The sequence below is a fragment of the Juglans regia genome, chromosome 10 (genome assembly GCF_001411555.2).
Source record: "Juglans regia cultivar Chandler chromosome 10, Walnut 2.0, whole genome shotgun sequence".
In the NCBI taxonomy this organism is placed as follows: domain Eukaryota; kingdom Viridiplantae; phylum Streptophyta; class Magnoliopsida; order Fagales; family Juglandaceae; genus Juglans; species Juglans regia.
In genome coordinates this window covers 31,911,484-32,052,793 of record NC_049910.1, presented here as the reverse complement: position 1 = coordinate 32,052,793, position 141,310 = coordinate 31,911,484, and the positions used below count along the sequence as shown (strand labels likewise).

Here is a 141,310-nt window from a genome sequence, read left to right as displayed (position 1 = left end):
AAAGCCATCAGAAGAAAACTAAGAAGAAGCAGAAGAAAGGAACAAGCTGAAGGAACCTTTCGCATTTGAGAAGCCATCGCATTTCGCGTTTGCTCTAAAAGGAAGAAGTAGAAGAAACATAACCTTAGCAGAAAGGAAGATGAAACATTTGGTTGGGCATTTCGAGAAGAAACTTTGCAACCCGGTTCCAGTGAGGGCATTTCGACGAAAAGGGAGAAACCATTTGAGAAGAAAAACGCCCAAACCCATTTTGACGGAAAGGAAGAAGATCAACCTGCTCGCGCTCTGCTTTCTTCTCTATACTTCTTGTAGCCAAGAGCACAACAACTAGCTTGGCTTCTGCATAATCTGTGATCTAGAACATATTTGCAATTACCTATTTCTCAGTTGCAAAAACCCAAGGGCTAAGGCTGTGAAAAATAATGCTTTTAATGTCTAAATGAAGGGACCAAATGTTTGTTAAAGAGAGATGATTGCACTATCGTCAGAGCTGAAATTTCAACAAATTAGGAATTCCAACAAGCTCAATACACCACTTCGACGAATTCTTTTGCAATAGCTTCAATGGAACCAGCTATAAATATATGAATTTTAGAGGCAATTACATCAATGGGGATTGAGTAATCGAAATGGGGACTTAGGGTTAGGGAGAAGGGATGAACGGAAGTAAGAATAAAGCTTACAGAAGGAAAAAACTTAAAATTTGCCCACGGAAAGCTTACGGAAAGGAAGCTTAAGGACAAAACAAAACACTTAGAATAAAGCTTACAGAAGGAAGAAACTTAGAATTTGCTTACGAAAAGCTTACGGAAAGGAAGCTTAAGGAAACAACTTAGAAAAAATTTGGAAGAAAGCTTACGGAAGGAAGAAGAAAGCAAATTTGCTTTTATCTCCCGACCGTGTAGAAAATTGAGAATGAAACACATCGTTTTATTTATCTAATGTGGCGATTACATGCAGGTTGTACTGGCCAGTTGCATTCAGCATTTTTGTATATATATATATATATATATATATATTGTAGATGTAAACTTTGGCTAGGACTAGGTTACTAAGTTGATAAGTTTGGATAGGATTAGGTGGCTAAAATATTGATAGAGTTTATCCTATCATTAAGTTGGTAATTTTGAATGAATGTAAATTATTTACTGACTTTATCTATAATAATATTAAATTTATATAGGAGATATTAGAGGTTGTTTAGATAAGTCATAAGTGTGAAAATCGAGCCACAAGGATTTGCACTTATCTAGAATAGAAGCTGATCTGAAATCTGTTACTGCAGTGCGAAATCTCAGCATTCCGTCAGCTATAGATTCACTCCGTCAGCAGAGTTCTACTGAAACTAAAACTTATTTCAGATTATTTTATTTAACGGATCCTACTAGTTAGGATTTGTAGAAATTTAGATCTAGATATTTTCTAGAGCACTTTCTATTACATATTTTGGTGAGAAAATTCCTTGGAGAATTTTCATATTGTTTCTTTCAAGGAGTGTGATCGTGCTCCATGTTGGAGAATTGATTGGTTGAGTTTCAACCATTGGGGTTCAAAGAGAAAAGCCAATTTTTTAAGATCGTCAGAGGTTCTGGCTGTTAATGCAGTAAAAGACAAATGATCATTTGTCTGGTCAAGAGTAAGAGTGTCAATTGACAAAAGTTTTGTAATTGAGCTTTACTTGTAATTGATTTTCAAATAATAAAATTAATTTTTTCTGAGTTTAGCTGCCCCATAGGGTTTTACTTTTAATGAGTTCTTTAAAGTATTTTCCTTCATCATTAAACACATACACGCCCAGCCCCCGAGTGTATTTCTCTAAGTCCCCCGATACACGGCTCACAGTAGACACATTACAAGAGCCCTAGCCCATTCTCTTCCACATCTCATTCGATTTACTTGTGACAAATAATCAGTTCGAGTTTCTTGATTCAAGGTTCTCAATCACGGTAAGACCTCTAGTATATTCAAAATCATTCTCTTAGTTCAGTTCTAGGGTTTGGCACACATGAAAAGTGGAGATTAGGATTTTGGGTTTTGATTTATGTTGTTGGGGGTTGGATTATTGTTGGCTGGAATATGAGTTTGCTTTAATAATGTATTAAATGCTCAATTTTGGTGGGTTCTTGCATTCTATCTCTTGGTTTTAAATTAGTGCCCACCATGTGTTTGTTTTTTTATCTCAATCAAACTACTTCATTCATTTTGTCATGATTTTACTTCCATTAATGCTCATACATCAGGTGCATTTAATTCATGAAAAGTTGATACACATGAGAGTTATTCATCATATCTTTCTCAATGTCTTCATCTCGGCTCACATAAGTAATATTTATTATCTTATGAGTCTTGTCAGATTAGTGACCAAAAAGGGGGAGTATTGGAGGAGTAGATTGATTTATGTTGGGTATTGTGAAATTTAGGGGGATTTGATGTTGGACTAGAACATGGTCAAACTTTGATTTGGATTTTAAATCTTGTGAATTTTGATAGTACCAATCTTGGTTACTGTTCTATGCCAGTTCCTGATTATTGCTTGAAATTTCTACTCAGTTTCTTGGTCTATTGTTTGTGTTTTTGACAGGTTTATATTGCATTCATCAAGTTGATTTTGTCACCAATCCGCCAAAGGGGGAGATTGCATTCATCATGTTGATTTTTTCACCTGTCCACCAAAGTGGGAGATTGTAGATGTAGAAGTTTGGTTGTGATTAGGTGACTAAGTTGATAAGTTTGGATATGATTAGGTGACTAAAATGATAGAGTTTATCTTATCATTAAGTTGGTAATTTTGGATGAATATAAATTATTTATTGACTTTATCTATAACAATATTAAATTTATCTAGGAGGTATTAGATGTTGCTTAGATAAGCCATAAGTGTGAAAATCGAGCCACGAGGATATGCACTTATTTAGAACAGAAGCTGATCTAAAATCTGTTACTGCAGAGAAAATTTATCGCGAAATGTCAGCATTCCGTCAGTGACAGATTCGCTCCGTCAGTAGAATCCTATTGAAACTAAAACTTCTTTTATATTGTTTATTTAAAGGATCATACTGGTTAGAATATGTAGAGATTTAGATCTAGATATTTTCTAGAGCACTTTCTAGTACATATTTTGGTGAGAAAATTTCTTGGATAATTTTCATATTGTTTCTCTCAATGAGTGTGATCGTGCTTCATGTTGAAGAATTGATTGGTCGAGTTTCAGCCATTGGAGTTCCAGGAGAAAAGTCAGTATTTGAAGATCGTCAGAGGTTCTGGCTGCTACTGAGGTAGAAGACAAATGGTCATTTGTCTGGTCAAGTAAGAGTGTCAATTGACAAAAGTTTTGTAATTGAGCTTTACTTGTAATTGATTTTCAAATAATAAATTGACTTTTCTGGGTTTGGCTACCCTGTAAGGTTTAACCTTTAAAGAGTTCTTTAAAGGATTTCCCTTTGTCACCAATCGTTGTGTCATACAATTTATTTATTTACTTTATATGTTCATTTGATTAAATAATTGCAAGATTGAGATCTAACGAATTTGTTTAAGTAAATTGGTAGATATTTCCATGAATATACAGGGGCACTTGGGTAGTTTCATATATATATATATATATATATAGGTTGTGGAGGGGAGGGAGAGGGGCCATTTGAATTTGTACATACGGTCATATGTATGTATGAGACGCCGTTATTAGATAAGAGATAAGACTTGAAAAGGGTCCTCTCTCTTGAGCAGATGGGGTTTTCTCACTATGCTTCCTAGGAACATAGAGTTTTGTCTCTTGGATCTCCTTGATACATAGAGTTTGGTATTATCTCAATAGTTTTTGCGCATCCATGGAGGAGGAGATTTCTCATCTATGCAAGGGCCTCAGGCTCACATAGGAGGAACAACAAAAATTCTACCTAACGGAGGAGGAGTTTACGCTTGCACAGGACATCATCAACTCTTGTCTCATTGCACTAGTAGTTTCAGACAAGGAAGTGAATAAAGGGGCTTTCAAAGCAACAATGACCAGGGTCTAGAATGCTGAAGGTGGGATATCTTTCAAAGATATAGGAAGAAACAAGTTCCTGCTCGAGTTTCATAGCTCCATCGTGAGAACCAGGGTGTTAACTGGGCGACCTTGGTCCTTCGACAGAAACTTGATTTGTATCCAAGATTGCACAGGCAGGCTTGCCTTAAAAGACATTGAGTTTTCTCTGGAACCTTTCTGGATCCAACTCCATGACCTACCATTTGCTGCTATGAATAGAAAAATGGGTGAGAAACTTGGGACCAGTTCTTGGAAGGTCATCATGGTGGATGTAGATGAAAAAGGAAGAGCTTGGGGGGGAGTCCTACGTGTGAAGGTGATGCTTGATCTATCAAAACCTTTGACTAGGGGATGTGTAATCAACATAGGGGATGCTCATTCCTGGATACCTTTCAAATACGAAAGACTGCCCTCATTTTGTTACCACTGTGGTGTAGTTCTGCACACACAACTCAGATGTACAAGACATGTCTCAGATGGTAGCACTCATGCTACGTCTCAGCTTCAATATGGCCCCTAGCTCAGAGCTGACCCATCTCAAAAGTCAACTCATTACAAAGCACAATTATACAGTCTAGAGGGGAAGGCCTCAGGTAGCGGCTGGCAAGTTGGTTCCGATGACCAAGAGTCTGATTTTGGCAGGAACAACACCTTTCAAAAGTCAGCGGATTTCTCACAAACAGTCCCATGTGAACCTGTACAACCAGACTGTGCGTTGGAAAAGGAAAGAGGAGTTGATGACCTTTTGCCAAAAAAGTATAGTGTCAATTGTCAACTACCTAACAAGGCAACCCCAACTTGTCTCGAGGTGTCACCATCTGCAGCTGTCAGGACCACACTGTTCAATAGGCAGACAAACTCTATGACTTTGGATACCAATATGGCCCCTGCAGTAGACAATCCCCTAGTAAGTCCTTCTCCTCTGTTCTCCCAGTTAGACCCAAAGCTACAAACAAAAACTCCCTTTTTGTCAAATTGGAAAAGAAGAGCCTGTGGCATGATAGTTTTCAGTGCTGAGCCAAGTATGGCCAACCCCACTATTGGAAATGCAAACAACAAAAAGAAAAAGAGAGCCAATGGCTTGACAGAAAAACCTACGAGATCTTCAAAGAGACTCAAACACACTATGGTAGAGGCTGTTCAATAGCCCTGCCCATCTCCATGATCACCCTATGCTAGAATTGCTGAGGGCTTGGGAACCCTCGGACAGTTAGAGAACTCCACTTGTTGGTGAGAGTTAAGTCCCCATCCTTGATTTTTTTAATAGAAACAAAGTGTAAAAGATAAAGAATGGAATTCATAAGAGATAAGCTAGGATATGAATGCAATTTTATAGTGGACTGCATAGGTCAAAGTGGTGGCCTAGCTTTTTTCTGGAAGCAAGAAATAGCTGCCAATTTGCTGTCTTATTCTCTTAGTCATATATCTCTCCAAGTCCAAATGGATAATGCAGCAAAATTTTTCATCATCACTGGCTTTTATGGTCAACCCATTATTGCTAAAAGAAAAGAAAGCTGGAACCTTCTAAGACAACTAAAAGTGCACCATGACACTCCCTGGCTGTGCATGGGAGATTTTAATGAAATCATTTCTCATGGTGAAAAAATGGGTGGTCCTCCCAGACCCTTTAATCAGATGGAAGTTTTCAGACAAACCCTTGTTAATTGTGGCCTTGTAGACCTTGGGTTTGAGGGTACCCAATTTACTTGGTGCAATAATCGTGAGGGACCCAACTTCACAAGTGAAAGATTGGATAGGGGTCTAGCAAACTGTGCATGGCAGGACTTATTTGATTCAAACTCAGTCTCCATCCTACCTACCATAAGTTCTGACCACAACCCTCTCCTCATCTCAGGCAAGTTCTTTGCTCCCTCCCTTATCAAAAACAAAAGGGTTTTCAGATATGAGGCCTCGCCTCATGGGCCAAACAGGAGGGTTGTGAGATTGTGATCAAAAGGGCCTGGCAAGGCTCACTCCTATCGGGTTCAAGGGTAGATGTCACAAGAAGGGGACATGAGAGATGTAGATACCAACTGAGAGAGTGGAATAACATCTCTAGATCTTCTCACCAACAGGTCATAAATACCAAAATTGATCTTCTAAGATCTCTGCAAGCTTCCAATATTGGTTTGGATAATGATTAGATTCGAGTATTACAGAAGGAATTGGATGTTTCCCTAGAGGAAGTTGATCTTAAGTGGTGCCAAAGAGCCAAACATAAATGGCTCAAAGATGGTGATAGGAACACCAACTTTTTTCACAAATGTGCCTCGATTAGAAAACAAAAAAATCTTATCCAAAAACTCCAAACTGAGGTAGGGCAGATCTTGACAAATCCTCATGACATTGGTGGTGAATTCCAATCAGTGTTTAGGGACCTCTTTATTTCCTCCATTCCTATTGTCCCTAACTCTCTATTGGAAGACTTCAGAGCTACTATCACCCCTGAGATGAACTTGTCCCTAACAAAGGCTTACTCTAGAGAGGAGATTGAACTAGCCATTTTTCAAATGAACCCTCTGGGTTCCCCCGGCCCAGATGGTTTCCTTGCTATTTTCCTCCAAAACCACTGGCACTTATTGGTGACGATGTAGTAGCTACTGTTCTAGAATTCCTTAACACCAAATCTGGTTTCCAAGGTATCAACCATACTTTCATCACTCTCATTCGCAAGAAGCAATCCTCATTATTTGTCAAGATTCTAGGCCCATAAGCCTATGCAATGTTTATTATAAAATCATTGCAAAGGTTATTGCAAATCGCCTAAAAACCATTTCGCCTCAATTAATTTCAGACACCCAAAGTGCCTTTGTTCTAGGAAGGATGATCTCTGATAACACTATAGTGGCTTATGAACTATTGCACTCAATGCAGAACAGTAGGAAGAATCACAAAGAAGGCTTCATGGCCCTCAAGTTAGACATGAGCAAGGCCTATGATAGGCTAGAGTGGTCTTTTATTCAGTTTGTGCTTCAACAGTTGGGTTTTGATAAGGAGTGTATTGGCACCGTGTTTTACTCAATCTTACTAAATGGTTCACCTCAATCACCCTTCAAGCCTTCAAGGGATAAAGGTCAAGGAGACCCCCTCTCACGCTATTTGTTCATTCTATGTTCAGAAGTCCTCACCTTTGCATTGAACCAAGCTGAATAGAAGGGCTTAATCTCTGGCTTCCCTATTTCTAGAGGCTCCTTGACTGTTAATCATCTCTTTTTTTTGCAGATGATAGCCTGGTTTTTTGTAAAGCACAGTTGCATGAATGGAGCAGGCTACATAATATCCTCAATTCGTATGAAGCAGCTTCGGGTCAAAGGCTAAACCTTGAGAAGTCTTCAATCTATTTTAGCAAGAATACAAGGCAGGAGACCCAAAATTTCATCCTGTCTACTGCTAGGATTAAAGCCTCGGGGCCTTTTTAAAAATATCTAGGTTTACCTTCTTATATAGGCAAGAGTAAGTCAAGGGCTTTCTTTCCCATCCTGGACAAAATCAAAGCTCAAATGAGCAGCTGGAAAACAAACCTACTATCCCTAGCAGGTAAGGAAGTCTTGCTTAAATCAGTCATTCAATTCATACCCACTTATTGCAAGGGCATTTTTCTAATTCCCAAGGGTATCTTGAGGAACATTAATAAACTGATGCAATCCTTTTGGTGGGGATTTAAAACCAGAATGTCAAGATGCATTGGCTCAATTTGGAAAGGTCTTGGAAAGGGCAAACAGGTTGGGGGTCTGGGGTTCAGAGATTTCGAAGACTTCAACAAAGCATTATTAGCTAAGCAAGTGTGGAGGCTCATCACCAATACTCAGTCACTGGCTTCTCGAGTCCTAAAAGCCAAATATTTCCCTTCAACTGATTTTTCCTCAGCAAGAGTTAGAAGGGGTGATTCCTTTGTGTGGAAAAGTATCACAGCAACCAGACCATTACTCTTTGAGGGCCTTCTTTGGAAGATTGGAATTGGAAACAAAGTGAAGATTTGGTCAGATCGATGGTTGCCTATTCCAACGTCTTATAAGACTTAGTCTCCTCCCAAGGGGCTCAGCACAGAAGCAACTGTTAGCTCTCTCATCGACCAAGACACTCACTCTTGGAACTTACCTCTCATTCAAAGTGTTTTCATCCCTGAGGAGGCTGCCATCATCTCTAGAATTCATATTAGTCCATGCAACAGCAATGACAAGCTGGTTTGGAGGTGCACAACAAATGGGATCTTCTTAGTTAAGTCAACATACCATCTCTAAGTCTTTGTAAATGGCCTCAAAAAGGGGCAAGCATCAGACTCAACTAATCTAGGGGTCCTATGGAAACTGTTATGGAAGCTTAGAGTGCCCAACAAAATCAAAATTTTCCTCTGGAGATCAGCAAGGGACACTTTTCCCACCAGAGTAAATTTGCACAAAAGGAAGATCATTGATTCATCCATGTGTCCAATATGTTTAACTCATCCAGAAACCACGTTCCATGTCCTATAGACGTGTAAATCAGCCCAGGATGTATGGAGGAATAACTCAAGAAGAGTAGGACTGAGGAGGCACCTTTCTATGAGCTGCTCACAGAGCTTCTATCCACTATTCCTTTAGAGGAACACACTATGTTAACTCTCACAGCTAAGGAGCTTTGGTACAGAAGGAACAAGTTTATTTTTGAATCCAAATTCGCTTGACCTCAACAGGTTTTAAAGCTTGTCTCCACTAGCATTACAGATTTGGATGAGCTAGAAAGACACCAGCAAAAGATAACTTCTCAGAGCTAACCTCCAGCCAAGTGGTGTAAGCCTCCAACCAACTGTTACAAAGTAAATTGGGATGCAGCCATCGACTAGGTTAACTGCAGGGTGGGAATTGGAGTGTCAATCAGAGATTGGTTTGGCCTTGTGACAGTAGCTCTCAGGAGCCCTTGTTATTCCTTTCTTGATCCACTTATGGGAGAAGCACTTTCTGCCTTGAGAGCAGTGCAATTTGGCATCAAGATTGGACTTAACAATGTCATCTTCGAAGGAGACTCAAAGCAAGTTAATGGCATAAATGGTTCAGCTGAATACTGGAGCATGGTGGGAATGGTTCTTCAAGACATCAAGAAATTACAAGGCACTTACCTTTCTCGGTCTGTTTGCCATGTTCCTAGACAAGCCAACATAGTTGCACACTGCCTGGCTAAGAGTTCTCTAGACTTATCTGAGGACTCAATTCATGTAGAGGATTATCCTCAGTGTATTCACAATCATCTCATCTGAGATATTAATATGAAGTAACTTTTCTCTCAAAAAAAAAAAAAACTTGAAAAGATTGGCGTTTTACTATTTTTTTGCTATTTGAAGCACTTGTTGTTTGCATGTGTTTGTACATTTACCTCAGGTTGCTGCATTGATATGGATTACAGGGGACTTTTCCTGGGTTAATTTCCAATTTCAAAACACTCTCTCTCTAATATCTGATTACTTCTTTTTACTGAATCCTCTTTTTCACGACCAATTTGTCTTTATAAAAAGCTAATAACCCCAGTTTTATGAGATTTGTTCACGCAATACTATGGAATTTGGTTATATATATATACATATATATATATATATATGGGCAGATGCTAGCACTGTTGAATGGTAGATAGTACAACAAGCTTCTTGTTTATTTTCTTTTTAATTTCTTATCTCGTCATTAGTGCACCATGTTTGTGGCAATGTGTTAAAGAGACTGTGTGTTTAGCACCGTGTTAACGTCGCATTTCGCACATCTTTGGGTTAAGCTCCGACAACTCAAGTCTTCAATAATGGGCATGCATAAGATAGAGATAAGTGCAACTTAGAAAGGGTGGCTTAAGGGCCAGGTAACCTTTGATGTCAAAGTCAGTAAATATTCTTCAAAGTTTGTAAATAAGTGAAAGAGTTTAGAGATCAGAGAGATTTTAGTACCCGGGATTGTCTATTTATACCGTAGTCTGGGAAAGGTATAAAATACTATTTTCCTCTATAAAGCATGTGTCTTCTCTTCTGCGTCTGCTGTCAAACTTTCTTTAATGGGATGCGGCTCTGCGCCAGTTCCATAAATGTGGCGTGCAACTTATAAGTAGTGACGTTAATGTGGCGTGGGTTCCTGACCGTCCAAGCCATGTGGGACATAGATGATCTGACACTAGAAGATCAAAGGCTCTTCACGTCTTCTGTCACTCTCTGTGCAGGTGTTAGGAACCTCGGTCAAGTCCTAAAATATTAAGGATCTACTAACTTGCCTTGCCTTGTGTTGACCAAATGTCTCGTGCTAACTTACTAGGCCTTGAATAAATTATGGCAATGAGTGGTCCCTAGGTTAATGGAGGTATGGTGTGTAGTGGTGGAATTGATGATAATGATAATGAGTTGGGGGTGATCTAAGTGATGAATTTGTGTGTTTGATGCAATGTGGCACGGCTTGATGATAACCCTTGGTGTTGGCGCCACTTGGGTGATGATTAGGGTTGATATGGTGAGGTGAGGCTAGGGTTTGGATGGTGGCTAAGGTGAATTATGAAATTGGAAAGAGTTGGCTTAGGGTTGGCGTGTAGGATGAGGTGCTAGGGTTTGGCTATTATTGCTCATAAGTCAATTCAATCCTTTTGGATTGGGACTCCAAAAAAACCTACGAGTATTTTTCAACAAGTCATTTATGAAACTTTGCCGGCTTTTTGTGTAGGTTGCAAGGTGCAAGAACATAATCAGTTGACATGCAAAGGGTCTACTCAGATGGGAAGGAAGAAAGAACCAGGTCGTGTTTTGGTTCCAAAACAACCAGACAAGACTGTGCAGGACGATCAGGGTGACGGCATAAAGGATAAGATTCTGATAGTGAGAATAATAAGTCGAAAGGGGGTGAAGATTTAAGGATGTCAGCAATAGAAAAGGAGTCTCAAGTTTTAGCACAAAATCCTATTATTGGCCATGGAAACGTAGTGGATTTGCATGGAGGTAAAGATTTGGTGCATGAATTTACGTGTCAAAAAGGAAAAGTAGTGGAGTGGGAATCTAGTGGGACCTAAGCCATAGAGACCCCATGTGATGATGTACCTATAGTGGAGGAGTTGGGACCATATGGAGAAGATTTGCTACCACGAGATTCTTATGTGGGGCATGTAGTTGGCCATTTATCAGGACTAGAAGATGCATGAGAGTTGGCTATTGAAGAGGCTAATCCTAGAATTTTATCTGATTCTGAGGGAGAAAAAGATCTTCCTCATTTGGGGAAAGAAAAAGATGAGGTTCCTACAGGTTGCCTTTTGCGTAGTTCTACTAGGGCTCTGAGCAGGTCCTCTCGATTGGATTTATGATTGGTAAGATTTTGTTTTGGAACGCTTGAGATCTTGAAACCTCAGAAAAAAAAACTTTTGTCTTTGTTAAAAATTCTAAACCAAAAATGCTTATTGTGGCGAAACATTTTTGAAGTGATACTAACCTTTTACATTGGCAAAATATTTTACAATTTGATGCATCATTATCTAATGGAGCCAATGATGGGAAAATATGGATTTTCTGGGATGATGATATACATGTTAATACTATTGGCACATCTAGTCAACAAGTTACGTTGTCGATTAATTCTATCGTGATGGTCTCGGCTGTGTATCCCAAATATAGGTACTTGGATAGAATGTCCCTTTGGTCTCAATTATTCTCTATCGGCTCCTTGACCTTGCCGTGGGTTATTATTGAGGATTTTAATATTATTAGGCATGATGGTGAGCAAAAGGGTGGACATCCAAGGTTGCCTTGTGCAATGGAAAATTTTTCTAATTTTATTGATGTTGGTGGACTGATTGATATACCATTCACCAGGAATCATCTTTCTTGGTGCAATGGTCAAAGTGGGTTGGCGAGAAGTTGGGCACGTCTGGATAGAGCTCTTTGTAATACCAGGTGGTTGGAACTATTTCCATCGGGTTCCCTTTAGTATTTGGCTTGAAGGTCATCTGATCATTCTCATTTGCGCTCCCTGGTTTGGCTAAGAGTTCGACTTGCTATGGCCCCCATGCTTTTAAGTTCCAATAGATGTGGACAACACACGATGATTTCTGGACGTTTACATCGTCTATTTGGCAGTAGGATGTTAGTGGATCTGGTTTATCGAAGCTTGCTTTCAAGCTGAAATGGATGAAAGATGTGCTTAGACGTTGGAATAAAGAGGTGTTTAGTTGGACTGGAGCTCATATTAAACAGCTAGAGGAGAGAGTTGAAGACGGAGAGAAGGGGCTACAGGAATTTCAGAAGACGTTGAAAATGATGGCTTGGTGTTGAAAATTGAGCTTACGTCCTGGTTAAAAGAAGAAGAGGCCAGGATTGCTAAAAAAATGAAGATAACATGGATTGATCATGGGGGTTACTTTGTCTTTTTTTTGCAGCACTACAGGTGAGGAAACATATCGTTATTCATAATATGCATCTTTGTGATGGGATGATATTATTAACACCGGAAGCCATTCATAATGAAGCCGTGATTTATTTTGATGATTTTCTTTAGGCTCGTTTAACTACCCAGGTTCCCAATATCTCGCATCTTATTCAGCCTGAGGTTTCGGAAGTGGAGAATCAGACTATATGCACGACCCTTCTGAACAAGAAATTAAGGATGCTTTATTCTCAATACATGTGAATAGCAGCCCAGGTCCAGAAAGTTTTGGTTTCGGGTTTTTCCATCATTACTGGACTTTGGTGACAGCCAAGCTACTGGAAGCCATGCGTGAATTTGTTTTGGGTTATTCTCTTCTTAGGTACTATACATCTTCTTTCATTGTATTAATTCCTAAGGTTCCGAATCCCTCATCAATTCAGACACATTAGCCTATGCTCAGTTGTTTATAAGATCTGTTCAAAGTTGTTGGTGGGTCGACTTACATCGATCTTGAGTAGATTAATTTCTATGGAATAAGGTGTGTTTTTGCCGGGTAGAAGTATTTTTGAAAATATTAGCATTACCCAAGAATTGTGCATGTTATCAATAAGCTGGTTACAAGTGGTAATATTATGATGGAGATTGATATGGCCAAAGCCTATGATACGATTGATTGGAATTTTTTATTCCAAGTTCTGCATGGTTTTGGGTTTTCAGTTGAGGTTTGTAATCTTCTACAACAATGTGTCACTACTCCTTAGTATTCGGTGGTCATGAATGGCATGACAAAAGGTTTCTTTAAGGGTGGAAGGGGTCTTCGTCAAAGAGACCTTATATCGCCTTATTTACTTATTCTTGTTGAAGAGGTGTTCACGCGTCTTCTACGGCACAAGTTTCAGGATGGTCATATTGCTTTATTTCCCAACCATGTAATGGTATATTAATCTCTCATTTATTTTATGCGAATGATATGGTAATTTTTGCTAATGGTGGTAAGCAGTCAGTTAAGGTGATTAAAGACACTCTTAATATCTATGCTCGCTGGTCTGGTCAAGTCGTCAATGAAGCAAAGTCTTCCATCTTTTTCTCTTCTAGGATCTCGTCTTCTAGACGACGAGAAATTTTGAGTATTACAGGTTTTACTTCTAGAAGCTTTCATAAAAAATATTTGGGTGTTCCTGTAATTACTGGTCGTATGAAGATTCTGTATTTAGAGGATTTGTTGATGAAAAATTAAGAAGAAAATAGAGGGATGGAAGGTTCGGTTTTTATCTTCAGGGGCTCGACTAATTCTCTTAAAGCATGTGTTATCAAGCCTGCTGATTCATTTGTTAGATATTTTACACACTCTGAATTCGGTGTTTGGTATGATTAATCAGCTGTTTAGCACTTTCTTTTGGGGTTCAGTTGAGGGGAAACCAAAAAAGAAATGGGTGAAATGGGAGTCATTATGTAAACCAGTTGATGAGGGAGTTGTTGGCCTACAAAATCTTATGGATGTTCAAAAATCTCTGCACTTTAAATTTGTTTCGAAATTGCTTACTGAAAACTCTTTGTGGGCAAATTTTTTCAAGGCCAAGTATGTAAAGGATCAACATATTTCATTAGTGAATCCTTTGAGGGGGACTCCGTTCTAGCAGAGAATTGTGGCTTTAATTTTGTTTGTGTTTAGTCGATTCACCTGGATTGTAAGAGAAGGAAATCTCTCATTTTGGCGAGACAATTGGTAAGAAACAAGACCGATGTGTGATGAGCGCAGTATATTGATATTCCAACTCTGAAAATAAAGGAGTGCATGGTGGATAATAGTTGTGATGTGGATTTCTTACTGCAAATTGTGAGTCCTGATTTATGGACAAGGTTCTAACCAAATTAGGGGGTACAAAAACTAGTTCTGACATTTTAATTTGGTTGGGTAAGTCGGATGGTTGGTTCTCCACTTCCTCTGCTTGGGATTTGGTGCGTGTCGTAGCTCCAAAATGGCAGTGGTCCGAATGGATATGGCATACGGTTTTACCAAAAAAAAAATTCCATTGTAATGTGGAAAGCTTTTTCACATAGCTTGAGTGCCGATGACCAAATATGGCGAATCAATATTCCGGTGGTCTCTAATTATGAATGTTGCAAAGAGGGAGTAATTGAAGATTTAAATCATGTTTTATATGGAGATAATATTGCCTCAAAACTATGGCAAACTTGCTCGAATTTTTTGGGAATTCCATTTGTACCAAATCTCTCCTAGTCTCAATCGGTGGAAGCTTGGTTTCGGAGAAATAAGAAATCCTCACAGGTGGGCAATTTGATTGGCTTGGTTCCGTCGATTTTAACATGGAGCTTGTGGTCATAGAGGTGTACTGCTCAAATAGAAGGACGTAAGGAACTGTTTGATGTTTTATGGTGTAAAGTTAAATATTAGATTGCCTAGGTAGCCAACCGTTTGAGAGCTTCTAACAGTTTGGACAAGAGGGACATTTCTATTTTGCAAGAACTGAAGTTACCCATGTCTCCTTCCCACTCAAAGCAGGTGCGTGCAGTTTCTTGGCATAAGCCAAGTCCTAGATGATTTAAATTGAATGTGGATGGGAGTAGCCTTAATAATTCCGGAGAATCTGGTGCAGGTGGTGTGTTACGAAATCATGATGAAAAGCTGCAATTTGCATTCACGAAATATATTAGTAGTGGTTCGAATAATAGGGCGAAGCTAATGGCGCTCTTACTTGGTTTGCGACTCTGTAAATTGCATGGTTTTAACAATGTTATACTTGAAGTGGACTCCCTTTTGATAGTTAACTTGTTGAAGGAAGGTCGATGTAATATTTGGTAGTTGGAGGATTTTTGGGAGGAGATTTGCAGTCTTTTAAGGGACTTGAATGTGCGGTTTCAACATGTCCTTATTGAGGGCAACTCTGCAGCAAACTGGCTTGCGCGATTGGGTAGTAGAGGTTGCACTGATGAGTTTTCGAATGAAAATATTCCTCATTTGCTGAAGGTATCTTGCGAATTGGTCGAAGTGGTTTGTCGAATTTGAGAATTTGCTCTAGACGTTGCTACAGAGTTTTGTTGCTAGTTCCACAAGTTTGCTGCGGTTTTTTTTTTTGCTTGGTTCATTATTTCATGTTTTATGTAATAAGCCTGGAAATAAGGTTATTTTTATTAGAATGTCTTGTAACCACGATATTCATTTGCCACAAGTGAGGCTTTTTTCAATAAAGTCTAGGCGTTGCATAGTTTCAAAAAATAAAATAAAAAAATATAGCTCGAACATATACCTAAACGTTCAAACTATAGAAATGTTGTGTTCGAACGTTAGAAGTCAAGCATCCAACAAAATGTTATATTCGAACGTTTGAATTTTGGATGTGGGTGGAAATATCGTTCGGAGTTCAAAAGCACTACTTATATACATGTAATGTTCAAACATTATAACTCATACATTTGAACGTTATGTTATTTTTCGTACTGTCCGAATGTTGAATTTAAACATTCAAACGTAAAAATAATGGATTTTTTTGCAAAATGCAATTATTATTTTTAGTCTTTAATTTATCATATTCATTATTTTATGTTTGTGGTAACACATTTCATATTAATATATATGAAGAGTTAGTATATATATATGAACTAGTCATGTAGAAAACAATTTCGGCAATGGTAATACATTTCTTAGAAGGTTGTATATATGGAAATAGTCATATTTCACTAAAACATATTAAATTCGAGTAATGTTAGATATAATATAAGGATGTGCAAGTCTCACACATTCTCTTTAAAAAAATGTGAAATCCGCTATTAAAAAATAATTTTAATGTAGATTCCAAATTTATCAACTTTTTTAAAAAATAGTACATAATCCAACTTGCAGACCCTAAAATTTTTATGTAGTTAGCATTAGTACGTAAATAAATTCTCTTCAGCCAATACTATTACTTCAATCTAAAATATACATTTTTTCTTGTCATGCCCACTCCATTATCTTTTATATCAATTCTTAGCTATTTCTTTCTTTATTTTTTGTTTTTTTGTTTTCAAATATATAACATTAATACTGTATGATCAATTAACAACATTAACGTGACAGAAAGTCATATCAACTACGTACGTACGTACCATTGTATTATTAATACGGTTAAGTGTTCATAAGTCAAAAACTTCTTAGTAATTATATTAAAATAACCTCCGACTAAAACATATTTAATCCTCTTCAGCGAATACCATTATTTCATGACGACATGATACCCAAACCTCTCTCTTTTTCTTCTTCTTTATTTATTTATTTATTTATTTTTAATTCTTATCTATTTTACCTGTTTTCTATTTCTCTGCTTTCAAATATATCATCCAATATTCAACTGCCATTTTATTAGTAATATGGTCGTTGTATTTCAGAAGTACTTACGTTATATATATATCGTAATAATAATTAATGGAGCTGAACAAAATTATTTGCATCCATTTTCAACAACTAGACTTTTTGAATGATCTTAATTGACGTTCTAGTAGAACATGACATATATGCATGCATGATGTCTTCATTCGAAACTTCCAATTAATTTCAACGTACCCAAGCCATGCCAAGTCCTACATCGGATTCTATTATTTATAGATATATATATATATATATATATGTTTATTAATTTAATTAATATATTTTACAATAAATAGACACTACAACACAATTGCTTTTTAGTGACGGTTGGGAAATTGTGACAGTCCCTAGACCGTCACTAAAAGGCATTTTCTGTGACAGTTTTTGGAAACTGTCACTAAAGATAGAATGAGATTTTTTTACATTCGAACGTATGGGAAATATGCGTTCGAACGTCACATATACGTTCGAACGTTATGTCTGTTTACGTTGGAACGTAAAATGTTTTGGCGCAACCGTTCGAATGTTATTAATTTTACGTTCGAACGTAAAATGTTTTCCGCCAACATGCGAACGTTAATTACTAACGTTCGAACGTTCATTGTAAATTTAAATTAAATGACTTTAATTTAAAAATTATGTATTTTTATTGTGCATAATTTGTGAACAAGTCTAAAAAATTGAATTGTATATATTTATATATACACACTTTGTAATATATAAATATATATTATTGATTTATATATATTTGAAATGCAGTGATTTAGTATTAAAGTTGAAAACTATAACATCAAAGAAGATTAAAAATTGAAATGAAAAAACGATAAAAATATTCCATAATATTTTTCGTTACAAATATTAAAAATAAAATACAAAAATTGATAGAACGTAGTAAACAACAGTCAGATGATAACGTTATCCGCAAAAGTCGAACTCCGTACTTCCTCAGTCAAGGTATCAACCTTGTCGTTGAGGATAGTTACACGATGGGTGAGTTCGGCAACAGACGCCGATATAGCCTCGAGCGATCGATCGATCTTATGATCAATATGCGCAGTCAGCTGTGAGATGACCGCATCAACCCAAGCAGGCCGCACATCTCCTGCAGATGTACTCGGCGTATGCTGACTACTACTCCCGACATGACCTGGCTCAGGCTGCGTCGGAGGAACTAGATCCTCTACAGGGGGTGGCTGACGTCCCCTCGCCTGTCCAATGCTACGTCGATGCGTGGTCATGTCGAGGGGGCTCATCTGATCTTTGACCCGCTCCTCTGGCTGGGTCGGCACTCCCCGTGCAAGTAATAGTCGGCTGATGAGGACACCATATGGGAGATTATCCGTGGAGACGATGCTCGCCTCGTAACGGATCCTCTCAAAAATGTGCAGTGGCAAATCTATAGGATCTCCACGTGCCACTCGTATCAAAAATTGTGCCCGAAGCCGACTAAATGTGGTTTTATGAGCCACAGGATCGACATTTGTTGCAACAATAAGGTGCAACATGCGGAAGAAATGCAGCAGATGGTTCTGGTTGAAGGCGTTCTTCCGCTCGATCTGCATGCGATCCCTCCCGGTGAGGATGTAGAAATCTTCGTCTCGGTCATCATCCCGAGCCTCGACGCCAGTATCCTCATCCTCTGACTGGCCTGCATCATCGGCTGATGCTGGCTCACATCCCCGGCCAGTAGATGATGCAGAAGTGCCTACATCCTCACGGGGTGTTGAGTGTGTAAATGTCTGAGCACCTCGATGAATCCCGATGTGCTCGCCGATGACATCTGCCGATACCTCAATGGAAACACCGCGTACAGTCACGGTGTGAGAGGATGCATCCGGAGGCATGTCACACATCCCCATATAGAATTCTTGAACCATTGAGGGGTATACCTTCCCCCTCAATGTGCAGATATTTCCCCAGCCTCTACTGAGGAAAACATCTCTTAGGTTCGTCTGCTGCCAACAGAGTTCGTCGAACTCATTAATTAAGACCTCTCTCTCTACCATAACAGTACGAGCTCCGATACGGGCAGTGTCCGACGTGGCTCCTTCCCTCCCTCGTTTTCGTGTATGCAGTGGAAGAGCCATATCCTGAAAATAGAAAAGGAAAAAAAAATTATTTAGAATAATGCATTTTTTTGTATTAATTTTAAGATGCTCTGGATTAACGTTCGAACGTTCTATCTTTAACGTTCGAACGTTAAAGATAAAAACGTTCGGACGTTAACTTATACGTTCGCACGTAAAATAATGTAAATAAATTTACGTTCAAACGTAAAACAAATACGTTCGAATGTACAGATGTACGTTCGAACATAAGCAGTAAACAAATACGTTCGAATTTAAGTTCGAACGTATTTGTTTTACGTGTGAACGTAAATATGAACGTCCGAACGTCGAAGCATGAATAATGTAGAAAATCACTACGTTCGGATGTTATAATTAAACGTCCGACCGTATGTGATTTACGTGCGAAAGTAAATATTAACGTTCGAACATATGTCGTTTAATAATATTCACGTCCGAATGTAAGACGATTAACGTTCGAACATGGAAGCTGTAACGGCTCGGTAATTTAAACGTCGTATGTTCGAATGTCTTGGTGAAACGTTCGAACGTTTTGACGCAGAATGGCTGAGTCGACTCAGCCATTATTGAAATCTCGAAAATTTCTCTACAAGGGTCTAAATGCCGAAATGTCACCATGTAAATGAAGTATACACTTCAAGAAACATTTCTACGGTGACTATTCGGCCAATGACTGGTCGTGGTGGCCGGAAAATGAAGTTGAAAATCCGGTAATATTTATCCGGTTTTAAACCAAACTCAATCCAAATGTCAATCTAAATCTCAATAAAATACATGTTATTTGCATAAAAGATGAATGCCTACCTTTTAGTGACGGTTGTGGCGGAGTTGACGGCGGCGGTGACGGCGGCGTGGCGGCAAATAACGGAGAAGACGATGGATACGGGCAGGGAAATGCGTTTCGACGTTCGGTTTTGGCCTTATATACATAGAACGTTCGAACGTACTTATTATTACGTTCGAACGTTTGTCAATATAATATATTATATTATAAATGTTTAAGTTATATATTAGGATGTTATATAATATTATTGACAATTAGATTATTGGTTTTTTTGTGAGTGCTTCTTATATTTATAAAGTTTAGCAATATATAAAATCCGCTCCGACTCCGACTCCGACTTGTCGGAGCGGAGTCGGAGCGGAGTCGGATTTTTTTATTATTTTTTTTATCTTTTTTAACTTCATATTTGACCCACTTTTTTTTAAAAAAAATTTGTGAGCTTTTAAATTTCAATTTTCTCAACATTACCTGTGGGAATTAATTAAACTTTTGATTATAACAAGAAATACAACTAAATAAAACAAGTAACATAATAACATGCATTCAAAAATTAAAAAGAAAGTCCTATTGCAATAGAAACGACGCCGTATTGTATAGTAGTATACTAACTAATATAAATCTATTTTATATATTATATATATATGAAAATTTATAAAAAAAATGAATGATATATATTATTATATATGAATATTAAAAAAAAAGCACCGAAATATTAATAATAAACTAATATACTTGATATATATATATATATATATATATATTAAATCTCTAATCTCTTATACTTGATATATATATTATATAAATATTAGTTATACTAATAATTATATTAGTATTAGTTATTATTAATACTATATATTATAGTATTATACTAATAGTGATATTAATACTATATCACTATTATAGTGATTAGTATAACTATATTAGTATTAGTTATAGTGATTTAGTATAACTATATAATATATTAGTATAAGTTATAATACTATAAGTTATAACTGTAGTCTATATTAGTATTAGTATTAGTTATAGCGATTAGCATAACTATATATTAATATTTGCTATAGTGATTTTAATTTAGTATAACTATATAATAGTATTAGTATAAATATTATTATATTACACTAGCTATATCACTGATAGTATTAGTATACTAATGTCTAATACTAATATATCACTATAGTTAATAGTATCACATAGTAATATAGTATTAGTAATTAATACTATAGTGCTTTATATAGTAATTTATATATAGGCTTAAAGTGGTTTACTAATAGTATTAGTATTAGGCCATAAATCTAATTATTATACTAATGTATATTAGAATTACTAATATATTTATCAAAATGAATATGTTGAGAATTTATTAGGTCAAAAAATATAATTAATACAAGATATTGTTATATAAAATTGATATGAATAATACTTTAGTTATTATACATTAGTATTATATGTTATTATAAATTTATAGATTAGTGTTTATCCATTAGTATATGTATTACAATATTACATGTTGATGTTATTATGCATCTTAGTGTTTATAGTATATTATATATACATTAGTATTACATGCTATTATATTTATACATTAGTAATTTAGAACAACATGGTAGTAATATTGTAAATTTTTAGTAGTATGATATTTACATATAGTCATATACTAAACTATTATTAGTAAATTTAGTCTTAATATTATAGTATAAATATATTATTTAACTAGTATAAATATAAGTAATTTAGAAAAACACATATTTTGTGCATAATATATAAATTATATTATGCACAAAATACTATACAATGTAGTATATATATTATATTATAAGTTAAGTATAATAGGAATATTACGTTCGAACGTTTGAAGTTAACGTTCGAACGTTAAAGTAAGAGGCGGGAATTTTCCCGCTCGATGTTTAATATCTGTGTGATTATTTAGACGTAAGGACGTTTATACTATACGTTCGAACATCAAATCCGTCAACGTTCGAACGTTAGTCAAATTAGTGCGGGAGATTTCCCGCTCAAATATGGTAACACTTTCATGAAATGTACGTTCGGACGTTTAAGTAGTATGTTCGAACGTTTATCTATAAATCTACAAACGTTCGAACGAGAAATTGTGATACATTCGAACATATATGAGGAAAGTGCGGGAACTTTCCCGCTAGATTTCATGTTATATCATAAGAAGGGTACGTTCGAACGTGTATTTTAAACGTCCGAACGTTCTGGGCGGGAATAATTTTAGAATTAACGTTCGGACGTTTAAAGTTAACGTTCGAACGTTTAAACTAATAATTTTAGAACTTAATCAGTACGCGCACGGGAGGATGCCCATTATTTCTTTTCTCCCGTGCGCGCAACAGAAAGAGAAAGAGAGAGAGAGAGAGAGAGAGAGAGATTTCGACAGAGAGAGAGAGAGAGAGAGTTAGAGTGAGAGAGAGTTGAGTTAGAGAGTGAGAGAGAGGTGAGTTTTGGTAAGATAATATTTTTATTTCTTGTCTTTATTTAAATTTTATGATATTTATAGAATGTGTTTTTGTTATAGAATATTTCTAATAAGTTTGTGTTGTATTTTTTTGAAGGATTGCTTGTTTTGGGAAGTTTGAAGATTTTGATTTGTAAGAGGATATTGTGAGTGCTAGGTATATTTCTAAACTTTATCAATATGTTGTTGTGATTTGATGCTTACTTTTTATCATATTGTGATTATTGTTTGTATAGTTTGTAAATAGTTTGTGAGTTATTCTAAATATGTTGTGATATAAATTTGAAATATTGTGTTTATTATTAAAAATATATTGTCATTAGGCTTTGTTAATACATGTTTATTGCTTATTCAAGTTTAGAAATATGTTAATACATGTGGCATGTTATTTTGTGAATATATTGTGAGTTATCACTTTTATATGTTGTGATATGGATTTGATATATTGTGATAATAGTATTTAAGTATGATAATTAAATATTTATAATAATAATTAATATATAAGTAATAACAAGCATAAAAGTAACTCTTTAAGAATTATAATAATTAAAATTATTGTATAACCATTGAAATTTAAGTATGATAATTAAATATTTATAATAATAATTAATATATAAGTAATAACAAGCATAAAAGTAACTCTTTAAGAATTATAATAATTAAAATTATTGTATAACCATTGAAATTTAAGTATGATAATTAAATATTTATAATAATAATTAATATATAAGTAATAACAAGCATAAAAGTAACTCTTTAAGAATTATAATAATTAAAATTATAGTATAACCTTTGAAATTAAGTATAACAATTAAAATTATACTTTAAGAATAATGATCTTGTACACAACGAGGGAATATAATCTTGAAGAAATGTTGAAATTTCAATTTAATTGCTTGACTGTCATAGTCTCTTCGGCCTTGAGAGTTGTCAAGGTCGGACAGTTTGTGACGGTTAAGTAATTAGACTAAAATTTAAACATTTCTTCAAGATTATTCTCTCTCGTTGTGTACAAGACACGAAACGTAGGGTCACATAATCTTCCATCCCTCTTTAGTTTAACAATATAACACTACTTGAAGGTGACATTGTTAATTTAAACAACATGGAGATATTGTTGTATGATTTTTTGCTAGATGCGTGTGACATTGCATAAATACCCTTAGACCCGTTTGGGAATTAGTGTACATTTATGTGTCCACTGATTCCTGAATTGTCCAGTGTGGACAGTTTGAGATTATATTATCTGTATTACACATTTTTGTTACTCACTACTTTCCACGTTTAATATGAAGTTTCGGTATCTTCTTCTATTGTTCTTCGGGTATACTGTTCGTAGGGTCACAATCCCGATATTTGAACATGTATACTTGGAGAATTATGGGGAGGTGCTGCCGGAATTTCTACTAACGTGGAAATTAGTAGAGTGACGAGATTTGTGTAATATGGAGAATATAATCTCGAATGGAGATAGGACCAACTACCTTATCAAAAAAGTAATGAGAATTGGAGGCAAGACATGCATGTGAATTTTCAATGTACGTGTTATTAATATCTGGATGTTTTTAGAAATGGACAAAAATTGGATGCGTCTGGACGATAGACTTGGAAAGGATTACGTACCCTATGCATGTGGAGTAAGAACTTTCATTGATTTTGCACGGGCCTCTGCTGATAGTCGTGGTTACATTAAGTGTCCATGTCGAGGGTGTAAAAATTTGTGTGCGATAGGATTGGATGAAGTAGAGCGTCATATATTTGTGAACGGTATGGATCTGGGGTATACGCGATGGGTACTGCATGGTGAGCCGTATGAAGGGTCAGCAGATGTATTGGTCGATCATCACAATTATTTACGGCACATGGATGATGATTATGAGCATGATGAGATGGAGGAGATGTTGGGTGACATTGGAGCTGGGATGTTTATGGATGAGGTTAACGACAATGCCTCAAGTGGTGGATCAGGGACTGATTGTGAAAATTTTCCTTCACTGTGGGAAGATGCAAAGCGCGAGCTTTACCCAGGTTGTACAAAGCATTCCAAAATGTCGTTTATTGTGCGGTTGCTTCACATAAAATCATTGTGTGGGATGTCGACGAAAGCAATAAACATGGTATTGGACTTATTTAACGAGGTGCTTCCCGAAGGGTCTGCATTGCCTAAGAACTTTTATGAAGCGAAACAGTTGAGAAAGGGATTAGGATTTGAGTACAAGTCCATACATGCATGCAAGAATGATTGTGTATTGTTTTGGAAGGAGAACGAGGAGATACAAGCATGTCCTGTATGTGGAGAGTCAAGGTGGAAAGGTAAGAAAAACGTGCCGGTTAAGGTGTTGCGGTATTTTCCCTTGAAACCTAGGTTGCAAAGACTATATATGTGTAAGAAAACAGCTCATGATATGAGGTGGCACGAGGAGAAAAGAGTTAAGAATGACGGGTATATGAGGCATCCAGCTGATTCACTTGCGTGGCAGTCTTTCGATAATCAGTATCCAGAGTTCGGGTTAGAAGCTCGGAACGTGCGCCTGGGACTCACAACCGATGGATTCAACCCTTTTGGGAATATGAGTACAAGTTATAGCACTTGGCCCGTTGTATTGATTCCGTACAATCTTCCACCATGGAGGTGCATGAAGGCGCCAAACTTTTTGTTAACTTTACTCATCCCTGGCCCTAGATCACCTGGGAATGATATTGACGTATTCATGCAGCCGTTGATTGAAGAGCTGAAAGAGTTATGGGAAACAGGGGTTAGAACTTATGATGCATCTAAGTCGACATCTTTTCAGATGCATGCTGCGGTAATGTGGACCATAAATGATTTTCCGGCGTATGGGAATCTTTCCGGCTGGAGTACGAAAGGGAAGTTAGCATGTCCGACGTGTAATAAAGAAACTGCTAGTGAGTGGCTAAAATTTTCTCAGAAGTTGTGTTTCATGTGTCATCGACGTTATTTACCAGCAAATCATGCATGGAGAAGAGAATGTGCCAAGTTTGATGGGAGAGTAGAGGATAGGATTGCACCAAAAGAGTTGTCTGGAGAAGAGATAGTGGAACAACTGCAACATGTTAGAGCGAACAATTTTGGCAAAGGTCGGGGAAAGAACAAGAGAAAACGAGCCGTATCAGAATTGAATTGGACAAAACGTAGTATTTTTTTTGATTTGCCGTATTGGTCGTCATGCAAGTTGCGACATAGTTTGGATGTAATGCACATAGAGAAGAATATTTGTGATAATATACTGGGTACATTGATGAGTATTAACAAAAAGACGAAAGACACGATCAAGACGAGGAAAGATCTTGAGAGAATGGGAATTAAACATAATCTGCATTTGCGGGTGGAAGGCAACAGGGTGGTCATGCCGCATGCATGTTTTACGATGACGAGGGAGGAGAGGATTGATTTCTGTAAATGGTTGCAAGGTGTGAAGTTGCCAGATGGTTATGCTTCAAATATTGGTAGATGCGTGAGTCCTGATGATTGGAAAATCAATGGATTGAAAAGTTATGATTGTCACGTATTTTTGCAGAAGTTATTACCTGTGGGAATTCGTGGGAAGCTGACATCTAATGTACGTGTCGCCATATCTGAACTATGTATGTTTTTCAAGGATTTGTGCGCTCGGGTAGTAAATCGAGATGCGTTGTCGAAATTGGAAGAAGACATTGCTACTATACTATGTAAATTCGAGCAGATCTTTCCACCATAATTTTTTGATGTCATGGTCCATTTAGCAATACATTTACCGCGAGAGGTACTTCTGGGTGGACCGGTGCAGTTCCGTTGGATGTATCCAGTTGAAAGATATTTGGGTCGATTGAAGCGCACTGTTGGGAATAAAGCCAAAGCTGAGGGTTCAATAGCAGAGGCTTATATACACGATGAATGGTTAACATTTTGCTCTCTATATCTTCGTGGTGTTGAGACACGATTTAGTCGTCAAGAGCGAAATGCTGATCTTGCTACTCCGCCTCCTCGTGAGCTATCAGTGTTTTCCCAGAATGTACGACCCTTGGGTGCACAAACAGGTTACGATTTAATTGATGGAGAGTTGGGTAAGGTTCGGTGGTATGTGCTAAATAACTGCCGAGAGATTGATGATTATCTTAGGTATGTCATTTAATTTATTTGAATAATTATAGTTTTCTTTAAATTAATTAGAATTGTTGTGCTCAAAATATACTTCTTTTGCAATATGTTATAACAGTGACCACATGGACAAACTTAGAACGGAAGGCGTAGAAAATATAGAGGCAAGACACGAGGAAGAATTTCCCGGATGGTTTGAAGAACGTGTATGAACTAAAATTATATATATGTTATATTGTGAAATTTTTAACTCTGGATAATAAAATAATAAATATATACTATTTCAATTTTTAGATTTTGGAACAACGTGCTCGTGATCCCGGATCAATTTCTTCTGAATTGTATGCATTGGCCCGTGGTCCCTCAAATAGAGCACTTCGATATACTGCATGCACGGTTCGAGGTTATAGATTCCATACTTTGGACCGTGAACGTAATAGAAAGACTCAAAACTGTGGTGTGTTGGTCGAGGGGAGTCATGGAACAGATGATATTGACTATTATGGTGTCATACGTGATATTATCGGATTGAAATATCTGGGTGGGTCTGTAACATATGTCTTCAAATGTGATTGGTGGGATCTAGGCGGTGGTCGGGTTTCGATACATAGGGATAATCACTTTACGAGTGTCAATACTGCATCTAAATGGTACGAAGATGATCCATTCGTATTGGCTTGTCAAGCTACCCAAGTCTATTACTTGATTGATCCAATGAAAAGTGCTGATGAAGATAGTGGGGAGATAACTTGGCGAGTTGTACAAAAATTTGTTCCTCGAAATATATATGAAGCAGGAACGAGTGCAGATTACGAGAATAGTGGAGATGAAGATGACAATCCGATTGTTGAGGCATACCAGGAAGATGGAGAGGGTATTAACTTGTTTGTTGACCTCGGTGCACTCGAGTTGCTCCCCTTGTGTAGAGATGATGTCCCACCCGTACATCTCGACCCGTCTGTATTAAATGATCATTCAATTCAAGTCAGTTTGGAGGAAGATGAAGAAGACGAGTCAGAAGATGAATACGAATCAGAATCCGGGCAGGAGGTGGATAATGATGATGAAGATGTTATTGATGGAGATTCTGAAACAACTATGGAAAATTCATCTGAAGAGTAAAAGTACTAAATATTTTATTTATATAGGTGACTATAAAATATCTTAAATTTTCATAATTTCTTCTAATTAATTTTCTTTGATATAATTAATTATTTTAAAGAATGCCGCCAAAACGACAACGAAGAAATGTGCCTCCGCCAAGTCCAAGTCCTGAATCCATTGAGGACTCCCCACTCGAGGAATCCGTTCCTGAAGATCAAGCTAACACAGAAGAGAACAACAGCCAGTCGACACCTACCAGTAAGGAATAATTATATATATAGTTAATAATTTTTTCTCAATAACTATATAATTATAATTATAGTATATCTATTATTATCATGTAGTTGATGCATCTGCACGTCGCGGTCGTGGCTATACACGTGGAATCTCTCTTGAAAAAAATAGAAGGCACGGTAAACTGAAGGTCACAATTCCTGATAATTCCACTGGAGGAGTGGATGATAGTGCAGCAGCGCTTTCCTCCTATATTGGCACAGTAGTTCGAGCTTATGCTCCATTTTATGTGCGCTCATGGCGAGATGTTCCAAATGAGATTAAGGAGCACATTCGAAGTCGTGTGCTGGTGAGTTTACTTTTCAGTACATTTTTTTCACTTAGATTAATCTATTATATTTTTTACCTGATTCCCTTGTTAGGATGAATTCGACCTCGACTTTAGCCGTAGCGAGGATTTGAGAACCGTGAATGAGTTGATGGCTACACTATTCCGACGTCACAAAGGACGATGTCATGACCACTTCAAGAAGTTTGAGACGTTGGAAGAGGCTGCGCAGTCTCCTTTTCAGCAGATGAAGTTAGATGATTGGAGAAAGTGTTGTGATCTTTTCGCATCTCCAGATTATCAGGTATTTTACATTTATATCTTTAAATTATTTACATTCATATTCGTTTTATACATTATATGTATACATATTACAATTAACATTTTTAATATATTTTGTAGCACTTGAGTTCTACAAATGCACAGAATAGATCCGTTCTGACTGTCCACCATCGTGCCGGTTCAAGGTCATTCCACCGTCTTGCTGAAAAAATGGTAATTAAAAAATTATAGAATTTATTTATTTTCCTGATATTCTTTCTGATAAGTACTAACATTATCTTTTTAAAATTGCTAATATTGTCGCTTTGTTAGAAACGTGATGATCCTGAAAACTTTTCCCTCGTTCATGTCTATGCTGCTGCTCACACTAATGAGCATAGTGAGTGGATGGATCCTGTCGCTGCAGATAATTATGTAAGCAGTGTTAATTTTGTTAAATAAATTTTTTATAGAACATTTTAATAGTTTATTTCTTATTTCTATTTCTTTTAATACGTTACTAATTATTTACGATCATTACCTTTTAAATTGCAGAACAAAATGTTGGAGATGCAGTCGACTTCTGCGGAATCCTCTCCTAGTGACATAGACATATTCACCCAAGTGCTCGGGCCGCAGTCTAGTATGGCAAGAGGTTTGGGACGATCTATCAAGCATAAATGTTCATCCTCCTCAACCTCATCGGCTTCACAAATTAATAATCTTACATCAGATTTAGAAGCTGCACGGCGTGAGAATGAGTATATGAGGTCGAGACAGCAAGAGTTAGAGTCTCTCTTAGAACGACAGTCTCATTTAGAGACGCGTTTGCAGGACCAACAGAGAGACCAGGAGGAAAGAATACGCAGTGAAGTGCAAGAGCAAGTGCAACGAGAGATGATGGTGCAAATGGAGCGTGTTATGTCGTTGCAACAGAATCCCCGTGGGCGAGGGAAAAAGAAGAAATAAATTTTATCAATATTTCTGACTAGTTTTAATATCTAATTTTGTACTTTTATAAGACATTGTTACTTCTTAATTGGGTATGTAATATGATACTATTGGTATTTTGTTTTTAAATTTTATGAAATTAGTATTTCTGATCTGTACGTTCGAATGTAAATAAAAATCGTTCGAACGTTGGTTCACACTGTACCAAACGTTCGAACGTAAATACAATTGAATCGTTCGAACGTTAAACCGACTAACGTTCGAACAAAGAACTTGCATTCGGACGCTCCTTCGTTTACATTCGAAATAACGTCCGAACATTAAACGCGCTACGTTTGAACATTTACGTTTACGTTCGAACAAATATTCGAACGTTTATTGTAATTAACGTTCGGACGCATTAACATGCGAACGTAAATATGATACGTTCGAACGATATACAACAAACGTCAACTTCTCTCATTCGAACGCCAATCGGGTCGGGTATAACGTCCGAACGTTTAATTGTACGTCCGAACGTGATTTTCTGTGACAGTTCATAACCGTCACAAAAAAGGAACGTTCGAACGTTGTACCGAACGGAACACTTCCAACCGTCACTAAAAATATTTTTTGTGACGGTTGAACAGTAAACCGTCACCAAATGTTTTCTGTGACGCACTTTACGTGACGGTCATGGTGACGGTTTCAAACCGTCACCAAATATGTTTAGTGACGGTTTGCCATTTTTTTGTGACAGTTTCCTCTGTCACAAAATACACATTCTGTTGTAGTCGATCAGGATTTGGCAATCACCTATATTTCTTTTATCTACACAAGAATATAGAAGAAAAGCCAAGACCCAATTTAAATCCTTGATAACGAAATGAGGTAAGAATTACAAAGGTCAAATTAGTGCATTAAGAGAAAATATAACCATAAATATTGATCTGCAAATCAAACGTTTATTCTTCATATCGAACTCGTCAATATCATATTACCCATTCACTTGAAAGTTATGCACATGCGAGTAATTAAGATTGGGCATAGCCGGACATGGCATATGTGGTGGCGTCAATTGTCTGGTGATTAGATCATCGTAGTTCATCGGGGCACCAGGATTGTTCCAGATTGTGTTGTCCAAAACCCCGGACATCATGTTGTAGTTAGAAAGATCATTTAGCGGCGTATGAATATGGCTGGGCTGGCAGACTTGACGCCGAAGTGAGTCCATTGATCTAGAGTACCATGTAGCAGCTTCATGAAAGAATTATCCCCAAGACTCTGATAAAATGGAATTAGCATCTGAGATCCCTGATGATCAATTTGCAATTGAGAGGTCCACTGAGGTTCAAGCGGATTCAAAGGAGATTTAGACATCTGGTGTTGATGCAAGGCTTGCATGCTATTAAAATGGCTTCTGATTTTCTTCAGGCTGAGGGACATGGCCACCTGCAACCAACCCTGATGTTGTTGTTTTCTCCATCATGTTCTGATTCCCTTTCATCATGTTAATCCTCAATCCTACACCTTCAATCTTTGCGTCCATGACATCAAGAAGCAATCTTTATTGATCTTCGGTCAAAAGCTCGATGTGATCATCCCATGTTGGGTACTTTGTCTTGAGAATATTCTTGCGCAATCTTTTAATCTCAACTTCAACCCTCTTGTTCCTGTCTACGAAAAAGTCTGACAAATCAAAGGCTCTCCTTGCATGTTTGAACGTGCTATCGGTCTTACACCTGTTGATAATGCGATTGACTTTGGCATGGTCTTGGGGCCAACTGCCAAGTTCAAGTTTCCGGTCACCGGATTTAGGACCATAGATGATCATAATACAGGTATCACTGCCACAAAGGGTGGAGAATTCATAAGCCTTCATCATCAGACCCCTCTCTCTTATGGAAACTTGTGATACGAGATTTCTCACTTCTTATGAGTTCCAATGTTAGTTTTCCGTGACCCATTTTCTGAACAAACAAATTGAAGATGTGTTAAGACGAAGAATCTGGATTAAAGTAAAGAAAAAATGATCATTAAGTGCAATTTTGTGCTTTCACCAACATACTCCAGAAGCCTAAGCCCTCTATAGTCAATAAAGATGCAGGATTATAAATCTAGTAAGAAATATAACAAAATCATCTCCAATATTTGAATTCTTTTTTAGGATCTATGAACCCAGAAACCTCAACGCCATCGCCTGACCAATTTCTATACTTGGCAGTGAAATTCATAATTCTAAGAGCAATCAATTTTTCTGCCAATTATAGAAGACTTGTAAGACTGACCCAATGTAAATTAGGACAAGCTTGTAGATAATAATAATAAACATTAAAAACGATTAATCACAACTCACACAAATACAAATCCCATCACTGCCTCTGCCTACCTCTCTGTTACTCCCTCTTCTACACCAGTTAATTTCCTTCCAGAGTCGTTATGTCAATCCTTCAAGTGTAAATACTTGCATATATGTAGCTTTTTTTTTTTTATAAGTAAGAAATAATATTATTGATATTAATGAAATAGGCATAGCCCATGTACACAGGAAGTATACAGAAGAACACCTAAAAACATTCTAAGAGCGATACATTAAAGACAAGAAATCATGGACATTGTCCCCGTTTAATACAATAGCAGAAAACCAAAGCATTAAGGTGTCAAGAAAGAAATTCTTCAGCTCAATTATTGTGCGTTCCTTATCTTCAAAGCAGCGTGCATTTCTTTCCGTCCAAATACACCACATGATACACAACGGGATCATCTTCCACACTGCTGTCATATATATAGCTAGTTCGTACAAGTGGGGAAAAGATTAACTTTTAAAGGAAGAGAAAAAAAGGATTTCTGACCTCCCCTTGGAATCATTTAGGAAAGACTAGAGTATAACGAGTAAAACAAACACAAAGTGAAGATTTAATGGAAAATACAGTGACAATATAAATTTTGCTAAATACAGCAAAGTTTTGAATTCCATTCCAGTGACCATTTTGGTTGAGGTACTGGAACGTAATATTTCGGTACATGTACGTTTTGGTGAACCGCTTCGGAATAGTCGTTATATGGATAAATTGTATATATATATATATATAAAACTGTCCAAACCAAAACTCCTGTGCAAATTTACAAAGAGTCTACTTAGATATTTATTTAGGTCTGCACTGCTTTCAAGCTACACTTTTATGATCACGGTAGATGGACATCAATTTCAGCAGAGAAATCAATGGTAAAAAGGGATTCTCTTGTATGCTTATGTGTACTTGAGTTTCTTCTCGTGGCAATAAAATTACATATTATTTATCAAAAATTTAAAAATAGAATTCAATGGTTAAAAGTATGGACCTACTAAAGGCTCAACAATACTTCCACAGATTCATGTCTCAAGTTGTTAATAAACTGTCATAGTTCTTATACATATTCACAATCAGCCTATCTCTCTTACATCCGACTTCATCTTACATCCTTGCCTATGTCACTGTTCATCTCTCAAATAGCCTCTTCACCCGCTAGCAAGCACTACTGCTCCCCCCCCCCCCAAAAAAAAATTTAAAAAAATAAAATTTGCTGGTTCACCATGATTAGAGAAAGAAAAAGTTAAGATCTTTGATGCACTACTTTTCAGATGGATCTTACAGACTTGCTAATAATTTCATGTTCAATTTGACATTACAATTTCACAAGTTTCTATCTCGACTGGTGCCAGCACAAGATTTTAAAAATTTCCAGTTCATTCTGTCAGTAAAATCATCCGATTGTAGACATGGCAGGGTTTTTTTTTTAAACTATAAAGGTTTTGATGGAGTTGATGAGAAAAATGTGTAAAACCCAAGAAAACTAGCACAGAATGGAGTTATACTACAGAATAAAAAATAAAAAAATAAAATCAACCAACTTATTCATGGCAGTATGCTCTTTGAATTAACGAGGTATGAAGTTGAACTATTAGGGAATGAACTATGGAGACGTAATTGAAGAACTTTCAAGCATCTCATGCAGTTATACAATCCAAAACAGAACGAATGATTTATAAAGCCATCGCAGGGAGAGGGGGAGAGAGAGAAGTCGAGAAGGACTGGCGGAATGGAGATCGAAGATGCAGCAGAGCTTCACGGTGTCGACGGTTGGAGTTGAGGAGAGCGGCGAAGCACGAACCAAGATGAATGGCATGGAGCCGGGCACGGCGGCTAGCGGCAAATCACAGAGAAGAAAGGGAAACGGGCGGAGAGAAAGGGAGGCGTGGGTGGTTGGGTCTGTGTTCGCGTAAACAGGGAGGGAACAGGGCATTGGGGGCCGCGGGAAGAAAAAGAGGGAATACAAAGGGCTTGCAGAAACGGTGTGTTTTGAGCCTTTGAATTAGATCCATATTCCACCAGCCAGCCCTTGTGTCAATTACTTATGCAACTAGAGTATTTTTAGATAATATACTCACTGGAGATTGAATTCGATTTGTTTTAGTCTGTGGCAATGACTTATCTTTCCAAATGTGAAGTTGCTGACCATCACCAATTCTCCATACCATTCCTTCATTTAATAAATGTGTTGCATGCCAAATACTTCTCCAAATGTATGAATGTTTGATCCCAATGTAGCAGTAGTGATAGATGAGTGTGTGAAGTATTTTGCTTTGAAACTTTTACTTGGAAGAGAGTTTGGAGAATTTGACATTCTTCATACTTGCTTTGTCAAGAGTGCATGATTAAAGGACTCTAGATCCCTAAAACTCATTCCACCATATGACTTCCCCATACACAAAGATCTACAATTTTTCTAATGTATACTAGTCTCACTGTCTTGATTGCCCCACTAGAAATTTGAGATTAGAGAGTTCAGCTTCTTACATAGACATTTAAGCAATAGGAACACACACACAATATGTAGGAATTGCTTGCAAAACTGCTTTAATGAAGATTTCCTTCCCTACCATAGAAAGAAACCGTGTTTTCCAATTAATCAATCTAGTCCCCACTCTGTCAAACAGTTCATTGAGAGCAGTAGTTTTTGATCGACCAACCAAAGATGGGAGTCTCAAGTACTTATCCATGTTTGAAGAAGCCCTCAAACCTGAAATCTCCATTAAATACTTTTTAGTGGTGGAGCTTGTGTTTTTAGTAAAGAAGAGGGATACTTTTTTCCTATTGAGGTATTGTCCTGATGCAGATTCCTAGAGTCCTAGAATGCTATTTAGTCTCATCCATTCTTACACATTTGCTTTACAAATTAAAAAATAGTCATCAACAAAAAAAAGGTGACTCATTTTCACCACCCTTCTAACTACAAGCACACCATATAACAAGCCTTGTTGAGTAACATCCGTTAATTGAGAACTTAAGGCTTCAACACAAAGAATGAAAAAATATGGTGACAGTGGAAAACCTTGTCTTAATCCCCTTTGTGGAGTAAACTTTTCAAAAGGTACACCATTTACTATAACTGAGAAGGAATAGGAAGTAATGCATTTAAGAACCAAAGCAACCCACTTATCTGCAAACCCCAATTACAGCACTGATGCCAGAAAGTCCCACTCAACTTGATCAAATGACTTGCTCATGTCCAATTTCAAGGCCATATATCCTTGTCTTCCATGAAGTTGTGTTCGCATAGTATGGAGGGTTTCATATGCAGCCATGATATTATTAGTAATTATGCAGCCATAATAGCAAGCAAGATAAGTTTTAACCTATTTGTAAGCATCTTGGTAATAGTTTTGTAGACCATATTACACATACTTATGGGTCGATACCCAGTAACATACTTTGGGTTTCTACTCTTGGGGATCAACACAATATAAGTGTAGTTGATGTCAGCAATATTTCCCTCTCCATTTAGAAAAGACAGCGCTGCATCACTTACCTCATCACCAACAATAGACCAATGAGTCTAATAAAAGCAAGCCCCATAGCCATTAGGACTAGGTGCTTTTAGAGGGTCCATATGAAATATAGCTTCTTTAGCTTCTTCCCTTGTAAAAGGGTTTAACAAATCACAATTCATTTCAGGAGTAAATTTCTTTGTAAGAGTAGAAAGACATGTCCTAATGTTAGTTTGAGAGGAAGAAGTAAATAACCTTTGGTAGTATTTTGTGAAAGCACTACCAATTCCTTTGGGATCACTGAACACATTTCCTTGTTCATCCATTACTTGCAATATCTTGTTTCTTTTTCTCCTCAGAATTGCACAATGATGGTAATATTTGGTGTTGCGATCCCCTTGCTGCAGCCAGTGGACTTTTGCTCTTTGTTTCCATTTCAAATGCATTCTCTCAAGATGACTGTTGATTTCCCTTTCAAGACTAGTGTACTCCTCCACAGAGTTTGCATTCAGGTTATGCTGCATAATCTCTAGTTGCTTAACTTTGGTTTGTAACCAATCATCATTAACAGGATCTTTGCACTTGCTTGAGTTCTTCAAATTCAACATACAACACTTAAGCTTCTTGGTTAAACAGTCAAAACCCCCTCCTTATAAGTAAGTTTGATCTCATGCATTGTTAATTCAACATTCAACATTGAAACCCCAATAGAATTAATTTAGGGATTTCAATTTTGAAACCCTTAAATTCATTGGTTTCAAATTGAAACATTAGATTTACAATAATTATACAAAAATTCTATACACAAAAATCATCATTCAAATCACACAAACATCTCCACAGCACAAAAATCACAACCTCATCCTCCAAATCCATTCATGAATCTCATCCTCCATATTTCAATCCAAGATCTAAAAGCTTGGAGGTTTCAGAATACGTGCAATCTGTTTAGGTTGTAGGTGAGAGAAACAAACTCAGAGACGGTGACGTCGATGAGTGTGAGGGATTGGGGATACCCAAATAGCATCGTTTTGTTTAATGTATATCCTTATACATATATATATATATATATATATATACACACTTGCGCTATAGGAGATATGGAGAGCGAAGTCCCCTGCCTGTGCATGGGTGGTTGGATCTAAGTGAATTGCCTCTCCACCTGCATCCAGCGAACGGGACCCCTACCCTCCGTGGTGGAGGTCGGGTGGGATGCGGGGCCCCGCTACCCTCCCCTTCATGAAGATAGTAAGTCGAATATTAAAGAGAAAAAAAACTCATTTAAAATAATTAGGAGCGAAAATGATGAAGATTATTCAATTTCTTCTATTTTTTTTATCTTGTCCCATATGGTGAGTCTTTTTAAAGTCATAAATATATATATATATATATATATATATATTTATATAGACTCTAAAAAGAGTAGTTGAAGGTGTTTACTGATTAAAAAGATTACTAAAAAAGATTATGTTAATTTTGTACTTTTAAAAGAAAAAGGGGTACATTACAATATTTTTGATAGTTTGAGGGTGATTGCCAAAGTTAATAGTTTAGCGATACATGCAAATTGGTTAGAGGATTTACATGTCACTTCATCTAAAATAAAGATATTTGTTAATTAAGAAATCGTGATCTGTCCAGTCATTTAACGAAAGAGAAGTGTTATATCTATAAATTAAGGAATGTCACAAAAATAAAGTTATAAATTGAAGTAATTTTATATGGTTTGTCAAATCTACTTTACAGTTAAAAAAACTTTAGAATCTTACAGATTTTTTTGGATTTGAAATGGATTTCTATGCACGCTCCATATTGATCTATACAACAGATCACCTAAATGGTTTAATTGCCTCTTCTTTTATTTTATTTTATTTTTATTTTTATGTTCAGTTCGAAAGAACTTTCATAGACACATATATACATATATATATTTATGGTCCCTTTCCATGGGGAAAAAATTCCAACCAGTACCGGAATTCAACGACGGAATAAAGGATATTGCTTAATAATATCATGATAGAAAACTGAAGAAAGACAAACGGAAAAAGATGAATTAAGATTACTCCACCATTTTTCCTTGGCCCATATTTGTGAGGAGAACATATTGTTGGAGATTAGAGAAACAAAAACATAATCGAATGAATACGGGCATGGCTTGTCAACCCACAACTCATATAATTGGCTGAATTATTTTTATTTTTTCCCCCATTTTATTTACTTACTCAATCCCTCTCTAAATAATATTACTTAAATAAAAAGGTATTGACAAAAACATGGGATCCAGATAACTCCAAGAGTTTCCTCAAAACAAATCATGCAAAACCAGGAAAGATACAAAAAATTGGAGATGATAAACAATGAATTGGTGATCTGACAATGGTTTCAATAGCCTGCAAACCAAGATGATCATCGGAAATGTTCATTATAATTAACGTTTAAAAGAGAGGGCAATATTTATAAAATTGGTCATTTGGTGTAGGCAGCATGTATGTGATGAGATTTCAATCCCGATGATGCAATGCTCCGTATGTCATTATAAGAAAATTACTTATTTGCGACTAATTAATTCTAGCAAAATGACTATTTATAACTAAAATTGGTTGTAAATAATCTTTTGATTGTAATAAATTGATCACAAAAGTCTATTTTTCTTGTAATCATGTATATCCTCTAATAGTGTAAAGTGACTCATTTTATATATATTTATATATATATATATATATATATATTTACTTTAGGTTTAATATATTCTTTTTTAGAAAACATAAAACTCTCTTTAAATATATAAAATATTAGGTAATAATACATATACAAACTCTATTATAACTTTATTACAAATCATTTTACAATCACTAATTGCGATCATTCCATTTCATTAAAATGAATTTCAATTTTATAAAATTATCATTCATTTCACATAGAGTTGTAAAAGAGCTATAAATTGATCATTGAAAAATGATTAATTTACAACTCTTTTATAATTATTTTACAACACTATCCCAAATAAATGGTAGTTATGTTAAATTGAAATTAACTTTTTAATGGAGTGGTACGAGTATATTGACTAATTATAAATTAAGTTATAAAAGAATTGTAGCAGTACAAATACATTTGAATTAATCCACCCGCCAATATACCCGGGAATCATAAAAGAGTTGTGGCTATTTGAATTATTTTGAAGACCTTTAGACCACATACTATTTATATGACATAATTTAATTTATAAGATTCGAATTTTAAAATCCATCTTTTAAATAAAATTTAGATGGTGTAGTGTACAAAGACATTAAAATAAAATTATTTCGAAAAAAATCCTAATCCTTTCAGTCCCAGATTTTCTGCATTGCAAGCAAGTCCAAAGCTTTCGATCTGTTTATTTTGGATGGAATATTCAATTTTCTTGAACCAAAAGATTCTAATTTTACAGGCTTTAATGCAGAAAGAGAAAACAAAGCTGCAGGCAGGAAACGAAGATTATAATAGTAGAGATTTATGATAAATGCACATCTTAATTGAAATTCGAAGCTTGCTGAACATCCTTCTAAACTTCCCTTCATACGTTTTTGTTCTATAACTTTATTGTTCTATAACTTCATACGTACTTTCCAGATTGTTGGGAGGCCTGAATTAAGGAATATTAATTCAAAGCCAAGGAGTATTATAAAGGGGAGTTACAACAGATTTAACTTGAAGATACTTGTGAAGGGCTTCCAATCCATAGTCTTTTCCAAAACCACTCATCTTATACCCTCCAAAAGGGATGTCATTGTCGAAAGCAAAATAGCAATTTATCCAAATGGTGCCTGCACGGATTGATCTTGAGACAGTGTTAGCTACGTTCAAGTCCTTTGTCACAATGCCAGCTGCTAGCCCATATCTTGTGTTGTTGGCCTTCTTAATCGCCTCCTCGAATATTGTTCTGTAATTATTCAGCACATAAGCAAAAACAAAGATCAATGCTTTTAAGTCTTAACGTATACACAACAATTAAAAGTTGCTAAAACCCGAGGGAAGAACTTTGCTAATCCAATTGAATTCAAAAACAACTCACAAAAGCACCGTTTTGAACATTAGAACGAAAGCATTTTACTGGCTAATGTTTGTTTAGTGGAAGATACTCACTTGAACTTGGCAAGCGCCATAACAGGTCCAAATATTTCATCCTTTGCTACAACATTTCTTCCTATTTAATCACCAGCAAGTTCATGTCCATACATAAAAGTGATAGATGAAGGAAAATGAGTAAAAATAATTCCTCTAAAAGGAAAGTTCCCAGGCCAAGCTGCATGTTTTATAAAGATAAACCCATATATACCTTGACTTCAGAGAAAATTGTAGGTTCTATGAAATAACCCTTTTCACCCAAGGGCTTGCCCCCGGTTAGCAGTGTTGCTCCTTCTCTCTTGCCATGCTCTATGTAGGAAAGAACTTTTTCATATTGCTTCTTATCTACCTGCAATTAAGAAAAAAAAATAGTGATTTTACATAGGAAGAGGTAAAATAAATATGCTTTATTTTTGCTCTTAAAATATAAATCAAATAATTAAATTTATCTCTATTATCAATTTAAATGTTTTAGACAAATGATGACTGAACCAAAAGTAACTTGTACCCTAGGAAGGAAAACAAAACTAGGGATGAAAGCGTAGCCCTAGCTCTTTGTACCTGAGGTCCTTGTTGAACTTTAGGATCAAAAGGGTCCCCAACCACCCAAGCTTTTGTTAAAAGTTGAATAAAATTTTATTATAATAAAATTTTTAATATAATTTTTGTTTTAAGATTTAAAAAAGTAGAATTGTTGATTATATTTTTTGTTAAAATGAGATGAGATAGTTTGGTTTTGTATAACAAAATCAGCTAGTCTCAACAACCCCAACTAGCCCAACCAGACTCGGCTTGAACCGCATACTTTGATTGCACAAAAGCAAAAGTCCAAACCAGCCTGACCTTATGAATTTGGGTCGGGTCGGGTCGGGTTTCTTTTCACGCCTAGTTAAAGGAATTTGTAGTTGAGCTACTTTCACTATTATAAAAGTGAGAGACCTTTCAAATTCGTAAAAGACAGTACAAAATTGCTAGAACACCACCCAACACAGCATAGCCATCCTCGTCACCCAACAAAGCATATCAGAATAATATACGTACTTGGGTCTTGGTTTTGAAGATATCCAATAACATCTATTGTTAATGTTGAAAAAATCGCACATGTTGAAAGTAGAGAAAGAGTCATTCTTAGCCCACTGGGTTGACTAGTCCGCGATCAGTGCTGCTTGGCGCTCCCGGCAGTGTTCCGGTGCGACTGTACAGTGACAGTGCATACGTCCATGAAAGATAAGTGTAGGAAAAATAAATAGAGAAAAACACAAAGATTTACATAGTTTGGTACTACGCCTACGTCCACAGGGGTTTGGGGATGTGAGTTTCCACTATAAAATATTTGTTTACAATCACTCATGGTCCCTCACATCTCACTATATAAAGAAAGCTAGATATCCTTTTGTTGGAGAAGAAAATACCATTGTTGCACTCCTTTCACAGGAGGAAGAAGATGAAGTCGAACCCTTGAAGAAGAAGATCCCTCTATTTATCTTACTGCACCTTTCCCCCATACCTCCTGACCCCCTTACAGCCCCTCCCCTACCTCTTGACCCCCTGGCAACCCCCTCCCCTACCTCCTGACCCCCTGACCCCTGACAACCCTTCTCCTACCTCTTGATCCCCTGGCAGTTGCACGCTCCCATGTCTCCCATGACACTTGCACGTTCCCACCTCCCGACACTTGCATGTTTTCCCACTTTGTTCCTAGTGTTGGCCTGGTGGGTTAGGCTCAAGTATGGGTTGTGGCGTTTTATCCCCTACCCCTCCAACACTGCAATAAATAAATAGAAGATCAAATTCATATTATCTTTTAAGAACAACTCACTAGAAATGAATTTATAATTTATAATTTTTGAGCTTATATATACACAAGGGATTGATTCAGAATTTTTTATTCTTTTCTCTCCTTTGCTTTCTCCTTTGATCCTATAGTTAGTTCCTACAAATGCAAATGAAAAACAACTAAAACAGCCAAAAACTCAATGAAATGAATGAAGCATAAAACGTTGCAAAAAAAAAAAAAAAAATTGTGGGACAAGGAGCATATAAAGCAAAAAAATTGTGATATTTCTAAGTTTTTTGCTAGATCATCTCTTTATTGGTATGAAAAGCTGACAATAATTTTGTTTTAAAAAGCATTTAGTTCATAAACTTCATAGAAAAAGCTAATTAGTATTTAACTTGAAAGTGGTTTAGTTTCTTTAACAAATGAGTTAAATGAAAATCATACCATCATGCAAACCATAAACTTCAAAAGCTCAAAGCCTTGAGTCATTCCTCATCCACATGAGTAAAACTTGATTTTGGATCAAACTCCACGAAAAGGAACACTTGATGATTATTAAATAATAAAAAAATAAACATTATGAAATTTTTTAGTAAATATGTAAGTAAGAAATAAGTCCATTATCCCATTATGCGTCAAAGCTTTTAATATTATCTAAAGAGGCGCGAAGATCAATGGGTATTGGATCTCTCAACCAATTTTGCGTACAAATAAGTGTCTCAACTGGTCTTAGAGATATTGAACTACCGAATGGGTCAAACACACAACCCCTGCACTGAAAGCTGATTTCATTCTTCACTTTTATTTTTGTGATTTAACATAGTTGAACATAAATAGGGTACCGAATAAATCTTGATTTGAATGTGTTGCCTTTGCTTTGACTCTTTCTTTTTAGTTATCCGGGAGACGATCCAAAATAAACAAGTATGGAAACTATAATTGTAAACCACAATTGAATCTATGGAAACATTGGTTTATACATTCCTCTTAGAAATAGTGGAAACATGAATGGCCATCAAATCTTGTGAAACTCTCGTCAAATAGGATACTTGTCTCCATTGATCTTCCACCAATCTCAAATATTAAAATTTGGAGCTCGTGCCTCACAATCATGTTCAGAGTATTGATCCATTTTTTATTTGCTCATCAAATTAGATTCAATTATTTCTTATTCATGCTCAACCTAAAAATTCTGCTAGGGATCAAAATTAATCACACTAGGATCAATTGAGAAATGAGGTTCAGAATAGGGAACAACTCCATTTGAACACCACTACATAACACTAAACTCCCTGTACATGTCAATTATCAATTGTTTTACTTTTTCAAACATTTCTTCTACTAAATCACCACTATATATTTTTTTGAAAAAAAAAAAGAAGACAAAAGACTAAAATTGCATCTTGAATAAAAAAAAAATCAATAAATATCATCAAACTAGTCTTTTTAATTTATTCCCAATATTTGTTATACTTTCTTGTTATATTCATCGCCATACATCTTAACAGTACTAGATCATCACTTTGAATCATTATTTATAAATGTGATTAGATACCACAAAACTCTTGGAAATAAGCCTTATATGTGCTATACAAAGGGTTAGAAAATCTCATAGTAGTATCATAAAAATCTTTTAAGTTTTACCAATACTCTAACTCCCTCCCAATCACTAGAGCCTGGAGGGCTCAAGTTCACATTTTGACAAGAAATATTTCTACTACTTCTAACAAGAGATAAGTAGAATTCCATCTTGTGGGAACATCTAGGCATACCAATTTTTAACAACCGATTTTCTCATTCTCTAGATAGAAGCTTCTCGCTCTTGACTTCGAACCACAGCATGGAGGTAAGTGATGCTCGGTACCAAACTCAAAAATATTGTTGTTGGGATTGAAAAGTTTTGCATGTTGTTGATCACTCTTTTACACACCTTTGGGATGTTGAGAATCAGATGATTGTACTAGTTATTGCTCATAATTCCACTCTTGAGTCTCTGTTACGTGGGTTATGAGATTATTGTTATTGGTCTTTGTTTTGGCTCTATACCTCTGTTGCATAAATTGTGAATTTGTTGTTGATAGTTTCTAGCTTTAGTCCTGTGCCTCTATGTTTTGAAATTTTGGTTCAAAATCCTACCTAGTTTCTATGGTTTCTCAGGTCCTTGAGGTTGTTTTGGCTCTTGGTTAAGACATGGAAGTGTGGACTTTTAGCTTTGCAAATGGGCTAGTTGCCTATTGAGAGTTGTAACTAGTTAAGGAAATGTTGGTGGCGGGTTGTGGTCCATGGGATGATGTTTAAGGAAGTGTGAAGTTGAGTTTTGGTTGTTTGATCTTGTGTTGATTAGAACTATGATTGTATAGTTGTTATTAGATGTAAATGGTGCTGTAAATTCATGTTTTATTTCCTATTGTTGTCGAGTTATGCTTATTGGGACTTTTTCCTTATTCACATAGTTTTTCAGTCCTTAAATTGTTGCTAGAATGTTCCACATTCGCATTGACTTACAGCTTGTGAATGCTTGTTGGAAATTTCCCACGTTGCATTGTTTTTCCATCATATAATTGTTGTTGGATTTCTTATTATTGGAATTTTTCTAACATGAAATCATTTGCTGAATTTCTTGTCATAAATATTTTTGAGTTCTTAATTTAAATTGAGTTATTTTTATTTTCAAGTAGTGTGTGTAAATATTTCAAATAAATGAGTTTTACGTGGGCGTGTTAGTATCACAATTCCTACTCGAGATGAGACATTATATCAATGGAGCTTTTTGGTGACATTTGCTAGATTATCACTGGGCGACAACGGGCTCGAGTGAGATGGTTACGCCCTCGGGTCAAAGTCATGGCCTCTCTAATGGTGAATGGTAGAGGACGTTGTGGTCAAGGATGGGGGATGAAGCCAAGCGTCACTCAGAATGAAGTCACACGCACGATCATTAACTGTGTTGTGACGAAGAGAGCCAGAGTGTGTGGATGGTCCATTTAGGGGAGACCATGGTGCACACATTAATAAATTGGATATTTAAAAAAAATATTTTTGGGTATGTTTTCAACTTGTGTGGAAACTGTGTCATGTGGTTGAGTTCTGTTACGTGATAAATTGTTGTGAGAGTTGATTATTGTTCAGATATGCCTAATTTGGTGAAGTGCATTATAATGTCAAGTATAATCTTTCCCTACATCAGCTACTTGCATATTTTCTTTTCCATTGGTATACATCTTTGAGTGTCGAGCTAAGTTTAGCTTTCTGAGATTTTTCGAATATATCTCACCCTAGTAGTCCCATTACAGTCCCACACTTTGAAACTATAGATTTTGATTCAAATGCAGATTTCGGTAGTAGTTATGGATATAAAAATCCAACACAGTTAGAAGATTGGGGATCTGAGCTGCTTTTTTCGCTTTGTCATGTTACTGTGTTTAAATTTCTTGAACAAATGGATGTCTGTAAAATTTTATTTAGCTTATGAATTGGAAACGTGTGATTTATGGATATTGTGGTTATGATGTTATCAATTTTCTTTGTACTGTTATTTAGAATAAATTATGACCCTTTTATTTTCCATTGCGAATTAATTGTACACTTTTTATTGAACATGTACACACACTTCGTTAACCCAACATGCAAGGGGTGTATGACCCTAGCGGCTAACATCCTAACGTCACAACTTCTGCCAAATCACAAGTGGGATCCAGGGGCGTCACATTCATTATAGTAACTTTCGATCGTCAGTACTCAGATGAACGGTGATGGTGAAAGGCACGATGAGTCGGAACAATGCAACAATTTGGGAGCTAGGGTTCGTACATGTGTTGGGACTAGGGTTGTGCACCGATAATGTTGGAGTCGGAGTGCCCTGCCTCCAACACCGACTCCAACTTCGTTGGAGGTCGAATTTGACCTCCGATTTCGATTCCGACTCCGACTCCAACTTGTTGAAGTGAATTAGGATTTTGGCTTTTCTATTGAGCTTGTTTTTTAGCCCATTTGAAATTTCAATTTAAAAATTTTGGGCTCTCACTAATCGGATTTGGCTGTCAGATTTCATTTTTTTTTTAAATATTTTTTCAAATTTCAATTTTATTAAAGCATAACTAAAATTGAAAAAATAAATTATTATACAAATTAATATTATTACACATTAGTAATTATATGTTATTATATATTAATATTTATACATTAGTATTACATGTTATTATACATTGATTATTATACATTACTTGTACATGATACTATACTTTAGTTATTATACATTAGTATTACATATTATTATAAATTTATATATTTGTGTTTATACATAAGACACTAGTATTAAATGTTATTATACATTAGTTATTATATAATTAGTATTATATATTATTATATTAGTGTTAGATGGTAGTAATAGTTAATAGTATGGTGTTTACATACACTAAACTATTATTAGTCAATATAGTTTATTGATATTATAGTATAAGTATATTATTTTATAATAATTTGCTTATATTAGTAGATTATTGAATTTAACTAACTATATAAGTTATAGTTATATAAAAAATATATATGATTAATATATAAAAAATACATATACTTTTATAAAATATGTAGAATATCGGTGTCCATGTCAGAGTCGGAGTCTGTATATCGCTACCTCCAACTCTGACTCTGACTTATCGGAGTCGGAACGGAGTTGGTACGAAGTTGGAGTCGAATTTTTAGATTTTTGCTCAACCTTAGTTAGGATTCGGGAGTAGCTTCTAGAGTTTGAAGGGTTTAGGATTTTAAATAGAGTCGGGTTGATTTTACACCCCCAACGTGCAAATCCATTGCCAATCGGGTTGAAGATTAGACCCGATACTAGCCGAATTGAGTCGGATTGGGTCGGGTCTTTGGGTCATATGCACACCCTAGGAGAGAGCGATGGATGCAAAATAAAATAAAAAATAAAATTAAACTGATTTGAGATAATGGTACATTTACAAATTAGCTTTGATAAAATTAGGCCGGATTCTATCTTCCATATTCGGACGTCATGACTGCTGGCCGGATTGTTTTCCTAATTCCCTAGCTAATTAATTGACTGGCTGGAGGTGGAATCCCTTGATTTTTGCTTCTTCTTCATCAACGTACAAATCACAGCTCTTGATTGTTGATTGTTCCCTTTTCTCGACAGTAGTACTATTCCCCTCAATTCGAGTGGATAACGATGACGAGAATATGATAAAGGCCTCTATTCATTTTGGATAAACATTTTCAATTTTCATTTTGATTCCCTTCACAACTTACAGTAAAATCAAGGGCGGCTAGCTAGAGAAAATGAAGCAGAGGATAGAAAAGAAAGAGAACCAGTTAAACATGAACTCTCTGTACCACAAACAGATGAATGATTTATCAACTAGTTCAAACTTACAACAGAGAACAGTAGTGGCTATATATTTATGATAAATATAGTACTTTATCTCGGTCCATCAGGGCACATTATATGGCGCTAATTCATTATTTTCCAGATTGTTGTGAGGCCTGAATAAAGGAATATTAACTCAAAGCCAGGGAGTATTATAAAGGGGAGTTACAACAGATTTAACTTGAAGATACTTGTGAAGGGCTTCCAATCCATAATCTTTTCCAAACCCACTCATCTTATACCCTCCAAAAGGGATGTCATTGTCAAAAGCAAAATAGCAATTTATCCAAATGGTGCCTGCACGGATTGATCTTGAGACAGTGTTAGCCACATTCAAGTCCTTTGTCACGATCCCTGCTGCTAGCCCATATCTAGTGTTGTTGGCCCTCTTAATCGCCTCCTCAATAGTTCTGTAATCATTCATCAAATAAGCAAAACCAAAAGGATGCTTTTATCACAACTTAAATGTCCTAAAAAGGTTAGGGATACCCTTAAAAAGTTAAAAGACCCATAAGACAAAAAAATCAGGGCAAATGTGGCTTGTAAACGAACTTCGAGGGAAAGATATATGGATAATGCGGGCCTACAGCATTTAACGTTAGAGGTAGAAACTTTTGAGAAGGTAGAAGCTTGTTTAAAGAAACATACTCACTTGAACTTGGCTAGCGCCATAACAGGTCCAAATATTTCATCTTTCGCTATCAGCATTTCTTCCTAAGCAAGTACGAGTCCAGATACATGAAGAGAAAAAGAGTTTTAAATAATTCCTCTAAAAATAAAGATTCCCCATGCAATTGCATGCAGTTGTATAAAGAAAAGTACATACATTAACATCACTGAAAATTGTAGGCTCAATGAAATATCCTTTTTCACCCAAGGATCTGCCACCGGTTAGCAGTGTGGCTCCTTCTCTCTTGCCATGCTCTATATAGGAAAGAACCTTTTCATGTTGCATCTTATCGACCTGAAAAAAAAAAAAAAAAAAACCTATTATTATTCTTATTAATGTTATTACTACGACAACTAAATCCTTTCATTATTGATCTTCAATATAATTTAAATAATTAAATTTGTATCCTTGTGAACTCGAACTTTATGTGACGTAAGTGATAATTAAGTTCTCATTTGGATGTTGAGATGACAAATTTGTGAATAGTAGTAAAATAATTTATGAATCGTAGTCAAATGATTTGAGTTGAAAATTTTATGGAGTTTTGAAAAATGAGAAGAAAAAGTTAAATAAAATATTATAAAGTTAAAATATTGTTAGAATATAAATTTTTAATATAATTTTTATTTTGAGATTTAAAAAAAGTTGAATTCTTTTTTGTGTTTTATTTGAAAGTTTAAAAAAATTATAATGATTATTAGATGAAAAAGTTAAAAATTTTGAGTGATGTTTAGATATTAAAATAAGTTAGAATTAATTTATACTTTTGTACCCGCACCATAACTAAAACAAAACTAGGGGTGAATATATATATATATATATATATATATATATATATCCGCATATGCGAGGGTGGGGTCACCCCTTCCCCACACCCCGCCCCCGCATATGTGGAGGGTGGTGTTTCAAGCCCCGCACCTTGGGAGGCGGGGACGGGGCCCCCACCCTGATGTCGAGGGCCGGGAGTGGACATCCCATCTGCCCACTTCAAGGGTATTGATGCCCCATTCAACCTAAAAATTATTTCTGAGTCCAAAAATATTTTTTGACTCAAACTAAAATTATTATATAATTTAAATTGTAAATTAAAATTAAAATATATAATAATAATTTAAAAATTGATAACATAAAAACTATATTATCAATTTTTAAATTTGTTAAACTTGATCACAAGAGTATTAGACTTGTTCATAAGATTGTATTGTGGATTGGCTTCCTAGACTAACCTTTATATAGAAGGCCAATGCAATACAAGATCAACTTTTAAAGTGAGTCTCACATTGCTTAAGTAAGACTTTTGTATTGCATTTGCCTTTTATATAAATGTTGGAAAGATTCTTGTATTGCATTGATCTTCTATATAAATGCTGGACTAGGTGGCCAATGCAATACATGTATAATCTTGTGAACAAGTTTAATAAATTATAATATATATTTATATATATACAATTTGTAATATACAATTATTTATATATTTATTTATATATATTATAAAAGGCAGGAGCAGAACGGTTATTTGCGGGGCGGGGGTGAACCCCAACCCGCCCCTGCCCCTGCCCCCGTTGTGGGTGCTAGATGTGGGCGAGGCCACCCGCCCCCCACATCTGGTGGAAGTGGTGATCCACCCACTACACGGCGGCGGGGCGGATGGGGGGCCGCCCCTGCTGCCCACCCCTGAACGAAACTAGCTCACTTGGTACGTACCTGGGGTCCTTGTTGAACTTTAGGATCAAACGGATCACCAACCACCCAAGCTTTTGCCTTTTTCACCAACTTCTTCACAAATTCATCGTATATCCCTTCTTGAACGTAAACACGAGAACTTGCAACGCATATTTCTCCCTGATAAAATAAAATTAAGCAAAATAAAAATGCAATTGAGACTTAATAATCCTTTGTAGCGAAAGAAAAATAAAATAAATAAATACAAGTCTAGCTACATAAAGCATGCATCAAATTGAAGAAAGATCCACCTTGTTATATAAGGCACCAAAGAGAGCAAGATCAGCAGCTATATCAACATCGGCGTCTTCGAAAATTATGAGAGGCGACTTGCCACCTAATTCAAGTGACACCACTTTCAAATTGCTTGTAGCGGCAGCTTGCAATATTTTGCGTCCAACTTCTGTGGACCCAGTGAAACTGACCTTGAAAATTAAAGCGAGTACATGCAAGGACATATAGCACACACAAATGACACAATGAATTAGTTGGTTGAGGCACTTTCTCAAAATCCTCACATGCATAATAAGCAAACCAAACCTTCAATTAGAAACCAGAAATTACCGCATCAATGTCCATGTGAGAGCTAATGGCAGCCCCGGCATTTGATCCTAATCCGGTTACAACGTTGAGCACTCCATCAGGAATACCAGCCTTCATGAACAAATGGAAAACAAAATGTAAACGAAGAACTACCAATTTAACCTCACAAAAACCAAACGGAAGTCGCAACTATGCTTAGATCATGAGCTGTATTGGCAGTCTTGAGTAGTGTATGAATTGTGTACACAAACTTACCAGCTTTGCAAGATGAGCATAGTAGAGAGCTGTCAGAGGAGTTTGCTCAGCAGGCTTGATGATCATAGTGCAACCGGCGGCTAAAGCAGGGCTAACCTTCAAGAAGAACATGACCGAAGGATAATTCCAAGGAATGATTTGTCCCACGACACCGATAGGTTCTTGCAAAGTGTATCCATGAAGTTCACGCGACATTTTTAGTACCTCTCCATGTATTTTATCAGCTGCACCTGCATAGTAACGCAGAGAACTTGCTGCGTGAGGAATGTCCCTGGCCTTGTTCACACTGAACAATTTACCAGCATCCAATGTTTCCAAGGCAGCTAGTTCTTCTACATTTTCCTCAACCAAGTCCGCAAATTTCATCATTATCCTTCCTCTCGCCTGCATCAATTAAGATTTAAAAAAAAAAAACAATTACTTGTACTAGCTTCTAATTGGTAATTAAATTATTTTGCCCGTCCTGCATGATTAAACGATTCTTGAACACTATTTAACTTAGAAGTTGGAACATCTATGGCGTTAATTAAAGGCGCCGCCTTCTTCAAAGAACTTGTTGTATAGTGTCGAAAAGAATTAAAAAAAAATAATGTTTCAACAAGAAGGGCAAAATACTAGAGTTCGTACAGAGCCAGGCAAGCGTGGCCATGGACCGTGGTCAAAAGACTGACGAGCAGCCTTCACTGCTAAATCAACATCTTCCTTATCTCCTTCTGCAACTCTCGTTATGACATCTCCTGTTCTTGGGTCTTTCGTCTCGAATGTTTTTCCTGTTTCAATTTTTGGTTTTTAGGGAAATATTCTCAATGACGACAAACTAAACCGATAAGTGGCTTAATTTGGACCATATCTTTGGACCACATAATTTCATGCATCTACTGTAGATGGAAACAAAAATCACCCTGCTAAGGACAAGTACTATACCAGTGATGAATTTTCATATTAATTTGAGAAAAAAATATAATATGACTAATTAATTGCATGGTTTTTTCCTACTTTGTATCTGTAATTAATATATATTTCACTTAAATTTTTCCAATCAGAAAGAAAAAAATATACATCAAAACTTGACACGGAATTATATTCTACAGATAATAAGCTTTTGAAGCTGAAAAAATTTACAGTACAAGCTCGGAACTGAAGTTTTGCTTTGGAATATGGTGCTTATATATATAAATCCTAGCATAGGCAGTGTACGTAGTGATGCTGCTAGCTAGTTGCATGGTTTGATTTCTGTTCGTTTGCTAACAATTAAGGATGATGCTTAATTAATTCCCTGGACGTTTTGTTTCTTCTCCTGAAGTTATAAGAATATTATTACATGACAATTTGCTCAAAATTAAGAAAAAAAGGCCGCCGGGCCCGGGGATCATGGAGGATAAAATCTGGAAACAAAAAAACCATGCAGTAAAATGAAATGGATGAGAGATGTAATAAAGAGCTGAAATTAAACCTGAAATGGAATCAACAAATTCTCCATTGATGAACAGCTTTGTGAACTTAATCGTCGGATTCTTGATCACGAAAGCGGCAGCCGAGATATCATCGGAATTATGAATACCCATCGTTCCTATCTCTTTAACTTTGTGTCCGCGTCAAGGTAAAGAGCTAGCTAGCTCGCTCTTGATCTGGTCTGGAGTTGTTGGACGTTATATATATGCAAAGAGTAATAGATTCAAACAATACATTTCACGAGATATTTCATAATAATATTATAAAATATTTTATAAAAATATTTATTATTTAAAATATAATTATGTAAAATAATATTAAAAAATATTATGAATAAGTCATTTTCCAGGCACAAAAGGCCGGTAAATCTTTCGTTACTGCATTATATATATATAAAATAATAATATTATATATAATTATAAAGTACATAAATATCATATAATTATTTTAGAAAAAGTAAATTTATTATTAACATTTTAATTTTTTATATAAATTTCATACTTACTAATTTTTATTAAAAAAATTATACCATACACTTCACAACTAACAATATCGATAATATCGTTTCTCGCATTTCAGGTGGAGTCCACAGAGGCGGCTTATATTGGAAATTTGGAGGGAGTTTTTCAATGTATGAATCAATGACGCGTCTTAATTGTCTATCATGTCAAAATCGACCAAGTTCCCGTACGTGGCACGAATACATATATATATATTGCCGACATGAGACTCCCACTTCTCAGAAGACCCTCTCTCTCTCTCTCTCTCTCTCTCTCTCTCTGACTTTTACGACCAAACTCACGTAGCCCCACTCAGATTCTCTGGTTTCCCTCTCTCTCGCCACTTTCTCTTCTATTTTCTCTTTTTAGTGATTTGCCTTTCGGCCGCCAACCACAATGTTGCTCATACCATTTCCAGCCCTCAATCTTTACTCCTCTATTGCAATCCCACACGCAACACCATGAATCAGCGTCTACAGTCAAGAGAAGCATCACACGGAAGCACCACCTTTTTGGAAATAGCCTAACCGTAAGCCCAAAGTCCCACCGTGCGCCACTGCCATGCACCCCCACTATCCAACTGAAAGCCTATGTTTTGTGAAACTCGGAATATATCAATCTCATGTGTTGGCTTTTAGATGAGGACACTTAGGCCCCATTTTATTGTAAGACTCAACTGAGATCAACTCAGTTCAATCTAATTTTAAGCTGAATCTAACATCAAAATACTAAACTCTCAAATTATTAAATTCATCTCAACTCAAAATCTGATCCTTACACGTGAGATCCACAGTCTTTTTCAATTTCTCATAAATAGTACTAAATTCATCTTAACATTCAAATACATCTAAACTCATTTTAGATGGGCCTCACATAACTCACTCGGCTTACTGAACTCACTACTATTCATAAAGAGCTCAGCTCAGCTTAATATGCAAACGCTGCCTTAGCAGTAGCGTTGGTGTGTGTAATTACCTCAAGGCCATTTATGTGTATTAGGGTATGATGGGTTTGGATGTTCACATGCTTTGGGCTTGATTTTGTGAGTTTTTTATGAGCCCAATCTTACGAGGAAATTGATTTCTTAGGCAGTCTGGAAATTACTAATTATTATGCTATTTTGTTTTGGTTTATGGGCTGGAGAGGTTTATAGGCCACGGGTGGATATCATGAATTTAATATGTATAGTTTGGTATCAAGATCACGTGTTTGCATGATAATATTCTAAGACCAATTTACGAGTAATATGATCTAAGATTTTAATCGAGTAATTGTTTGGAGAATTATGTGAAGTATCAAAATATTTGAGAAGTGATGATATTTTAGGGTTCTAGGATTTTATACTTTAGGAGAATATATATTTTTATTTAATATCTCGGGTTTTAATTACGAAGTACGTGTTCGACTGAAAATTTAAGCAAGTTACGTGACTATTTTATAGGTAACGATTGATATTCACTTGGCACTGTTGTGAGAAACTTCAGAGAAGTTAAAACCTTAAGGTAAGCGAGGTTCCAATACTAGTTTTTACTTTAAAAAAAATGGGGTTGATTTATAAAAAAATGTACATGATATGTTTTGAAAATAAATGTGAAAACAACCTCATATATGTGTTCTGCATTACTCATGAAATCTTTATAAAAGATAATGTTTTCTGACATGAGTGGTGTAGACATGAACAATATTTTGACATCCTGTTTTTGAAATGTAAAAGAACAAATATGAAATCTGTGAATTTTGTACATGTTATATGAAGATAATCTAAATCCATTTTTGATTATGTGAAAATTATATGAATATGTTGAGCACTCTGTTTGATATGATATGCATCTAAAATACCTTTAGCATGACTTTCTGATTTTGTTTTGATTCCAAATCTAGTTTTGATACAATGGCTCTGATTCTGTTATATGGTTGGTACCAACATCTCTGATATAAGTGCAATCACTTTGAAAACAAAATAGTTTTCTGCATGTTCTTTCCTGTGTGCACACTCGAGGCTCCAAGAATAAATAAGGAAAAGTTTCACATTCTGATACTATTTGGTTTGGCCGCTGGGGATAGCACAACCCCACTATGGGGGTTAAACATAATATATGATATAATATGGTGATATGATACGATATAATATGATAAGATGAAGATGTTCAGTCATATTATGTCAAAGGGTCTTCGAATATGAATAATTTATTTTTGAATATGAACAGTTTGAAATGTCGCTTGGATTTTCAGATAATACATTTTGAGATTTGCATATTGAAACTAAAATATTTTGGTTCTGCATTCTAAACTCTCTTAAAATGTTCAGTTTACATACTAGTATATGTTCTTTGATTACTAAGTTGTTGATAACTCATCCCCCTATTTCTACAATATTTTCAGATGTTTTCAATGTTTCAACTAAGGATCAAAAATCGAGAACATGTAGAAAGCTATGTGAGCATAGTGGATTAAGTACAAAGATGATACTTTGGTTATTAGAGAATTTTATTCAGTAGTTTTGTTTTGCTCTATCGACTTGGTATTTTGAAAAGTTGATATTTATTTTGAGACAGAGTCCTATGCGTTATTGAGAATTTAGATTCTATGACTGTATGGTTGAAATATGATTTTAAGTGACATGTAGTAACTCTCTGACCCATTCGGGACTCGTGCAATACATGTTATTAGGAGGGTGTCTAGTTTTTACTTACACTAGCATTAGGATCTTGTTCGAAATTTTTGAGGTTTTGATTCCCGAGTTTTGGGGATAGAGGATTTTCGGGTTGGATGTGTTTGAAGTTAGAACTTAGAACTCTGGGCGGGAGCACATGCACACACACACACAGAGATTAGCTCGAGAGTCGGGAAACAACCACCAACTCCAACTACCCTTCCAACAGCTTACATTTTCCCAATAAGAACTCAAACTACAATAATGTTGAATTGCCACGGAAAATAAAAAGCTACAATAACGTTGTAGTTCCTTTATGCTCTTTTATAATTTCTTTCTTATAAAAAATATATAACAATGGACCTGGTGTCGGATGTCAGCGGTCGAGTTCTTCCCAAAGTTCATGGTGTCAAATTTTAAAGGAGGCGTCAACGTTTCTCTTCTCAATAGAAATACGCTTCATTGGATTTATCATATTGTTTTATTAGATGAAACCAGCTTTATTACATCTAGAGTAGAATTTCATCTGTTGTTTGTTTTTATTGGGCGTTGTTAAACGCCCAGGAACAGCCGGACCATTCCTAAGAGGAACTGCAAACTTAAAGGTATATCTATATATAGATCATCTATATCATTCATTATATAGCGTCATGACTATTATATATATATATATATTGTCAGGGATTTATTTTTTTCTAATATGGTACTAATGTTATGTTAAATCATTATTTATTCTAAAAATTTAAATTTATACAAATTAATACCTAATGTCTCAATTATATTGTAACAATATCTACCCTAATTATGGTGTCCTCAACCCTCACGTGTGATTTGGTAGGAGTCGCAACACCTGAGTGATGGCAACTCCGGTTACACACCCCATCGCCAAGTGCAAGTGTGTGCGAACATGCAATTTGTGTACAGTTTATAAACGCAGCGGAAAATCATAAGGCAGTCTAAAACTATGTACCATAAATTAAAATACAACCCAAGAAGAAGTCTTCCATAAAGTTATTACAACAACAAGAACTCTGACTCTTTTCGTCACCCCATGGATAACAACCATGCGTGTGACTTCATGAAGAGTGATGTCTAGCTTCGCGCCTGGCACGTACGTAACTAGACATATTCTAACCCCCGCTAGCAGATAGGCCACAGAGTCGTACCAAGAGCGTTACTGTCTTGGCAGAGCCTGCTGTCACCCTGCGACAGCCTATGGGACGTCACTCAGTTTAACACGCTCTTGAGTGACCTGAGATGCTCCACCGAGATAATACCCCATCTCAGCTTGGGGTCGTGATACGCACGCATCCACAAAATATATTTATAATCCTTTGACACCAAAACCATAGTTTTACCGATTTCACAGCACAACCATAGAACAGAGCACAATATTAATATCAAGACAAGCAATGACGATTAAAAATGCAGATGCATGACAGACAGTTATTGGATTATATGACAATAGTACTATACAACAAACATCTTTGATTTCACAGTTTCGAAGAATTAGGTTTTACATAACTACACGTGATTCCCAACACTCTATCTAGCCCTCGACCAAAAATTCTTACAACAACCACGATATTGTATCCCAACACTTCACAGGGCCCTCAACCACTCAACCAACCACATCTAGACTACAATAGAACACAATTTTCAAGTGTTAGTAATCCAAGGGTTAGTCTAGGGTTTTACCTACTACGCAGAACGAAATTTCTGGATGATCGCGCATGTCATCTAAGAGATCCCATGAGTGTGCGTGCGTGTGTGAGCATCGCTGCAAGTGGAAAAATCTGCCAATAATTAATAACGGTGACTAAAATAAGAAATGATAAAAACTTAGGGTCATACGACTTACAAAGGTGGCGGCGACGATGGAAGAGGCAATGGCATATTTGGTCAAAACAGGGAGATCCACAACCAGAAAAAATCATAGGAAGACAAATCTATCGTGGCAATGGGTGGAGGATGGGATTTTCATAGCAGAGGGTGGTGGTGCACGGCAGAGCAGATCCCAAAAGGGAGTTGCGGGCATTGGGTTGGGGTGGATCTGAGGGGGAAGAAAAGGCCTAGCAGAGGGGAAGGGGTCGAACGAACACTACGAAGCTGCTGGAAGGGGTTGGCTCACGGTGGTGCATGGTGGAGCTTAGAGAAAGAGTTCTGGAAGGCTACGAGAAAATGAAGATCGGAGGAAGAGGATGGCAAAGAGACAATATTTGAGAGGAGGAGAGGGTGTTTGAGGGATGATTTGGGGGTTGGAGAGACTCGGCCAATTTATAGGCTGGGGGTTGGGGGTTGGAGATCGCAGACTTGGCTTCGATTGGTGGTGGGGACGGTGGGGGCTTCACGAGCGTCGCAAGTGCGTCGTGCGGCGAGAGGTGGGCAGCGGTAGTGAGTAGCTGCCATGGCCGAGGACGTCATAGGTTCCAGAGATTGAATGATGCAGATTGGTCAAGGCATGCGGTGGAGGCAGATGAAGGAGAGGGGTTTCTGCCCGATGAACACGTGGAGGCCATTTGGTGGCGGTGGGGGGAGGTGCTGTAGGTCATGGGTGGAGGCAGAAGAAGAAGAAAAAGAAAAGAGAAAAGAAAGAAAGAAATGAAATGAAAAGAAAGAGGAAGAGAGGAGAGTTGCACAATGTAGGGGAGAAAAATGGAGTCTTAGGGTTTTTACCCTTTGGCTTAAAACGACGTCGTTTAGGGGAGGAAAACTGAATTTTAGCTCATGCTTCAAAACGGCGCCGTTTCAAGTGGGGTAAAGGGCTGGGCTTACATGCACACAGGCTAGGCCCGAAATCCACTCACTTCACAATAAATCAGTCCAACTTACACTAAAAAAAATCCCACTTCACAGAATTAAACCCAGTTACTGCCATAATTTGGGCTCCAACCCCACCAAACAAACACACACAAGACAAACTTGGGCCGCCCTCACACTAATAATTGAGAACCATGAATCAGCATTGATCGTGCATATATATTCATGCATGCATAATCAATAATATACTTTACAAAATGACTGTTAATTTGACACGGTACTGTTCGATCGGAAATCGACAGATCAGAGCGAAAATTACAGTTTTGTATAATGACATCCAGAGTTATGCACGTGTTCCATTAGTCTTTTTTGTTCGTGTATTTGTTGACTCTGGGTTGGTATCATGGGTAAAATAGTACTTTCAGTCATGACAAATATAATTACTTGCTTAACCAAAGAAGATCTTCTATACGTAGGTCCAAAAGAGAAAACAAAAAAAGAAAAGAGAAAAATATGGTACCTAATTAATTGTGGTGACAAATTTGGAAATGACATTAACATGATATATCTAATGAGCTGATCTATTTGCTTGGCATACATGTAAGTGTTCATATTATTTGTGTTCGGATTAATATTGCATGCAGTACTATGCATTTCGTTGCCTAATTGGCGAGGCATATCGGCTGAATTCTTCACTATATATAGGAAAATTTTCTCTCAAAATCTGTTTGAGCTTAAAACTTAAGGGACAGATTATCCAAGAGACATATAAAATGAGTTCTACAATATTTATTGATCGTGTGTAAAAAATTTCTCTAATTTTAAATGCTCAATAAATATATATTTGCCTATACATCTTTTATATTTACTTGAAGTACTTCAAATTTAAATAAGATTTTGAAAAAAAGAAGTATCGATCCCATTATATATATATTTAGTCTCTCTGATCTAAATTTGTTATTACACCCGGACCCAGAAGTTTTATGGTTGGACTATGGAGTTTTTTTATTTAGATTTTGATATTTAGGTTATTTTTATTTTTTGGTTTTTAGGTTATGGATCGAGTGGTGAGTTTTTATTTTGAGCTTTTGGCCCAACAGTTGTGGAACAAGGGCACACCCGCTTGTTTAAACCTTGAAAACCTATCGGTTTATGAGCTAGCAGTTTTCCTCACCTACACGACTCTCTTCCCATCCGCATGCACGTCTCTCATGCACATCCCCCGCCCATTTGGTTTTCATCTAGGGTTTTCCATTCAACTCATTATATACATGTACTTCTCTCTTGAAAAAGAAGTACTCGCAGCAACCCACGCATAAATCCCTCTCGTTCACTGCCTCTAGACGTTCTCGGCTCAGTGCTCGTCAACTTTGCACCCATAAACCAAGCCACCATAAACCTCCACCGCAAACCACCAACACCGAAAGATAGCAACTGCAGAAAACTCCTCCCCCTTGGTCACGTAAACACACCCCAAGCCGTGCAGCACCCCCAACCACTGGCCAAGCCTTAACGCAACACGGTTTTATTTTTCGTGACGCCACTGCCCTACCACACGAAGTCGTAGTCAGCAACTCCTCCTTGCAAACAGTGCACCACCCTCCAGCCCGTCCTCACCACCACGGAAAGCCAACCACTGTCGCCCAGCCGTTGAAGGAAGAATACCCACGGCATACTCTATTTTTGACCTCCAAAACAGAGGAAGTGGCTTTCCCCATCGTGTGCAACCAACCTGCCACCCTACGCTACCAACCTCCTCCTCGGCATCGCCGCTGCACAGGGAGCTTTTCTGGGCGCTGCACTTCATTCAAGTCTGTCTCTCTCCTCTCGGTAAGCTTTCGCCGAACTCTCCCACTCTCCTCTCCGTCTCTTTCCGTCTCTCTCTCTTTTTCTACGTGAGGTTTCTCTCTTTGTTCTGCCGCCGCCCCCACCTTTGTAAACAACCGCCCAGCTCGCCGCCTTCATGACCTCCATCGCTCGGTGAGTATGGCTCCAAACAAATTTATACGGTTATGAATCTGTAGTTATAAATCTTTGTATTTCCAAAAAGAGCCCTTATATGTTTTGTGTAATTCCTAAAACACCCCTTATCATCAGACTATTTATAGATTGATCATGTTTAGTCTATATATATTTAACTCACTTTGTGTAAGTATTGTTTCAAATAAAGATTTGAGATATATTATTAGTGATAATATTATTTTAGAAGTACATGGTACGTGCAAGATTTTATTTTGAACCTTTAAAAAAAAAAGAAACTAATTAGTCTATTTTTATTAAATGAAATTACATTAGTACCCTTTACTACAAGTTGTATTAATGTGCTTTTAAACTTTTATTATGTATTTATACTCCCTAAGTTATTTATGTTTTACAGAAAACTTTTAAGTAAATTAAATTGGTATTAAACAAGGTTTTCTTTCAGAGAGTAAACAATAATGTTGTGTTTATTATTATGATCTGGCTTATTAGAGTTTTAGCTGTTTAATTTTAAAATATTTTGCAATAAATATATTAGCTAGAATTAAATTTTATAATTTGATCTCATTAGTAAATAAGTTAGATTTTGTGTTTTGTTCAGACTGATTATTGGGAAATTGATGAATTTAGAAAATGTGAAGATATTTTAAGGTTACGTGAAGTTAGGTTTTTTAAGAATTAAAATAGGTTATTTTAGCATCTTAGGCTTAAATATTGAAATTGTGTTCGATTGAAAATTTATTAGGATCATGTTATTATTTTATAGGTGACGATTAATTATTGTTCAACATTTTGAGGAAAATTCTGAAAAAGCTAAGAAATCCAGGTAAGCGGGTTTTATATACTAGAATTTGCATAAAAATAAAAACGAACTGATATTGATTTATGAAAATGTACATTATATGTTTTGAAAAGAAATGTGGAAATAGCCTCAGTTATTTGTTTGTCATTACTCATGAATTTTGATGAAAGAGAAAGCATTTTTGTCATGACTGTTGTAGACATGAACTTATTTTTTATATTTTATTTTTAATCTATGCAAAAAGAGCGAATATGAAAATTTGTGCATAATTATGTAAATATGCTTTGGATCTACTTTGATTACGAAGATAATATGATTTTGTTCAGTATTCTGTTTGGATAAGTTGTGATTTCTGAAAACCTTTGTCATGACTCTTTGATTCTGAATTTGATTATTTTTGTTCTGTTCAGTTACGGCCTTGCCACGGGTTATAATAGTGGATACGGCCCAACCACGGGTTACAATAGTGGACACGGCCTAACCACGGGTAATAATAGTGGATACGGCCCAATCACGGGTTATAGTAGTGGATATGGCCCTGCCACATGTTATAGTAGTGATCTCTGTTTTAAGTGCACACCTTGGTGATGAAGTGATTTATGTTCTGCTTGGCTATCTGCAGATGCACAACCCTACCACGGGGGTTATACATGGCTTCTGTTCTGATATGATGTTCTGATGATGATGATGATCATTTATGCTATGCCAAAGGATATTTTTAAAATTATTTCTAAATCTCCGCTCTGATATTTTGATAACATGTTCTGCTTTCGCATTCTGAAAATGAAAATATTTTATTCTGCATTCTGATCTCTGTAAATGCTCATATTTACACACTAGTATATGTCCTCTGCTTATTGAGTTGTTGATAACTCACCCCTTATCTCCATTTATTTTTTAGATAATTTTTATGGTTCAGCTAGAGAACAAGAGTAGAAAGTTTTAGCAAGGTGTGATAATCGTAGTGAAATAAGTGTCTGAGGGTACAAGTGTTTATTTGAGAGTCGTAGTTAGTAAACTGATTTATTTTTCAGGTATTTTGATTTGATGAGTTAAAGATATTTTCGAATTTTTAGAGAATTTCTAATTTATATTATTGAGAATTTATTGGTTGTCTCCATAGAGGAACTTAGATATTTGGATTGATTAAATGGATTAATATTTTATAAAATTTTTCGGATTTTATAGTTGTGTTCTTAAGTTGATTTTAGATATCAAGATTTAACTCTCCAGACTTCTGGAAACGAAACGTTACAGTTGTTCTTGAAAAGATTGGCATTTGTTTGGGTAATTATGAATGAAAACAGTGAACACCACAAAATTTTTCATTGTCTTATGATCTATCTATATATCAGCCATCACGCCCACTCAAAATCGAAAACAGTAATTCATCATGACCATCATTATATATATATATATATATATATATATATATAAATTCTCGGCACGCCGCCACCACCAATATTGAGTCAGTCTCAACGATCGTGATAGAACGAGAGATATTTGGAAGAGAGGGAATTTGCAAATTAATAAAGGAGAAAAATATAATTTACATGTAAAGCTTTGACACAATTTTCATGCTATTTATTAAAAAGAAATAATTAAAGGCTAATTTTGTACGTACAGATGTTCCACTGATCATGTTGTAAAAGCCGAAGATTAATTCCATATATCTTCCATTTTCGCAGTACATCACTGCTTGATTCATGTTTTCCCTAATTAACTGACTGGGGGTGCTGTAAATCCCTTCATTATTGCTGATCTGTAAATCCCATGACTGTTGTTCTCTTATTCCTTGACACTTCCCCTCAAATTCGAGCGGATAATGATGACAAGAAGATGATTATGTGTTGAGCTAAGTGCTTCGGTGAATGGATCTCTGCTGGTTGATAATTTGTGGTTACGTGCATGAAATGTCAAATAGTCATGCCACTATGAAGCTTTTTCAAAACTTTATATGTTTAATTTGTTCCAATATCATGAAACACAGGGATATTATACCAAGGATGAAACCAGGAAATATAATATGCGGAGGGAAAAAAAAACATATGTATATATATTAGATTTTATCAAGTTTTTCTTATATCCATAATAATAAAAAAAGCAAAGTTAAATCTAGGGATTTCTTTGAAATTTGCACTGCAGGTGCGTTGTGAATGTATTCATTACGATCTTGTTGGATGTGATATATATGATGCCAGACATTATTCTCATCGGAACGTTGGAGAGATTTCATCCTCAAATTCTAAACTTTTTTGGCTCGGTCTTTTGGATTTCCATTTAATTTCTTTTTTTATTTATTTTTGTAGTCTCATCCCAATTACAATGACAAAACTAAAACTAATTTGATCAACTCGAAATAAAATAATATTGAGCATCCCATACTCAAAAATCTAAGTTCTTTCCCACATCTGAAATCCAAAAGCAATATTTTGCATAGGAGAATTTGAAAAAAAAAAAATCAAACTCCAAGAAAATCAACATAGTTAATTGTCCCCAAAGTTGTTTCATCTTTAGACTTCAAACTTTCACCACCATATTCTTTTCCAAAAGTTTTTATGTTTCAATAAAAATAGTTACCTCTTCCACTAGATCATCTTCATTAGTATAGGTATCGTAGACTGGTGGAGAATTTCAATTTATGGAAGAGTGTATCTCTTCAAAGTCATCTTCCTCAAAAAAGTAAATACATCATGCAATAAATCAACGGAACTTTCAGCCTACACAGTACCGGGATATTCGATAAATCAACTCTAAAGTCTAGGTCTTCATGTTGTTCCCCCGAACACGATGCTCCCAAAATAGAGCCCGATTTTGTTTCGGGGTCTCGAAACTGGAGTCAGAATCATGATCCTCCAAGTCCTGTGCATCTAGACATTGGGTTAATAACGATATCTGCCTCTACAAATTTGCAATCATCACGCCGACCTGTGCATTATGATCATAGTGAGGGACTTCCTCATTTGAAACTTGCCCATGCCGACCACGACTTCTACCACCAACAATGAGAACAGATGATAAATCACCCCAGGAAAATGCAAAAGCTCTAATGCCAATTGATAGACAGAATTAGAATTATTTAGATGGTTAGTTCATCAACAGAAACTAAGGATTGAGATTGAAAAATTATGTAAAATACAGAGAAAACTTTGAAAAATACTGATTAATAATAAAATTTGAAATTATTTTATGCAACCCACAAGCTGGGCTTAAATAGTTTTAAAATTAGATTATAAAGATTTTTCAAAAAAGTAAGCATGAAAATTAAATACGTACAAAAGAAAACAAGAATTCTACCAAAAGTTTTGCCAAAATTAAAATCAAAATCCCTTCCAAAACTTGAAATGAAATATTTTCTAAGAAGGCAAAAATAAAGGTAAATGGATGATTTGAAGGAAAAATAACAAATATTGTCCCAGTACAATATTGAAGACTCAAATTAGTTTCTTGTCATATTTGTGCAAATTTACTTTCTTAAAGTAGTTCAATGCTATCAATGTAGTTACTAACCAAAATATCTCATATCAATTTGTGTTTGCATAAACATATTTTAATTACGTGATCTTGTTATAAGTAATATTGGCCATGGCTCAACATTCTGTGTAAGGGGATTTTCCCCCAAGAAAGGCCCACCAGGCTTTAGCCCAGAACCCTACCCAAAAGCTTCCCTATCCGTACAGGGAACAGAACGCCTGTCAGGGAGGGGCGCCGAATAGTCGACAAGAAAGATCAACCTGACATTCTGTGGCCGCTCTTTGAACCAAGGATCTGCAGAAAATGCATGAGAAATGCGGAGGACCATCAATTCATCAACATTGGGTCATCTATGGCCCGTATAAACTGGATTATAAGTCAAGGAACTACGCCGCATTAATTACACTGCTATTAAGCCACGCTACATTAAAGAATGTCTGAAAGTCGATACAAAAAAGAAAGCACAGACTTTGTGGTGAAAAAAGACTATCTGCACCCTCCCGGATATGGTATAAATAGTAAGCTCCAAGTACCAAAAAACTCTCTCTGAGTCATAGACTCTCTTACTTAATTGCTACACTCCAAGAATATTTACTAACTTTGGAATATTTACTAATTCCAGTGATCCAACATCGCCAAAAATAATTATTTTCGTCAATAAAAATCGACGCAAAAAATTATTTCACGCGCTTCATATCACGGCAAATATCTGTCTCCCGCTAGAATAATTGCCACAAAAAGTCCTTCCGGGGATGATTAACCATAGTTTAACATGTTTATGTGGCAAAATTTAGGCCTTTTTTGGCAACAAAATATTGCCAGAAAAACTCAATATTTCCCAACTGTGAAAAAAAGCGTCAGAAATTCCTTTTCCTCACTCAACAATAGCAACGATGTTCTAGCGATGTAAAAAAGGTCACAAATATATATTTTTGGCGAATATAGGACTTTGTGTTGCCGAAAAAAATCATTTTTCTTGTAGTATGGAAGAAGCCATTTTTTGGCGACTTTGAGGAACAAATAAATAAAGTATGGAAGAAGAAACTTCTACTGCTCATCTGGAGAACGTTCCTTATTTTCAAAGATTCAACCATTCCTTTCAATTCATAAACACCGCATGATATATAGAGGAATCATTCTCCATACATCTGCAACATGTGAATTGACCATACTCCTTTGCAAACAGGCAAACAAATCAACCCTTTTTAGGCATCACCCATGTTATTTATGTTCTATTAAAAATCTCCACTGATAACATCCTTGTCACCTCACAGTGAAGTAAAAGGCCGGTGATCATCCACCGACTCCCCACACTTCTTACACATATAACATTAATCCATTACAATGAGACAACACTTTCTCAAATTATCCATAGTAAAAAATTTTCTAGAGATGGAGTCCATTCAAAGAAAGCAATTTTAGGTGGCACCTTACTTTTCCAAATGCACTTCCAATTTCAAGGGAATGAAAGATAATTTTGACTTAACAAAGCCTTGTACAATGATCGCACTATGAACTTTCTACTCCTTGTCTTCATCCAAAGCCTTGTGTCCACCACATTATTACCAATATTTAAAGTATACAATAAACTGAAAAAAATCATAAATAACTCCTATTTCCCAACCATGAGAAACACTAATAAAATGAACATTCCACTACAGGGATCCATTAGAACAGTCCAACAACTTAGACACCGAAGCGGCTTCCTGATCAAGAACCAAACAAAAAGGAGAAGGAAACATGGTCATAAGAGTTGAATCACCAGTCTTGTTGTTTGAGACAAGGAAATCCTCTATCTCCCTTTCTCTTTGTTTTAGCTATGGACGAGTCAAGCAGAATGTCAAAGACAGTAGTGGATGGCTCTTTCTTTTCTGGCTTTTTAGTGGCTGGTACTTCATTTGGGAGAGTCAATGTACATCACCTCCTTTTCGCTGAAGATATTTTAATTCTTCGTGAACTGGATCCTACTTAGCTCCATTCATTGAAAGCTATATTGCTTTGCTTCAAACCTATCTCTGGCCTTAAGGTGAACTCGTCTAAATCTGAATTGGTAGCTTGGAAAATCTTATTGGAGATTTGGCTGAAATTTTGGGTTGCAAGGTTTCATTCTTGCCTATGAAGTACCTTGGTCTTCCATTGAGGCCCCTCATAAATCCAAGGTAATATGGGATGGTTTTATCAAATAATATTGAAAATAAATTGGATGGTTGGAAAGTGATGTATTTGTCTGAATTGGGAAGAATCACCTTAATAAAGAGTACGTTATCTAGTCTTTCTATCATTATTCTTGGTTCCTTTTGGTGTGGCTAATATAATGAAAAATATCTTTCACGCTTTCTTATGGAGTGGCTTGGGAGACGAGAAAAAGTTCAATTTAGCTAAATGGGACAAGATTTTTACTCCCTATCTTGTGGAGGTTTGGGGATAAGAAAATTGAGTATTTTCAATAAGGCCTTACTAGGTAAATGGTTGTGGCGGTGCCATAAAGAAATAGATGTTTATTGGAGGATTGTTGTTGACTCTAAATTCATGAGCATTCCAGGAGGTTGGACTCTAATGAAGTGTGTGGAATGTATGGTGTGGAAGTATGGAGATTTATTAGGAAGGTTGGGAGGATTTCATTCGTAATTGCATACTTGTGGTGGGTCGAGGAACTAGGGTCAGATTCTGGTTTGATGTTTGATGCAGTGATGTTGCTTTAAGGGAGCTTTTTCTTCCCTTTTCAGAATTGCATTGCATAACAAAACTTCTATTGCTGAATAAATGGACACTTTGAATGGCTTGGTGCAGTGGAATGTGACATTTTTTAGAGCAGTTCAAGATTGGAAAGTGTTTGATATTTCTAACTTTTATAGCATCTTCTATGCATTGAGTTTAGAGTGTCATGGGAAGGACAAACTGCTGTGGATTCACCCTGGGAACAAGAATTTCTCAGTCAAATCCTTATATAATGCTATGCTACCCATTCATCTACCATTTTCCCTTATAAATGTATTTGGAAAAGCAAATTGCCCCTAAAAGTTACTTTTTTTGGTTGGTTGGCCTCTCGTGAAAATATTTTGACCATAGATAATTTGAGGAAACATAGTCTTTTTTATAATGAATTGGTGTTTTATGTACAAAAAGAATGGTGAATCGACAAATCTCTTCTCCATTGTGATATGCTGGTTTTATGGGATGAGATCTTTGTAAGGCTGGACATTGCTGAGTGATGCCTAAGAGGGTCATGGATTTTTTGGCTTGTTGGAGTGGAAATGGGGAAATTGTCAAGTAGCGAATGTTTGGAAGATGGTGTCACTTTATCTTATGTGGTGCATATGGGATGAGAGGAATGGGCATTTTGAAAATAGATAACACTCATTGGGGGGATTAGAGACTTATTTTTCCATTCTTTATTACTTTGGGCTACGGCTATTGTATTAGAGGGGTCAACTTTAATTATGTTTATGCTTCTTTTTCTTTGTACTTGGGCCTTGCTTAATGAGTACTATTACTCATCATCCTCTCATTATCTCATGACGTGATATTAGATGATTGGAAACTATTTATTATATTTCATTTGTAAACCTATCATCTAATGCCACATTATGCGATGATGAAATGATGATGAGAAAATGGATGATGAATAGATTTCTTCTTTCTTAATTATGAGGATCAATAAATTTTCTTACTTATATATAAAAAATAAAAAATAAATCAAGACAATGAATCACCATGCCAAATGTAATGCCAAAATCTGACCCTAAATCCATCACCAATTGCAAAACTAATAAAATGAACAAAAACCTCCCATCCATTTCTAATGTTATTCGACATACACCATGTGCATTTCTTAATTCATTGGAACCCCAACCCCCCATTCGCAATTCTCACTTCATTGGAACAACCCCCCCCCCCCCCCCCGGGAGGGCAAACTCTCCGCTAGGTTAGTTTTGATTCTCCTCAAAAAGTTTATATTGCTAAGCTATAAAATTAAATGAACGACCTCACTCCATGAGCTATATCTCCTTTGTACATCTTTACCACAACTAATTAATAGTTATAATAGTTACATGGAAAATTCAATTTAGTTAATGTGTATAAGATACTTCTTGGAACGTCTAATGATGATTTAGCCTAAAACTAAAACTACAAGATCTAATGCATTAATGAACATAATAGATAGGGGTCCAGTGATTATCCTTAAGCTATATATCAAGAATAAGGAATTCAACATCAATTTCACATCACTATTAAAAGTACAGTTAATCACTCGCTGGTCTTCTCACAAATATTGAGCAGTTTAGTTGTATGTTTTGGCCATCTTACGTTTGTAGCCACAACACCATCTGTAACATCTCCAGATCGAATTCATCCCTACCTGGTCTCGGTATATGGTGTCTCCGGAATTCAATTTTCGGTCTAGTTTTGGGGTGTGGTTTTTTTTTTTATCGGACTGGATCGAAACCGACTGAATCACTTGCATATAAATTTTTTAAATATTTTGTATATACATAATATATTATTTTAAATAGTAATTATATAAATTAATTAGGAAATTTTCTCTAATCTATCATCATTGACTATACAAATTGTAAAATAATATATATATATATATATGCTATCAATTAACTAATATATCATACGATAAATCATATGATAATATATGTTATTATATGTAGTTACATACTCTAATAAAATAAATCACTGGTTAATTATTTAGCAAGCGCTTACACAAATATATTTGTGTTTCCCACCCAATAAACTAATTTCTACAATTATATCTTTCTTCCCCTTTTCGTATTTGGCGACATATCTCTCTTTTTATCACAAGGTAAAACAATAAATACAACCATAGTTAATAAATAAAATGGAACTTTATTTATATATCCACAATATAAAAACATGAATGGGTTAATTTATAGGAATCAACGAATTCTTCTTTCTTCTATATGTACAACCTCATCTCAAACTACCCACCTACCCATCGTAAAACCATTCCAAAAGGGAAACAATCTAGATTTTCTATATTACAACATTCTTTTCCAAAAACAACAACTTGAGGAAATAAATATGACTTCGAATCTTGCACCAGCCGTTTCAAACTGGATTAAGTCAATCGAGCGAGATTTTAATTTTTCTAGAAAATACTAGGTCAAAAGACATAGAAACCCCAAAAATTTTATAACCCACAAGCCAAGGCTAAATACTTAGTAGGTCGAAACTAATATTAGATAAAAACCCATAGAAAGAAATCATCGAGCACGAACATAAATATAACACAAATATGCAATATAAAATGCTCGAGACGACGAGACTTACTGCCAAAGCTTTTGCCAGGCATTGTTGGAAGGATGGTATAGGGTGTAAGAGCATAATAGCTATAAATAACAATACAATTACGATATGAGAATGCTCGAACTCCGAAGAAGACTTTATATAAAAGTGGCAACCGTTGTGTTTTGCAAGGTTTGATTGGGCAATACGCCACCTTCTTCTAGATTATTTCTACAAAACTGCATTATCAAAACTAAGAACAATAAATAAAACTAATAAAACAGGGTTTTTCCATTACCATGAACAAAATGTGTTAACTAAATGTTCATATTTTCCTACTCAAGGCAACACTAGCACATCCACCTAGAGAGACTATTGCTCAATAATTACAAATCCATCAGTTTAATAGAATAATCTAAATGTGGATTGATGACACTAAGAGTTCATATTAGTACAAAAGCAGTACGTATGTCAACGACTTCTCTTTCTATTTATTATAATAGAAAACTTATACTTAGGGCTTTTTTGAGAATACAAACCATCTCATTTCATCTCAAAGTTTCTCATAATTTTCTTTCCAAACATCACTCAAACACAAAGAATTTTGAATTTCAATTCTCTAACTTTTTCATCTAATTGATACATTATCATTATAATTTTCTCAAATTTTCAAACAAAACACAAAACACTATACAACGTTTTCAAATTCCGAAACAAAAATAACATTAAGAAATTATATTCTAATAATATTTTAACTTTATAATATTTTTATTCAACTTTTTCTCTCACATTTTTCAAAACCCAATAAAACATTTTAATTCAAACCATTTCACAACTATTCACAGATTTCTCATCTCTTTCCCAAGCATCCCCTTAGTGAGGAAGGATTTAAAAATAAAAAACAAAACACATCTACAAAATGGTTAATGCATTGTACGGTATATGAGGTTTTTGATAATCCATCCACAAAGTTACCTAGTGTAGGTGGATTACGTAGTAGTACACGTGCAGTAGGGTAACGAGTTGACCTTCCTGCAAAAATGCCAAGGCATGATTTAGAGTTTCTGTTCACAAGATGGACATCAGAGCTAAAACATAGAAGGGTAAAAGTCAAAATAAAGATGCGAACAAAGGCAAAGACAAAATAACAAACATAGATCTTATAAGCAACCACCAAGTAATTCCATCACAACTATTCAAAATAAACCACCAATTAACTATCTAACAAGCGCCAACACAAATATATTTCTGCTTCTCACCAAATAAACTAATTTTTGCAATTACATCTTCCTTTCCCCTTTCGTATTTGGAGTCATATCTCTCATATTATTATTAGGTAACATCATGAATACAACCGTAGTTAATATATAAAATGAAACTTTATTTATATATCCACAATATAACATGAAAGGGTTACTTTATAGGAATCAAGTAGTTCTTCTTTTTCTTATATGTACAACCTCATAAAAAACGACCGCCTACCAATCATAAAACCATTCCAAACAAGAAACAATCAAAATTTTCCATATTATTACATGTTCTGCAAAAAAGAAACATTGAGAAAACAAATATGATTTCAAATCTTGTACTGGTATTTTCAATCTTAACCAAGTCAATGGAGCAAAATTGCTAATTTTTTTGGAAACTACTATACCACACAACATAGAAACCCCAAAAAATTTTATGACCCACAATCAGAGATTAAATACTCAGTAGGTCAAAACTGATATCAGATCAAAAATCAAAGGTTGAAATCACCAAGCACAACCACAAATATAAGACGTGTATGCAATATAAAACGCTCGGGACATAGCTTCAGAGCTTTTGCAGTTGTAAATAATAAGACAATCACGATCTAAAAATGCTTGAATTCCATAGAGGACTTTATAAAGAAGTGTCAACCGTTGTGTTTTGCAAGGCTTGCTTGTTGTTACGCCATCTTCTTCTCGATAATTTCTTCAAAACTAAAGTATCAAAACTAAAAACAACAAATATAATTAATCAAACAGGATTTTCCCATTACCAAGGACAAAATAGGTTAACCACATGTTCATATTTTCCTACTGAAGGAAACGCTAGCACATCCACCTAAAGAGACAATTGTTCAATAATTACAAATCGCCATTTTAATAGAGTAATCTAAATGTGAAGTGATGACATTAGGAATTCATATTAATACAAAAGCAATATATATGTCAAGGACTTCTCTTTATATATATTGTAATAGCAAACAAACTTAATGAGGATGGATTTAAAAATCAAGAATAAAACACATCTACAAAATGATGAATGCATTGTATGGTATATGAGGTTTTCCATAATCCATTGAAAAAGTTATGTGGTGTAGGTGGATGGTGGAACTTCCATTCAAGGCAAGTTTTGGAACTTCCATTCAAGAGGCAGGCAGTAGGGCCAAAACACAAAAGGGTAAGTTGAAAAACAATGATCTAAGCAAAGGGAAAGACAAAATAACAAACAAAGATCTTATAAGCAACCGCAAAAAAAATTTATATGAAACTATTCAAAATAAACCGCTGATTAATTATTTGACAAGCACCAACACAAATATATTTATGCCTCCCACCAAATAAACTAATTTTTGCAATTATATCTTCCTTTCCCCTTTCGTATTTGGCGACACATCTCTCATATTATCAGCAGGTAAAACCATGAATACAACCGTAGTTAATAAATAAAATGAAGCTTTATTTATATATCCACAATATAACATGAATGGGGGTTACTTTATAGGAATCAAATAGTTCTTTTTTTTCCTATATGTATCACCTCATCACAAACGACCTCCTACCAATCATAAAACCATTCTAAAAGGGAAACGATCTAAATTTTCCATATTATTACATGTTTTGCAAAAAAAAAAAAAAAGCATTGAAAAAACAAATATGACTTCAAATCTTGTGTCGGTGGTCTCAATCATAACCAAGTCAATCGAGCAAAATTTTTAATTTTTTTTCGAAAATAACAGGACCGGACAACATTGAAACCCCAAAAATTTCACGACCCATAATCAGAGATGAAATACTTAGTTGGTTGAAACAGATATCAGATCACGAACCATAGAAGGAAATCATCAAGCACGAGCATAAATATAACACGAATATTTCAATATAGAATGCTCGAAACATACCTCCAAAGCTTTTACGAGTTGTAAATAACAAGACAATCACGATCTGAGACTGCTCGAATTCCATAAAGGAGTTTATATAGAAGTGACAACCGCTGTGTTTTGCAGGGCTTCTTGGTATTACACCACCTTCTTCTCGATTATTTCTTCAAAACTACAGTATCAAACTAAGAACAACAAATATAACTATTTAAACAGGATCTTCCCTTTACTAAGGACAAAATTGGTTAGCCACATGTTCATATTTCCTTACTGAAGGAAACACTAGCATATCCACCTAAAGAGACAATTGTTCAATAATTACAAATCGCCAATTTAATAGAGTAATTTAAGTGTAGAGTGATGACATTTGGAGTTCAATACAAAAGCAGTATATATATCAATGACTTATCTTTATATATATTGTAATAGAAAACAAACTTGTGGAAACAAATATGAATTTGAATCTTGCACCATCCGTTTCAAACTACACCAAGTCAACCAAGTGAAAGTTTCAATTTTTTCCCAAAACTACTAGGTTGAATGATGTAGAAGCCTTGAAAATTTGACGGCACAAAAATTGAGATTAAATACTTAGTAGGTCGAAACTAATATCATATAAAAATTCGTAGAAGGAAATCATCGAGCACGAGCATAAATGTAACACAAATATGCAATACAAAACGCTCGAGACGTACCTCAAGAGCTTTTGTGAGGCATTGTTGGAATGCTATATAGGGCATAATAGCTTAAGAGTTGTAAAAAACAACACAATCACGATCTGAGAATGGTCGAACTTCGTATAGGACTCTATATAGAAGTGGCAACCGTTGTGTTTTGCAGGGTATGCTTGGGCATTACACTACCTTCTTTTGGATTAATTCTATAAAATTGCATTAAAACATGGTTTCCCCATTACCAAGAACCAAATGTGTTAGCCACATGTTCATGTCTCTCTACGGAAGGAAACACTAGCATATCCATGTAAAGAGACAATTGTTCAATAATTACAAATCCACCAGTTTAATAGAATAATCTAAGTGCAGATTGACGACACTAGGAGGTTATATTAATACAAAAGAAGAATGTATGTCAATGACTTCTTTTTGTATATATTGTAATAGTAAACAAACACTTAGGGCTTGTTTTGGAACACAAAAAATCTCATCTCATCTCATAATTTCTCATAATTTTCTTCTCAAATATCACTCAAATACAAACACTTTTGAATTTTAAATCTTGAACTTTTTCATCTAATCACTATTTAATCATTACAACTTTCCTAAACTTCCAAACAAAACACAAAAAACTCATACATATTTTTTAATTCCAAAACAAGAATAATATTAAAAATTATATTCTAACCATTTTTTAACTTTATAATATTTTTAATCAATTTTTTCTCACCTCTTTACCAAAATCTAATAAAACATCTTAACTCAAATCATTTCACTACTATTCACAAGTTTCTCATCTCATCTCATTCCCCAAACATATTTTTAGTCTTATATAGTCTTACCTATTATTAACAAGGTTGTTAGTTTTAGGTCCTTATAGTTCAGTTTGTTTATGTATTTTATGGGTTATTATCATTGAAAAGGCAAACTTGCTCCATGGAGGTATTGGTTCCCTCAAAGTAACCAATTGTTTTGTTGATATACTTTAGTCATTGATGTGTTGTTAACAGCTACTCTCTGCTCCTAGATGCAGGCAGTAGTCGCAAACTCGCACTAGGGAAAGGAACTCTTTGAGAGAGGCAAAGTGGTTGGATAGGATTGCAAAGATCTGGGTGTAGGAGGATAAATAGTCTTTTAGACTTCGAGGTCATCGAAGGATTTTTGAACTCCATCTGTGTTGATAACTAGCTGGATCGCCATTGATTTAGAGATTTCTGGAAGGAAATAACTTAAAACTAGGAGTGTAAAGATAAACTGAAATACAGGTTGGACCAACCACACTGGTGGGTTTAGCCTGGTTCGTAACCGGTCCGGTTTTGTTCCGGTTCTTAAAAGCAAATACCGGTTCAATACCGATTTTCATATTTTGAAAATAGGTTTAAACCAAAGGAATGATATATATATATATATATATATTAATTTTTTATATTATATGTTAAATATTTTTTATCTATGTTTGTATAGGTTGAAATATAGATATTTTTTTTGGCTTAAAATATTAGCATGATGTGCATGTCTTATGTATTCATGCAATGCAGTGCACAACTGCACTATAAAATCGCTTGCCTCAAAATTTACAATGTGTGAAACAGGATGTTTTTCTTTTAAACTGCTTGGCTCTCAACTTATGCTATGCACAATTGCACTATTGCAGTGTTATGGTCATGCAAGCTATATCAACTTTGCTTTCAAATTATAAGAATTACTGGTGCTTTATTCAAATAGGATATATGCATGTTTCTTCAAGTGTCGTGATCTTTATAAGGTATTACCATGAAGGAAAATGATATTGCTACATTAGAAATGGGTGTTATGGACTATGGGCTTATAAACTAATAAAACATGAAAAAGTAATTAAATAAAAGATTTAGAAATCAATGGAAAAATCGAATCATGTTGTGGTTTCTATGATGAGTGAGTCTATAACCATTCTTGAATTCTTAAAACTGGTGTATACATATTCGATTTCGAAATATGTCCAAAATAAAACCAAACTGGACCTGTTACACCTCTGCTTAAAACTCTAGTTGGGAGAACATAAAGAGAAATTAGTGTTATAATTTGTCTGAAGTTATAATTTTCCTCTCATAATTTTTCACTTTTTAGGAAGACGACCCATTCAAAATGTTGTATTAATAACAATATCGACTTATAAAAAGCAGAGCTATTTTGTAAGAATTAGGGTAGTGGGTTGTGGCCATTGTCATCTATGAGTTGATGAGGTCCTTTAATCTAGCCTTACCTAGTTACTAGCTGGTGGTGGTTCTTGTGGTAAGTTGTCAATGTGATTCGTTAGTTGGCTTAGATCCTTGAGTTAGTTCTAATGTACTGCTTCATTTTCTTTTATCACCATATAAAACCCATGGGTGCAAAATCAAAATGTAAAGGTGAATGCGGGTCACATTTTTATCAAAAGATTCTACTTTTAAAATTCTTAACCTCATATTTTCAATAGAATCCAACATATACATTGTTGCACAATTCCCTCAAGTGGGACAGAGGTACAATCCCCTCTCTCTCATTAAGTTACAGATGGATCAACAAAGTGATGTCGGTCCTGGTCCTTAGGACATCTAATTACCACTACAACATGAATTTAAAATGTTTAGCAACACACAAGGCCTAGTTGCCCCCACAATATGATGCGCCAAATGTATCCGAAATTGACCATTTGCCATTCAATTATGAATTATTGCATCCACAATTCCAAACCCTACTTCCATTGGGTCTTAAATAGTATTTTTCCTTGAAGAAAATATGAATCCATTAGTTGGTACTCTCTATAATCCATATAATTTCAGAACTAGAAACTTTTCTTACATTATTCTTGTATTAGATGGCAATGAATTATACAACTTAAGTTTAAAAGAACTTGAAAGGTCATGTATTTTATGTAGATGTCGCAATATATGAAACGATCCATGAGTCCGAAATGAACATGACACGAAATAAGCGAGTATAGGTTTGATATAAATGGATTTTGGTTAAAATGGGTTGACCCGATAAGACAATACTATTAATAAACAGATCAATTGGGGGTCAACCCATATAACATGAATAAATTCTAAGGAAAATTTTGATAAATGCTTACCTTTATATGTCTTTCTTTATTGTTAGGATGTAATATTAATATATCAAATTTGTAAACCTTTTTTTGTTATTGCGTAGTTTGTTTTATGAAAAATATTAATTAATTTATATATTATTTGTTTGTGTATTAATAAGAAAATGTTTTATTATTAATCCAATTGTAATTGTGAATGATTTATACAGTTATCTTTGTATTATATATGAAATTATATTAATTGGGTTAAAAAAATAAATATAAGGGTTAACTCAAACCATTTATATGAAATGGGTTGAAACGGTTTAAATGAATCGTGTCTAGGTTAACCCAATAAAAGCTAACTGTTAAACGAGTTAAGCAAATCTTGTTATCTTACCCATTTTTTACATGGGTTGTATTAGTGTTTTAGGGTCAAGTTTAATTAAAGAAGTCGTGTTCGGATTGTCCCATATAATTCAATAGTCATAACTCACAATACAAACGCAACCCGCTAGGTGTGTAACCGGTCCAATTCGGTCCGATTTTAGAAATATTTTAGAACCGAACCGGTATACATTGGTTTTGAAAAATTGAAGAACCGATATCGGACCAATTTATTACCTAAATCTAAACTTTCAGTTTTATCGGCTCAAATCCGGTTTTTTAAGTTTATCGGCTGATGTGAATTCCTTACATTGCTCATTTCTTTGTTTCATTCAATTTTGACTCTCTGTTCCGAAATAACTAAACATGGAGTAGTAGACAGCAGAAAAATGATTAAGATTCTAAGTTCCCAACTCTTTTAAAAGTGATATGCTTTTCTTGGAGAGCTTTTCTCGAAGAAGACAGACCATTTGCATCCATATATACTATATATAATATAATATAAAAAATTATATATAATCTAAAATGTAATATTTTATATTAAAATAAAAATTTTAAAAGTTAATATATTTATATACCGATCTGGTTCAATTCGAACTGATGTTCTAAAAATAAAAACCGAAACCGAATTGGCTTTCAATCGATTTTACTAAAAATGAATCCATATTGGATCGGACTGGTTCAGAATCGGACCGAACTCACTGGTTCACCGGTTTCTGATTTTTTTCTACATCCCTATAACCTGCGAATACAAATTGACACTCCAAATTTTATGTCCCTTTTAATAAATATTTTTCGTCATTTTATCTTATTACATTTAATATGACGCTAGTGACGTTGGATGCAAGGGCGGAACTATGTTGTAAGTTGGGGGCGCCCCCCCCCCCCCAAAAAAAAAATTTTAAAAATTAGTCTTATATATTATATAATTATAATTTTAAGTGTAAATATTCTTAAAATATTTAAGATTGCCTCCCAACACTCAAACACATAGTATATCACTCAAATATTTATAAGTCCATTAATATAATCGTCTTGATTTGACATCTCTATCTCTATTTATTTACATTTGGTGTGTATTGTACGGTTTGTTTAGTTTCATATCAATAATATCATATAAGCTTTTCTTGTCTTTCTGAGCTTAAATATATAGTTACACGATTTTTTTTATTTTTATTTTTCATTTGGGTCATTCTCAACTTCATTAAATTTATTGCGTATCACCTGTATATAATCTTCCTTTACAACCTTTGAGATATTTTTATCCACATATTAATCAGTTAACTAGCTAGAAGTTTCAAGAGAGTTTATCTAATAGTTAAAACAAATCTGGAAGATTCTTACATATGAGAGGTACCAAATTTATCTAGCTAGATGATTGATGAGATGTTTCTAGAGAGATAGAGAGTATGTGAAGAATTTATTTTCTTTTGTGAAGAATTTATTAGTTATTCACATGCTTTTTTTCTGTTCATTTATTAATGGTAATACAATTATACAATAAAAAATCTAATGACTTTTATATTATTAGATATTTTTTCAAGTTTATTCTTAATCTATAATTTTTTCTTAAAGTTTAGAAAAATATGAGTAAATCGGGAAAAATTGTATAATTTTTATGACGTATGATTATTTTTTTATATAGTCACGTGCAAAAAGAACGTATTACTTATGCTGACACATACCACACACTTTACCGATCGCCTTCCCAGACACCAAATCCTAAATCTACCCCTGGTTGGATGCACCTCCTCAACAGCTGTAATGCGCTTTGATACTATTTACATTTGATGAATAAATAATAGGTCTATATATAAATTTTATAAAAATAAATTAAAAAATTCTGTGTTGGCCCCAAAGTACTCACTTTTATTGCTAGTGCAAAAGTATGTGTTTTTTGAGCTTTGCTACACAACCTCCACCACACTCCACACTCCATACTTTTTTAAATTTTTTAAATTTTTAATATTTTTTTTGAGTTTATTCTTTTTAAATTATTTCAAATTTTTTTATTCATTATTCATATAATAAATATTTAATGAAAGAAAAAAATAATAAAAATTAAAAATAATATAGAGTGTGGAGGTTGTATGAATAGTAGGAGGTTGAGTAGATTTTTTAGTATTTTTTTCTCTATTTAAAAAAAAACAATTACACTAAACATCAAAGCGAGCAATCACTTTTAAGACAAAATAATTGTTTATAAATAAATTTACAAATTGATTTGATTTAATATATATATATAAATAAAAAATAAAAAAAAATAAAAAAAAATAAAAGAAAAAAGAAAAAAGAAAGATAGATAGATAGATTTGCTTTACCTAGTTTTAGCAATCCATTTACCGGACAAAAGAAACGTAAAATTGTTTTCATAGTTCTTATCTAGTTCTTGGATTCGCTCTTTTCTTTGTCAGTATTGTGCTTGCTCATGTGAGTCGGATGCACGTAGCAGCAGCACCATCATACTCACAGCTCACCGCCATAAATATTAGTTTGCTCTCGTTCTATTTTTATCATATTATATAAAATATAACATATTTATTATTATTAGATAATAAAAAAATTATTAATATTAAAAAAAATTATTAATAAATTTTTTATTATTTAATAATAATAAATATGTAATATCTTAGATAATAAAATAATAATATGGTATATAAAATTTTCTTATATTCAAAAAAAAAAAAAAAAACTCAACTTTATTAGTTTAGAAGACGTTTGAATTCGAAGATAACTTGAGATGAATTGAGATGAATTATAAACAGTAATGCGATGAGTTGTGAATAATAATCAAATTTGTGAATTAAAGTTATTGAATAATAATAAATAATAATAAGATGAATTAAGATGAACTACAAATCTAAACGTCTCATTAGTCAATAATCTGGACTAAGAAAACCATCGGCCTTACATTGTCCTCTCCAAAAGTTTTAAAGCGTTAGTTCATCCCCCATGACCCACCCCAAGTTTGTAGATCAACACGTGCGTGTACTCGAAACCGAAAATTTAGCAATTTGTCGAACAGAAAGACGACTTGAGGAAAGCATCCAGTGCTGGTTTTGTCTTGCTTTTCCAATTCTAATCTCGCTTCAATATCCTCTGCCCCAAGAAAGCCATGCAACCATCTACAAAGAAAAATTCTATTCTTAAGTCTCATACATTACACATCATCTTTTTTATAATTTTTTTAATTTAATTCTCTTATTAAATATGTGGTATATGAATTATAAGTAGAATAATTTAATTATTTTAAGAATAATAAAATTTTAAAAAATTTTAAAAAATAAAAAAATTTTAATGTATAGTGTATAAGCTTATAAATAGCAACGCTCTCTACAGAAACCCCAGTGGCTGCAAGTCAAAAGAAAAAATCAGCTACAAACCAGACCATATACTTGGATGCTTTTTACATTTGCAAAAAGAGAAAGACTACTATACCGTCCCAAAATGACTTCCATTTGATTGTTTGGTGAATTTTTTTTTATTTAATAATAAAGAAAATGATTTTAAGTGTATTGATATATTTTTTATTTTTTAAAAATATTTAAATACATTAAAAAATATATATAAAAAAAAAAACTTTTATATTTATCGATAATATTAAATGATAGAGTAATGCCGCTCTTATAAAAATGGGTGATGCTACAGCCCCGCTGGGGGTGTAGTGTTATTTTATATTTGTTTTGTTTAAGTAATTTTTTATATAGATCTTTTATTATTTTAAAATGTTTTAAAAAAATAAAATAAATTTAAAACATCATTCAGAAAATATTTTCTTAATCAGAAAGTAAAAAAATATATATTAAAAAATACTTTCTTAATCATGAAGTAAAATAAAAAATTATAAAAAATATTTTTAAAAAAATAAAATAAATTTAGAACATCATTAAAAATACTTCCTTAATTAGAAAGTAAAAAAAAATTCATTAAAATATACTTTCTTAATCACGAAGTAAAATAAAAAAATATTTGTTTATGATTTTTTATTTTACTTCGTGATTAAGAAAATATTTTTTAATAATATTTTAAATTTTTTTATTTTTTAAAAATATTTAAAATTATTAAAAAAATCTATATAAAAAATAATTTAAAAAAAAATATATAAAAAATACACTAATCTCCAGCGAGAGTTTCAAGCGGAAGCTCCAGCGAGAGATATAGCATTTTCCTATAAAAATACGTAAGTGTTACCTTTCTGTCAGAGCCAGTGAAGAAAAAAGTTTGCCAGTTGGCAGCATCAGTTACGTGTAAGAAATCTACATGGCACTTGATTGTCTATGGCGAATAGACTTAGACAATCCAATCCGTCCATCTCAACTGTGATGAACCCAGTGCTCGTCTTATTAGGCCATGGTTTTGGACAGGCCGCGTACGTGTGGGTGGCGTCATTCTGCACAAACATACACACACAACTCCTCGTTAAAGCATAGGAAAGCGAAACCTTTTTTCAGAAAGGAGAATCAATCCGAAAGCTCTAATTTATGCCAAAAGCTTAATTTACTTGGCCGCCTCTCTTTCGCTTTTTCACCTATATATAATGTCCTAGAACACAGATTCTTTCCTTTGCACCCCTCAAAATCAAAGACAACTAATTGGCAACGATCGGAAGAAAGATGTGTTACCCAGGCGTGCCTAACTTGGTTATCCTTAGCAAATGGATAACAGCCTTACAGGCGCCTATGGATGAGGCTGAGACGGTGGTGATCAGAAGGCATGCATCGACAGCTGCGGCTGCAGGAGGTGGTGGTGGTGGTGGTGGTGGTGGCGGCTCGGTGAAGCAGTGCGTGTGTTCGCCAACGCGGCATCCTGGTTCGTTTCGGTGTAGGCAACACAGCCGTGGGTATGTTTGGGGTGGTCGTCTAGTACTTCTGGGAGATGGGTCTCGTAATTAATTAGCATAACTGACTGTAAGAGATAAGGGAAAAGCATCGTCTTCATGGGGTTGTGTTTTGTGTAATCTCTTGCGAAACAACTTGGATCATGGAGGAAATTAAAAGAAGCTTCCAACTCTTTCCTTCCTTCATACGGTTTTCATTTTTTGTTGTTCGTTTCTTTAAATCACCCTTTTCCTTCTGTATTGTGCTTTTCTTTATTTTTCCTACCAAAAGTTTTGCATTGCTTTCATTTGTGAACGACCTTTTGCGTAACACGGATGGCAATCTTTGTCGACGCAAATAGTAAATAATTCCGGCAATATATATTAGCGGCCATAAAAGAAGGTCGCAAATAATATTTTGTTGCAACAATATTTTATATTTGTGTCACAAAAATAATGTCGCAAATGTATTTTTCTCCATCATCAACTTTTACTTTTGTGTCGAATTTTTCCCATAATGGCGGCGATATATTTTGCTGCAAATATAAGTTTTTTTGCGACATACACAAATTTTAACGCGATAAATCTTTTAAGACACGTTAATAATAGCGTTCATATTGCGTCGATTGAATTTGAACGAAAATAATTATTGGCGTCATTTTTTGGGACTTTCACATCGATTTAATACGACGCAAAAGGCTGTTTTTGTTGTGCAATTATATATGGTGAATCAACCCGTGTTGTATGCATACCTTGCGTGGCAATCAATAAGAACCAATCTCAATCAAAAGCTTAAAATAATGAAATGATCAAAGAAGGACATTAAGGATTTGAAAATGAAAGATTTAGTTGGATATCTTAGATAACTTGTGAATAGTTTGTTAATAGTAATAAAATAATATGAGAATATCTTGAAACAGTTGTATTCTCAAACAAACTCATCTACTGAATTGAATGCAATATTCTGATTGATGAAATTTGAAAGAGTAATACTATCTAGAGTGGGCAAATTCTGTGGACTCACTTTTTTTTAAAAAAAAAAAAAAATCCATCATTAAAAAGTAGATTTTTTTAATATAAATTTTAAATTTGTCTACTTTTATCAAAGAGTGTACAGACTTGCATATTCTAAGAGTGTACAAATCATTTTCCAATATCAAATTACTTAAAAGAAAAAGAATATTTTGCAATTTAAAATAATTTGAAGGAAATCTAATTATATATAACCTCGATTAGTATTTAGTACATAACATTAGAGGGAGAAGAGCCTTTGTGGGTGTTTGTACATAACATTTGAGTGAAAAGAGTCCAAAAGGCTCACGAGTTCCACGCTTACAAATACAAAGTTAAGAACCAGTACTTATTTCTGTTCTGTTTTTTAGTAGATTTCATATTTCTGCCGCAATTATCATCGTGACTTGGGAGAAAAGAGATCTTGAGAAACCAAAAAATCAACATGGATGTAACATCTCATAAAAAGATCTTAATTTTGCCAAGCACCATATGAGAAACCCGAATGGGATATGATGTCAAGCATAACTAAAAGATTGCATGCAATAAACACATCGTATTCAAAGAATTCTTTGAGTACCAATATATTTCTTGGATCAACTCTTGTTTCTTGACTTGAATTCAATTCAAATATTAATAAATACAGTACCGTCAGAGTGGGATAAAATTCATGTAACATATCACATTTTCTAATTTTCATCACATAAACTCTTTTATTGGACACAACATGACAAGTCTAGCATAGGCATGAAACATCTCACGAATGCCTATAGTTTTGTGATGGTGCAGCTAGCCCCAGTAAGCATTTTGTGAGATACCGCCCAAATGGTACTGAATAATCAGGTATGTCCAACAAAAGAAAGAGAAGAAACATAATTCCAAAGGTGAAAGGTTGTTCAACATAGTGCGAGAATTTTTAATAAGAGATCGCTGTGCAAAATTAGATGTCAGAATCAACACCTAAAGCAATACCAATACAAACCACTCCAACAATCCCTTGTAGACTTTTACACCATAAATGCATTATGAATAAACAGGTCTACTCCAAATATTTATACACTGCTTTGGTCCCAATGCCCTTCAATATTTCACCTCCATCACCCAACCCTATGTTCAGCTCCCAACTCATAACGGAGAATTTCTGCCATATTGATATCTACCCCCATCACTGTCCAAAAAACAAAATAAAAATCTAGTTCATGGATCAGCAAATAAAACCTTAATGCTTCAGAGCACTTATTTCATTGTTGATTTGCAAGAAAACCAGGAAGTATGTAACAGAACTAAAAACTTTTTATTAGCAACAGGTGTCTGGAACAAAGTCCCAACTAATCCTAGTGGATAATAAAACTAAAATAAAACAAAACAAGATAAAATCATCCAAATCAATTCAAGGAACGGCATTGCACTATTACGAGTTGGACTACCCATCATAGTCCATCTTGTCGCTTGCTTAATCTCCACTTAGTGCACAGGGCAAAACCAGATTATATTCAAAACCAGATTAAGTCCACTTCCTTGCTACATAGGAACTGGACTTATCCTCTTAGCATAAATTAATAAACCAAGAACTGAGTTTTCGGATAGAATTAGCATGTGTTTAAGGAACCAGCAGACCGGCTCTGACTCATAGGATGCGGCTAACCAAGCACCAAAATTTTCAATCCCAAACCAACAACCAGGTTTGATATGATAGAATACTTTCCTTATATGTGCAACTGTAATAGCGATTAACTAGTGCAAAGCACGGAAAAGCTCACCTCATGGTAGCAATCTTGGCGGATGATTGTCTGGTTGTTTGAATTTACATACACCTCGCAAGATACCCTTGCCTAATGGACATGTTAGAAACACAGTTAAAAAATATATTGAAAAAAGATCAACCGTGTAACATGCAAAACTAGACAAGGAACAGAATTTTGTGGAGTCACCATAAGGAAACTAAAAATTTTCTTGTATGGCACTTGTTTTGCCAATGGGAAGCACTGCTTTTTTTGCAACCACATACTTGTATGGTGAATTTCAAGTGATCGGATACATATATTTCCAAAGAACCAGAACAAATGCAAGATCTCTAAATTTTCTACTTCCGGTTGTCTTTTCATTTATTTGAACTTGTGCTCAGTTCATGTTACATGTACAGGATAATGATGCTATATGAGAAATGAGAAGATAATAGAGTGGAGCTAGAAACTTATTCAATGCACATACCCATGTGTGAGCATGCTTTACCAATCCAAATTTCAGTATGAGCAGATATAGTTGCAATCTTAGCTACTGAAAACCACATCCCTCATTAAAACAAAGGTACTCAATAATAAATTCAACCGATTTGAGTTTGACGTAAGGCCCCACTACTCCCCTACCATACATACACTTCAAATTGAACCACACCTTCGCCCTTCCTCTCAACACCATTCAAATCCAGCCAACTTCAAATCCTCTCAGGTGGACCAGAGTCAACAAGTATGTAATAGCAACAAGACTCCCCCACCCACCCAAAAAATATGCAGTCTTCATCAGATGACAGTGATCAATTTCAACTCCCCTCACTTTCTCCAAACCCCAAATCTCAATCTTTCTTCTTCTTCTTCTTCTTTTTTATTATTATTTTTTTATGTTGGGAACCTCTCCAAGGCAGGGCCCTTGGACCCACCCCTGCAGAGTAAACCCCGGTCCCGTGCACCGCACCCCCAAATCTCAATCTTTCTTTTATAGCTTCAACAAACCATCTTTCTATCATTTGCACACCAAACCAACCCCTCGAAAAAACCAAAAAAACCTTCTTTATCTGCTGGTCCAGCAACTTGCTTCAATCAAGATCAGCACATTCCGTCTCTACTCGATCAGCACATTCCGTCTCTACTAACTCCAGAAAAACGCTACAGCCTCTCCTCCACTCCAAATACTAGATTCCTAACTTTTCCTAACCGGAGCCCATCACATGACCATAAGCAAAGTAGCTGAGTATTTTCCAGATCTTCCAACGTCAAAACCATATCCGAGAAATTACATTCCATGCAATCGAAACCAAATTTAATACAATAATCACAATCAAATGTCAATAAATAAATAAAAGCCATAAGTTTTTATTCCTTTCTAACGGAATAGTTTCCATTATTATATACAGCGCTTTCAAATATAATATTATTGAATCACAAGTAAGGTTTACCTTGAGAGGAATTTGGAAGAAGAAGAGGCCTAATACTCCACTCACTTCCGTATCGGTATCAAAAGGAATTACACCCCTGGCCAAATCTTCGATAAAGTAAAACGCGTCGTGAATGACCTCGTACCCATTGAGATCGAGCGTGGCGTTCACGTAAGACGAAGCTCTGGCCCTGACGCGCCCACCCTGGGAGCTAACAAACCCTAGCTCCCTCCCTCGGTAGCCGACCGAGACAACCAGGGAATTGTAGTCCAGGGAGAAGAAGTCCCGGTTGTAGACCTTGATGGTGAGAGAGAACGATAGGTCGAGGTAGAGTCCATGGGATGATTTGACTTGGACATGGTTGAGCCGGACTCGGGCGAGTTTGATGGTCGGGTCGGAGGGGTAGAGGAGAAATATGGCTAGGGAGAGGAGGAAGAGAACGGTGGCGACGGCGAGGTAGCGGTGAATACGACGGCGACTCGGAGCTGGGCGGTACAGAGGGAGGACGACGACGTGCTGGGGGGTGGGGGATGAAGGGAGAGGGGCGTAACAGACGACATAGTCGTTCTTTGAAGTCATGCTCGTTTGGGCATGGCCTAATTGGATAGACGGGGTAAAATATAGCCCATCTTATACCATTCAAATCCGATTCCCTAAATTTTTCTTTAAATTTTAACTAAAAAGGACACTCCCTATAATTTTATCCTAAATTTTACGCATTTTTAAAAAACCTTCTACATCTCATTCTCTATCCTTTCTCTATTCTATTAAAATAATATTCTTCTATTATTTCTTTATTACTTTTTTTTCTCACTTCCATTTTTAAACTTAACTACTTAATATTTTTTCTTATGTTTTGAACTATTATTATAGTGAATATTTTAAACAAAAATTTAAATTATTTTTTTAAGGGTTTAATAATATTTTTAAAATTATTATTTTTATATTTTAGTAATTATTTAAATTATTTTTAAAAATATTATTTAAAAGTATAATAAATATGAGTATAAGAGAAATGTAGTTGATTGAAAAAAGAATTTATTTTATTTATTTGAATAAAATATTAATAAAAAATGATTTAAGGGATGAATAGTAGTTCCCTATATTTAGAAAACCACTGTTTATTTCCTAAATCAAAATCTTAAAATAGGGAATGGGATGGGATGGGATTTTTGAACTTTTTTCTAAATTTTTTCTTATAATTTAGAAATAATAGTGATATAGGGAATGGGATGGGGATGCTCTTACGCATCGTCCAACCGCAAAAAAGGAACAAACAAAAACACATGTCGTTCAATAAAAGAAAATAGGTTAAGAATTTGAGGAAAATTGTCTTTTCTTTTACTCTTTTATCTTGCCAAGAATTCGATCGAGTAAAATCGATTTCGCTCAACCGTCAAGTACGATGTTTGCATTTTTGTTCTTTCTTGATCTACCACAATATATTATAATTAAAGTTAAAAGGGATTAAATACTTTTAATTTTTAAATTATCTTTTGTTTTATATTTAAATTTTGTTACTCATCATTTTCACACACTACACGTCATATTTTTTTAAAAAATATTTTTTTTATTTTATTTTTCTTAAATTTATTGAATTATTCTATTTATCATTCATAAACCATACATTTTTTATTAGATCGATACTATCACACTATTTTCTTTTGGTCATCTTAACGTTTAAATTTGATATGATCATACTATTTTTCAGTTCTTGATGCATTGAGGGTCCATTAGGTAATACAATTGTTCTCAAGTATTTTTATTTATAGATGAAAAATAATGCATTTACAACTATTTTTTATAATTTTTATATAACCATGTTTTAAATGAAGATGTTTTTGTAAAATAACTTATAAAGGTAACATCACATTAAATAAATACCGTCATTTTACTTATAAAAAAAATAAATAAATACCGTCATTTTAACACATGGGTGTATAAAGGTTGTAAAAAGGAGTTGTACGATCTTTACAACTTTTTCAAATTCTCAAATAAAATATAAAAAAATAATAATTTTTTAAATTTTAAAATAAAAATTATATTCAAAAAATATATTCAAAAAATATTTTAACTTTATAATATTTTTATTCAATTTTTTTTTTTCCAAAATTCAATGAAACATTTTAACTTAAACTATATATATATATATATACTAAGATATTTTAAGTATCCAAACGTGGTGAGTGTTTAATTTATTAATACTAAGATATCTTACCACTAAATCAAGAGTACCCTTGGTTGTGAAAGAAAATGGTTCTAGTTCTAGTTCTAGAAGCTTTTGATTAGATTCTACGCACGAGTCTCTTTCTTGGATGGTTCATTGTAGTTAAATTATGAGAGGTGATCCTTAGGGTTTGTTTGGATACAAAAACCATCTCCCTTCATCTCATCTCATCATTACAATTTTTTCAAATTTTTACATAAAATATAATAAACAATTCAAATACTTTTTAAAATCTTAAAACAATAATAATATTAAAAAATAATATTCTAACAATATTTTATTTATCTCATCTAAAACCATCTCATCTCACTATACAAACCAACCCTTAATGTATAATATAGATTGTAGAATCTTATGTACTAATAGAATTTATAAATTGTTTGAATATTCCAAAAATAATTAACGAAAAAGTTCAAAAAGAAGAATTTATATGCTCAGCAGCCAAGGAATAATTAGATAAAGGAGAGAAGAAATAGGTTAGGCTTAAATGTAATTTTCATCCTCAAATTATAAACTATCAAATTAAACTTAACATATTGTACTTTTTTAAAGTTTCATGAATTGACAAATAGTATAATTATTCCAAATATGATAATTAAGACGATTAAAAATAGGCAACATCACCATCCTACATGATCAATTGGATCTTAACAAAGTGTACTGCTATTTTACAGCTAATATTTACCCAAACAATCAAGAAGTAGTGTTTACTGCAAGAAAATTGTTTATTTGCGACTAATTATTTTCAGTAAAATGATTATTTTCAGTTAAAATGAGTATGTTTTCATTGCAAACAAATAGTCACAAATACTCATTTTTCTTGTAATGAGATTACAGCATCAATCTTCTAAATCTGACCATTAATATCATTTGAAGTAGATAATATGGCACAATCTTATCGTGCTTACAGTAGAAGAGGGTAACATGTCATTGTGATAGTTTATGATGCAAATTAGGTAAAGATCAGGTTGTAGTGTGTGAGGTGAAGACCAAAAAGTCAAGACGCGCTGGAGAAAAGTTAGTTTGGGGGTCCAATTTTCTTTCAATGTCATTATCGAGGGACATCAGGCTTTTGGTGGTTGGTTCTTTTAGGGAAAAACAATTCTAGCTTTGTGGGTTTTATTTTTTATTGATTCATTGATATCATTCTGACCAATTCCTGAAATTTTAGGCCATTCGATCAAAACCCATCTGATCATCCATTTCATCATCATAGCCCAGAAATTTTCTTTTCTTAAAAAGATATCATAAATCTCATCCACAACAACAACGTACCATCCGATCGACAAGCCCAATGCTATGAACTACAGATCATGATCAGTAAGAGTTTTCTGGACAGACTGGTCTTGGTTATTGATTAATATTGCAGGAATTAATGATTTGTGAGGCTTGACAGAAACATAAAAGTGTTTCACAAATTCAGGTTAAGGAAATGTTTGAGGTTTCACATGAGAGATTTAGTAGCTTGAACAAGTGAACTACTGGCCCAGCAGGCTGTTATCCACCGTTTCCTCATAACTCTATCCATTCGGTTGACAGAAATTAAGTGCTAGCTGCTGCAGTAGTCTTGATCCAGAAACCCCATGCCAATGGATCTCATAAAGTTTTCACCACACAGAGAGAGAGAGAGAGAGAGCATATTTATCAAACATAAGGATACAGAACATGAGCTATATGTGATTTTTCAAGAGTTGCAGATGGAAAGAAAGCACAAAGCAGAGTCCCATATTACAAAGTTGAGAACTAGAATACGATATATATATATATATATATATATATATGTGGGTACGTATATTTTCAAGCATACTGCATATATACAAACTATATATTACGTAGAACCCACTGATTTGGGAGAGAAGGCAGTGGTTGAGGTATTGGCGGGCATGGAATTTGATCTCTTCATCCAGTTAGCCGATGAGCGATGAAACCTGCAACGGAACGACCCTTGGTGCGTCGTCGGTGAGCACAAGCACTGACCTTTTGGTGAACTTGAGGCCACGCCCACGCTTTGATCTCCTTTGCCACTTTTTGGGGACGTCGAGACCGTAAGGGCGCTACCATTAGAGGCCATGTATATTGGTCACGTACAAGCGAGAACTAATTGATCAAGGAGAAACTCCCAAGTCGCAAATGGCAGAGCTTTAAAGAGATATATATATATATATATATATATATATATATATATATATATATAATAGTTAGGAATTTGTGCTGTACATGATTTTATTTTTATGGGTATTGGCTGGGATGAGATCAGGTGTGTGCATAGAGCTTTACCTATATTCTTATCTGAAATGAGTAAAAATATTATCTTGTGAGTCGGGTTATTCTGCCGGCCGTTCAAATTGATTGCTTGTTATTTTTTTTTAATATTTTTTAATATTTTTAAAAAATAAAAAAAATATCAATATATTTAAAATTATTTTTTTTAATAATTAAAAAAATTAATTTATCAAACGGTCAAATTGAGCGCTATAACTTAGGAGGTAAACTAGTTTTTTCCTTATTCTGTTAGATGGTGAGAGGTATGAGCAAATAATGCAGTCGAGTCATTCCAAAATTTGATTCCTCCTTTTTTGTCCATAGCGTGAATAAAAAGCCAAACTATGCTCTCCTCATCTCTATCTAAATAGGATTGTGTTTAGTTGTTCAACTAAACTTAATTTATCTTAAATTAATTATTAATAAAATTTATTATTTTTTTAACTTTTCATCAAAAAAATTAAACTCATCTCAACTTAAAAAAATTAAATTGGCCATTTCAATAAAATCAAACAAATATTACTATTCATAACTCAATTCAACTCATCTCAACATCTAAACGTAGCCAAAAGTCCAAACTAAACTTTAGCTTTGTTTAGTTGAATTTACACTTTCAAAATAAGATGCATATATATGATACCATAAATAGTATTCTTTATTCTATATTTTATCTTTTTTATTATATTTATTTGCGTAAAACATTTTAAAGGATTTTTTTTTAAAAATAATAATAAACGTATGAAATCATTTAAAATATATCTATAATCAAGATATCATGATGAAATTTGTAATGGATCTTAATTTTAAATTTTGGATGGTTACTCATCATCATGATCCTGAATATATAGAGGGTAATAGATAACCTTCAAAAAGCACGAGTACTGCACACATGGCTGTGTGTACACTTGGCAGAGTATACACTTGGCGGATAATCTGATATAATTGGCCAAGTGATCTCACTGTCACACGAGTTTTGGCTAGAAGATTTCCGCCGATCTTAGTATTCTTCCACGTATGTGGTTGTGATAATTTGGAGGCTAGATCTCATGACTCATCTGATTATGGGGGCAAATGTTCATTGGATTGTTACGATGATCCTATATAAAAATGTAAAAAAATATTTATAATTGTGAATTGTGCAATCGCCACGTAATCGTTTTGAAAAAAGTGAATAAAATATGAGATTCATATAAAAAAAATAATATTTTAATAATAGATCTTACTCTTTTTTAAAACGATTACACAACATTTATGTACATTACAATTATATGTAAAATTACTCTATACAAATTTATCGAGAAGATTAACGAAGACTACTTTGCAGTAATCCCAAAACAGATTTGATTGGTTATCATTATCTTTTGAAACATCTATTGATCACGTGGAATCGAAAATTGAAATATCAAATTGAAAAAAATTTAAAATTCAAGGTAAAATTCGAAAAATGAACGTCCTTGGAAAATTGGGCAAAATGTTTGACTAATTTCATAAATAGAATGGTTTCAATATTTTGGACGTTGGTGTGTTTTTTGCCCTTTATGGGTATGTATTAATTAATTTCCCACATTAATTTTCAAACCTTTTTATTAATAGTCATGAGCATTAATTATCACTCTTATTGCTGCTGATGATCCTCATGTCCTTGTCTATACGTTATACGTAACTATCCAACCTTGTAAGTCACGAATGGATAAACTTCAATCAAGCATAACATGTATGTCTGTTCATAGCCAGTACTCCAGGCAGATCGTCATGATTTTTCTTTGATACTATCGATTTTTCTTTCCTGTATTTTGAACACGTGCAACTTGAATCTATTTACAAGTTTTTTGTATAAATTATTCACTTGATAAAAAAGAAAAGTAATGCTCAATATAATTTCAAATGAGCCTTATCAGGTAGAAATGATTTGGTGCATCAAATCACGTATCGACATTAATATAGTTTCTTTCATTGAAAAAAAAATAAAAAATAAAAATTTTAAGAAAAGAAGAAGATCATCTGTCTCACGAAAATCATTTCTGTCTTCAATTCATACCGTTTTATTAAACGGATGCTTTACATATCAATATCGGTGTGCGGTTTGATGAGCGAATTCGCTTGCAAAAAGACTTTTCCTTTTAAAATTAACAAACCTTACACATTGGTGTTGGAAAAAAAAAATGGGACCTACCATTACAAATAATTTTTTTTTTTTTATATTTGTTTCAAATTTTTTATTTAAAATAAATAAATAAATAGGACTTGCATATTTTAAAACTATCAAATTATTTTCCAATTTTATTAATGCCATTTTTATCTATTTTGTTGTTTAAACATGCGAGGTTTTGATGGGGAGGAGGATAGATTAATACCAGAATCTTAAAATGAGGTTTGAGTAAGATCGAATCATAATATATAGAAGTAAATAAGAATGAAGTTCTAATTCATTGAAAGCAAAACAAAATGAACCCAACTGGTTTTCTATTACGTACCAATCGTAACGTACAACCATACATTTCAACTTCAGGGAACTCGTCTTGGAAGCGTAACGTACACCATATAAATTGCTGCAAACCTCATTCTCCTTATTTGAAATTGAGAAATGTGGTATTTAATCTTGAGGCCTGGTTTAGTTATACAGACTAAATCATCTCATCTCATATAATTATTATAATTTTTTCAAACTCACACACAAAATATAATAAACAATTCAACTTTTTTAAATTTTAAAATAAAAATTATATTATAATAATATTTTATTCAACGTTCAACTTTTATTTTATCTTACCTCAACTCACCTGTGTAACCAAATCAAACCTCAATTTTATCATATTCTTTTTTTTGTTTTTTATAAGAAAACAAACTTTCATTCATAAGAAGAAATTACATGTCAATCTGATCAAACCAAAGTGCATGAGTTACAAACGCTGGAACCTCGTCCCACCACATCTGCACATCATCTACATTCTATGCAAACCGTGCTAAAGTATGGACCACCCCATTTCCATCCCTATAAACATGTTGAACATTTGAATTTCTGAAAAGTTGCATGAGCCCTTTAACATCCTGAATCAGATTCCCATTTGATGATAAAGACTCTTGGCTATCTTGCAATTCCTGTACCACAACTATATAGTTAGATTCGACCACCAAGTTAGGAATCTCAAGTGGAAGACAAAATTGTAGTCCTCTCAACACAGCTAGCAGCTCGATTGTAGCAGGTTCATCAACAAAATCCTCCTTTTTGGTTGCTGCCATAACCACCTGCCCAGCCTCATCCCGTAGGACCACCCCTATTCCAACTTTCCCCACATCTGCAACCATTGCACTATCAACATTTAGCTTTAAGAAACCTGGTGGAGGTGGCTTCCATTTGCAAAGTTTTCCTCTTTCCATAGCATTAGAAGTTTTTAGCTGTATAAAGGTCTTTTGTAAAGATAAAGCATGGTTCACTGCAGCCAAAGGGTCAATCACAATTTTTCCATCATCATCTTATTTTTTCTATTCCATAAACTCCAACCAATCAGGAAAAACAAAGTTAAATCTACTGCATTGCCTCTATCTAGAACAAGCCAAACCTGGTCCAAGAAGGTTGCCTGCTGCTGACCGTGCTACACTAAAGGGAGATACTGCATCCATACCAATCGGATATGAGAACAAAAAAGAATAGCATGTGCTACATTCTCCCCATTATCCTGACAGAAATGTTGATTCATGGGCTAGGTTTTAAGTGATTTTTCTATTTAAGCGATTGACTATGAAATAACTTATTTGATTGGATATGATAAATTTCACGACGAATATATAATAACATCCTGTTTCATAATTACAGAGATGATTGAGCATTGAAAAAGAAAAAATTTCCACCTTTCTGAAAATCCAATTCATACAACCAATTTCTTTGCTAAAACTAGCTAATATGCAATAGTTGTGTAAAAATTTGTTTAATAATGAGATCTTAAAATTTTTTTTACAAAGAGATTATCTTCATGAAATCGTACATGCCAACTGATTAAATTAGGTGAAAAAATATCTTAAAAGCAAACTCATATTCTTTTTAAGCAAATAATTTTATTATAATAATTCAAAATACAATATGAGAATTCATTGTTTAAGAGCCCATATGACCATAGGCCTAACAATGTGATATGCAGTGGCGGAACCAGAAATTTGTTATAGAGAGGGTCGAGCAAAGTTAAAATTATAATAAAATATTTTTTATTCTATTTTTGAGTCAAAATAATTTTGTAGAAGAGATTAAGATAACATTTTAGAGAGAAAACCAACACAATATGAGATAATATAATCCTATTAAATCATAAAAACACTAATACAAATTTTTTTTTTTTTTTAAACTTTGGGGAGGCCATGGCCCCCCCGCCCTATGTAGGTCCGCCACTGGTGATATGATAACGCCGATAAATTAAGGTGGTTGTTTTGTCCACTTATTACGGGATAACTACTATCTATCTATACCCTCAACACTTTACAAATAACAAATAAAGGTAATAAAAATGTGACTTTTACATCTATACTCATATTGAGATCATACTTGTCTAATTTAGGCATGAGTTTTATTGGATGTACAGTACCGTCCTCTCATCTATTACGGATCATCTAGATGGTTGATAGTGTGAAACGTACGTCCTCTACATATCCATGTCTGTTGTGGAGGGGTGTGGATGGTAGACCCAGGAACTGTATAGAGCGATGATGTGGTTATTAGGGCTCGAGTAATGGGCAACACATGGGACCTTCACGCCACTTTTTTTGTGACCCTTCCTTTTAGATTCGTTTGCTCGGAAATCGAATGGTATAATGCGTAGAGGTTGGAGGTGGTAGGAAAGCGATAGATCGACTATATTTTCCATCATAAATGTGAATACATGCGTAAAAATTTGACATGCATGACTTTATAAACCAAAGAGGATAGAAGGAAGGGAGAGAGGCGTCAGCTCGCCCAATCAACGGGCTCTTTCTTTCTTTGTTATTCCAATAATATCGTTGTTGTTGTCGGTATAAGTCTCTATCAACCCACATTATCAATGATTTGATGATCAACTCTAAGCAAATTGTGAACAATGATATTTTAATATATTTTATATAAAAATTTATAAAATTATAATAATAAAATAAAATAATTTCACTATCTAAACGGGACAGTTTGCAGCCTTTTGTATGTATTTTTTTCACAAATGCATTATGCTCTTCCTACAACTAAAATTGGAGTTCAATGGCAATCCCTTCAACTTGTAATACTCTAGAACTCTAGCACCTTACAACAATTTAGGGTGGTTTTAGATACACAAACCTATCTATCTTATTTTATAATTATAATTTTTTTAAATTTTTATATAAAAATATAATAAATAATTTAATTTTTTTAAATCTTAAAATAAAAATAATACTAAAAAATTATATTTAATAATATTTTATTCAACTTTAAAAAAAAAAATCTCATCTCATCTGAACTCTATATCCAAAATAATCTCTAAATCGTCTCAAAAATAGTTTTTGCGGAGATACGTTAATAATGCATCATGCCAAAGAATATATATAGGACCGACCCAATTGGTTGGAATCATTTTAAAATTATAGTATTTCTGAAACAATATAAATGTCCAAAAAGTAAAAAAAAATATATATATATAAATATATATATAATAAGGATGAAAATTTGATTTTCTAATTAAGTTAATTAACCCAAAGGTAAAAGTCATAAAAGTGGATCTTTGTGGCAAAATAAAAATTTAAGAAAAAAAATTAGAAAAAAATGAGTTCAGTTGCGTTTTGATAGTAAAATATTTTAAAGTATTTTTTAAATAATAATAAAAAAATAATAATAAATAATTATAGAATATTAAATAATAATAAATAATAATAAAATAGATAAAAAATAATAAGATATTTCCAAAATATCTAAAAAATACCTTAATATTCACTTAAGCCTAAAAAGCAACTTAACAGTCAACGGACAAACTACCAGTCCCATTTTATGGAAACCGCTATTGCCACTTCCATTTTTCGTTTTTCCAAGTTTCCCACCCCTCAACAATCAACATTCAAGTAAACTGATCCAAAGTTTCGTGGAAGTAGCAAACTCTTCTCCGCTGATAGCATTTTCCATCCCCCTTTTCCTCCTTGTGGTGTACGGCGTACGCCGTTCTCAAAGCGCGTCACCTCTTTCGCTCCCCTGCCCCAGATTTCGCTTTCAAAACTGATAACTCTCTGCAGACCTCTGTTTCTCTTTCGATTTGGATTCTTTGAAGACTTTCTTTATCCATTGGGCTGGGGATGGCGAGGACAGGCAACAAGAACGTACAAGCCAAGCTGGTGGGTATGTCTTCCTTATTTTTCATAAAAGTTGCTCAAATTAGGAAAAGGGTTTTAACTATATCACGCATTGATGAGATTTTGGAGACAGAAATTTAAAAGCTTTTTTGCATGCAGCATTTAAGATTTTTTGTTTGGGTAGCTTCGAGTGCCAATTAGTTTTCGTATTCTCAACCAGTTGAAGATATTTATATGCTGATTAATAGTTCCAAAGAGAATTATCTGTCAAAACTTATGCTTTAATTACTCTATGCCATTGTGTGAAGCCTGGAGGAACTCTATGATTTTATGATTGTAGATGGCTTTCATGAATGCCTGCCAGCTAAACGGATTCTGTGTTCTGAGAAATTCTTGTTTCTATTTTGTTGCCACTTGTCCTTGTATGAACTTGATGAGCTTGATTGCTGATGATATATCATTTATAGATTGTTGGTCCTATTTTCTTATGCAGATATTACCGGTTTAATAATCCACTCGGGGGCTAGATGTTTTAGTATTTTGGAGTACTTCCAATTTTAAGTACTCCCTATTTGCAAAAGTAAACAATCATTTATACATTGTTAATTCATAAGCGAAGTCGGTTTGCTTTAATCTTATTGTAGCATGGTGGGTATGATCCATGCCTATCCACCAAAAATGCAAGGAAGTTTCTGACTTGTTACGTATTTGCTGTTACTTGTAGGAATTATGAAAGTTGAAATTTTTATAAAGATAAATTCGTATGAAAGAACTCTTTGCTAGATATAGTTGTGCATTGTGGTGGAATAGTTTCACCGGATAATTAGTAAAAGGGAAAACTTTTGTTATTTTTGACACTATCAAGCTTTCCCTAGGTACTTCTTGGGGACATGGGAACCGGAAAAACAAGTTTGGTATTGAGATTTGTCAAAGGCCAATTCTTTGAGTACCAGGTTCATTTTCATTTGCTTCACTATATCTTCACTCTCTTTTTCCTTCCTCAAAATCATGATAGTGTACAACTTCTAACATGAGCATAAGTTGCAGGAGTCAACTATTGGAGCGGCCTTCTTCACTCAGGTCTTGTCATTAAATGAAGCCACTATAAAATTTGATATATGGGACACAGCAGGGCAAGAGCGTTACCATAGTTTGGCTCCAATGTACTATCGTGGTGCAGCTGCAGCTGTTGTGGTTTATGACATTACAAGCATGGTACCTATTCGTCAAGCTTCTAAAATTTTTATTTGGTTGCATTTTACATGTTAATCATACTTATAAAAATAAAATAAAATTACATGTTAATCATCATCTAGGATTAGTTTTATGCCAGCTTTTTAGGTGTTCATTTCTACTTCCTACTAATATTATCATTAGTTTTTTAATCTAAATTTAAGCAGGCAGTGCAACACCAGTACTATGCTTTATTTGCCAATTTCCTTAATTCCTATTATAGCGTTTTGATTCCTTTTCATTGAATATTGTGGTGTTAAAATGGACCTGCATGGTCTTAGAGAAGTTACCCCTGCTTTTATTATTCCTGGTGATTTGTGAGCATCTATTGGTGTGTTGTCGGACGGAAAGATAAAAAAATTAGATGTTCTGACCTGGAGAATACTAGAAAGTACATTCACATGAGATTGCGTAATTATGTGTTCAAATATGTTCTAGAGCTGATAGAACAAATTCAAAATATTCAAGTAGGAGATGGTAAGAGAGTTATAAAATATCCACACAAAAAAGAAGTTATGAGATATCTATGGGTTTCTCTGAACAATAATCCATGCTGATCATAGTCTTAGATCTGTCGGTCATTTTTTGGATACTTCTTTAAGTAGTATGGGCAACAAAAATCTGCATTTAGAACTTCTTGTCAGTAGTCGGAGTAATATAGTTTCAAATAGAATCTGACTCTTTAAAATTGTGGGTGAATTGTCTTCAGGATTCATTTGTACGGGCCAAAAAGTGGGTTCAAGAATTGCAAAGACAAGGTAATTGACAGCAATTGATGAAGTCGATCTCATACAAGCAGAGGCTAAAACTATACTCATAGAATCTTTGTTTTTTTATTGCCTGTTCTCTCTTTGTCGTGAAATTTGCAAGCTGTGATACTTTGATTCAGGATAATAAAATTCCTTACACTTGAGGTGCACAGATTAGGACTATCCATTAAGTGAGGCCTCTGTGGCAGCCACATGGGTTGCATGTAAACCCTTATCCATGGGTGGTTACCTGCGCAATTAGTGCAATGGATTGCTTGTCCTATCTTCCCTTTAGGTCCAACATATTATATGCTACTTTGCACCCTCCGTATTTTCATCTCTTGTGGAATTATAATAGTCCATACTACAATTAGTTCAGTGTATGCTTCACTATCTTCAAAGTACGTGTGAACCAATTTTGCTTCAGGGATCCAAAAACCACTGAGTGTGTATATGTTACCAAAACAATACTTGCCACTGTTGTTTTGGACCTTTGGCATTCAGTTGGATAATATTTTAATAATTCTGAAAAAATGTCTTCTCACAATTTTTTAAGATTTTCACCACCCTTTAAGTTGATTGAGTTTTAGATTATCTGATTAAAACCTTAACCAGTATTAATGTGAAATCAAACTCAAGGTCATCTATTGGCTGGACTTATCTCATTCAACACGATATTATGACTATTATTGAGCAAATACCATAATAGTCAAGTGAATTTATTTCAACAGCTGACTACTTTCATATTTTACTAAATCAGGAAATTCAAATTTGATAATGTTCTTGGTTGCCAACAAGGCTGACTTGGAAGAGAAGAGAAAAGTGGCGGTCGAGGTATTTATAGTCCAACATTCTTGCTCACTATCATTATATTGTTAGTATTTAAACATAGTCAACGGCATATTGGTGCGCACCTAGACATTTGGGGAGGGCTCTCAACCTAGGCTTTGCCATAGGCCCTAAGAATGCCGAGGTGATAGCCTTGGCTAGGATAGGAGACTAGTTCGCCCACTTCTCATTTTGCAGAAGTGCACTTCATCTAAGAGAGGGACTCATAATAAGCATGATAGCTTTCTAAGGGTGCATTCTGTATTTGTGATTTGGCGAGGAGAGAATTTTTCAAATTTTCAAGCTTTATATATGCTACTTGTGTTGATGCCTTCGCCAAAGGTTTTTAATCCTCTGTAAAAATAATTGCAGGAAGGTGAGCAGTATGCTAATGAAAATGGCTTGGTTTTTCTTGAAACATCTGCAAAATCTGCACAGAATGTGAACGAGCTCTTCTATGAGATAGGTAAGTACATCATCTCTGTATTTCATGTTTAATGTTTTGCATTGAACACTTTGATTGGATAGTGCATGTCCAATTTGATCTGAAAGTGCCATATCAACTGTATCTGGAATATGAGATTGATTCAACCCTTCAAATTTTTGGCATGCTCCTATTTGATCTGAAATAAAGAAAGAAATAAGAATTATAAAATAAAGAAGGGGGCCAAAGGTCATTTATAAATTACTGCTTCAAAAAAGGTTCTTAATTGGATAGTGTATGTCCACTGGTGGCTTCATCGTCTATTGACAGTTTTTGTTGATACGGCCCTGCCAGTTATCCATGTATGGCGACATCAACTAACTCTGAAGTCCGGTTCTGTGTTTTTCCCAGAACTTCTTTTACCATGCTTATAGACACAAGTTGTTTTCCTTTTCTGCAGCAAAGAGATTGGCAAAAGCTAACCCTTCACGCACAGCTGGAATGAAATTACAGAGTAGATCACAAGGAAGTCGACGAAGGCTGTTTTGTTGCTCTGCATGATATCCATACTTGCTATATCATACTGTACGTAATCCTTGCAATCTTACGTACAAAAAATCAGTAGGTCATCCCCCTTTTTTATTTAATATTAGTAGTTGGCCTGCTAATACGGGGTAATAGTTAAAATTATTAAGCAAGAATAATATAATTAAGTTAACATACTTCAAGCCATTATGCAATAAATAGAAATTTAAAAGTCCCAATGTTAGCAGCCTCTCTCCCATTGTTAGTATTTAATGAAAGGGCATATTAAGATTTAATCCAAAATAATGAGAGAAAATGAGAGATGCTAACGTGGGTGAATATGAAAATGCATTGTAAGATTACTCCAAAACCATTGGAGAGAAGACAAGCGATGTTGACTTGGATGGCTGATTGCAAAACTCATTAGAGATTAATGCTTCCAGTGTAATATTTTATAATAGATTTGAAAAAATGAAGTCAAAAGTGATGGTCCAAACCTCCATTATTTTGAAGATCCATCATTGATCAAGCTACCTTAGCTGTTGGTGATGTAATAAATTAGTGCTTAGATATAGAATAATCCATACACTTTGGATTGACTCGAAGAAGTTTTGGTTTCCCTAATTTTGCCTTACATCTTATTAATTACCAGGTTTTCCTCGGCCATCACTTTGTAAGGGCGTCACTCAATCAGATGGAAATTCATCGTGGCTGATCAAAGGTTGAAGACTGATTTGCAAAGCTGCTCAAACATGTTGTAAGAATATTTGTTTTATGTACATCTCAAGATCTCATTAGAGAGAGGTAATGACACTTTCAAACATCCTACATACTCCTGTATGTGCAAGACAATGATTATCGAACTCAAAAGTGAATTAGACACCGGAATAAGAAGTGTCAATGCTAAAGAGAAAAAAAGAAAAAACACTTGGTTACTCAGCCCGTTTGGTTTCGAGCTTGAAAAGTATTTTTAGCTGTTTTAAAAGCTCGAATGCAGTATGCACCACTGCGAATAGTTCAAACAAAACAACTGGGGATCGATGCATGTTTCAATAAGCAGTGCAGACAAATAGTAGGCAAATAAGGAAAAGGGCGTTCTACTTATCATCCCTACACCACACACCACATTTGATTACGCATATATATATATATATATGTATATGTATTACGTATACATATATAACATCTAGGTTATCAAAGTTTATAGCAAGGACTGATGACTGCTTCCCCTTTTTAAGCTTAAATATAAAATGAATATCTGAATTCTCATGTTTATATAAATCGAGACTGTCATTTCATTGTCATGTAAAAAAATCACAAAACTATATGTATCAGGAGAATATAAAATATAGTTTAAATTAAAACTCAACGTGTGTTAGAATAAAAATTAAATTAATAAAACTTAAAGACTCCATTGTTCGTTCTAACTTGATTTATTTATATTAAGGCATATTTCAAAACTGCTCCAGTAGAGAGAGCTCACAGCTCACAAAACAAACTCTAGCAACATTACCTCAAGCACAGCCAAGGCTCCAGCCACGTCCCATAACAGAATGCGCTAGATGATTCTAGAAGGATTCATTTATAACATAATTGTATGAATAGTCTGAGTAGTCTATAAATATCAGTGTGATATTGAACATTTGAGGTAGAGGATGAATACCAAAATCTGTAAAAATTGTTTTGAATGAAATACTTTTTGTGTGGCTTTTTGTAGAGCAGTTGGTGGTCTCTTTATGGTACCAGAGCATTAGAGGACTAACTTCCACCTTATTCCTTCCTACAAAACCTTGGAACCCGAAAAGACCAACCTCACTGTAAATCCCACTCAACTCTGCCACTCATTTCATCACTCAGAAACTCTCCATGGACAATTGTCTATTATGAAAAGCTCAAATCCTCCCATTTCTCAAAGGTCACTAGTTATTTGGTTGGTTCTATCCCCACTCCCCCTTCTGCCATTGATGGTCAACCTAACCCAAATTACACAAAATGGATTCTGCAAGACCAATTAATCATCTCTGCCATCAACTCTTCCCATACCGATAATCATCTCTCTCAAGTTCTTGATTGTACTACCTCACGGGAAGTTTGGTCCACCCTTCATAACATGTTTTCGGCTCAAACCTCAGCCCACATCATGCAAACACAGTTTTAGCTAGCCACCCTCAAGAGAGGTTCCGAGGATTTTAACTAGTACTTCCATAGAGCAAAGTGCTTAGCTGCCCATCTCGGTGCAGCTGGCCAACCTTTCTCCCCCTCCGAGTTTATTACTTCCTTACTGGTTTAGGAATCGACTATGAGTCTCTTGTCACCTACATTACCACTCGACTCGATCCTCTGTCCTCTTCTCAAGTACATGGTTATTTGCTTAACCATGAATCTAGACTAGCCCACCAGACTGATTCTCTCCTTTCAGGCAGTCCCCTTCAAGCTCATACGACAATCACTAGATCTAATTTCTCATCCTCAAATAGAAGTCGTGGTTGTGGTCCTCGACGTGGTCGTGGTCGTGGCACTGGTCATGTCCCTCACACAAGTTCCAATTTCTTCTCTCATCAGTCTACCACCAAACTCGTGTGCCTAGTCTGTCACAAAACTAGGCATACCGCGTTATCCTGTTATCACCGTTTTAATCAGTCTTACTAAGCATCTCCACCATCCTCTTATTGCTCACTACACAACCTTCCCACCCTCCACTACTAATCACAATTCTTGGTTCCCAGACACTACAGCCACAAATCACTTCACAGCATATTTCTCTAATCTCAATTTAGAATATGCTCCCTATCATGGCATGGATTGGGCCTGAAAACCGACTATGTCGGCTTGATTTTCTCAGGAAACTGAAACGGATTGGGCCTGAAAACCGACTATGTCGGCTTGATTTTCTCAGGAAACTGAAACTGACCGAACATAGGTTTTTGAGGATAAAAACCGATCGAGATCGACTGGTGTTAAGGGCTGAAACCGGCCGGCTTCGGTCCTGCTAGTTGTCGGTTGGTTTGATCAGTTTGGGCTTTTTCTTGGACCCTTTTTTTGGGCCTTTGTTATTTCCCAATTGGGCCAATTCAACAAATATTTTGGACTTTTTTTTTTCTCATTTCATTATCCAAGTTCTTTTTGAACTTTTTTTAAGTTGATTTCATTTTAAAATTTAATAGTAATGTTGTTTATAATTTTCTACTATTACTAACTAACTATATTAATTCTTACTTACTACTTATTACATAATTCAAAAAAATAAAAATAACTTTACTAGATGTTTAGTATTACTTAATACATATTAAAAAAAAACAAAAACAAATTGTATTAAGCATAGCAAAATGCAATTAAAAAATATACCATAATTAAATGACAACAAATTGGATAGTTGCTACTTGCTACTTCAATTTCAAGCCTTCAACCTTCAATCTTCAATAGTTGTCACGTTTGATTGTGTGCCCAACTCTATATACAAACATTAATAAATATTAATAATAAGAATACAACATCAAATGTTAGTGAATTTGGATTATAAAAAATACTAAAATTAAATTACAATGAAAACAAAGAAAATATCACATGATTCTACTATGAAGCTCTCCACATTATCCATAACCTCCCGGATATTAATGGTTGTTGCCAGATGCCTTAACGGTTATCAGAGCCAATGAACTCCGAAAAGGATCAAGCACACGACCACCCATACTAAATGTTGACTCGGACGTAACCGTGAAAACAAGCATGGCCAATAAGTCTCGTGCAATCCTCGCGAGTATATGATAGTTAGCCTCATTAATTTTCCACCAAGTCAACAAATCAAACAATGTGGAGAGTGCCTCGTAACCATCTGATAAATATTGATCTACTTCTGTTTTGGTAATATTAGATCCCATGGCGGAAGATATTTTATACCACTCGTAGAACTATTTGGTCTCACCCTTGCCATCATCATCATTCATGGTTCTAGATGTCGAAGGGGGCACATGTTCTTGGGTACTCGTGGTGGAGCCGAATTCCGCATTATATTTCGCATACAAATTTTTCAATACCTGTTTCACACTCGACACCAACTACTCAGTACGAAACTCATCATGAACTTTCCTCAAATGGAAAGTAAGAAGTCCTAACTAGCTTCTTGGATCAAACACAACTGCAATTAACATGAACAAGTTCAGCCTGTTTAGTGACCCCCAGTACTTATCATACTTTGTTCTCATATTTATGGCCAAACTCCTCAAGCAACTATTAAGACTCTTGCTCAACTCCATCAACTCATTTTGGAGATCACAAATCTCCAGAAAACTTGTGTTGGCTGTCACATATAAAAATCCAAAAAATCTATTAGTTGCATCATAAAACATTTCTAAAAACTTAACAAAAACCCGCACTGTCTCCCACTCCTTTGCTTTAGGAGGCCTCATGTGCCCAAACCCGGGGCCATCATCAAAGTAAGAGAGGTAATTATAATCCTCACTCTCCATTCGCCTAAAAACCTTCTCAAACTTCTCAGCCGCCTCCAACATCATATAAGTTGAGTTTCATCGTGTCTATACATCAAGATACAACATTTTCTTACAATCAATTTTTTCTTTTTCTGCACATCTCTTAAACTTGTCTAATCTTGTGGGAGATGAATGCACATATCTAATTGCATTTCTAACCATTGTGATGGCATCATTGCACTTCTTCAAATCTTTATTCACAATAAGATTCAATATATGAGCACATCTCATGTGTATATACTTGCCCCCTAACAAATTCCCACTCAAAAACTGTTTCAAATATGAAATTGCAATATCATTTGAACTTGTATTATCAATAGTCACAGTAAATCTTCTATCAATGCCCCAATCAAGCAAGCATGACTCAACATATCTCCCAATAGTTTCCCCTCAATAATTAGGGATTAAACAAAAATTAATAATTTTTTTTTTCTGTAATTTCCAATCTTTATCAATGAAGTGTGCAGTTAGACACATATAATTTAAATTCTGCATTGATGTCCATATAGCGGTCGTCAACAAAATCCTCATGCCGCCATTTTTTAACACTCTTTTAAGTTTCTCATTATCACTTTCATACAATTTCATACAATCTCTCGCCACTGTGACACGACATGGCACTTTAAACCGAGGTTCAAGAGACCAACACACTTTTCTAAATCCATGTCCTTCAACAACTCTAAATGGTAACTCATCGATAATTATCATCTCTGTAATCGCTAACCTTACAACCTCTTCACTATATTTGTGGGTTACAAAACTTCTTAACATACCATCACTCTCTTTAACCCCCTTTTTAGGTGTTGTTTCACCTATTAATATTTTTTGGTACCTATCCAAAGGTCCACGTTTATGAAAATTTTTAGGACATGAAGGCAAATGGTTTTACATTGTTGAAGTCCTGTTCTTTGAGTGGCAAACATACGTCTTGCCACAATAATTACATTTAGCTTTCGGATCATCTATAACACAACCCTCCACCTTTGTAAAATGGTCCCAAACAATCGATGGATCATTCCCTTTTCGTTTCTTAGGTAATGGACAAGTAGTACTAGTAGGGGCACTAGGGAGTTTTGATGAGTGGGTCTCCCTCACATCATCTCCTAAGTTAATGGTTGGTGTTGATGCATCAACATCAATCGGAGACGATGAAAAATCCATCTAATTATAAAACAAAACATAAATGTTACACGTTATCACATACATTATAAAACAAAACAGTGATTAGTATTACACAGCAGCTAGTTTGCAACATGGCAAACATCATAAGTCTAAGACTCTAATCTAAGTTTAGTTCACTTATCACATTTCATGTTTTAAATTCATTGATTCAAGACTAGTAAGAAAATAAAATTTCCAAACATAGCCCACAAGTCTATCACAGACACACAAAAATTATCACACATTGTCTGTCACACTGTAAGCATTTCGGCATAAGCTCATTTCAGCATAAACCAGTGAGACCACAATATTTTTAATGTAAGCTACTGAGCATTGCTCCATCACACACGACACAATGTCACAAACCACAATATTTTTACTAAGCAAGGCAAAAACAGAGATTAGATTCAACATTTCCTCTTCCTCCCAAAAAATCCCTCAGAGAAATTAACAATAACAATTAACAAAAAAATGGAACACAGCAAAAATGAAATACAAAGGAAATTATAAAACTTACAGTGGGGATGTGGGCCATGTGGGTCGTCGACGACGAGAGAGGAGAGAGGGAGCAACGAGAAAGGAGAGTCTAATAGTGCAAGTCACGGAGAGGGAGAGTGCAGGTCACTGGGTCCGGGGAGAGGGAGAGGGAGTCTGGGAATGGGGACGACTGCGAACTTGCGAAGAACAAAATGAAGGAAGGAAGGAGAAACCCCTGGGGAGAAACCATTTGGTTTAGACCAAACGGCGTCATTTCACTATTATTTTTTTTCAAAGGTTTAAGAACAAAACGACGTCGTTTCATGTGAAATGGCATCATTTTGTATAAAAAATATATTTTAAAAATAAATATATAAGACATCGGTCGGTTCTTCGGTTTAGACCGAGTCTAAACCGTAGACCGAACAGGCCGACATTGATTTTGTTAATTTGCTACCGCTGGCCGACCGGTTCTCTATCGTTTTCGATCGATTCCTGAATTCGGCAGTCGGTCTACGTTTGCAGCAATCGGTTCGGCTGGTTTGTGTACAACCCTAGCACAAACCATGTCAACAATGAAGATGGCTCTTCCCTTCCTATCTCAAACACTGGCACTACTCAACTTTACACATCCAATGTTAGTTTTCTTCTTCGTAAACTTTTACATGTTCCTCAAATTACTCGCAATCTTTTATCTGTTCGTCAGTTTTACTTAGATAATTCTGTTTATTTTTTATTTCACTCTTCTAGCTTTCTTGTAAAGGATCTACACACTCAGAAGGTGCTTCTCCAGGGACCCATTAGAAACGGCCTCTACGACACTTATGCCGAGCTTACCTCTTCCTCCTCGGCTATTCTGTTTATTGGTGAACGTACCTCTTCAAACATTTGGCACTCTCATTTCGGGCACCCTTCTCCGTGAACCGCTTCCTTCACCATCTGTCATTTTCAGCTCCCTCAGCTCTCTTATAACCAATATTAAATGGCCTCTACGACACTTATGCCGAGCTTACCTCTTCCTCCTCGGCTGTTCTGTTTATTGGTGAACGTACCTCTTTAAACATTTGACACTCTCATTTCGGGCACCCTTCTCCACGAACCGCTTCCTTCACCATCTGTCATTTTTAGCTCCCTCAGCTCTCTTATAACCAATATTGTGCTTACTCCATGCTCAGCTTGTGCTCAAGCCAAGTCACATGCCCTTCCTCATCAACCTTCATCTTCTCGGTCAACTAAAGCCTTTCAATTACTATTTCTTGATGTCTGAGGGACCGGTGCTTGTACTGTCCTCCTCCAGTCATAGATTTTATCTTTCCATTGTAGATGATTTCACAAAGTATATTTGGTTTTTCCCACTTCATACTTCATGCAAAATATGATGTATCCACTATCTTTTTGGCTTTTTTACGTTATGTTAGTAACACTTTTTCTTCAAATGTCATCTCTATTCAAACTGATTGGGGTGACGAATTTTGCCCCTACCCTCCATACTTAAATCCTTTGGCATCACTCACCGTATCACTTGTCCTTACTCACATGCTCAAAATGGTAGTATCGAAAGACGCAATTGCCATATAGTTGAAACCGAGTTGTCTCTTCTATCTCATGCCTTAGTTCCCGCCAAATATTGGATTGAGGCTTTCCAAACTGTTGTTTTTCTCATAAACGAATGCTAACACCAATTCTCCAGAACATTTCACCATTTCAAGCCCTTTTCGACCATCCTCCCTATTACTCCTTTTTGCGTATCTTTGGCTTGGCATATTGGCCAAATCTACAACCATTTAACCATCATAAAATGGAATTCCATTCCCAATTGTGTGTCTTCATGGGATATACTCATGATCATAAATGATATAATTGTTTACACATACCTACTGGATGAACCTATATTTCTCGGGATGTTCGATTTAATGAGGCCCATTTTCCCTTCATGACTCTATCCAATTCATTACCATCGCTGGGCTCACTTCTCTCATTTACTCGGTCTCCTGATCTCCCAATCTCCATTGTTTTTGTTGGGCTCATCTCCTCAGCACCTAAGCCCATCGAGCATCCCATCCCTATATCTCCCTTAGGCCCACTCTAACCTCCTCCATCTTCTCAATTACTCGAGTCCTCTCCATAGCATAATCCTAATTCCTCACCCACTGCGTCGTCTCCTTCCTAGTCATCCATTGTCTCTCCCTCACCTCCCCCTTCTCGACCTGTGGCATCCCATCTAATGATAACCTGATTGAAATCTCTTATTCTTCGTCTTCTCCAATGTTTCGATGGAACTATTCCATGGCCTCCCCTAAAACCATCCCTCACCCTCACTATCTCGGCGCCATCTCCGTTCCTGAGGAACCCTTCTCCTATACCGAAGCCTCCAAATTCTAGGAATGGTGCACTGCCATGAATATTGAGTTTTAGACCCTTCTCCAGAACAACACTTGGGACCTCGTTCCTGTCTCATCCAATCTCAATGTCTTAGGATCCAAATGGGTCCTTAAGATGAAATGGCACATTAATGGGTCCCTTGAGCGCCGCAAGGCTCGCCTTGTTAACAAGGGTTTCCATCAGCAAGCCGAACTCGATTACACACAGACATTTATGGCTACGTTTGAATGTTGAATTGAGTTGAGTTGAGATGATAAAATATTGTTAGAATATTATTTTTTAATATTATTATTATTTTGAGATTTAAAAAAGTTGAATTGTTTATTATATTTTGTATTGGAATTTGAAAATTTTGTAATGATGAGTTGAGATGAGTTTAATAACCAAACGAAGCAATCATGTTGTGAAACCAGCCACCATCCACCTCCTCATTTCCATTGTAGTGCAAAATTGATGGCCTCTTCACTAACTTGACATTTAGAATGCCTTCCTACACAGGGACCTGGAAGAGGACGTCTATATGCAATAACCCAGGGGTTTGTAAATTCTGACTTCCCTACTCACATTTGTAAATTGCGCAAATCTATTTATGGTCTGAAACAAACTCCTACGGCTTGGTTTTCTAAGCTGAGTACTAAGTTGTTAGCACTAGGTTTTCAGGCTTCCAAATCTGATTCATCACTTTTTATTTTTTCTACTCCCAATGCCTCGGTTTTTGTTTTAATCTATGTAGATGATATTGTTGTGACTGGCTCTCATTCGGCTCTTATTACTGATTTTATTAATGCTCTTAGATCATCCTTCCCAATTAAAAATCTTGGTGCTCTGCATTATTTTTTAGGAATTAAAGTGCTTTGTGCTACCTCTGGTTTATTCATGTCCCAAACACGATATATCTCTGATTTTTTATCTCGCACTGACATGCAACAATCAAAACCAGTGTCCACCCCCATGTTTGCGTCGGTCAAATTTACTACCCTTGACGGAAATTCCTTTGAATATGCTCAACTCTACCATAATGTTGTCGGAAGTCTTCAATATCTTACCTTTACTCAACCAGACATTTCATTTGCTGTCAATAAAGTCTATCAATTCTTGCATTGTCCACGCTTTCCTCATTGGCAAGCTGTCAAGAGGATTCTTCGTTATCTCCGTCTCGCTACCAATTTTGGATTATATTTCTCCTCCTCTTCTTCTCTTGCACTCACTACTTTCTTTGATGCTGATTAGACTAGCTGCCCGAATGATAGAAATTCTACTGGTGAGTTTTGTGTTTATTTTGGGACTCATCTTGTGTCATGGGGCTCTAAGAAGCAACCCACAGTTGCAAGGTCCTATATTGAGGCCGAATATAAAGTAGTATCCAATACTGCTTGTGAATTAATTTGGCTACAACTTTGCCAAAGGAACTAGGTATATTCCTTACTAATCTACCTACACTATTGTATGATAATATTGGAGTCATATTTTTCAGTTAACCCTGTTTTATATTCTGGCACTAAATACGTTGAGCTTGATTATCATTTTGTGCAAGATCGTGTGGCGACTAAAACCAAGGACTAGCTAGCTGACATTCTCACTAAGCCCCTTTCCACCACCAGAAGTTTTGCTCTACAATCAAGCCTCACTATCTTACCAGTGCCACTTGCATCGAGGTGGATATTAAGGCATATTTCAAAACTGCTCCAGCAGAGGAAGCTCACAGCTCACAAAACAAACTATGGCAACATTCCCTCAAGCACAACCAAGGCTCCAGCCACGTCACATAACAAAATACACTAGATGATTAATCTAGAAGGATTCGTTTATAACAGAATTGTATGAATAGTCTATAAATATCAGTGTGATATTGAACATTTGAGGTAGAGGATGAATACCAAAATCTGTAAAAATTGTTTTGAATGAAATTCTTTCTGTGTGGCTTTTCGTAACACTTGGTGGTCTCTTTAATTTACAATCCCAATTCTCAAAACAAAGAAAAACAATTCAGGTCCATAGTTTAGCGTATGAATCAAGAACATATTTAAATAAATAATTATGCAGAGAATGAAGCTTCTTGCGTTGATGGGGCACAGGGAAACCAACTGGACTCGTCCTTATCCAAGTGGACAAAAGGCCTTCGTTGGTGTCAGATATGGTTTTGTTTTTAAGCATTGAAAATAGAACTGTAGGCCAACCATTTCCATCCTTGTTTACGTTCTTTTTAGTCCACTCATCGCAGTTCACGTGCATTCTCATGAGTTTCTAACTTTCTCTCTCTTAAAATCCGAAGAACGAAACAATGGCTTATTTTTCTACCAATATCCAAAAACATCCACACAAACACTTCAAACAAACAGAAAGCAGTTCTGCAACGTACATATAGAGAGGGGAAAGAAAGAGTACGAAAAATAGTTAGGTCTAAAGGCGTGGCTTCGGTGGGAGAGGCATGGCACGCATGCAGAGAAAAGCTCTTTTACCCTCTGACTCTCAAACATCGCTGTCTTCTTCTCTTGTACAACCTCCATCAACGTTGCTCTATTCACATCAAACCCACAAGAAAGCAGAAAACAAAGCTCCCCCCGCATGCGATCTGATCATGCCATGGATGATGCATCAGCATCACCATGAAGGAGAAGTACAAGGAGAACCTGATGATGATGAAGATAGACCGTCTTTACTGTTAGAATCACTACCTGAAGTGCCTAAAGGCCTGGCATCTCTGAGAGAGATAGAGCAAGCCTCGGCTGGGAGCTTCTTCATTGGAGTCAAAGGCGGCGTGCCTGGGCTTGAAGGGTTGCATGCAGATGATTGGGGAACCTCTTTATCATCGCCCGAGGAACCATCCGTTTCCAGTCGAGAAGGGGACATGTCCGGAGTTTCAAATGGAGTATCCACTCTGCTTGGCCCAGCATTTAATTCGTCATAAATGGGATTAGAAATGTAAACAAAATGCTTCTCAAAAGCACCAGCTTTATCATGACTACCATTACCAACACCTTGAATATGGACTTGTTGATGAATCGGCGTTAAGAGAGTTGGAGGGGAAGAAGCAGATAGTACTAGTCCAATTTGACGAGGGCTTGTGCCGGACTCTTGGAGTTGGAAGTCAATGACATGATGAAGCAGAGAATGCTGCTTCTTGGTTTCTTCTGCATTGTCTTCTTTGGGAGAAATTGCAGGGAAGAGTAAGCTTCTCGGAGCCTGGAGAACCCCTTGTGCATAGAAACTACTGTGAGGGGAAGGAGATGACTGGTCCTTGGGTAGTGAGGGCGGGGAAGAAGAAGTTTTAGTGTTTGTGGCTGTAGTAGCATTTACTGTGGCCGTGGCGGCGCCAGAGGTGGTGGTTCTGAGCTGACGCCGGCGGAGTAAGAGAGAACAGTAGAGCTCAGCTAGCAGCACCAGGATTAGGCCTAGAACCATGGCAAGGCTCACCACCATTACTAGGGTTGCCCCCATTATCACCTTGGATGTCCCCCTCATCTCTCTCTCTCTCTCTGTGGCTCTGGCCAAGTATGGACCTGAGGTAAAAGGGTAACTGTCATATAAAGAGGGTGACTATGAGTAGCTTTTTGGCGGGAAAGAGTGTTTTTTTAACCTTGTTTTTCCACATTGGGGCGACAGTCTTCTATTTTTTTACGAGGAAAGGCGTGGGAGCCTAGGGGGAAAAAACGAAGGAAAGGGAAGGGGTGGAATCTTAAAACAAAAAAAGAGTATTTACGTGGGGAATGTTAATAGGCCACTTTGTTATGAGTTGCTGGGTTTTTCTGACATTCAAGCTCATATTAGTCGTTTTCTGTATTTTCATTATGGTACCATACATTCGTACCATCATCACAATGCTCAACGGATTGACTACAATGCCCTTTTTGTTCAGAGAGAGAGACAGAGAGAGAGAGAGACAGAGAGAGAAACTAACCACAGACCCCAAAATGGTCTAGTCATGAATTCTCACTTCATGGTTCATAGTTCATCTCTCTTTCAAGGGAAAGATTATCCTAAACTAAGATTATAATTAGTGTTAATTACATTTTACTCATTTTAACTTTCATTCAATTTATAATATGCCTCTGAAATTAATAACTGTATCAAAATAAATCTTCAAATATTTAAAACTTCCCAATCTCTCATTCTGTCTACTAACAGCGTTAAATCTAACGAAAATTTACTGTACGTATTGTTCATGTGCATAATATTTACTGTAAAAGATGTAATTTTTATCTAATTTATTATCATTGACCATATAAAATATAAAATAATATATGCAAATCATAAATCATTAAATAATTTTTTTTATTAATTTATATATGGTTAATGAATATCAAATAATTTCATTATGTACATAGATTATTCATACTTGCTTGCAATTTAAGTATAAAATAATTTTATATATAGTTAATGATTAATAATTTATTATTAATTGATAACATATATTATTTTATATTTTATATAGTCAATGATAATAAATTAGATGAAAATTACATCTTTACAGTGAATTTTCATTAGATTTGACGTTGCTGGTAGACATAATGGGGGATTGAGAAGTTTTGAAAGTTTAAGACTCCACTTTGATGCAATTATTAGTTTCGGAGGCATATTATGAATTGAATAAAAGTTCGAATGGGCCAAATGTAATTAATCCTTATAATTATTTACCATATGAGCTTCATTTTTTTTCTTTATTTGGTACAAAGGACACTGATACAATATGAACTTTTCAATGTCAAGTTCTATCTATCATTTGAAGCTGCATGAATTGTTACAACTCTCGCAACCAATAGGTCTGCAGGAACCGTGTTAAAATATAGTATGTGACCTTTGCAATTGTCCATAGGCTGCAGAGAAGAACATTCCAGCACAAGACACATGGAGAATATACTCCATTCATAAACCTCAGTTATGGGAGGGTATAGCCACGCTACTTTTCTTCAAAGCCAGCACCAGATCCACCAAGGTAACAAATGCTGAAACTTTAGAATGGTTGCAGTACTCATGCTGATTATAACGTAAAAAGATATAAAAGCTCAACCCCTTTACTTCCCTCTTAGGGCCGCAAACTTGGCAGCCAAATCATCATAGTCTGGCAGCTTAGGATGCACATGCCGAGCTAAACTTGACCTATCAGGCTGAAAAGATACAGTGCGGGAGAATATTTTGGTTACCTCTGATTGACCTGTATGTTCACGAGGTAGAGAAACTGACCGGGGTGGAGGAGGAACATCCTCAGGCTTCTCATCAGGCATATCCTTGCCATTCTGTGGGGATTCCCTCACATCAGTGCTCATGTGATGTGCCCGACGGTTTTTGGATTTCCTCACCCTTCCTAGTTCATAGGGTGATGGTTTCTTACTATACTGACTTAACAGTTTGTCCAAGATCCTTTCCTCTTCATTGTTCTGATATTGCTCATCATCAAACAAAATTTGCAAGCCACGTCTTGAGTTGTCCCTTCCCTTGCTTCTTGGTTTTCTTGTAAAAAGTCCTGTATCTTCAAAGTAGCCAGCATTATTATGGTCAGGATGTGATTTCGCGGGTCTCCTCCTGGCTGATCTTAGTTTTGATGATGAGTTACCAGTTTCGTCGTCCTGATAAACGTGATCTCTCTCTTCGCCATGATCATTCAAACTTGCCGTTCCAACAACCTGCCTCCGATGGACAGATTGATCTGAAAGTAATTGGATCCTCGCTGAAGTATTACCAGCTTTGCCTCTCTTGCGCAATGAAGGGTCTGTAAGGGCTACACTACTGCCAAAACCAGCCATTGAAGATCCTAAATTGGGTCCAGATTTGCTAGCCGTTGCTTTAAGATTAGGCTTAACATAAGGAGGGGTAGCATTACTGTAGTGGGGCTTCACATTGTGTGTTATTACATCCTTCTCAAATTTCTTCACTGACTTTTTAACATCATGTTGACCAGCATGATTATTACCTGCTAACGGTTCCTTATAACCATTGCCCTTCGACTGCTGTCCTGCAAAAAAAGGATAAATTTCTTTCTTTCCATGAAATAAGGATCCTCGGCAGTTGTTTGCAGGAGAGGTATTCTCCCTATCAATAAGCAACCTGGTTCGACCATCCAATCTTTTTTTCCGAGATGAAGTTTCAGATCTAACTGGTTTTGGGGTCGCATCTCCCTTCAAATTCCATGCTTCATGCTTGCCATTCACAACCTCCTGCCTTCCTTGGTACGAAATGTCATGACCATCCTTTTTCAGGATAGTTCGTTCTATGCAATTAAGCATCTCGTATCCCTTGCCAGAAGGTTCATGTCTAGACTGAATGTCCAGTTCTCTTTTTGATATAGTACCTTCGAGGCCATTGCACAATCCACGCCCATCATTAGTAAGCTCAAATCTTTCTTTAAATGAAACATTAGGCTTTTCTCCTCTTGGGATGGTTCCCATGCCACTATATGGTTCGTTTTTATTGGTAGTGACATTGAAAGAGCCATAGTTTGTAGGTTGCTCCTGCAGTTAAACGCAGAAATTGCACATAAATTCAAATATGTGAAAGAACCACTAGACAAACAGAATGCTCTTAACGATCCCAAGATATTCTCTCTGATTCTGTCTTCCAGTAATATCCATAGAATCATAGAATGCATAATGGCACACCTGTACACATGTAGAGGGTCTAGACATCCTCTTCTCAAAAGCCTTGGAGTCCCAAGTTATTGAATACTCTAGCACTATGTCTTGCATTAGCTGAACTTTCTTCTCTAATGTAGATGGCTTTGAAGCAGAATTCTCAACAAACTATTAATGAGCAATTCAGCCAATTAGAACTTGAAAAATCATAAACTCTTAACTCATAGTTATTTTATTAAGAGCAAGTTCATAAAGTATTACCTCTAGATTCACATATAATTCCAGGGAATTCCCATATCTCTCTTGAAATATTTGCCTAAGTTGGCGTAATTCTGGCAATTCTGAAAATCTCGCAGCAGCAAACATTAGGGATGATACAGCCTCCCTATAATCCTCAGGGCATTCCCTATAATCCAGCTTAACAATAAAGGAGATGAAAGTATTGATAATGACTTATATCCAAAACGATTACTAATATTACAGAGAAAAAAATTAGCTTACAATTAGAATCTCTCTGAATCATTATAAATTGCAAGAACTTTTCCGTCCGAGATTATGGGGGATCACCCATTTATTGCCCTCATACTAAATCCGAAGATATTACAACATAATCATTTCATATTTGAATAGTTATCCATGCTGTCCAATAGTTTAAGATGGGTCGACAATATGCCAATGGTATAATGTGTATAGAAAAGAAAGATGAGCATAATTAATAGTATGGCCACAAATAGGTACCAAAAAATGTATGCAGAGAAAATGTAAGGTCAATGTAAGCAAATGTCATATCTTGGCATATGAAGTGAATTTTGCAGCCAGTATTGGCTTATCATGAAATCTTGGACGACAATATAAGGCCACAAAATAATTCATCTGCAATTGTAACAGCAAAGAGTAACCCTTACCTCTGTTTTTGCATTATTGAAAGATGTTTCAATACCAAATCGCATGATTGCTCAACGAAATCATAACACAAAGAAAGCATCAATTCAACTAGAAGTCCATCAGCCTGGTTCACCACCTCGCAAGAAACAACAGCATTTTCTTTCAGTACAGAGCTCGCCAAACACAGTTCATTTTAGAGATTCCCTAAAAAAGACCGAAACTCAAAAGGCCAAAAGCAGGAAGAATTTACCCTCTGATAAGCATTGATATCGAGGCCATTGGCAAGCAAATCAGCGATATCTTTCTTCAGAAACTTCTCAGTCGCCTTTCTCTTCCTCCGAACCACATCAATCCGAGTCTTGGTCAATTTAATCAATGGCTTACTATAAACCACAAGCAAAAACCCAACTTAAGGAAAGAAATAATAATAGACCCACTTACATTGATATAAAACATCGATGAGAAAGAGAGATTTGAGGGAAAACCATTTGGAGGCGAACCCACGGCCAAGAAGTCCGTCCAGCATTGTGGATTCAAGTTCTCCCTGGCGACTGTCAGTGAAGGATTCGCTATAACTTCGTCAGACACTTTTCAAAAGCTTCCAACTCTCTGAAGAGACGGGGGGGCGACACCGGTTGGTTGGTTGGTTGGTTTTTCTTTCTTACGATAATGACCTTAACCTTTCCGTTAGGAGTTGAACGTTGTGGGGGCATGTTGGGAAGAGGATTGGAGTCCAACGGTCTCATAGCCATAGGTAGTGGACGATAGATGCAAAGAGAAACGTAGAAAATCACATGTTGTTATCCGAGGATCTCGAAGTGATCGAAGTATAAAAGGGGGATTTATTATTCCTTATTTTTAATTTTTTCATCTAATCATTATCCAAACATAAAATCTAATACAATTTTTCTAAACTTTCAAACCAAACATAAGAAATAATATAACTATTTTAAATTTAAAAATAAAAATAATATTCAAATTTATATTCAAATTGTTGATGTCGTGTTTCACAAACCGAGCAACTCCATGGAGGCCCAATTCGTCCACCTGCTACAGTTGAGAAATGAGAGCTTCGAAGTGGTGGGCGATACCTCCGATGCTAAAGTAGTGTGATTTCCTTATGAAAATTATGAATTGAAGTGTCAAAGTATTTGAATTCATCCTCTAGTTGAGGGAAGGGGTACATATATCTGGTCGGAGTAGTCCTCGAGAATGAGATGGTGGGTATGCCACTCCTTACTTGGGTCGAGTGTCCTTGCCATCTCCGTGCTGCACAACAAACTTGTCAGGCTCGATTGTGGCTGCTACTGACACCCAGGAGACATGTTGTGGTGAGCGCAGCCTTGAGATTCATTAAATGCGGCGTGGCTTTTTGTTATGGCGTGCCTGTTTTCGTCCCATTAAATACGATGTGGCCACAGTCAGGTGCATCCATCCCTTAGGCATGTCCAAATGTAGGGGTCCAAGGACAGAGACTACCCCCTGAATGTCGGCTTACAGTGGTGTCGATTTTGCCTTTCATCCTCTGGCCAGGGCGTGTCGCCCTACTGCCTCCCTTCCAGGGGCCCTTGGGCTGACCTGGTCCAGCCCAATCATTGTCCTCGGGCCCTTCAACTGTTCGGGCCTTGTGGGTCAGGCTTACTCCCTCTGGCCCGACCCTGAGGATTACTCTTCTCACACAAATAATTTTTTAATTTTATAATGTTTTTATTTAATTTTTATTCTCGCATTTCTCAAAATCCAGTTAAACATATTAAATCTAACCATTTTACTAGCTTCCATCTTCTAGCCCGAAAGACGTAGGAATTTTAGGCACTATCTTCAATCCTCAAGCGAGAGTTTGGATCTCCAGCCGAGGTTAGGCATAAGTTTGAACACCACCGGGAAGGCACGTAAGAAAAAAAAATATGCACAACCTCCACACATTACATTTTTTTAAATTTTAATTTTTTTATCAAATATTTAATATATGAATAATGAATAGAAGAATTGAATTAGTTTAAAAAGAATAAACTCAAAATAAAATTTTAAAAAAATGTGATGTGTAGAGATTGAGAGGTTGTGTAACATTGCTCCACGTAAAAAAATTGTCTCTCTTATATGATCTACAGCATGTAATCTCTGTGATCTTTCATTAACATCTTTTTCATGATCTACAAAATTTTAAAGATAGATAATGTTGATTAATTTCTATGTCAGCTAGAAAATGACAACCCTATGATGTTTATCCCACTAATCACTCTTAACAAATATAATTAATTCTCGAAAGGGAAACGGCTAAAATATTAATTTAGAGTCATTTCAAGATAACATAGACTACAAAAATGCATGCATTTCACTGATGATGGAATCTTTTATCAAAAAAGCACTTTCATATAATAATAATAATAATAAGCACATCGGTCTTGACACTCATCCAATCCATGCAACATACTTTTGGATTCATGGGTTTTTTTTTTTTTTTTTTAAGGTCTAGTTTTGACCGTTAAGCGTACCTACAGTACAAAACTCACTTTTTATTTTTTTCTTCTTTTTCTCTTTACACTTTTTAACATATTTAAATATTTTTAAAAAATAAAAAAATTATATCAATACACTAATAATCACTTTCTTAATTATAAATAAAAAAAATTAAATATATAAACAATCAAAATGAGATGATAAAATAATTATTATTATTATTTTACCTTTCGAAGACTCTAATAATAATGTTTAATCATAGTATTTCCTTTTTTTAATGACTCAGCTTGATGATAAGATTGAATCAGTCGGTGCCCATGATTAACCCCACTCATGAGGGCACCCATTAGCTAGCTACAATATTAATTTTGTTTTCATAAAATATTAATCCAATGATTTTTATAAACTATATGATTTGACCATATATATTAATTCCCTAATTAATTGGCTAAGGTTAAGAGGCACAAGCACTAAAAAATAATGACCATTTCATGGAATTTTTAAGAAATAATTCTTCCTTCTAGGGTGGTACCCTTGTAAAATATGAGAAATATTATCATAAGGAAAATCTTCCAGCCCATGTCCTTTTGTTTTAATTAATGTTATATATTCACCCTTGATTTGTTGTTCTTGTTGACATTAAATCATGAGTACGTCAGATGCAGGATTTCATATAATATTTTGGTCTGCAGCATCGTATAATAAGGACCTACTTGTTGGTAAAATTCTTCATCACTAGGATACTTTAATAATAAAAACAAATACTTAAAAAAATGATTATACGATATTTACACACTTACAATTGTAACTATCATTTTATATATATATATATATATATAATATACTCTAACCATTCCTTGAAGTACTGTAATAAATATTTAAAATTAATAATATTTAAAATTTTAATAATCATCATTTTCACCTAACTTTCATAAAAGAATATTTAATTAGTACTAATATTTAAACCCTCGTCATCATATTCAAGAGCCTTATCTCCAAAAAGAGGTTTCAGCTAGACATGCGCAAATCAATGGTCTCCTGTCTTCTTCACCTAATATTAGTTTAACACTTTATCTGTTACTTCTTTTCTATAAGCTGGAAATGCTAATTAAACAAAGCCTCGCTTTTAATTAATTTGAGAATAAAAATGCTTAATTGTAGTCGGTTATTTTATATAAAAATGACTATTATTTATTAAAATGAATCTATTTTCATTATAAATAATCATTTTCGTTATAAATACTCATTTTAAGCATGAATTAAAGACGAATGTCTGCTCTTAAACGTGGATGCATGTGCTAATCCCCGCCTAAACCAATTGTACGTGTCGTTATGATTCTGGAGAATTCCTAAATCTCAACATATTTTCATAGACATCAATAAGAAATATTGTAGGATCCATGTACACCTCATGACTGGCCAACTATGTATTAATGCTCCCAGCTTGGCGACTTCAAAAATCACCAGATCAATCGATGGATGGCAGATGCCTTTTGAGTACAAGATATCTAAAGTGGATGGGAAAAAAAATAAATAAAAAAGATCATAAAAGGACATTTCTAATTCATGATGCTGGAGGAATTGGGAAGAAATCTTCTGAAGCGACAATGCCTTTCGGAGGGTTGTTTAAAGACAATCTTTCTGGGAAAAGTCATCAGCTAATTGTCTAATGTCAGTTGTTGTCTAGTTCTCAGCTTTGTTTTCCTGTGTCGATCTTGTGTTATCATCCAACCAAAGAAAATCAACAATATCGAGCTTTTGCTACATATAAAAATTCTCTGTTCTTTTCCTTCTTTATGTTTTACAGCTTAATGATGTTTAATTTAAAGCAAGTTTGTGTATACAGTGCTGCTCACCGTACAAGAAGATAAGAACGTTTGGCTTGATCTGATAATAACACAAAGATTCTAATAAAACAGTACTCACAATTCAAACCAAGTTTCATCATGTAGACATGGAATTGTCTGAAAACAAAACTTTATTCATTATGAATTGAAGTCTAAAATCAATATACTAATAAATTAGCAAAGTTACAATTCCATCAAATAAAGAAAGAGGAAAAAACCAGGATCCGATGATTCTGCAACAGTTTATGAAAAAAAAAGTCGGAAATTGAGAACCCCCCCAATATCTCAGTTTGCTAAATCCATATATGGAGGAGATGGAGACCATCAAAACAGATGAATCAGATCTCAGCAAGGCACGAATTCAAGCAACATCTGATTATATATCTACCAGAAGCATCTGAGGAAGTTAATAAGAAAATGGAAGAGATAGTTTTCGCCATCGAGCAAATCATGGCGAACAAGTCTCTCCAGAACGATATTCTGAGGAAGAAGACGGCTGTAGTACAGTAAGGTCGAGACTGAAGACGCAGGCTCTCCAATCAGCGATGTGAGCAGCCTCAGCAGTGACCTAAACATCAAAGGTGTAAGAGACTGCAACAACGAAAAGAACCAAAGTCGTTAACTAAAATGTTAATTTTCTCAAACTTTTTAAAATATTGATCAGTACATGCAGAGGAGCTAAAGCTTTGATATTCGATCGATCGTACATACCATTGCCTTGGTGAAGGATCTCTAGAAGGAGTCTGGAATGGAATCTTGAATCTGGGAAAGTGGAAGAGATCAGAGACATCGTACGTACGTGGGAGTTGTATCGGCCGCCCGCCCACGAACTTCAGCTGACATTCAGACCTACCCGTCCATGCTCGTTTGTTTATTAGAAACAAGTTAGCAACTATATTCCAGACGAGGGACTCGGAAATGTTGACCGCATCACGTCGCTTACCATTTGGTTTAGTCGCAAGCATGAGAAAATTAAAAATATGAAACTCACGTGAGAAAATTAATTTTTTTATATTGATTTTACTTTTTTTTAAAATAAGAGATTGTATAATTTATGATTTTATCTAGCATTATTTTTAATATTTTATTTATTATAATGGACTACAACTCAATGTAAAAAGTATAATAGCAAGATAAATATATATATATATATACACACATATATTATATATAACATGGTTCCTCTAGTGTATTAATTATTCTGCTATTCTATTTTTTCAAGGAGGTAGTCTATATATAGTCCCTATTTAGGGACTGCTCTTGTAGGTCCATACAGTTATGTTTAAAAAAATTTTAAAATTACAATAATATTTTTTTTAAAATGATGTTTTTTCTCTTTTACTCTCATTCATCAATAGAATTGCACACACAATCTCCTACTCAAGATTACAAATAAAATTTCTCAAGACTGTAAATATCATCTCTAAAATGTTAATACCCAATGTCTTGCAGGGTATTTTAGTTTATTAATTCCAAACAAAAGAAAAATGTTTAATCTTAAAGAAAACTGTAATTTATTCCAAATTAAAATCCAATACAACTCTTATCCCACGCCCAAAACTCATCTATGCCTAAAACCTTATATATATCCCGTTCTAATTTATTTCTTATTAAAATTTGATAATCATTTTATAAAAGATATTATTTTATTGGGCAAACATAAAATGATATTTTTAAGTTGCATCTATCATGAGAGGATTAATATTTGATGGGAGGGATGACAATTTCCCGTTGTATAATTAATCTATTTACCATCTAATTTAAAGTTTATAAGATGATGTGTATAAACTTTCAAATAGAATTATTCTAGAAGATGAGGTCTAATATATGGGTTTTGCTACACATAAGTCTCAATATTTAACACATCCCACACACCCTCTATGCAGCAGTGAGGTGGTAAAAAAATTGTGGAAAGCGAAACAAAATAAAATCCATCTTTACAAAGCAAATAGAACTGCTTTTCCTTCTCTTCTCCTCCTGTGTACCGTCTCCTTCTCCTTTAGCATTCTTCCTCTCTGCATCTAGTTTAAACAAATCATCCATGAACAGTTCATTCTCATTCTTGGACTCTAAATTAGAAAACATAGTTCATTTAATACCCTTTGTCCTTTGGACAATCTCGACTATAGTAGAGTGGGTATCCAAAATAGGACCTGGCTCTTTTGTCTGATTAGTGCCTTTGCTCTAATTAGAACTTGAATCTTCAGCTTAATTGATTAGAATTTTTAGCATCTCCACTTGTATTTGTGGCCTTTGCATTCCGAGCAGCACCGTTATTCTCTACAATACTCACCTATTCCTTGTCGGTAGGCTCAGGGGAGGTAGACGTAGAAACTCCAAATCTTTGAAAGATGGAGAGTTGTGGTGCTGAATGATGTAAGAAAGAAACCTAAATAAAAATGACATTTATCACAAAATACATAAAGTTGAGGAAAGGGGGAGAAGGAGCTGTGTGTTTAAATAGGAGAGTAAAAATTACAATTCACATTTTACTTAGATGAATATGTGTGGGGTGTGAGACTTCGGTTTAGAATATATATATATATATTTATATAAATATATATATATATACACATATGTTGGATGGAGGGGCGCCCACGTGGACAAACCCCTCCCCTTCTGTGCGTTACAAAGCAATGTAACACATGGCTTCATGCGTTACATGGCTTGTAACATGTAACACATAGCTTTAAGGCCATGCGTTACTGCCACTTAAATGGCAAAGTAAAGATTGGCCTTTAAGACCAGCCGTGCAGGGTGGGCTATATATAGCTCCCCTCATTTGATTCTTGTCAGCATTCTAAATAGTGAAATCTCTCTCTCTTTGTTCTCTCCTAAAATAGTATTTAGGTTGTGGACATGTTGAGTGTTACTCTAATCTATACTACATACTACACTTTGCTACTAAGAGAAGACGCTTAAGCTTTGCTAAACTGGACAAACTTGTGGAGCAACTCAATAAGCTATGCTTGAGGTATTTCCATTGTGCTTTCTTACAATATATATAGCAGCCACCACAACGTAGGTGGTGCGTTCAAGTCTAAAAGGTCAATAAGATCATCAGAACCTATGAAGCTCCATTTTTCATAATTGTGATAAATTATTAATAATAACTATAAGGTAGTGTCGAGTAACGTGGCGGCCACCCTCTTGGATTCTGAGAATCTAGTGTTAACATAATTAAGTTGGTTCTAATGGCATAATGTCACACGTACGAGTAATTAATCGAAATTTAGCTTACTTTAAGGGTAAGCACCTCCAGGAAAAATGAGAGAGTGAGAAGAGGAAGGATAGTAAAAAACTGAAAGGAAGCTTTGTATATTGATTCTCGATGATTCTTATAGACTGATTTCTCATTCCACTTATACTCTTCTAATCCTGTAGTATATACATAACAACCTAACAACCTAGTCAGCTAATAAATCAATGCAAATAAGGAGATAACAAAATGCAATATAACATCTAGACACTTAAGCCCCACCGAATAACAAGCCTACTAAGTGCTCAGATAATAGATGTACTATTGGCCCAGCCCATAAGGCCCATCTCATATCCTCTATCTCACTCCCGAACAAGACTAATCTTATTTCATACTTCTTCTTTCCCGTTGTTGAGTGGTGGCGCTAGGGTAACCCATGAAGTGTGTTGAGTGGCAGCGACTGGCGATGGACCATGACAATTCCTCCCCTATTCAAAGCACCTTGCCCACAAGGTAAGGGTAGGCAACCTTTAACTCTGAATACTTCTCCCGCCTGGCCTCTTCTTTTCTTTACTCTTGTCAACGAACCAAGATCTCCACGACGGGATACTGTCCAATCTTCTCCTAGCGATGGGCTAAGATCGCTTTTGGTTCAAGCTTGCAAACTCAGGCAAAATCAACTAGTGGTAGTTGGGAAACCATGGAGACTTGTTGACCTAACTTCCTTTTGAGCTGAGAGACGTGAAAGACTGGATGGATCTAGGCTGAGGGAGGCAGCTAAAGTTTGTAAGCCACGACTCTGATTTGGTGGTTGACCTGAAATGGCCAGAGTACCATGGGGCCAGCTTCAAGTTCCAGCGGTTGTTCACAGACAACTGTCGATAGGGTTGTAAACGTAAGTAGACCCAATCGTCGTCTTTCGTTCTTGTTGTCTTAGATCCATAAATTTTTTATGTCGTCCTAGCTTAATGAAGGTTATGGCGTGCGCGGAGTTGTATGATCTACTCCCTGGACCTTAGTGTCTCATCCATGGACTCTAGTCGTGTGATGTCGGGCATGTAAGACATCAGCCGTGGTGGAGGGTAGTCATACAAGGCTTCAAAAGGTGTCAAGTTGGTGGGTGAATGTTGGGAAGTATTGTACCAATACTCTGCCAGTGGGATCCACTACGGCCAATCCTTCGTTCTCTCCCCTACAAAGCACTGCATGTGATTTTCTAAACATTTTTTAACAATCTCCGTTTGGCCATCCATTTGAGGATGGTATGTTGTACTAAAGGCTAACTGTACTCCCTACAGCATGAACAATTTCTAACAGAATTTGCTTGTAAAAAGGTTGTCTCGGTTAGAGACAACGGAGCTGGAGAGCCCATAGAGCTTAAATATGCGATCAAGGAACAGTTGGGCCACAGAACTGGCAGTGTATGGGTGAGTCAAGGGTAAGAAATGACTATATGTAGTTAATCTATCCACCATGACCCATATATTGTTATATCCTTTGGAGGTTTGGAGGCCATCTATGAAATCCATGGAAATGTTGGCCCATGGCTGTTTGGGAATTAGTAGAGGCTGTAGAAGCCCACTAGGAAGTGTTTGATCTATTTTGACTGTCTGTATACATTACAATTTTGTATAAATGTCTCCACATATGCCCTTAGCACTTGCCAAAAAAACGTCCCTTCTAACTCTATGGTTGGTCTTGTCGTAGCCCTCCCAAATGTCTTAATGTGCACCAACTGGAAAATCTTGTGTTTGAATCGAGGTCCTGAGCAATGTATAGCTGCTTCTTGTAAAAGAGTAGTCCATTACTGACCATGTGTTTTGATGACAACTCCCATTTTATAGTCTGTTGAACATGTCTTAAATGTTGTTGTCCCCATTGTAAGTCTACTTTACTCATCCGGCCAGGAGATGGAAGGAAATGTGATAACACAGAGTTGCTTCAACTTCCTCAAATCTTCTAGATAGAGCATCTGCCACTCTATCTCTGCCCCCTTTTAATATTTAATAACAAAAGCGTAGCATATCAAATTATTAATCCACCTCTGCTGCATGGAGGTTCTAGTCCTCTGTTCCAAGAGGTACCTTAAGCTTTGGTGGTCAATTTTGATGATAAATGACTGACCTAGCAAGTAAGGTCTTCACTTTTGGATTGCTACCACCAAAGCAAATAGTTCTTTCACGTTTGTGGACATTACTTGAGTCTTCCCTTTTAAAACATGGCAGAAATATGACACTAGTTGCAATTTTTTTACTAAGAACACCGCTAATAGCTGTACCTGAGGTATCGCACTCGATCACAAATGGGACTGTGAAGTCAGAAAGTGTTAGAATAGGGTATTTCACTACTGCTTCCTTCAAGGCTTGAGAAGCCTTCTCAACTTCTACTAACCATAGGATCTTGTCTTTCTTTAATAAGGCACTGAGGGGGCTAGTTATTCCTCCATAACCCTTAGTAATCTCCATAGTTGTAACATCTCGCTCCTTCTTCTCTTTAATGGTGAGCCAAATTCTGAAGACGGAATTTATTATAAGGAGGGGAGGATATAACAGTTTGCTCCTTCTCTCTAGTAATCACAAGTATCGTCTTGTGTGCTGAACCCTGAATGTGTGTTTTTAATGTTAGCAATTGATTTTTAAAGTATATCCAGTGTTTTAAAGCCCTCGAATATTTTAAATGTCCTAAAAATATTTATATGTGGTCTTTCCAATGTTATTGATCCAAGCCTGATTTTAAGTAAGACAATTATAATATTTTTGAAGAGCTCCAAAAATATTATAATTGTAGAAAATCCTTTTATCTAAACGATTTCAATTATTTAAAATATTATAGGATTTAAATTATGTTGAAAACTCTAATTAATTTGATGGTTTTATTCTCTTAAAAGTAATTAGCAAAACATCATCATTTTATTAATGGTGAAAGAATATGATTTTATAAACTAAAGTTGAGTTTAAATTTATGATATAATATTCTATCTTAATTCCTCTCAGTGTTTTCAGTCACGTTAGTGTTTACACATTTTCAAATCAGTATTTCAATCCCACCGTTAGAATGTTTTGAAGACCCCAAGGTAAAGGGTTGGGATTAAAACCCTACCTCCCTCTCCTTTTCCCTCTCTCTCTCCTCTCTCCCTCAGCCCACACAGGCAGCAGCCCCTCTCCCTCACCAGATTCCCTCTCTCAGCTCGCCTTGCCCCATGTTGCCGTCGCAGCCACATTGCCGATCACCAGCACACCTCCAACCATCATCAGTGATCATCCCACCGAACCCAGCCCCTCACGACAGCCCTCTCCCTCTCATTCCCAAAATGGATTTACCCACACGAGTTCTTTACCCATCTAGCCACCATTTGCCGCCATTGCCAGCCTCTAGCCCCACCGAGCACCACCATGACGTCGTCATGACCAACCTCTTCCTCCTCCCCTTGACCCGAAGCCCATAGCTCCTCCCTAGACTGATGCACGAAACCCAATGATTTCTCCCCATAGCGCCGCTGTTAGCCACCCCCACGCGCACCACCACAATCAACCTCCTCTCTCACCGGCAACCTTCCCCTAGCCTCCACATGCCCAGCCAAGCCCCCTCACCTCCACACGCACCCTCACTCTCCCACAGCTTCTCCTCTACCTCGCGGATAGATCTGCCACATTAGGTCACTATGCCGCCTCCTAGACGCCACCACCTGCCTCCCAGCACCTCCCTTAGCCCCTTCATGCCCTGTCATAGACAGCCAAGCTCCCCCTCCATTTCCCGTGTTTGAGACCCACGACCCAAGCTCCTCCATGAGCCACCGAGTCTCCGTCGCATGCCACCTCAGGACCACCACGAAGCCACCACCCCAAGACCTCAACCCAATGCCTAATAGCCTAGCCAATGCCCAAATAGCTCCCAAATGCCCAAACCAATCATTGTACGTGGCTAACCGCCATTGTACACAACTTCAGCCGCCACCCTTGAACTCCCCATCATGTAGGCCACCCTCGCACAACCTAGATTCACCCACTAGAACCCTAGATCCAATCCTTGAGATAGTGTCTTTGTAAGGTCACGGCAGTGACCACGACGAAATGTTCACCGCCCAAGCTAGTAACTTATGGCTGTGCTGGACAGAGAGCAACGCACGAGTTATCTCGACGATGGTATAACTCTCTTTCCTTTAACTCGTTACCATGTTAGTTGGTTGGTTGTGTTGTAAATTGTGATGTTGGTATTTGTAGAGTTCGTTATGTTGTGGAGTTCGCTGTGTAGTGTTGTGTTGTGATGTGGTGTGGTCATGTATGTGAAGTGTTGGGCATGGTTGTGTAGTGTGTTGTGTAGTAGTGTTGTGAACTGGGCTATATTGATGGTTGGGAAGTGTGTAGTAAGGGTGATACATGACGTAGTGTGAAATGGGAAGAGTACACGTGGAGTGTACTCGTGGCATAGTGTGAATTGAAAAGAGTGTATTTAGAATGTACTCCATGTGGTGAAGTAATGCACCGTATGATGTGTGTGCCGTAGTGGTGATGTAGCGTAGTGTAATGTGAAGGGTGTACACATGGAGTGTACTCCATATGGTGTAGTGATGCGCCATGTGGCGTGTTGTGAAGATATGGATGGTTGCATAATTGACAAGCGTATAGCGTGATGAGTAGTGTCGGGAACTCAACAGTGTCCCGGAGTAGTTGTGATGTGACCGGTAGTCCCAGTGACTGGTGTTACTATGTAGCCGTGTTATGTCTCGGATGAGCTATGTAGTTGGACACGTAGCCTGAAAAGTCATGATAGTTGAGTTTAAGAGAAGATTGGTATCGGAGTATGGAGCTTGTTTACACAAGCAGGTGTTAGTGAATTATATGTTGCTCTTAGATGTTAAAAAGAAGTAGGGTATATATGTAATTTGGTTAGACACATGTGCTGGACGGATTTACCATATATAATGGATAATCTGACCTAAACATAGGTACATGATGTTTGAGCCTCAAACTTGGCTTAAAGTTGTGTGATATGCATGGATAAGGATGATGATGACGATAAGGAAGCGTAGACTCGAATGTTGGAAGTGACGTGTGTACTATCTAGGATTGGGATGCGTGACTTAGTCAGTCTAAGTCATACATCGAAAAGAGGTTAATAAGAAGAGTAAGATGAGGGTCTTAGTGTCTTAACCTTAAAGTGAATCACGAGGTTCACTCTAGTGGATAAGCACTCAAGGTAGGGCGTTGAGTTTGGAAGAGGTAGTGACCATAAGTGGATTCTCGAAGGTTTTAGCATGGTAAGGGACACGTAAGAGTCCAAGGATAGAAGAAGAGTATCCCAAGTGAAGTGTAGTTCTATTTTTAGCTTAGTTGCTTATGTGCTAGATAGAGAATGACGCTAAGGTTATGTGTATGCATGTAGGTTGATTGCCATCTGACACACACATGAATGGACTGCATGGTATGAGAATAGCATGAAGACCAAGTAAGTATTATGTTCATACGCTTTTAAAGTTTTCTAAAGATATGAAAGAAACGAAAAAAAAAATATTTCTCTTTACAACACTTTACAAAATGAACGAGCTTTTATGAAAACATGCTAAGTATAAGTCTTCAAGTATATGTACGTAATGGCCATTCTTGGCAGTCCCTTTTTATGCAACCAAAGTATCTAATTGTATGCATGTGATGGATGACTATGTGTAGTAGCTATTGGATGTAACCTTCTTAAAATGAAAATGTGAGGCTTACGCCTCAAGCTTTTACGTACTGATGCTTTAGGTGATGCAAAGAAAGTGTTTTAAAATGCCCATATGAACTGTATGCTTTATGAATGCCATGGACCGATGGTTCCAATGATGCCTTGATGATGTGATGTTTAAGTTTATGCTTACGCCTTTAAATGATGTTTTTCCATGAATGAAGTGACTAATAAAAGAATGGAAGAAATTAATGAATGAATGGATTCCATAACGTATGAAAACACATAATGACCATGATGAACGAAAGGATGCATGAGGGTACCAATGAATGGGCAGATTGCAATACCGGGTAAGTAGTGCTGGTAGTGCATTCAGTATTACACCCAGATCGATGGACTCCCAACCCATGGCCACGGGCGAAATCAAGGTCCAAAGGTAGATCCGCTAACCCCAGAACACAGGACGTAATAGTGTGTAAAGGTCAATGGAAAGTGATAAGAGAATGTATGAGTCTTTAGACTCTTTAAGAAATGAAGGCACTGGCGGGAGAAATGTTTTACGAAAAGAAAGCTGTTCTTTTTAATAAAATCTCCACCTAGTGATGTTTTCAAAACGAATGTATGCCTATTGTCTTGTATGTATGTACGTATGAGTGATGAATGCATGACTGAAATCCTATGTTGTTGTTTTTTTTTTTTTAAGAGCGGTAGCCACACACATAGCGGCCCTGTCCCAAGTTTATTAAGAAGAAAACCTCGCTTATGGCGGAGGAAAACCGTGGAAATATCATTACACTTGGGGGCTTACAAAATCAAACGCTATAAAACTAAAACCCAAAACCAAGTGTCAAATAAAGCCAAAGCCAGAACCAAGTCTAGACCAAGTTCTAAAAACCGAAAAGACTAAACCATCCAAAAAAAACAATGTGAATGTAATTGACACCGTGCTGACCAACGTGAACGTAATTGAAGCCAAAACAGACCTCTACCTCCTTCTGATGTAAGGTAAGCCACACTTATCCAAGCATAATATCCCTTTGAGTTCCCTTGGGATGTGATTCAACATATACTCTTGTGTCCTCCCCGTGCTACCACCGTTAGTGAGCCAATCTGCAGCTTTATTTCCTTCTCTAAAAACATGTTTAAACCGTATATTAAGACCTCGGGTGAGCAATATTATTTCCTCCCAAAAATCTTCCAGGTCCCAAACATGTTTACGGTACGAAGTAATGCTGACTAAGTATTCGACTCATTTTAGTTTTTATGTATGCCCCTCCCCCTCAGGAACTAAATGAGCAGGACGTCTCAAGAAGGACACGGCCCAAGAAAAAGAGCACGAAAGTCTAAGCATGAGAGTTTTAAATGTATGAGAGGCCTTCTTTATTTTAAGTTTGATGTTTTTCGCTATAAATCTCTTATTCTCAAAGCACGTTTTATTTTATAACGTAGAGTCTTACACCCTGGATATAGAAGTAAAATATTTTAAATCCATTGGTAATTCCCGTCGTCCTTTCTAAAATCATTTTCTAAAAAGATCCACCAGGACGGGTGTTATAGTAGTAACCTGTCAACCCTAGGAATTCTCTTAAGGAATTTAGGGAGGTGGGAAGGGGACAATCAATCATTGTCTTCAGCCTGTCTAGATCAGCTTTGACTCCTTGAGTCAAAATAATGTGCCCCTAATAAGACACTTCCCTACACCCAAAACTACACTGGAGTGCTTAGCAGATAAACGATGCTTCTTTAGAGTTTCCAGGGTCACCCTTAAGTGTATATCATGCTTCTATTCAGATTTACTTTAAACAAGTATGTCATCAAAAAACAACAAAATAAATTTCCTTAAATGGGGTCTAAATACCGCATTCTTGAAACTCTAGAAAATAGATGGTGCATTTGTGAGGCCGAATGGCATCACCAAAAATTCCTAGTGGCCCTCGTGAGTTCGAAAGGTAGTCAGTCTTTGAAATTTTTGCTGGTTGAGTACTCGAATTTGATAATATCCTGATCTTAAATCCAATTTAGAGTACATTTGGGACCATGTAGCTCAACCACCAGTCCCTCTTCTACAAGAATAAGGTACTTATCCTTAATAGTGACATTGTTTAGGACTCGGTAATCAACGCACATTCTCCAAGATCTGTCTGATTTTCTAATCAGCAAGACAAGAGAAGAGTATGGGTTTTGGCTAAGCCTAATTACTCCTGAATCCAATAATTCCCTAACAATTTTCTCTATCTCATCCTTTTGGTGGTAAGGGTATAAATTGTAAGGACTTACTAACACAGGGCTTGCCTCGAGAACGAGGTGAATAGAGTGGTCATATGAGCACTGAGGGGGGAGACTAGTGGGTTCCTTAAAAATTCAAGGAACTGCTCAATGACTTGAGCAATGAGTGGGTTAGGCTTGTGGCATGTGCTTTTGTTTCCTTCTTCAATTAACTATATCGTCTCCATTTTATTGAATCTGTTGACAGGGCCTTCCTGAATCAACCTTGTAGAAGCTAACCCTTACAGTTGAACCTACTAGTCACCCTTTTTGAACTGCATTGTGAGCTTGTCAAAGTTCCATAATATGGGACCCAGTGTTTGAAGCCACTGCACACCCAAGACCCTGTTACACCCTGCCAAGACCAACACACACACATCCAAGGAAAGGAATACTCTTTGAATAGCCACCCGAACCTTGTTACATTTCTCTTCATTGACTACTTGCTCTCCATTGGCCACCCTTGCTTTGACTTTCTCCCTATCTTCGACCACCAATCATCCATTACTGACCACTGTCGGTTCTATAAAGTTATGGGTACTACTCAAGTCAATCAAGATAATCACACATTGAGATCCTATTTTTCCTTTTACTCGCATGGTCTTTAGGTTATGTAACTCTGTGATGGCGTGAAAAGAGATCTCTCGCCCTGTAGAAATGGACATAAATTCTTAAGGGTCCTTTCTGTCCAATACCTCCACTTCTTGCATTGCCCTTTCTACCCCGTCTTCCATTTCTATGTCATCTTCCTCTAGAAGAAATATATGGGGTTTTACACATTTGTGGTCTGGATCCCACTTGGAATCACAATAGTAACATAGGTCTTTATCATGCCTATCCTTCATTTGTTCTTGATTGACCCTTTGTATCGGCAAAACCTCATTGTTTCTCTTAAAGCCCCCTCCAGTTTGGCTGGTTGGGTTTCTTAGTATTCTAGGCTCATGGTGGGCTAAAAAGTTTATGACCCCTTTCTTACCTATGGTCACATGTTCCTCTTGTATTTTAGCCAACCCATAGGTGGTTGTGACGTCCCTTGGCCCAAACATCCTTACCGGTAAACATATTTCATCTTTTTGCCTACTGAGAAAATAGCTTAGTTTATACACATTTAACAGACCCAACAACTTGTTAGAGAGGGCCTCAAATTGGGTTTTATAGTCTTCCATAGAGCCCACTTGTCGAAGCCTGTTAAGGCCTCCATTGGGTAATCGAACACACTAGACCCAAATCTTACTAATAGGGCCCTAACAAAGGTCTCCCAGTCAGTGAAGGCTCCTGACCCATTCTGATCTTGGAACTAAGTCCGAGCCCTTCTGATATGAACCCGTGGGAATGAATTCCCTTGAACCCACAATCAATTTGAAAACTCCCCAAGAAAGCCAAAAATCAAGTCAAGGATGAAGAATCTAGACCCGATGAGAACCCGTTTCGAGAACTTAGATTATATTAAAATCTAAACTCATTGAAGAACCCGTCTCAAGAACCCAGATTACAAAGGAGGAATGCCACAAAGGTTGTGATTTACCTTTGATAAGTTCAAGAGTTCAATCAAGAACAAGAGGAGAAAACTCAACTCATAAATAAAATTCAATATTGTCTCCGTGATCTTTAAGACTAGGCCCATCATGGTTCCCATCATTGAACTTATCAAAGGTAAATCACAACCTTTGTGGCGTTCCTCCTTTGTAATCTAGGTTCTTGAGAAAGGTTTTTCAACGGGTCTAGATTTTAATATAATCTAGGTTCTTAAAACGGGTTCTCATCGGGTCTAGATTCTCCATCCTTGACTTAATTTTTGGCTTTCTTGGGGAGTTTTCAAATTGATTATGGGTTCAAGGGAATTCATTCCCGCGGGTTCATATCATTTGGTATTCAGAGCAAGGTTTCCAATCAGGTCTGATTCTATCTTTTATTTCTTACATTTTTAATTTAATTCTAGGGTTTCATTGTTCTAGGGTTGCCAAAAAAAAAAAAAAAAATAGAATCAAAAAGTAGGCTACCAAAATTCTTAGGGTTTTGGGTTTGGCTGAAATTTGCATCACCTAGAGTTTCAAAATTCTAGGGTTTCCTGTATCTCTAAGTTTGTCAATTGCTTGGAGTGTCGTTCCATTGATTCTCTTCTACTTCATTGTCCATGCTTGTGTGTTTGAATTCAATTGGTTGGTTTTCACAACTGAATATTGCTGTTTGTGGATGAATTAGAGAAAAGAAAAGAAAGGAACAAAAAAAGAAAAGAAAAGAAAAGAAATGAAAGGAAAAGAAAAGAAAAGAAAATTCGAAAAAAAAAAGAAAAAGAAAAGAAAAGTAGAAGATGAAGAAAAGAGAATGTAGCATATTCAAAGTTGCTACATAGTTACAACAAGGAGAAATAAAGAAATTTGTTGATTAAACCTTATGATCAAAGGGGCTGCTGCATACATCACTAAAGTTGGTATCTTGTCTTATTGTTACTCTTTCATTCGTATAACTTCATTGATTCTCGTGTCATTTTTATTCCTTCATGTTTCTCTTGTTCTTGTTTCCTGGATCTAATTACTAGTTGGGATAAAATAAGGTTGCCTTGTCTTGATTGAGTTCATTTAGTTCTGAAAGAACTTGAGTGGGAAAGCTCTTGAGGTAAAAGGCAAGAGAGTGTGAGACTACTATTGGGAAAAGGCCAATTAAGAGTGAAACACAAGTGGAGTACCATTATTCGAGTGCAAACACGTAAGGGAGTGTGTGAGGTTTTTCACTAACTTTCTTTTTGTGCAGCACATTATAATGTCTCATCGGAGTAGCTCATCACTAAGGGGGAGAGAATATAACTCATCCATTGTGTTGCAAGCCATGCAACAACAGTTTGAGCAGTTGAACTTGGTGTTGGGTGAAGTGAGGGATAATATGGATAATCAAGAAGCAGTGATTAGAAATTTGCAAGGTGAGAGAGATAGGAGGCGACGTGAGCCTAGAATTGAGAATGGGTATAAGAATGGAGAGTTTGGTGAGGATGAGGAAGGCTTAACATCTGAAGTTGGATTGGGTGGACATAGAGGAGTTAGGCATGGAAGAGGCCTTAGGGCAAACTCTGGGGGTCGAGATGGAGTAGATAAGAACCTTGGGAGCATCAAAATGAAAATACCATCATTCTAAGGTAGAACTGACCCTAAAATTTATTTAGAGTGGGAGAAAAGAATAGAGTTGGTATTTGATTGTCATAATTACTCTGAGGAGAAGAAGGTGAAGTTGGTTGTAATTGAGTTCACTGATTATGCGATTGTTTGGTGAGATCAATTAGTGACCAATAGGAGGAGGAATCTTGAGAGACCTGTAGAAACATGGAGAGAGTTGAAAGCTATCATGAGGCAGAGATTTGTACCTAGCCACTACTATAGAAACCTCTACCAAAAATTACAAAATCTTATACAGGGGTCTAAGAGTGTAGAGGACTACCATAAGGAGATGGAGGTGGCTATGATTCGGCCTAATGTAGTGGAGGATCGGGAGGCCACGATGATGAGATTTTTAAGGGGGTTGAATAGGGAGATAGCCAATGTAGTTGAGTTGCAACATTATGAGGAGGTAGAGGACATGGTGCACATGGCTATGAAGGTGGAGAGAAGGCTAAAAGGAAAGGGTACATCAAGGTATACTTCGGTTTCTAGTACTCCTTGGAAACCAAAGTGGGACAAAAATGATCAAGTTGTAGCAAAGGGGAAGACCGAACCATCAAAGGGAAAAGATTTGGGTGAGGCTGAAACCTCAAGAAAAAGAGAGAATGAGTTGAAAAACAATTGTGAGGACGAGAGTTCAAAAAAAGAGTAGACTGAAAGAAAAAACAGAGAGTGAAAAGAACAAAGAGAGAGAGGAAAAAAGAGAATGAGGCCGAAACATCAAAAGCAAGAGAGAGAGAAAAAGAAAATAGAGAGGTGGTTGAGAGTCAAGAAAAAAGAGTGGAGCCACAAGAGGAAAAAGAAAGAGAGATTGTAGAGAGAAATAAAAAGACAAAAGTGAGTTTTTATGCTAAGGCCAGCCTTTATGCTAACGAATTTAACGACTTTTTGCCTAGTGCTGTTGTTTCTTTGTTGCAGGGATATGAGGTCGTGATTCCTAGAGGTATGTTTAGGGGATTGTCACCTATTAGGGAGATAGAGCACTACGTTGATCTTGTGCCAGGTGCCACAATTCCTAACCGACCTTTATTTGAAGAACATGAATCATTGACACACTTAAAGGGACAAGGTAAGTTGTTGAGTAGAATGTATGCAAAGTGGGAGGACTATATTGAGACATGTCCTCATGTATTCAAATACACACGAGGTATGGAAAATTTTGTGATTGATGCTTTAGCAGGAAAATATGTTATTGTTTTCATTTTAGATGCAAGATTGTTGGGACTTGAATATGATAAGGAATTGCATGCTAATGATGATGACTTTACTAGTGTGTATGGAACAAGTGAGAAAACATCGTTCGGTAAGTTCTATAAACTAGATTGGTACTTGTTTAGAGGGAATAGATTTTGTGTGCCTACTAGTTTTTTGCGTAATTTGCTTAGGTGTGATAGACATGCTGGTTTGTTGGGTAACCTTGGTATAAGGAAGACTTTTGTTGTGTTGCATGAACATTTGTGGGAATATCATTTGCCTTTCAATGACGTGTTGCATGAACGTTTGTGGAAGTATCAATTGCCATTCATCGATGTGTTACATGAATATTTGTGGGAGTATCATTTGCTTTTCATTGAAGTGTTATATGAACGTTTGTGGAAGTATCATTTGTCATTCATTAACATGTTGCATGAACGTTTGTTGGAGTATTGCTTGCCATTCATTGAGTTTTCATATAATTGGAATGGTCATTTTAGTGTAAGAAAAGCTTTAGGTGTGTTTCAAGAACGTTTGTGGGAGTATCATTTGCCATACATTGACTTGTTGCATGAACGTTTGCAGGAGTATCATTTGCGTTTCATTGAGTTTGCATATATGGACTTTGTTTTGGGGCTGCCTAGGAAAGAAAGGAGTAGAGATTCTATTTTTATGGTTGTGGATAGATTTATAGAGTTTGCATATAATAGGACCATGCATACTACCACTTTATATTCTCCTTTTGCAATTGTTTATAGCCCTAATCCATTTACTCCTTTTGATTTAATGCCTTTACCTGTTGACGACAGAAGTAGCTTGGATGGATTTTTTCAAATTCTTGAACAAATTAATGATATTGCATATGAAATTAATGATAATGTTACTAACGTTTTTCCCTTTGATCCAGGTGGAAATTTGAGGTTGAATCCTTTTGAGGAGAGTGGGAATGATGGGAACCAAGGTGGAGATTCGAGGTCGAATCCTTTTGAGGAGAGGGGGGAATGATGGGAACCATGATGGGCCTAGTCTTAAAGATTACAGAGACAATATTGAATTTTATTTGTGAGTTGAGTTTTTTCTTCTTGTTCTTGTTTGAACTCTTGAACTTATCAAAGTTAAATCATAACCTTTGTGGCGTTCCTCTTTTGTAATCTGGGTTCTTGAGACGGGTTCTTCAACAGATCTAGATTTTAATATAATCTAGGTTCTTGAAACGGGTTCTCATCGGGTGTAGATTCTCCATCCTTGACTTGATTTTTGGCTTTCTTGGAGAGTTTTCAAATTGATTGTGGGTTCAAGGGAATTCATTCCCGCGAGTTCATATCACCTTCCTTCCATATGAAAGGAAACCAGGCGCAACCGGTGCTGAGGTGAGATCCTCCCAGTCGAAAGCAGGAAATCCAGTCACACACTCTTTAGGTGAGATCATTGTTCCGGCCCAAGGCACCCTCAAAGCCAGGTGGAGGGCTTGCAGATGACTACCCAGAATGGGTCTAGTTCCTCTTTTACATCTCAGACTGTTAACGCCATCAGCTGTTGAACTACTATATTGGACTAGCACTTCTCAACGACATCATCTCCATCTCTATTGTTTTAAACTGGGAGTCGCGACCTCTTCAATGAGTTGAGGCCTTCCTAGAGCTGATTCATCCATGTACCCTCTTCCATGTGAATAACTTCTCCCAAGACCAACGTCTCTAATATCAAACTTATCACAAGCTTGAGCAATTAATCGAAATTTAGCTTACTTTTTGGGTAAGCACCTCCATTAAAAGTGAGAGAGAGAGAGAGAGAGAGAGAGAGAGAGAGAGAGAGAGAGAGAGTAAGAAACAAAACGACAACTTTGTATGTTAGTCTTACAGACTGATTTCTCCTTCCACTTGTACTCCTCCAATCCGTAGCATATCCATAATAGCCTAACAACCTTGTGAGCTAACAAACTAAGGAAATACAGAAATTACATAATACTACTAAGGCCAATCGCTAATTGGGCCAATGCAAATAAAGAAATAACGAAAGGTAACAGAACAACTAGACAGTTAAGCCCAACCGGATAACAAGCCAACTAAGTGCTCATATAACAGACATAATAGTGGCCCAGCCCATAGGGCCCATCTCATGCCCTCTATCTCACTCCCGAACAACCCTAGTCTTACTTCATACTTCTCTCCCGTTGTTGAGTGGTGGTGGCTATGGTAAGCCATGATAGTGTGTTGAGTTGCGGTGGCTGGGAATGGACCGTGACACATAACAGGATGAGTCTTGGGCAAAGCATTGATTGTCCGACCAACATTCAACAAGCCGATGATATTCTTATCTGATATAGTGTGCGTGTGTCATGTCATGTGTGTTTCAAGCATGAATTCCATTAGCAACCTAACAATTTACTACATATTAGAGCTATCTTTTTTGATTGTATAATTCTTGCCAGATGACACAAATGTTGAAGGCACAAAGGAAGATTTAGAAAGAAATATAATAGATTTGTGGCATATATGGGGATCTATTTGTGTGTTACTTGCCCTACAACAACGGGAGAAAAGTTGTGTCCCAGCCTCCAAGTTAAAGGTTACGTTTGGATGTTGAGATGGTCTCAACTTATCTCATCTTGTTTCATTTCATTTAATCTCAACATTTAAACACCACTCAAACACAAACACTTTTTAAATTTTAAATTTTCAAATTTTAAACTTTTTTATCTAATCATTACCTAATCATTACAACTTTTTCAAACTTCCAAACAAAACACACAAAATAATTCAACCTTTTCAAATCTCAAAACAAAAATAATATTAAAAAATAATATTTGTAACAATTTTTCAGTTTATAATATTTTTATTCAACTTTTTATCTCATTTCCCAAAACCTCATAAAAGATATAAACTCAAATTATTTCACTACCATTCACAAATTATTTCACTACTATTCACATATTTTTCATCTCATCTCATCTCAACATTCAAACAATGTCTAAGCGTACAATTTGATATCTGTAGACTCATCAGCAGAAGGGGAAACAGGCCAATACAAGGCATTGCTGGAGTTAAGATCGCTATCATTTTACAAGTTCCAAGGATAAGATCAAAAGAAGCACAAAATAAAAAGCCAGTAGTCTTTCGGTACGTATTCAGTTTTCCCGAAACAATGGCTGCAATAGATATCTAAATATTTGAAAGCATTGAATCAGGCAGCTTATTTGAGGCAATCGTTCTCGACCATTGAGAAATTGATGTATAGGGTATGTAATATGTTACTAGATGCACATGAGGTTGCAGTAAGAAGACTGGCAAGAAATTCAAGACAATAGCTCATCAAAGATTGACAATTACTCCAAGAGGTCAATACAACTGATGGTCATGTTAGACTGTTAATTATTAAACCAGGGGTTACTACTTACCACTCAATTTGGGTATATGGTCCTATTTCTAACAGTTAATAAATTTGAGAATGTATGTTGAAACTATACTGGAAAACAACATCTAATACAGTGGCTATATAACCCTGAGAATGCCACCATGGTGGCATTTGCTCTGTCAACTCTCACGTTCGTAGCTTTAGAGTCCTACTGCTACCCCTTTATTTTCCAACTCCAAAGAATACTTTCATGTATTTTTCCAAGCTCTCTCAGGCGAATGGCAATTCCTGAAGTTTTACCTCTACAAATATTGCAGCCTACTCTCCTCAAATAAAAGTGTTACGACTATAGAGAAATTTCACAAAAATAAACTCATATACTGATGTAACATTATATAATATATTAGATATACTTTATAATAAAAATAACTTTATAATTTCATCAGTTTCATATGATATGTAGAATCTTTTGGTAGCTAAAACATTTCTCCTTCCAAGATAAGGCTGCAAAAAGTGCCAGAAGAGTTTTGCATAATCCCTTATCCACCGGAAACCATTTGCCTTCAAATAGGCAATGGAGCACATGCAGTCAAAGACCGTGTCAGCTTAGATCCATCCTATGAAAAACAATCCTAGATTTTCATGTTGTGCAAAGTGAGGGATAATAATATATATATTTTTCCAAAAACCAAAGTTGTGCAAAGTAAAGAAAACCATGAAACCGAATGAGTAAAGATACAGAATCCAAAAAGAAAATGGTCAACCTAATTCCCACAACAGAAGCTATCGTCCATTGAATCCAATCTCTTATATCACTTAAAAGTCTACCAAAACAGAAATTGAAGCCATTCTTCACAAGTTTGCCTGAAAAAAGTCTCTACAAGAATACTCCGTGGTATCTTAAGCCCAAACTCCGAAATGCTGCTTAAGTAGCCTTCTACCTGGATGACCATTACATTATCATCCACTATACATATGCACGAGATGAAGCAAACGTGAATTAAGTGAATGAGCAAAAAAACAAAATTTCCGAAGAGGTTGAAGGCCCCACACGTTGCTGCTGACACACAGTTCTACTGCTTATCAGGCTGCTCTGGCTCTTCCGTTTCAGGGTCTTCCTCCTCTTCCTCTTTTTTCTCTTCGTCTTCCTCATCTTCTTCTGGTGGATCATAAGGCAATGGAGGTGGTAATGGGGTTTTCATAGGGCTAAACTGGGGGAATATATCAGGTCGACGCCCTGGCTTTGGCCTCTCCCACTCCTGACATGTAGATCCAAATAGGTTGTAAATTATCATAATTAATGCAACTGACAGAAAGTATTCATGGTGAAAACAGATCAAGCACAAGAAGTTTCTAAAAATTCCAGCTATAGGAAGTTCCCAGGTCATTAACAAGAACAGAGTGATTGCATACAACTTATAGCATCAAGTTACCCTTCTCCGTAAAAAGTTGAGACACAATCCTCAAAAAAATGAAGAGATAATCAACATCCTAGAACTGGTTTTGGAGTTGAAAATCGAGAAATAGAGTGTTTACTCGATGTGTGCTCGACGTACGATTGACAGTGGGCTCGAGCGAAGCTCAACCCGTGAGTTCGCTCAAGTCCCACCCGACAGTGAGCTTGAGCGAGACACAAATTCTAATGTTCGCTCAAGCACCGCTCGACACCCTGCTCGAGCCAATGTTTTTCACTCGATACGCGCTCAACACGCCGCTCGAGCGAAGAAGTTTTCCAGCTTTTGCACAACATTTCACAACAGTAGGAAGCATAAACCTAAAATACCATCTACTGTTAACTGAGATATGCAACATTAGACTCCCTAAAAATTTTTACCTGATTAACTTAGAATGTTGGAGCTCTAACCGAGGTCAAGAACTAAGAGTGGGGACAATTGAAAGCTGATTTCCTAAAATTGCATAATCATGTGATGTTTCCACAATCACTCTGAAGGGTCACAGATTTTTTCGTTTGGCTCCTAAACACATTTCAACTCATCTCAACTCATTATTATAATTTTTTCAAATTTCAATACAAAATATAATAAACAATTCAACTTTTTCAAATCCTAAAATAATAATAATATTAAAAAATAATATTTTATCATCTCAACTCAGTTTAACATCCAAATGCAGATTAGTCCATACTAGAGCAGATTTTGCCTCGAAAAAAGATGAGGTTGGAACTTTAAAATCAAGCCGGTCAGAAGATGGAAAAGGTCCTGCGGAAAGTTAAAAGAAGAGTAACTGGTTGCAACCATCCTATCAAAAAGCGATTCTAAAATGCAGCTTCAAAACTGCCACAGAGTTTTCTCGATTCTCAAAAGACGCGAGCATTCCTCGCCCTCATTGGTGGTGAAGGTGGTAAAAAGTGATTTTGAACCTAGGCATTTTAAATGTGCTTAAGCAAGCAATAAAAATGATTACTTTAATGAGCACTATTACTCCAATACTTGTGAAGTAAAACAAACAATATTTTCCCCGAATTTCGCTTTTGGTTTGTCTAAGCCCTAAGGTAAACTACTAGTAATGCAAAGAAACAGGAGGTTTTTTTTTTTTTTTTAATCTAAACGTTTCTTCTCCCGGCATGGCATAAATGGTATGGCATGTGCAATTATCTTAGTCAAAGGATAAATCCAAAATATTTTTGCCAAAAAATTAAGCTATTATATATAATCAGAAGAACCATAAATTCAGAATAATTTAACATTGATTAGAAGTAAAATTTAATCATAAAGTTAGGGAATTCATCAAACCCAGAAAAGAAAATAGAGAGGGAGATACGATGGGGAAATCCAGGGGATTGCGGCGAGTGAGCTTCTCTTCGTCGGGGGCCATACGAACCAGCTGCAATTTCTTCGCTCTCGCACGGTTACTTGAAACGAAGCGCGGGGAATCGAACATAGGAATGGAGAGCATAGAGCATCTGCAGCGAACTAGACGGCACGTGTGGGCCGAAATAGCAGTAGCAGCAGCTGAAGATTTGTATGTAGCTGTTGTTGGTGAAGATGTAGAAGGCATAGATAGGGTTTTGGAGGTGGGTACTGAGAGGCAAACGGACGCCATCATTTTCTTCTCTCTCTAACCAATGTATCCTCGGAAGGCTGTCTCTTCCGACTCCGGAGAAGCAAAACGCCAAGTTGCCAACGACCTCTCTCTCTGCTCTACTGTATGCTTGCCATATGATGCAGAAAAATAAATTCAATGTAAATACTAAATATTCACACCTCACAGCAATTATCTTTTATGCATGATGTAATAAATAAGTACAACAATATCTTTCACATATTAAATAATTCT

At 35.8% G+C, this 141,310-nt stretch overlaps 7 protein-coding genes and 1 long non-coding RNA gene across 12 annotated transcripts; 1 reads left to right on the top strand and 7 right to left on the bottom strand.

The window, feature by feature from the left end:
* Positions 1 to 38,480: 38,480 nt before the first annotated feature.
* Positions 38,481 to 39,584, bottom strand: LOC109004645 (aldehyde dehydrogenase family 2 member C4-like; the record flags this gene model as incomplete). Its single annotated transcript, XM_018983276.2, has 4 exons — positions 38,481 to 38,778; positions 38,982 to 39,027; positions 39,165 to 39,312; positions 39,525 to 39,584. Coding segments are annotated over 4 exons (531 nt in total), but the record flags the coding sequence as incomplete, so codon positions are not given.
* A 6,490-nt stretch (positions 39,585 to 46,074) lies between these two features.
* LOC109004656 (aldehyde dehydrogenase family 2 member C4-like) lies at positions 46,075 to 50,990 on the bottom strand. 2 transcript variants are annotated; one of them, XM_018983287.2, is made up of 9 exons: positions 50,773 to 50,990; positions 49,947 to 50,089; positions 49,320 to 49,703; positions 49,086 to 49,175; positions 48,773 to 48,946; positions 48,504 to 48,641; positions 46,956 to 47,093; positions 46,782 to 46,843; positions 46,075 to 46,539 (listed from the first exon to the last, which is right to left on the bottom strand). In XM_018983287.2, exons 1-9 carry the CDS (start codon positions 50,882 to 50,884, stop codon positions 46,266 to 46,268), a joined length of 1,515 nt encoding a protein of 504 aa, XP_018838832.1. In that variant the 5' UTR covers positions 50,885 to 50,990; the 3' UTR covers positions 46,075 to 46,265. The 2 variants fall into 2 exon arrangements, with proteins under 2 accessions (XP_018838832.1, XP_035551219.1); XM_035695326.1 differs by having other exon boundaries at positions 46,095 to 46,539; positions 46,778 to 46,843; positions 50,773 to 50,987.
* Positions 50,991 to 81,947: 30,957 nt separating this feature from the next.
* Positions 81,948 to 85,079, bottom strand: LOC109004657. Its single transcript, XM_018983289.2, has 3 exons — positions 84,427 to 85,079; positions 83,015 to 83,086; positions 81,948 to 82,422 (listed from the first exon to the last, which is right to left on the bottom strand). Exons 1-3 carry the CDS (start codon positions 84,982 to 84,984, stop codon positions 82,420 to 82,422), a joined length of 633 nt encoding a protein of 210 aa, XP_018838834.1. The 5' UTR covers positions 84,985 to 85,079; the 3' UTR covers positions 81,948 to 82,419.
* Positions 85,080 to 94,907: 9,828 nt separating this feature from the next.
* Positions 94,908 to 99,878, top strand: LOC109004658 (ras-related protein RHN1-like). Of its 2 annotated transcripts, none has more exons than XM_018983290.2 (8): positions 94,908 to 95,209; positions 96,043 to 96,120; positions 96,215 to 96,382; positions 97,110 to 97,158; positions 97,910 to 97,983; positions 98,350 to 98,443; positions 98,862 to 98,986; positions 99,579 to 99,878. In XM_018983290.2, exons 1-7 carry the CDS (start codon positions 95,171 to 95,173, stop codon positions 98,960 to 98,962), a joined length of 603 nt encoding a protein of 200 aa, XP_018838835.1. In that variant the 5' UTR covers positions 94,908 to 95,170; the 3' UTR covers positions 98,963 to 98,986; positions 99,579 to 99,878. The 2 variants fall into 2 exon arrangements, with proteins under 2 accessions (XP_018838835.1, XP_035550274.1); XM_035694381.1 differs by having other exon boundaries at positions 94,947 to 95,213.
* A 9,830-nt stretch (positions 99,879 to 109,708) lies between these two features.
* LOC109004648 lies at positions 109,709 to 111,129 on the bottom strand. Its single transcript, XM_018983280.2, has one exon. The coding sequence runs from the start codon at positions 110,893 to 110,895 to the stop codon at positions 110,035 to 110,037; it is 861 nt and encodes a 286-aa protein (XP_018838825.1). The 5' UTR covers positions 110,896 to 111,129; the 3' UTR covers positions 109,709 to 110,034.
* Positions 111,130 to 112,079: 950 nt separating this feature from the next.
* Positions 112,080 to 115,563, bottom strand: LOC109004660. Of its 3 annotated transcripts, none has more exons than XM_018983293.2 (6): positions 115,326 to 115,563; positions 115,135 to 115,219; positions 114,905 to 115,008; positions 114,261 to 114,416; positions 114,027 to 114,167; positions 112,080 to 113,879 (listed from the first exon to the last, which is right to left on the bottom strand). In XM_018983293.2, exons 3-6 carry the CDS (start codon positions 114,947 to 114,949, stop codon positions 112,446 to 112,448), a joined length of 1,776 nt encoding a protein of 591 aa, XP_018838838.1. In that variant the 5' UTR covers positions 114,950 to 115,008; positions 115,135 to 115,219; positions 115,326 to 115,563; the 3' UTR covers positions 112,080 to 112,445. The 3 variants fall into 3 exon arrangements, with proteins under 3 accessions (XP_018838838.1, XP_035550273.1, XP_018838837.1); XM_035694380.1 differs by having other exon boundaries at positions 114,261 to 114,405; XM_018983292.2 differs by having other exon boundaries at positions 114,261 to 114,405; positions 115,135 to 115,267; positions 115,370 to 115,563.
* A 3,741-nt stretch (positions 115,564 to 119,304) lies between these two features.
* On the bottom strand, positions 119,305 to 120,064 carry LOC109004649. Its single transcript, XR_001998325.2, has 2 exons — positions 119,903 to 120,064; positions 119,305 to 119,782 (listed from the first exon to the last, which is right to left on the bottom strand). It is a non-coding gene; the product is annotated as an uncharacterized LOC109004649 (long non-coding RNA).
* An 18,604-nt stretch (positions 120,065 to 138,668) lies between these two features.
* On the bottom strand, positions 138,669 to 141,206 carry LOC109004661 (coiled-coil domain-containing protein 9-like). The gene is made up of 2 exons (XM_018983294.2): positions 140,795 to 141,206; positions 138,669 to 139,272 (listed from the first exon to the last, which is right to left on the bottom strand). Exons 1-2 carry the CDS (start codon positions 141,077 to 141,079, stop codon positions 139,087 to 139,089), a joined length of 471 nt encoding a protein of 156 aa, XP_018838839.1. The 5' UTR covers positions 141,080 to 141,206; the 3' UTR covers positions 138,669 to 139,086.
* Between the last annotated feature and the right edge of the window lie 104 nt (positions 141,207 to 141,310).

What these genes read in the sequence shown, in the direction of transcription:
- LOC109004660 (XM_018983292.2), bottom strand. Translation starts at nt 115,410, where the DNA reads ATGCTGGACGGACTTCTTGGCCGTGGGTTCGCCTCCAAATG. An exon ending in CGTGGGTTCGCCTCCAAATG is followed by an intron (nt 115,268 to 115,369) that starts GTTTTCCCTCAA and finishes TGTGGTTTATAG; the next exon opens with TAAGCCATTGATTAAATTGA. An exon ending in GACCCTCTACATGTGTACAG is followed by an intron (nt 113,880 to 114,026) that starts GTGTGCCATTAT and finishes GTTTAACTGCAG; the next exon opens with GAGCAACCTACAAACTATGG.
- LOC109004658 (XM_018983290.2), top strand. Translation starts at nt 95,171, where the DNA reads ATGGCGAGGACAGGCAACAAGAACGTACAAGCCAAGCTG. An exon ending in TCAAGAATTGCAAAGACAAG is followed by an intron (nt 97,159 to 97,909) that starts GTAATTGACAGC and finishes TTACTAAATCAG; the next exon opens with GAAATTCAAATTTGATAATG. An exon ending in AGAGAAAAGTGGCGGTCGAG is followed by an intron (nt 97,984 to 98,349) that starts GTATTTATAGTC and finishes AAATAATTGCAG; the next exon opens with GAAGGTGAGCAGTATGCTAA.
- LOC109004648 (XM_018983280.2), bottom strand. Translation starts at nt 110,895, where the DNA reads ATGAGGGGGACATCCAAGGTGATAATGGGGGCAACCCTAGTAATGGTG.
- LOC109004657 (XM_018983289.2), bottom strand. Translation starts at nt 84,984, where the DNA reads ATGACTTCAAAGAACGACTATGTCGTCTGTTACGCCCCTCTCCCTTCA. An exon ending in TCTTCCAAATTCCTCTCAAG is followed by an intron (nt 83,087 to 84,426) that starts GTAAACCTTACT and finishes CATGTCCATTAG; the next exon opens with GCAAGGGTATCTTGCGAGGT.
- LOC109004661 (XM_018983294.2), bottom strand. Translation starts at nt 141,079, where the DNA reads ATGATGGCGTCCGTTTGCCTCTCAGTACCCACCTCCAAAACCCTATCT. An exon ending in ATCCCCTGGATTTCCCCATC is followed by an intron (nt 139,273 to 140,794) that starts GTATCTCCCTCT and finishes TCTACATGTCAG; the next exon opens with GAGTGGGAGAGGCCAAAGCC.
- LOC109004656 (XM_018983287.2), bottom strand. Translation starts at nt 50,884, where the DNA reads ATGGGTATTCATAATTCCGATGATATCTCGGCTGCCGCTTTCGTGATC. An exon ending in GGCCACGCTTGCCTGGCTCT is followed by an intron (nt 49,704 to 49,946) that starts GTACGAACTCTA and finishes TAATTGATGCAG; the next exon opens with GCGAGAGGAAGGATAATGAT. An exon ending in AAGTTCAACAAGGACCCCAG is followed by an intron (nt 47,094 to 48,503) that starts GTACGTACCAAG and finishes TTTTTTTTTCAG; the next exon opens with GTCGATAAGATGCAACATGA.